This window comes from Mixophyes fleayi, chromosome 7, assembly GCF_038048845.1.
Source record: "Mixophyes fleayi isolate aMixFle1 chromosome 7, aMixFle1.hap1, whole genome shotgun sequence".
NCBI lineage: Eukaryota > Metazoa > Chordata > Amphibia > Anura > Limnodynastidae > Mixophyes > Mixophyes fleayi.
Window position 1 is genome coordinate 138254805 of NC_134408.1, and position 144179 is coordinate 138398983.

Genomic DNA, 144179 nt, shown 5'->3' on the forward strand with positions numbered 1-144179 from the left:
GCACCCTTCCCCGCCCTGTTCACTTCCAGAAATCGTAGGCTGTAGTAAATGTCCTTTGCATACGTAGATGCAGTGCACATTGCTGTGCTTAGCTGTGTATAGTTCAGTTCTGGGCATAGGCAAAGTGATTTTGTGTGCAAAATGCACAAAAAAGGCAGATACGTGTCTTGGTAAACCAGGCCCATTATTTATAAGGACTCCCCAGAGTCTGTTTTAGAATGTGATAAGGCAGTGATGGCAGTGATCTGGAGGAAGTACAGGTACATAAGAGGGTAAATGTATCAAGCTGAGAGTTTTCCAGCGGGTTTGTATTTAGTACATTCTACAAAATGATAGCTAGAATCTGATTGGTTGCTATAGGCAACATCTCCACTTTTCAAACTAGCCGTAAAACCCTCAGCTTGATACATGTACCCCATGATGATAGCCAGTGTTATATTTCCCATACAACCAGAAATTTGGATAGCAATTTGTGTAGGGGGTCACACAATTTCCAGTATACAAAGCATCCTGGTGACTGGCACAGGACACTTGGGGGGCAGAGTCTATTGGAACCCTAGATATACACCATGCAAAGTTACTCGAACTCCGCTCACGCCCCCAAAAGACTTTCACCAGAAGACAAACCAAAATCTGGGGACTAGAATTGGATATAGGAGGCAAATACGTGTAGATTTTTGGTTGGAAGGAGCTTCTATAACTAATATCACTCTGGAATGGGGAAGAAAATGAGGAGCAGCGCATAGAAGACTAGGGGCTAGATTTACTAAGCTGCGGGTTAGAAAAAGTGGGGATGTTGCCTATAGCAACCAATCAGATTCTAGCTTTCATTTATTTAGTACCTTCTACAAAATAACAGCTAGAATCTGATTGGTTGCTATAGGCAACATCCCCACTTTTTCAAACCCGCAGCTTAGTAAATCTAGTCCTAAATCTTAATAGGTAACAAAATGTTCTGCACAAATTTGCTGATTAAAACTTGGTATGACGGCAGATGTCACTGCAATTAAAATTATGCCACAGACTGATTATATAACTAAGGCTTGCTATTAGGTCTTTAACCCCTTACTTACTTGCTATTCATATTTATTTTTTATTTGGCTTATCTCTTTAATTAACTTCTCTTTAAAACAAGTGTCATTCCAGAGAAATAAAACGAAACTGATAGATTTGTCAGAGATCCTTGTAAAGCCAAATGAAAGATGTCTCCCTGCAATGGAAAAGGGATGAAAGGAATTTGCCAATTTACATTTAAGAAAAGAGAAAAGTGTCTCAAATACACACATTGCAGACATAGGAATACCTTAGGTCAGGTGGGTTTGGCTGCCAACGTCTCCAGTCTGGACGGGGGACCTACTTTTCCAAAGTATTTCAGTTTCCTTTTTAACATAGAGGAAGTTAAGCAAATCCTTATTTAATGTTTCCGAGACACCAGTAAGGGTCAATTACCAGCCCCCAAAATATGTGGAAGTACTGTACGCGTAGTTTTGTGTCTTTCTGGCACATACACAAACGCCCACCACATTCTGCTTTTTATATATCACTGTGTGTTTCTCACATAAAATGCACTTTTAGGTGACTGATGCTGCCCCGTTAAAGGTTTAGAATGACACAATTACTGACACCTATTGAACAACTGTAAAAGTCAAGTCCTTTTGCAGAGAGAATGAGGCTTTGCGGCCACCTGCTGAGTAGGGAACGTGAATAAGGTGCACAACACTCAGTCCACAGAGGCACTCCCCAATCCAGCCAACCAACTCCTACCATAGACAGGCGAAAATGTTCACACCCTCCGAGATATGCGCAATGGAAAATTAGAAAAATATATTAGAAAATAAAAAATATAAAATGAAATCATGTAGAAATGATAAAATAACAGATCCAAGTATCATAGAGGTGGTCCAACTTTGTCTCACACTGTTGTATATTGTGCTCATCCTAAACGCATCATAAAATAGGGATCAGGGATGGACAAAATAATGCAAAATTCAGGGTCTACCCAGCCAGGCTGACTCTCCCTGCCCACCACCTCCGAGGGACTTGCTCCCTCCAAGGCACCCACACAGCTCTCACAAGAGCTGATTGGAGAACTTTACTGAGAGGTGCATGCACGTTGGGCACTTGTGTTGCACCATGCATGCTCAAAAGCCAAATTTTGCTATGGGGCTCAGTGGTGCACTGCTCCGCTCCTGCAAAACAAGATTATTTAAATGAGATAAAGGGGCAAATAGGTGCATTTAGAGGACATCCCTGCTTTGCGGGAGGACACACAGTCTTTTCTTCCCCCAAAAGGACTTGATTAATCCACCAATTCTAAAGAGACAAAGACCGGACCCTGCTTTAGACGTATGTTGTACCTGTACATGTTGGATTTTTACAGGAAACCACATATCCAGCAGTACTTCCAACAACTTAATAAATACATTTAAATACACAAAAGTGACATATAGAAGACAAAATAGTGAAGATTGTCTTGATGTCTCCAACACTCAGGATTAATTTAAAACTAGATGGAGTTAAACTCTACAGTATTTTAGGATAAAAATGTAAAAGTTAAAGTTAATGAAGTGTCAGGAGGGTGGATTGCTTACACCAGTGGTCAGGGAACAGGGGTAAATTACCCCAAATGGGGTAAAAATGAAATTCCTGGGGGTAATGCTGCCGATTCACATGCTGTCAGTTGGATTGTAGACCCCTATAAATGTGAAATTGCTGTTGTACCAGAAGAGCCTCAAGGGTTGGCAGAGGCACTTCTTGAGCTTCGATGCAATAATGAAGCACGTATTGCATTTGAAAACAAAGCAGATCTGTCATATTTTTGGATGTCAACAGCTGCAAAGACATTCAAAATTGCACATGAGGAGGCAGTCAAAAAGTTGCTGCCTTTTGCAACAACCTACCTTTACGAACAAGGATTTTCCACTCTAACGAACATAAAAACAAAGCAGAGAAATCGATTGGACGCTGAAGACTGTATCCAAATTGCTCTGACATCAAAATGACCCCAATATTGATTCTCTTGTATCAAAAATGAAGCAAAATCATTTCTCCAAAACCTGAAGTTTTGAAGTTGAAGCTTTCAAAGAAATTTTGAATAGATTCAATAAAATTTTGAATTCCAATAATTAATAATATATGATTTCCTTCCTTTCAAATCAAGGGGGTAACGTCGGCGTATCTAAATATATTGGACTGGAAAGTGCTTATCGGACAAGTTGGCACACTTAGGCAAACTAAAAGCAGCGCGCATCTATATTTTGTGCAGTTCAGAAATTAGAAATTAAGGAAAGTGAGGCAAAAAGAGGATTAAATGTTCTCTGGGACAAACCATGTTACAATGCAAGGGGTGAAAATTAGTTTATTATTTTGCACAAGTTAAATACTGGCTGTTTTTTCATCTAGCACACAAAACTTGATAGCTTTATTTTTACACTGAAACTTAAAGTTGATCTAGTATATGCCCAACCCCAAATACAAATCTGTCATCACATTTTAAATTTACCTCCCCCTCAAATGCAACATGGTTTTGCCCAGGTGCAAAGTTACTCCTTTTTTTTTTGCTTTACTTTCCCTAATGACTCAGGCCCTCTATCTATAGACATTACACTATTTGCTATCTTCTAATGGTCGGTGTGTGGCAAACCAAATATTTTCTCTCTTTTTAAACTTATTTACAACACAAGTTCTGTTTGTTTAGATCCAGCTAGGACATTATCTATCCACATCTGTAATTTATAAAGGTTTCTGGGTAAATATAATAAATAATTCTGTCTCCCTCACAATGTTTCTCCATGGGATCCTATTAATTGTTCTTTTTCTAATTTCCCCTCAAATGAGTTATAATTATTTTATGTCTGTTTTATTGTTACTGAATCGAATAAACCTGGAAGGCTAATTATAATTTTTGCTTTGAAAATAACAAATGGCTAAACAAGTGACATGTTGTTGTGCTATGTGGAGACTTTGCATAATGTGTAATCATCCGACAGACTCTACAGATACAGTTGTGTGCAAGAATAGAAGAACTAGGCTGGTCATACATGATCCGCTGAGCCTGAACGCCGTATGACAAGAACAATGTCCAATTTAGCCACACGCTTACTTTTTAAATTGGGGGAGGTCCAGTCTTTCTAACTCTTGGGCCAAGCGGCCAGATTCACTCCATCATGAAAGTAGCCTTTTACTGCGGATAGAAGATGATTGCAGACATAGGCCAATACCGGTGATCTACGGTCTCTATCTACATTTACCAACACCTGATAACGACCAGATCGATTGACTATTTTCAGAGATTGCTGTTATTTGCAAGCCCAATGCTGTCATATCAGGTAATTCCTACATATTGGCTTCCATATTGTGTGATCAACTACCAAACACTAGGACTCAAGGCCAGATTTACAGTGTTTGCCCTCCTAGGCCGCTTGTACCATCCTGCCCCATGCAGCACATACGTTTATGCTACATTGTATCCTGCAAGTGATTCAAAGATATCATGTATTTTATGTTGTCAGGTATATGTGCACCAACGATGTCCTACACCATCCTCCAGCAGAATTACCTATAGCTTCTGCAACCCTAGATGACGGCCTACATGGCGCTCTCCACAGCCCTGGTCCTGGTTCTGTCTAGTGTCATGTAATAATCACGCATTTCATATCACGCCCTCATGTTTAGAATCCATGAATTCCCACCTGTCCATAGTTTGTTTAACACGTACCAGCCAGTGAGATGACTCTCTGCGCAGTTTGCACTAAGGAGAGTTGTATTTGTCACAGGAGAGCCCCCCAATCCATGCTCCCTTCTCCCTGATCTCTCCCAGAGGTCTAGTCACACATCTAATAACACTTCATAGACTTTCTCTATCCTCTCCCACAATATCCCTATGACTGTGACTTGGCTTGTCCTAGGGCTAGCCCTAACCGACTGTGTATGTGGCTGCCCAGCATAGCTCGACTACTCTGTGCTCATTCCCACCTTATAGGCTGTTACTATTCCCCAACTGCCGAACCTCATTCCATATTCCCCCAGCAATCCATTCTGTCTCCCCCTGGCACCCCATTCTGACCCTCCTAGATCACATTCCAGCTCCCCATTCCCCTCCATTTCACCTGTAATTGGTCCCGCAACTAGTAATGATCTGCTCCAGGTGGAATCCAGTATCCAGGATCTGACTCCAACACTAACAACTGAGGGGTATATTTACTAAACTCCAGGACTGAACAAGTGGAGATGTTGCCTATAGCAACCAATCAGATTCTAGCTGTCATTTTGTAGAATGTACTAAATAAATGACACCTAGAATCTGATTGGTTGCTATAGGCAACATCTCTGCTTGCTCAAACCCGCAGTTTAGTAAATCTAGCCCTGAGTCTGTGTCTTCCAGTGCAACTGGCCATTCGTGAGGACCCAGTTTCCTGTGATAGCACAATGTTAAGACAGTCTACCACTGGTTACATGAAGCTCCAGCGCTGCTGGCCGAAAATGATGTCCGACTCACAATGACTTGGAATGTTCTGAGTATTCCGCTGTGATGTGCCAGGTTCCAGGGAGAATCTAAGGAGCATATTCAGTTGTTGGCGTTACTTCCTAAAGTAACGCGGCGATCGCACTATTATTATTATTATTATCGTTTATTTGTTGGGCGCCACAGGGTTTTCGCAGCGCCTTACATAATACGAACAGTAGACCATACAGGGTAAACATCACAGAACAATAAACACTAAGTACCAATGCTTCGGAAACTCCGGGCAGACATATGGAGTGAGGGCGGAGCAGAAGAGTCGGTATGAAGACAGGAGGGGAGAGGGGCCCTGCTCATACGAGCTTACATCCTAAGGGATGCCCGTAAATACCGTTATTACGGTACATTTCACGCTGGATTTCAGCTCGCGGCTCAGGGAGGTAATAACGGTAATACTTTTTCCACGGCGGAAACCACCAACAATTGAATATGCCCCTAACTGTACGTAGGGCCTCTCTCCCCTCATGTAAATGTTACATACTGTGGGTGACACTGAGGTATCTCTGACTTTCCTGGAGAAGCTGTCAAAAGCATATTATTTGAAAAAATAATAAAAAGTATAATAACAAAAATATAACTATATGAACAAAAACACCTGATATAATGTAATTACACAGTTTATAAAACACAATGACACATGGAAGCATGTAGAAGGGTGTTATATGGTTTCTTAGCCTTTTTTTTATTTTTGCATTATTATAAAACACTAAAAATTTTCATGGACATGCCAGGTTTTCATGTGTTTTTCACCAAGGGCTTCGTGTTATTCTTTACTTGTATCACCCTTGGATAAGATGCAGATCAGCTCCGCTGTTTACAATTATATGTCAAATAAAAGGCAAAGAATTCAAACACCTTTGCCTGAAGGTTCATACTTGAGGTTTGCTGTTCCCCATTAAAAAAGTTAAAATGCATCAAATTAAGATTGAACATATTATAGCAGATACAAACCTAGTTGGTCCTGTTCAACTTTCTCCAATTTAGATTTTATTTTTTAAAATAGGTCAAAAACACGGCCGATGAGAGCATCTCCGAAATAATTGAAATTGCCAGAATGATCCAATCATCTTCATCATCATCATTTATATAGCGCCACTAATTCTGCAGCACTGTACAGAGAACTCACTCACATCAGTCCCTGCCCCATTGGAGCTTACAGTCTAAATTCCTTAACAGTCACAGACAGACAGACACAGAGACAGACTAGGGTCAATTTGTTAGCAGCCAATTAACCTACTGGTATGTTTTTGGAGTGTGGGAGGAAACTGAAGCACATGGAGGAAACCGACGCAAACACGGGAAGAACATACAAACTCCTCACAGATAAGGCCATGGACGGGAATTGAACTTATGACCCCAGTGATGTAAGGCAGAAGTGCTAACCACTACGCCACCATGCTGCCCTATCCAATAAGAGGAGGTTACGTTTTCATACGTGTGTTTCTCTTATAAGTTACAGATTATCCTCTTATCACGTCTATTCTCGGAGATTCTCCAGATTATAGTGATATGCTTAAAGTATTCACACTCCCGCCCGCTCCCTACGCTCGGCCAATGATCACCGCCTCTCCTCCACTCTGATCACCTCTTCCCACTCTAGAATCCAAGACTTCTCCCGTGCTGCCCCGACCTCCCTCGCTCCATTCGTCTCTCACCCAATCTGTGCTCCTTCAAGCGTGCACTTAAAACTCACCTGTTCCTTAAGGCCTACCAACCATCCACTTAACCTCTCACCTCTTCTGGTTCTCCCCTGCCCCCTTTCTCTCTCCCCATTGCTTCACTGGCTCCCTTATGTACCTGATTCTGTTTACCCTCCCTTAGGATGTAAGCTCGTATGAGCAGGGCCCCTCTCCCCTCCTGTCTCCAGACCTGTTCTTCCGCTCCGTCTCTACTGTATCTGCCTGCCTGGAGTTTCTGAAGTACTGGTACTTTGTGTTTATTGTTCTGTACTGTTTTACCCTGTATAGTCTACTGTTTGTACCATGTACGGCGCTGCGGAAACCTTGTGGCGCCTTACAAATAAACGATAATAATAATAATAATAATAATAATAATAATAATAATAATAATAAAGTATACATTATGCACTTTATCCATGGGAATATAAACTGCGACAAACAAGATTTATCGTTTGTAAATCTAAATGTTGAAAGAGTACAAAGGAATTACAAAGTAGGAGGTGCTGCCGGCATCTGTCCTACACACAAACACAAGATATTAACCTCAAACACGTTTAGTCAATTACAGTCAAAAGCCGAACCTTGAACATGTTCTACAAAAGTGATTGGATTCGTGAGCCTTTGTAATTTGTTTGATAGTGAAGTTGATTTTCTCTTAGCCGTTTATTTAAAAGGGCAAGCCACAAAGTATCTCAGAATAGACATAAAAACGCAGGGTGTAATTACAACGACCTTTCGGTTACCTTAACTTTAAAGAAAGGCTTAGCTGCCTTTTTGATCAAATAAATATTTTCTGTAGTTAAATTTGTGCAGACACCTTTGGAAACAAATACATTGCCAAGCTAAACTAAACCCAACTTAAACTGGTTACAAAAGATTGATGTATGTATGCACATAATATATCCTTTCAGAAATGATTACCAGACATCCTGGCATTTGGAATTATTAATTTACCTTTCAGTCTGAACGCACGTGTTTTCTCAGAAATGTTACTCGAAAATGCTAATACATTTCCCATAATGAGATAATAACCAAACTAATATATTGCTTTATTCCAAGTGATTTCCTTAATATTTGTTTCATTTCAGGTCAAGTAAATTAGAATTATTAAGTGAATTTTACAAATATGTACAGACAGGCTGATAAATTATATTTACTGATGACTGTACTATACAAAATGATTTTTAGTCACGGTCAACAGAGTTTTAGAGCTTACAATCTAATTTGTGTTGACTGCGATGTAGAGATGTTTTGCTTTGAACTTTCAGCATCATTATCAGTTATTTATATAGCGCCACTAATTCTGCAGCACTGTACAGAGAACTCACTCACATTAGTCCCTGCCCCATTGGAGCTTACAGTCTAAATTCCCTAACATACACACAACACACAGAAAGAGAGAGACTTAGGTCAATTTTAATAGGAGCCAATTAACTTACTGGTATGTTTTTGTAGCGTGGGAGGAAACTGGAGCACCCGGAGGAAACCCACGCAAACACGGGGAGAGCATACAAACTCCACATAGATAAGGTCATGGTCAGTGCTGTGAGGCAGGAGTGCTAACCACTGAGCCACCATGCTGCCTCTAAACTTGCAAATGTAGCAAAGCAGAGCACAGTCGCCAGAAATCCAACATGACGTATGACCAGTATTGAGGGGGCATCAGCTGCAGAAGTCCTTGGTGGTTCTCAATCCATGACCCAATGAAACACTCAAATCGCTTTGAATTCTGGATCACTTTTGAACTAACACTTTCATTAGGACACACAGCAAATCCTTCCACCCATATCTCCCACATTCTAAGGAAAAAAATATGGACAAAAATTGGCCACGCTCCCTATCTGAACAAACACCCCCTCCCTCTCCCATTTTATGGAGGCCATGCTCCCAAATGTTTAAGCACAGCTCCCTCTGAGAGCTGCAAATCTTTAATAATATACACAGCTAATATTTTCCAGCAAGAACCTCTATCCCCTAGCTCACTAACACCAAAGATTAAATAGATAATTCCAGCAGGTTAAAACCCAGAACCCCCCTATTATGATCTAGCAGTTCTCTTGAGACACTGGAATGTAATGTTATATAAATAACTCTATGGGGTATTTACTAAACTGCGAGTTTGAAAAAGTGGAGATGTTTCCAATAGCAACCAATCAGATTCTAGTTATCATTTATTTAGTACATTCTAATGACAGCTATAATCTGATTGGTTGCTTTAGGCAACATCTCCACTTTTTCAAACCCACAGTTTAGTAAATATACCCCTTAGTCTCTCTTTGGAGCCAACATCCAACGTAGCTGGCGTCAGGTAACAAAGTTCAATCAGAAGGCTTAGCTTGTAAAGAAAATATAAAGTACCATCAGGGTCTTGTTTACAGTTCATACAGACCCTATGACCTACCTATTCCTTGTTAGATATAAACCCCTATACCTGGGAGGTTGAGTGCATCTAATTTTAAGTGCCTGTTAATGGTATTTAGAGCATATAGGTCAGTGTAGTACCTGCATACAATGAGATACCCTAGACCAGTGGTTCCCAAACTTTTGCAGGTCGCGGCACCCTTAGAGTCTCCAATATTTTTTCAAGGCACCCCTCCAAAATAATTGTTGAGCAGTCCTGTTTTAAAAGTAGTTGGGTCAAAAAATTGTAATAAGTATTTAGGTCAGGACAGAAATACTTATTTAGTTGTAAGCAAAAAGGCCCCCTCTGCATCCAGACACTCTGCCCTCAGACACTCTGCCCCCTCTGCATCCAGACACACTGCCCCCTCTGCATCCAGACACACTGCCCCCTCTGCCCTCTGTCACGCTGTCCCCCCTCCTCTGCTCTGTCACGCTGTCCCCCCTCCTCAGCCCTCTCTCACAATGTCCCCCTCCTCTGCCCTCTCACACGCTGTCCCCTCCTCTGCCCTCCCACGCTGTGTCCCCCTCCACTGCCCCTCTCTAACGCTGTGTCCCCCTCCTCTGCCCCGCTGTGCCCCTTCTCTGCCCCGCTGTCCCCCTTCTCTGCCCCTCGGTCCCCATCCTCTGCTCTCTGTCCCCATCCTCTGCCCCTCTGTCCCCCTCCTCTGCTCTCTGTCCCCCGCCTCTGCTCTTTGTCCCCCTCCTCTGCTCTCTGTCCCCTTCCTCTGTCCCGCTGTCACCATCCTCTGTCCCCCTCCTCTGCCACAATCCCTCTAACTCTGCCCCGCGCCAGGCGCCAGCCATAAAAAAAAACCAACACAGAAACTTACCAATCCGTCGGGCGCCGGGACCCAGCAGCCTCCTCTCTCCTGCAGCTTGTTACTGACCTCGATATTCAGTAACAGCTGCGGGAGAGAGGAGGCTGTTGGGTCCCGGCGCCCGACGGATTAGTAAGTTTCTGTGTTTTGTTTTTTTTATGTCTGGCCCGCGGCACCCCAGTGACAGCGCCGCGGCTCCCAGGGGTGTATGACCAAAATGCCAAAATTAGGCTTGGACAACTGGACATCAGAAAGTTTGTTTTTCCAAACAAAAGGCCATATTAGTAGAGCTGTTCATCTCTACCCACACACATTCGACTAAAGGATAATATAAAATACATATATATTTGGGTATTGAATCCTGGCACAATGGGGTGGTTGAGATATTCCAACTCATTTAAACAAAGTTACTATACTACAAACAGGCCTAACCTCTTTGGGCTCCATTTTAGTATTCCATGACTAATATGAGTAAATTGAAAAACTAGTTTATACCGCATTGGAGAAATTCGTTCATCTTCTCCTGAAACTCAAAACTCAATTCACTTTCAAGGACCACTAAACATCAAAATGTGAGTTAAACAAACAAACCTTTATAGAGTGTGACTTCCACGCTCAATTAGAGACAGCCAAAGCCACCTCTGGTATCTATAAGACAGTGTACTAATGGTATGTCTTGCAGGTCAGAAAGCTAAGCTTGCACTCAGTTGAGCTGCTGTGACATCACTTATTCTGTGTATGAATCCACCAAGTCATGCAATGCTTTCTGCAGAGCAAGCTTGTAACTCTATTCTGTTGGCTCTGAGTGATGTCAGATAGAGAACTTCCCTTCAAATATGGTACCCTTCTGAAGAAGGGTGAAAAATCTAATCATCTGTCATCTTGGGTATATTAATTAGTATTATGCATCCTTTGGTATCAAATTGTTAATTTGCTTTCTCACAAATATGCTTTGCCCAAACTATTGCAGTGTACACAATCTATCCTACATAACAACACGCAGTTTATTATTATATTTAGCTAAATACCTGGGGAAAGCACATTTCTTACAATGACTGGCTTCATTGAAACTATTTCCCTACCAGCCCAGAAGTGATGGACCTAAATATATTACATACCTTAAACAGATGTTTGTACGATTATGGGATGTTATAAGTTAATTACATGTTCACATTTGTAGCAAGACTGTAAGCTGCCATGTTATCCGTTCATGTGAGAAGTGCTAATTTGATGCAATTTGCAAATTAGTTACAGTTCAAATTAGGAAAGAGAAATCACAATAACGTAACAAAATAAGAAAAAAAAGTAACTGTGGTACTTTATATCATAGCTTAATGGGATGTTTCAAGGCATAGATTGCATTTACCTTTTAGCAGAAAACAAAATTTACTGCAAAGTCATAAGTTTCCTTCTGTGTGACATGAAAATAAAGATTGGTGAGAATAATCTCACTCCTAGATATTCCTAGATACAGTACATGTTGGGGCAAAGCAGAAATCAAGGGTTACTTAAGGGTAAATCTATCAAAACTTTCTAAAAAAAGGAAAAGTGGAGGTGTTGCCCATAGCAACCAATCAGATTCTAGCTATCATTTTCTAGAATGTACTAGATAAATGGTAGCAAGAATCTGATTGGTTGCTATAAGCAGCACCCTTCTATCATTTTTATAAGATGTAATAAATCTAATCCCTAAATCTCTTTGTCAGGTGTTGTGTACTTAGGAATCTATAGCTTCTTACGGATGATTATCACAGTACTGCCCCCCGCCCATAACTTTAAAATATCAATTAATCTCTGCTTAGGTTATATGATAGTTTACATTAAACAATAGCTAGACTCTGATTGGTTGCTATGGGCAACACCTCCATTTTTCCTTTTTAGAACGTTTGATAAACTGCCCCTTAGCCCTCTAATTTTATTGACCTTCAAATATGAGTTTTGAAGACTATGGGGTAAATGTATGAACGTGCGGGTTCTTCAACACCCGCGTGTTCAGCGTGTTCGGCGATTAAATTTCAAGCGGCGCTGCATTGTAAAGGGAAACCCTTTACAATGCAGCGCCACTTGAAATTTAATCGCCGAACACGCGGGTGTTGAAGAACCCGCACGTTCATACATTTACCCCTATATCTATTTCTATCCTATCTATCTATCTATCTATATATCTATACATATATAGTGGTTGAAGTGCAGATTTTGAAGTGGCGGTATGAAAAATGTAAGTGAATGGATATGGTTTGATAGTTTTACAATGACGCCAATAGGAGGAGTGGGGGTGATGGCAAAATACATTTCTGCATATTCTTATTTAGACATATAATTGTATTACTTTAAAATACAATTACACTAAATAGGACATAGATAGGTACATTCATAAAACTGTCTTTGAAATAAAAGTGTCTTATTTAGTATATTATTTCCCCACCGTATTTACTAAGTAGGAAATTTTTTAGTATAAAGGTTGAAATTCTGACGCCATGGGCATGCAAGCACATAGTTGCGCCTTTTGCAATTTACACCGCAGATAAATGTGGAAGCCTTAAGACATTAAAAAGACTTTTCATCTTGGCAGTAGGAGCACAGTCCCTCCAAGCCCCTGAAGGTGACGGACAGCCAATGAGACAGATATGCAACGTTTTTTTATGCAGGGGGAAAACAATAGGGGGTGCAGGGGTGTGGTAGCAATGGGGCCAGAGAAGCCCCTACTCCCACTGAGGTCCATGTCCTAATTGTGGTGGAGGCGGAGCTTAATAATGCAATTCGCGCAATCAAGTTCCCCCTATGCATTCCGTGAATTTTGGCATTTCATAGCAGGGGGCGGAGCCATGGTAATGCAATGACCACACCCCCCTCATGCACTTGTCACATGACCTCCCCTCCATGATCTCTTAGAGGGGAGTTTTTAAAAGTTGCCAACTATCCTCTAACGTTACCCTGTTACACCTCATTTAAGACTCATCTTGTAATTTTCTTGTCTTGTCTTTTTTTAGACAATATAAAACTACATTTAATTGTGTCCTAATTTTCCATTACAATTTTCTAAATGTACCCAACACTGTTAAAATACTAATCCCCTGTCCACCTTTTAACATGGTCTCTCTGCTGATATTTTGAAATGCAAATTATGCCGGACAATTGTAACTGCTGAAAAAAACAAAAATACCCTCATTGCTGAAAGTTAAGTCAATTAGTAATAACTGTCTGATTTATCTTTTTTTGTTAACGTTTTATGCTACTTTTCACGATCACAACTATCTAGGTGGCGCTATTTTATATCTGTCTGGACACAAATATCCAACTGATATTCCTAAATAAAAATGTTTAGGGCTGGATACCGGCAAGAAACATTACTAAAACTTTTCCCCAAAGCCGGCACTGACATAACAATACAGATTTAGCTCAAGCTATTCTAAGGGTTTTTTTAGTGAAAAGACAAAAAAAAAGTATTGCTTTATTTTATATCTGCAAACTTGTCTGAAAATGAACGGGCATTGCCTCTCACAGCATGTCGCACCATCTATTATCATAACTTCTGTAATTTAAAGAAAAAAAAAAGGTTGTTTCAGCTTTTGAAATTGCGTTTAAATGGTTAAAAAAAAACGAACAATACTACAAAGAAATCAGCTGTATTAGCAGCCTCCCCCCCCCCCCCTTAAATTTTGTTATGTCAACCTCTGCACTGGAATAAAAGAGAATGTTGCATTATTTCTGAACAATAAATGTACATGGGATATTAAAGAACCAGCAGGTATTGTCCACTTACAGACTAGATAATGACAAGGAAACATTAGCTGCCTCTGCCGTCCCCTATAACACAGTAAGCCTTGATTTAAGATCAAGGTAAAACTACGAGAAAGATCAGCCGGCAATTCTCAGGAGCAAAAGCTAATTTAAAGAAAAACAGAGCGATCCAGATACCTATATCTCCAATATACAGTAAAAAGCTGTCGCCAGTTCATTGCCATTAAGTATGGGAGAATCCTGAGAGAGGAAAAAAAATGAAAGGAGCCGTCAAAATAAACACGCTCCAAGTACACATTGCGGGAATAATAGTTACTTTACTATTTATTTAATAATTGACCATAAATGGAGTCAAAGAGCACCGAGGAAAAATATGCGGAAAGCGGCTCAGTCAGGCCTTTTTGAAAGATTGATAAATAACGTGGAATCTCAATTAGGCTTTAGAAGGAATGCAGATATTAAAAATTTTGGTCAAGAATCTAATTAGCTGGAGGTAATTAAACAGTCTCACACGGGGTCATTAATCTTTCCCACAGACCTTTGATGTTTAGCGCACTGTCTCCTAGTCATTAATAAAATTCATAAGACTCGTCTTGTGGCATTTTATCATCGTGTGTTTTCTTTTTTTTCTTTTTGCTGTAAGGGTGCAGAGCTGGTGTCATTGTATGTTTTACTTTAGTACATTTTATTTTTTTTTCTTTTCCCTTTTATGTCTTAAGGTTAACCCTTTCATTCAGTATCTCGACACATTACCTTTCCTCAGGAAATTAAAAGGAAAGCAGAGAGAGAGAGAGGGCTGGCTCTGCGGATATACACCAGACGGTATGTAGAAATCGCCTGTGAATATATTTAGCTGAGGGCTTTTTTTTTTTTTTACAGCTTGTTACGTTGACATAATGTAATGTAGAACATAAGCAATCAAGAGAGTCTTTGAAATATGACTTAAAAGAAGGACGGTACGCATGTTTCAGGGCTTTAAATGGATAAATTAGCATATTTAAATGTAAACCATTTGAGCATACCACTTCAGCATCCTGTTTTGTGGTTTGAATCAATATTTAGGAGTAGATTTACTAATACTTCTACTAAGGGGGAAAAAACAAGGTGTTGCCCATAGCAACCAATCAGATTCTTGTTCTCATTTATCTAGTACATTCTAAAAAATGATAGTTAGAACCTGATTGGTTGCTATGGGCAACACCTACACTTTTCCATTGAATTTTTTTTTAGCAAATCTACCCCTTAGACAATTGAGCGAGGAACAAACTACCTCACGCCTCAGTGGTGTCATTAGTTCCTATTAGTTGATAGGCTGCATTCTGATGTTAGTTCAGCCCACAAAGTGCCTGCTTTCATTATGTAAATGGGAAGGGTCCACTTTAAAAGGTAGATTTAACAAACCTTTGAAAAAGGAAAAATGGAGGTGTCGCCCATAGCAACCAATCAGAGTCTAGCTATCATTTTCTAGAATGTATTAGATAAATGGTAGCTAGAATCTGATTGGTTGCTATGGGCAACACCTCCACTTTTCTTTTTTGTAAGGTTTATCAAATCTATCCCTAAGTCCCTTTGTCAGGCATTGTGTACTTCAGAATCTATAGCTTCTTATGGATGATTATCCCAGCACAGTCCTCTACCGATACTTGTAAAATATCAATTAATTTCTGCTTAGTTTATATGATAAACAATTTATCACAGAGCAAAATACTCACGGGGCATATTACTGAGTATTTCCGAGTAGAGTTGGTTATGTCTATGTATTTTATATGAATATATCCTATATAGAAAGCACATGAAAAAAAGGACAAGAAGACAATGATGGGAATTTTCTAGCTTTGCTCAAAGGTGAAAAATCTGGACTATCTCATAGCAATGTTAGAAAATTACCATCAGAGATAGCTCAATAAAATATCAAATACAGATTTTACCCAAAAAACGTGGTAATGTATATTTTCAACCTCTCATTTTACATTTACCAGAGTTCGGTAAGTGGTAAAAGTGACAATTGAAGAGAAATCCTGGTTTTGTTCAATATGAAATATCTCTGTAATGTGTAGATATTAAGCCCTGCTGCTGCGCCTCTAGCACGAGATGAAAGACTGCAATATAAATGTGGAGATTTTTACCACGGCCATTAGTCTCTAGACTTTGGAAAGTTCTCAAAACTCATCTTTTTTTTTTTTTTAGAGAAGTTTATCCTGGCTCATCTTAACGGTCGTTATCTTGTCTGACACGCACATTTCCTTCCAATATTAACAGACTTCTAAAATACATGAGAACGTACCAGGGGCCAGTAATGTGCACTTTACAAACTCAATGCCAAATTGCAATGCCCAAACTATCATCATCATCATTTATTTATATAGCGCCACTGATTCCGCAGCGCTGTACAGAGAACTCACTCACATCAGTCCCTGCCCCATTGGAGCTTACAGTCTAAATTCCCTAACACACACACACACACACACACACACACACACACACACACAGACAGACAGAGACAGACAGACAGAGAGACTAGGGTCAATTTTGATAGCAGCCAATTAACCTACTAGTATGTTTTTGTAGTGTGGGAGGAAACAGGAGCACCCGGAGGAAACCCACGCAAACACAGCAGGGGCGCACAGAGGATTGTCAGGGAAGGGGGGGGGGGTTTCTCCCCGCCGACCCAAAAAAAAAAAATTAGAGAGAGAGAGCTGCTGTATACAATACAGCACCGCCGTGGACGCTTCTTTGACAGCGCTGCGGCTGCTGTATAGGACAGTGGCCACTTAGTTAGCGCAGGGGGGGGGGGGGGTTTCTAGAGACTCAGAAACCCCCCCTGCGTGCGCCACTGCACAGGGAGAACATACAAACTCCACACAGATAAGGATGGTTGGGAATTGAACTCATCACCCCAGCGCTGTGAGGCAGAAGTGCTAACCACTTCTAGCCTCACAGCCACTGTGCTGCATGGCCTATACTTCTCTTTAGTTATAATGGAAGAGTTGTGACATCAGCAATTCTATATTATATAGAAAAACATATGTCCGCTTATTAAAGTTGAGCAAAAAAAAAAAAGTGCCCGTTTTTGTATGGCATCTGGAATTGTGTGATTTGGTGGAAACAAATGAAATTGTGTAACAAAATGCAGTAAGTTCACTTATATTAAAAATCTGCACTTCACAATGCTACACAAGTAGCTAAAGTATACATAACACGCAGACAAACGCTAATAACTTGAGTCTCAGTGGTGTTTTATGAACCAGGGCAGTTCTCCCAGCGCCCCTAGTGGTAGACCATGTGTTTGCATGCTCTAACATTGGCTTAGATGTCTAATCCTAAACCTATGCTATTGCATACTTTACACATATTTTAATTTTTAAAATTAAAATAATAAAATGGAGCAATACTACTATTACAATTTCTACTACTCTAATAGAGAACACATATTTGACATAGCCGTGGGGCAGGAAACGCGCTGTAAACCGAGAGGAGAAAATGGATTCTGTTTAAAACAATATAAATTGCAAACTAAAAAAAGTGAATTCTCTCTTTTTTATAAAGTCCTTGAATTGTATAAAATTAGCAATAAAACATTAATTTGATCTTATTTTGTGAATGCAATCGTTAAACAGACAACTAACATGAATAACATGCAGCTAATAATGAAAATAATGATTGCGGTTGGATGAGGTTTTTTTTTTAAATAAATGTCATAATCAGGTCGTTACAATGATATATATTCAGGTAGATACAATGATATATATTCAGGTTAGGATACAATGATATATATTCAGGTTAGGATACAATGATATATATTCAGGTAGATACAGTGATATATATTCAGGTAGATACAATGATATATATTCAGGTAGATACAATGATATATATTCAGGTTAGGATACAGTGATATATATTCAGGTTAGGATACAATGATATATATTCAGGTAGATACAATGATATATATTCAGGTTAGGATACAATGATATATATTCAGGTTAGGATACAATGATATATATTCAGGTAGATACAATGATATATATTCAGGTAGATACAATGATATATATTCAGGTTAGGATACAGTGATATATATTCAGGTTAGGATACAATGATATATATTCAGGTTAGGATACAATGATATATATTCAGGTTAGGATACAGTGACATATATTCAGGTTAGGATACAATGATATATATTCAGGTTAGGATACAATGATATATATTCAGGTTAGGATACAATGATATATATTTAGGTTAGGATACAATGATATATATATTCAGGTTAGGATACAGTGATATATATTCAGGTTAGGATACAATGACATATATTCAGGTTAGGATACAATGATATGTATTCAGGTTAGGATACAATGATATATATTCAGGTTAGGATACAATGAGATATATATTCAGGTTAGGATACAATGATATATATTCAGATTAGGATACAATGATATATATTCAGGTTAGGATACAATGATATATATTCAGATTAGGTAACAATGATATATATTCAGGTTATGATACAATGATATATATTAAGGTTAGGTAACAATGATATATATTCTGGTTAGGATACAGTGATATATATTTAGGTTAGGATACAATTATATATATTCAGGTTAAGATACAATGATATATATTCTGGTTAGGATAAAATCATATATATTCAGGTTAGGATACAATATTCTGGTTAGGATACAATGATATATATTCAGGTTAGAATCATCATCAGCTATTTATATAGCGCCACTAATTTCACAGCGCTGTACAGAGAACCTACCAGTATGTTTTTGGAGTGTGGGGGGAAACCAGAGCACCCAGAGGAAACCCACGCAAACACAGAGAGAACATACAAACTCCACACAGCTAAGGCCATGGTCGGGAATCGAACTCATGACCCCAGTGCTGTAAAGTGCTAACCACTAAGCCACTAGGATACAACGGACACCTCTATAACAGACGTGTCCACGTTCACTCCTCAAGAGCTACCAACAGTTCATGTTTTCAGGATTTCTGTAATCATGCACAGGTGAGTTCATCTATTGGGCTGGCTCAGTAATTATCCCACCTGTTTCTACAGACAGAAATCCTGAAAACATGAGCTGCTGGTAGCCCTTGAGGACTGAACGTGGACACCTCTGCTCTATAGCAGTAACACAGGATACCCTATCGCAATGCTTTATGCAATGACGCAGTACTGTGCATTGATAGGGTTAATATTATATGATAATTTTTCACAGCCTGAAAAAGTCATTTCATTATAGTTCTACTTCCCTCTGCATTTTGTAACAAGAAAAGGGACTGGAAATTGCAAGTTTCTTTAAATCGTATCTCAAGAAGATTAAGCAGATCTCTCATTTTTATTCAACATCTCTGGCAGAGAAACTGACTTCATGTTCTCTGTGCAATACACCAGGCGAGAGGCACAGCGCTGTTCACTGGTAATAATAAGATGTGTATTTACTTACATGTGTTTTTAATCTAATCCAGGTGTCCGCCAGCTATCCTCAAATATATTTTACCAGGTCACTTAATCCCTTCTAACTCAATATAAGATATTTGGCCATTCCTGTGTGAGAAGTGTACCACTAAAAATGCTGCAATTCTTTGAGGTTCTATAATGCCACCCCACAGTTTCCTGGTTAACTCTCAGGTCAGCATCAAACAGCTGGGGCACCAGGGAAATGTCCTAATCTGTAATCATTAGATCATTTCCTGTGCTGTTTCCTTTCAACTCTTTCTGCCAGAAATTGCTATTAATGGTCTATTTCCACTGGGCTGTGGGAGTGGGAGTGTTTTTTTTTTCTTTTTTGATGGACTGTTAATTTATTTTGCAAATGCAGTTATTGAAAGTGAACTAAAGATGGCAGAAGACGCTGTGGAAAGGAAGCAGGAGTCTGCGAGCAGGAAATCTCCGCACGTTTGGGGAGAGGGCACACTAGGGTTTTATGTGACACTTTTATGGGGGCGGCTCAGCTAAAATGTCTTTAAAGCAAAAGCATTATTTTAAGAATGCATCGTAATCATTAAAAGGCTGCAGAGTTTTCCGCAACGGCCTGACAGGAAGGACGGAACGGTTTTATGAAATTCTAGCCAGCGCTCTGGGTCTTGCGGTGGGAGATTAAACACTGTGGAATGCTGGGTAGTTTATGGTTTGCTCCACAGAAAATTTAGATTTTAGTTGTCACCTTAAAGATAAAGTTTTTCAGGCAGCCTCGTTCAGAGCTTACAATTAATATGAGCGCGTAAATGTAATATTGGCATGAAAGACATAAAAAAGTTGTGTGAAAATGTGAAACCTACATCATTTTTATTTTTCTCTCTAAGCTCTTGAAAGAAACTATTTTGTTATTTTGAAGGGTGGAAAGTGTTCCCTTGAGTTGGGTTATATTGCAATTGTTTTGTGTACCAGAGATGTCACCTACAGCACCTGTGTTTGTATTGTTCTGCCTTAAATAGATTACAAATGAATTGAATTGAAAATGATAAAAAGTAAATAATGTGTAACTTTTTTGCTAAGCATTATAACTACGGTATATCTAGCCGGTCCCATAGTATTACTGTGACAATATAAATCAGTTCTCTTGAACAATAGGGAGGTGCAGGGGGGTACCTGGACATTTTTGGGTCCCACAGCAACATTTTGTAAGGGCCCCCATGTAACACCAAATGTGAAAAACTCCAATGTACATATGGGGCTTTGACAGGGAAGGCGCCCCCCCCTTAACAATGAGCCCCATAGTGGGAGCACCCCCTGCACCTATGGTGCTTATGCCCTGTGGGGTGATGGTACTACTAGTGGTAAAATACAAAATTGCTATTTTTTAGTGATGTACAGGTCAATTCACCAAATCGATTAAAGGCAAATTGACCTATAAATCACCTATATAGGTCATAGTTGCCTACTCTCCCGGAATGTCCGGGAGACTCCCGAATTCCCGAGAGAGCAGGCAAAAATCCCGGATCCAGATTTCGGCGTTGTTGAAGATGGCGGGGGGTGGAGCTAACACGTCATCGTGGCCCCGCCCCCTGCTGTGATTGGCTAAACGGTGGGCTCCGATGTGCCAAATTTGAGCAGGGACTCCTCACACTAACCTATCATTAAAACCCATAATACATAAAGTAGATTTTTTCTAGCATTAGCTAATTGCTGTAAGAGGTATTATTATTATTTATTATATATTTATATTATTATTATTTATTTATAGGGCGCCACTAGGTATCCGTAGCACCGTACAGGGACAGACAGAAATACGGTACATGGTGAGACATCACGGAACAGTTAACAAAAAGCACAGTAACTCGGAAGCTCAAAGTACAGCTAGATGACAGGCGAGAGCCCCAGCGGGGTAGCTAGAGGGGTAGAAGGGCCTCACGGAAGAGACAAGGAGCTGGAGAGCAGAGTTAAGGTGGTGGAGAACAGGAGGAGAGGAGGCCCTGCTCGAAGGAGCGTACAATCTAAGGGGAGGGTAGGACGGAAAGAGACGCAAGGGTAGGAGGAGGAAAGGGGGAGAGCGGAGGCAAAGACAGAGGGGGGGGAGAGGAGAGAGACGAGAAGGGAGGTAGGTGGGAGACAGGAAGGAGGGCAGTTAAGTGGGGGGACTGGAAGGCTATATAGAGGTACACACAGTCCTGACCCCATGCAGCATATAGGACATACTTGCCAACTCTCCCTGAATGTCAGGGAGACTCCCTGAAATAGAGGTGATCTCCCTCACTCCCTGAAGAATCTGGAATTCTCCCTGATGCTGAGCCAGTACAAGACGTGGTTGGCTTCACCATCTGTGGCATGATGACACTGTTCAGAAATTGTGTCCTATGTCCATGTATTGATGCCTATAGAGGTGGCCATTTTCATGGAGACCAAGATTGAATCAAAGACTGTCATCTTAGCCGCGCCCCCTGCTGTAATTGGATAAAAATGTGACAATTATTTAGGGGGCGTGGCCAAAATGATGCGATTTGTCAAGCCCACCTCCCCAGGGATCTCCCTGAAGCCAAAGAGGAAAAGTTGGCAAGTATGATATAGGAGCTGCTGCTAACATTCCATACCATATTGCTACAACACTGTACTCAATACAGAACTGCTGCCTGTAAATCTACTCTGCATTACTGCTATGCACAATGCATTTTTCATAAGTTCTATTTGTAACACTATAGTATCCAGATTGCTAAGCTTAGAGGAACCAGCGTTTACAAGGTATTTAATGGCTTTTCTCTGCTACCCCAGGTCAGGAGTATACCTGTGAAGTCACTGGCCATGACATGTAACAAGCCATGCATCATTCCTCTTACTATAGATGCACCTCTTCTGACCGGAACCTGGATTGCAAAATCATGTTTTACATGTAATAGATCGAACAAAAAACAGATTTAAATGCCCCAAGGCAACTGACTCTTGGCACAAATCACCAAACCCATATTTTTTATGAAAGTGAGAATACTCAGAATAAAAACCATGTTTGAGTTTTACATATAAATAAGAATAAACAATTTACCAGCCCAAATGTCAGGTTCATTTCTGTCTGATTCTTCCAAACGCCATCTAGTGGCCAAGAATGTAAAATATGTTTGTAAACAGCAGCATAATTTATAATCAAAGGGTAAACACATTTAAGTGAATCTGGGAAAAAAATCTAAGCAATGTAAACGATGAATGTAATATAAGCTAAATGAAAAAAGCAGAAATATATATTGGATAATGTATGCCTACTGCTTATTATAAAACATAGAATTTACTGCCACATCAAAAGGCAGAAGGTGAAACGCCTTTTATGCTGGTTGTCCTGAGGTGACATGATCTGCACTGGGTGATATCGTCTTGCCTTTCCCTTAATAATAAAACATATTTGCGCATTTAAAAGATAATTCAGAAGTTGCTCATTACACACTACCATAAGCTTGTGCAAGTCCACCCATTTCCTAAATCCATGATTTTCTTTAATAATGATCCTTAAAACAGATATAGATATATATATATATATATATATATATATATATATATATATATAATGTTATAACAGATTGTGTGATTATTTTCTTAGCATTATTTACAAAAAGACATTTCTGTTATCTTATATTTTTTCTTTGACCAATCAAGACATTAAACACAAGCTAATATTTTAGAATTGATGAATACAGTTCTCAGATGTAATCAAATAATTTGGGTTGTGTTTTTTTCCACTATAAAATTGTATGTGCTGTGCCTATTATTTTTTTTCTGGCATATGTTTCTCTTCTAATATTTTTTATGCATGTATGTGTTTTTGCATTTATTGAGTTATTCTAGACTTTTACTTATATTTTTTTATGATTTATTGCATACTCAAAAGACATCTCCTCCTTTCAACCAACAACCTGCTCAATTCCTTTCCCACATCTTCTCTGTATTTGATCCCACAAATAAAGATAAAGGGCCCGGTTCATCGTGGAACGTAACCTGTACACATCTTGCATTTAAAAAAAAGTACAGAACTTGAGCGTTCTTTCAGCATACGTTTCTATTTGAATCTGGGTGTAAGTACGCTCTGCCTGAACGCTGCTTGCCATATGTAGACAGACAGAAAACAGTGAAGAATACATACATGCCTATGTGTAATATAAAGTACCATCAGCAGCCATGCAAAAAAAATAACAACTTTTATTACTATAAATAAAAATGTTTGTAATTTTTCTTATACAGCAAATAAGTACATAAATCAGGATGTGTGTACTGTACAATGCCTTGTTATAGTGTATCTAACTTCAGTGACGCATGCAGGGGGGGATTTCTAAATCTCCAGAAACCGCCCCTACGCTAAATAAGTGGCCACTGTCCTATACAGCAGCCGCAGCTCTCTCTCGTGGTTTTTTTTTCTTCGGTCGGCGGGGAGAAACCCCCCCCCCCCGACAATCCTTCGTGCGCCCCTGAACTTGTATACACTATAACCGTATACCCTTAGATTGTACGCTCCTTCGAGCAGGGCCTCCTCTCCTTCTGTTCTCCACCACCTTAACTCTGCTCTCCAGCTACTTGTCTCCTCCGTGAGGTCCTCCTGCCCTTCTGCCCCTCTCTCTACCCCGCTGGGGGCTCTCACCTCTCATCTAGTTGTACATTGAGCTTCTGAGTTAATGTGCTTTTTGTTAACTGTTCCGTGCTGTCTCTCCCTGTATCGTGTTTCTGTCTGTCCCTGTACGGCGCTCACGGATACCTAGTGGCGCCTTATAAATAAAAATTAATAATAATAATAATATACACATGCTCTGTGCTATCTAGTGGCACGACTTTTAATACAAAGACTATGCCGTGTTAATCACATAGTTGCCTACTCTCCCAGAATGTCCGGGAGACTCACAAACTTTTGGGAGTTCTCCCGGACTCCCGAGAAAGCAGGCAAACATCCCGGATCCAACCATCTCCATTGTTGAAGTGGGTGGTGGCGGAGCTAAACGCACCATTGTGGCCCAGCCCCCTTGCTGCGACTTGCCGAAATTGTCCAAGATTGACAGGGATGGGGCCTAACGGCTCACCACCCGTGATCATGCCCCCTCGACGGACCCCCTCCCGGACACAGGGCCATCTTTTCCATTGGGCGTGATGGGCAGGTGCCCAGGGGCTCCACGGGCAAGGGGGCCCCATAGGCAGGGCTCTTAATTAGAATAAATAATCCTGCAAAATAAAAAACCTGCAAAAAAAAACCTACAAGGGTCACCGAGCAAGTATATCTATCTATCTATCTATCTATCTATCTCTATCTCTATACATCCATATCTATATCTATATATCTATATAGATATATATATATATCTATATATATATATACATATATATATATATATATATATAGGGGCCCCGGTGCACTGCTTTGCCCGGGGGCCCATAATGTTGTTAAGATGGCCCTGCCCGGACAGCTGCTTTCAAAAGCAGGCAAGCATCGTCAATCATCACTATCAGTGGGACTTTCACCTGCCCTGTAAATGATACATCTTTAAAACACGTACTTAAGAGACACCCAGGGCTTGAACTAGACATATATATTCAAAGGCACGACCTCGTCACACCCTTACTGGACATCACCTATCTACCTTCATCCACCCCTTCTCTCCCTCGTTCCGCCCTTCAGGTCATAAGCAGTCGTAAAAATTGTTTTTGATCAGACATGAATTGTATAGGATTGAGTTCTCCACTGGTCTCCACCTGCACCTCTCCACTGGTATCTCTCCATCTTCATACAAGCATGTCTTTATTACTGCTATTCTGTAAAAAAAAAAGATTCTGACCTAAATTCTCTCTGTCCTATCTCTCCACTCCACTTCCCCTCCAAGCTCCTTGGTAGCCTTCCCTCCACGTACCTCACCCGTTTCCGTTCCTCACACAACCTATTGGATCCTCTTCAGTCAGGATTCCATTCCCAGCACTCTACAGAGACTGCGCCGACGAAGGCGGCAAATGATTTCATCACTACTAAGTCTAAAGGACACTACTTACTTCTTTTTCTCTTGGACCTCACTGATGTGTTTGACACTGTTGACCAGACACTGTTTATATAAATGCTGTGTTCTATTAGTCTTCAGGACACTGTCTATCCTGCTTCATATACTACTTATCAAACTGCTCCTCAATTGTTTGTTTCTCTGGATCCCTCTCTTCTACACTTCCTCCATTAGCTGGGGTACAACATGACTCTGTCCTAGGTTCTTCTCTATCTATACCACTTCCCTGTGAAAACTAATAAACTCCTTTAGTTTTCAGTATCACATCTAGGCGGATGACCCCAAAATGTACTTATCTTCTTCAGATCCTTCACCATCTGTATTGGCCCGCATGGGCAGCACGGTGGCTTAGCGGTTAGCACTTCTTCCTCACAGCGCTGGGGTCATGAGTTCAATTCCCGACCATGGCCTTATCTGTGTGGAGTTTGGTTAATTTTATGAAATATAAAATACTTCTACTAACAGACAAAGTCATTAACAAAGCTGCACCATCTTACATCTCTTCACTTCAGTCTCAAAATATCTCCTAAGTCAACCCCTCTGCTCTGCCCAAGATCTGTGCATGTCAAACCTTACTCATTACATGCTTTCAGTTACAGGAAATTTTCATCCATTTTTGCACCCACTCTGTAGAATTCCATCGCTTATAAGTAAACATTCAAATGCACTTAACCTCATATATCAAAGTCCTATAGAATGTAAGCTTGTGAGCCCTTCTTACCTCTTTTTTTGTTAATACCCATTCTTGTTTTTTTTTTACTGTGTTACCAATTGTAAATCTGGTTGTCAGTAACAATTCATATGGTCAGCACGGTGGCTTAGTGGTTAGCACTTCTGCATCACAGCGCATTGGGATCATGAGTTCAATTCCTGACCATGGCCTTATCTGTGTAGAGTTTATATGTTCTCCTCCTGTTTGTGTGGTTTTTCTTCCTTTCCTAATAGTAGATTAATTGGCTGCTATTAAATTGACCTTAGTCTCTCTCTGTCTGTGTGTGTGTATGTTAGGGAATTTAGACTGTAAGCTCCAATGGGACAGAGATTAATGTGAGTGAGTTGTTTGTGCAGTGCTGTGAAATTAGTGGCGCTATATAAATAGCTGCTGCTGATGATGGTCACTGACTAGGCCTACTAGCATTGCTTGGCCAAGCAAGTCACTCAACAGTTCCAGCTGTACACAAATGTCTTGGCTCCATTTGTTTATTGAAACTGCTCATGCATCCTATGGAAATACAGCAGCACCTCTTTGCTGGTTGTTAGGGATGAATCTTTCCTGATATATCCTTATATTGGGTCAGGACTGTACCCTATGTAGGCTTTGTCCTTCAAAACCAAATTCATTGCCACGAAGTTTGGGCTGATCCATGGGGCACAGTCTGGAATAACTGACAGCCAGAACTCATTGAACATTAATGCAGAACTCCCGAGAGGCAAAGCTCCTTCTGAGTCCATTAGAACTTGATTGGTTCAAGCTGGGTCTCAAGAACTCAGCTCCTTTCCCTGAAGTTATCCATAGGAAATCTTCATTCACTACTTAATCCAAAGAAAAATAAAATGAAAACCCATACTTACTGAGCCCTGCTGCGGAACGACATAGCCTTATGTCATCCAACCTAAGTGTAGTGTTCCGTGTTCCGTGTGTGACGGATGTTTGAACACGATGCGTACAAACGCATCTACAATACTACGTTGTTCAATATTTTAGATATTTACAGTGCCTGACAGTTAAATGACATTGAAGTAAATGGAGTCAGACAAGCCTTATGTCATCTGCTTGAGTGTAGTGTTATGTTCCGTGTAAGATGCAGGTTGAGTCTGACATCTACAATACTATGCATTAAAAAAATTCTCCATATCATGAGGAGCAAGAGGGACCAGCTCCAGTAGCCGTAACCTTATGCTAAGCTACAGAAGTTGCAATGTTGGGCTGCACAGGGGCCTAGTGGTAAGCACTTCTGCCTCACAGCACTGGGGTCATGAGTTCGATTCCCGACCACGGCCTTATCTGTGAGGAGTTTGTATGTTCTCCCTGTGTTTGCGTGGGTTTCCTCCGGGTGCTCCGGTTTCCTCCCACACTCCAAAAACATACTGGTAGGTTAATTGGCTGCTATCAAAATTGATCCTAGTCTCTGTCTGTCTGTCTGTCTGTGAGTGTGTGTATATATTATGGAATTTAGACTGTAAGTTCCAATGGGGCAGGGACTGATGTGAGTGAGTTCTCTGTACAGCACTGCGGAATTAGTGGCGCTATATAAATAAATGATGATGATGATGATGTTGGATAGTTAGCCCAATGTCCAAGCATGTGCAGCCTTAAAAATGGGCCTGATATTAAAAATCGATAGAATCATCATTGGATATGTTGATAAGATGACAGCTACTAGCTTTTGTTTGCTGTCCTTTTCCAATTCCCCCGGTGAGTTGTTCGGCTTAAATTGTACTTTGATCCTATCGCTCAACACTTGGATGAAGCCGCAGATCACTAGCTGTCTTTAGTGAGGCCTATCTGCGGTAGAGATCTTTTGTAGAAGCACGGTGAATATTCATGCACAGTGATTCCAAATCAATAAAACAGAGAGAAAAATGAAAACTTGTCATTCTGTTCTGAAAATTGATTGTCATGTATTTAAAAGCTAAAATAAAAGTTTCTGTTACATATGTTGCTTAAAAGCCTATGTTCTTATTCTAGAAGTCTAAGGGATATAATTACTAAACTGCGGGTTTGAAAAGTGGAGATGTTGCCTTTTGCAACCAATCAGATTCTAGTTATCATTTATGTAGTACATTCTACAAAATGACAGCTAGAATCTGATTGGTTGCTATAGGGCCTATAGGCAAACCCGCAGTTTAGTAAATATACCCTTAAATGTATTTGTCTCGTACGTCATCTCTCCACATAGTTCTACATTTTGTTACTTAGTAGTAATGACTCTCTGTTCTTCAGTAAATTGTTCTACAACTGTGTCATATTTGTCTAATTAGGTTTGCATGAGTTTTCTTGAATTATGACTCACAGATTAATTCACAGGAAAGTACAAGCTCTTTGGCATTTTCATTACAATATTAAACTTACATTCCACTCTTGCATAAGACTGTAGGCTGAATTCATTGATTATACCGATATTATTTACAGGAATTAAGGGTCATTAGTACCTAAGTACCATGGCGACCCATTGCTAAAAACCCTGACATAGAAATGTATGTCTATTTGAACCTGCCTGTGTGAGAACATTCAAACATTATATCCATTTTGCTGGTACATCTATGCTCAGGGATGATGGCTAAAAACACATTTTCCATACACTTTTCATTCAACGCGCTCCCTCTAGTACAATCTGTTTTTCTGGTAACGCATGTTAAAGCATGCATATTGGAGCCTAGCGTTTTAATTGCTGTGTTAAAATTTTAGAATGCAATGGCGGGAACAGCAATTCTTTCATGTGCTATTATTAGCGTGTGAAAAGCGCAAAAAAGCAGATATGTGTGAACGAGTCCTGAATGAAGAGTGGAATGGTCTGTTCAATGAATGACTTATTCATTTCTCTTTCAAAATGGATATCGACAATCACATACAGATGTATTGAGCGTGTAACGCCCAGCGCATCATGAATTTTCGCGCCATTTCTTAATTACTATTTCGCATTGTGATACTATAACATAAATGTCTACACCAGCTGTAGTGTTTTGTATCTTTTACCTGTACCAGCCACTTGGGGAACTGTTACAAAAAGTAACTTAAAAAAACCGACAGAGCGCCCCTCTAAATGAATACCGAGCACCAGTGTTGTATCCATGGGTTGGTACACTGCTAGATTAGGGTAACAACAAGCGTGGACCCCCCCTTTAATGGTGCCAACCAACACCAAGCTATGCCAGGTTGTGCAGGTCACATTGAAACAGGGAGAGTAGGGTTCCCTTGTCTTACTGTGAAACTAGCCCCAACCTCATGTAGCAGCAGCAGTCCGAGGTTGATGTCATGTGGCAGCAACAGTCCAAGATGATGTCATGTAGCAGCAGCAGTCCGAGATGATGTCATGTAGCAGCAGCAGTCCGAGATGATGTCATGTAGCAGCAGCAGTCCGAGATGATGTCATGTAGCAGCAGCAGTCCGAGATGATGGCATGTAGCAGCAGCAGTCCGAGATGATGGCATGTAGCAGCAGCAGTCCGAGATGATGTCATGTATCAGCAGCAGCCTGAGAAGATGTCATGTAGCAGCAGCAGTCTGAGATGATGTCATGTATCAGCAGCAGCCTGAGAAGATGTCATGTAGCAGCAGCAGTCTGAGATGATGTCATGTAGCAGCAGCAGCCTGAGAAGATATCATGTAGCAGCAGCAGTCTGAGATGATGTCATGTGGCAGCAGTCCCGAGAAGATGTCATTTAGCAGCAGCAGCCTGAGATGATGTCATATAGCAGCAGCAGTCCGAGATGATGTCATGTAGCAGCAAAAGCCTGAGAAGATGTCAACTCCAATCCAACTCCCCCTCCTCTATCATTTTTACAGAGTGAAATACGTAGTTTGTATTGACCAAGCAACAGAAAAGAAAACGTTAAAAGGCAAAAAATAAAACCCAATAGCATAACAAACATTTCTATTCTGGCCTAAGCATGCGCCTAGTTATCTTGTATAGGAAATGTAACCTCATTTAGGAACTTTACTCACTAGTTTCAAAATCCATGCTTTTCTAAAGACTCCATGCCTACTAGCATTTGCACACGTGGATGGGTGCGTTGCAGCACCATTTTTTCTTACGCTGCTTGCGCAATTTACTTGTTTTCACCCCATTAGGCTTTCTTAAGCGTCTTCCATTGCCCCTCCCCCCGGTTGCAAGTGCAAGCATTTGACATTTGGTACAATGCCATGATCCTTATACATGTAAAAGTATGGGCAGGCACAGTGGCTCAGTGGTTAGCACTTCTGCCTCACAGCACTGGGATCATGCGTTCAATTCCCGACCATGGCCTTATCTGTGTGGAGTTTCTCCCCGTATTTTTGTGGGATTCCCCCAGGTGCTCCGGTTTCCTCCCACACTCCAAAAACATACTAGTAGGTTAAATGACTGTCATCAAATTGACCCTAGTCTCTCTCTCTCTCTGTCTGTGTGTGTGTGTTAGTGACTCATGTGAGTGAGTTCCCTGTACAGCGCTGCGGAATCAGTGGCGCTTTATAAATAGCAGCTGAGGATGATGATGAAAGTACTATTATATATAGTACAAGGTCATGTTCTTTATTAATTATACTTTGAAAGACACAGCAAACCTTGTAAAATCAATTTTATAAGCTCTCGGATTGCAGTTTTGCCAACGTTCCCAACACAGTTTTGCAACTAATAATTACAATGGGGGTTTATGTCGGTATATATACAGTTTATGTAGTCCCCACTTATTGCCTAATTAGGAATTCAATATTTTTACACTTTAAAATGCCAATCTCACCCCCCCAACTTGGGATTTGCTTAGACTATAAACTGGTACACGGATCACAATAGCTAAAGAAAGATGTATTGATTTGGAGAAATGAATGAGTACCAGCGTTGTCGCTGCCAGAATGTCGGGTTAAAGGTTAATTGAAAACTGTGTTCATTTGAAGAAAGAAAAAAAAAATTCTCGGACTGCAATCCTTGTTGGGGACATAAAAATATCACAGATATTTTCACATTCCTCACTGCTTAACAAATTTGCAGCACAAAGGCGCACACAGGCCATCTCTGTATGGATATTGTTCTTACATGATGACAGTTGTAGTGGAACGGTCACATGAGTTGGCGTCACTATTGTTCTCAAAGAACTTTCAACTGACTTTTCCACCCTGACATCAGCACTAACAAGTTTATTTCTAAGAAGCAGCATTGTTCCCTCTCTGGGAGCTTCGTCTAACTTTTCATGGTATAAAAGTTTTCAATTAAGTGCTGCTCGTCCATAAATCACTTTTTTTGTTACTGGTAAATATCTCAGCTTGAGTGGAACAATATATGGTTTTGAGAGATTGAAAAAAATAAAGTTTTGCTTTCAAAAAATAGGTCAAAAGTAAAATAATGAACCAATCAGTAATATAAACATGTTAAAAAAAAAGTCACAAAGTTGCGGCAACAAGTTTTACACATGTCTGTCGATATTGTCTCTGCTAATAAGATGTCCTCGCGTACCCTGAAAGTCTCTATAATACAAGTCTGGTAAGTATGATACAAGTGACTTGTTGTATCCAGACATTCATTATAGGAGGTTTATTAATGTGGGGGAAAACTGTTGAACAGTGATTTGTGCAAAAAATGGGCTTTGTTAAGGGACAACGACACCCAAAACTTCAATTTGACTTCTCCTACTAAGGCCAGCTTCATTTAAACACCCAAGGGTTTTCTTGAAGCCCGTCCCCCATATACATCCCATTCGCACTCACAACGGAAGACTAGAGAGCTCCAATGAATGTATATTCAATAACCCCAATAATTATTTTCTATTGAGATCCAAATCATGTGCGGCAGGATCAGTGGTTTCCGAAACTACCAACTATAAACCATACACACCAATCCAGACTACAACTGGCAGAATTCTTGAGGACTGTATGAATTACTTCATATCAATCCAATTAGAATAGAAAGCTTATTGATCTTTTGTTGCCCACACACTAGACACTGCACATACTTTAAATGTAAATAAAGATGTGTAACTAGCCACATGGCTGTGTCATCGTGATTAACGAGGTCATGTCAAATCCATAAAGCCCAAGACTGAAATCTACCTCCAAATCCATTATACACTCTACCATATATATTAGTATACTAGCTGAGGAACCCGGTGTTGCCTGGGTTTAAATGTTTAAGTTATTAAGCTATCAATGAGTTGGATGTAACTGTCAACATTTTAAAAATAATTAGCAATTAAGATGTCATCCAAATCCATCCAGTGGAAGGTCCAGAACAGGCTCCCTGGGTCAAAGTTCTGCCCAGTGTACACCAACGAGAGGTCCGACCAGGACCCTAACCACCCCTAAAACCTGTCCAAGATCCAGCTGGACCATCTTGTATTGGTTTCGTCCAAATCGGTGCATGGGGTGTCCGAATGCATATCCAGACAGACAAGCAAACAGACAAATGATTTTTATATATAAGATGGCTTTATAGCAGTTAAAGAGACAAATAAATTAATTGTATTGTAACTAGCAAGGTTAAAACTACTCATTTATATTTTGCATTGAGAAAACTGCCATTTTTTTAAAACTAATTTTCTGCCTCCAAAATTTGTTGACTGAGATCTTTTCTTCCGGTTCCTTCAATACAGGCCATCCCCAGCTCAAAAACTATTACGTGGAAGGTGATGGTGTTGTGCCAATATTGTACTGTGTATCGGACAGATCATGTATGTGCAAATTCACGTTTATTTTACCATTAATATTTTTTTTTCCTATCAGACATGCATTAGAGATTTCCTGAATTAAATACTAACGGATCTTAACAGGCAGCTCCCAGACAAAATGGCCTTTTGACTAATTCAGTGCACGCGGGTCTCCATTCATACTGACAGGATAACATCTCTCTCAATATTACTTAGCTAATGAAGGAATAGATCTGCTGAGAAGTTCCTCAGAGGCTCATTTTCTTGAATACAGTAGTAAAAGTTAGCTGATGAATGACCCAAACTGCTTAATATGTTTCTACTTATAACTTGCGAGCAGTAAGGCGTATCTGCAAGACTACGGGAGAAGATATACTCAAGAGACTTCCGTGTCCTTGTAGGTTGTCAGAGTCAATGAGCCAGGTTTATTTTAAATGGCTTCTTAAATGAACATTTATTTTGTGCCAGTAACACGTTTTTGATTAACAGCTCCTTTTGACTAATTTGCTTCCCAAAACAGGCCAATAAAGGACTCGTTTAAAACATAATTAAAAGCATGTTATTGCTGGTAGTTAATACTGATTAAAACAGGCATTAAGACAATTATAGTTGGAAGGAATGTAAGCTCCCTGTAGTTAGTAAAGAATAGACAAACTCTTTGAGAATTATTCATTGGGTAGAGACTGGCATTTTCCACTTAAATCCACACCTGTTCTCCGGCTGTATAGAAGGAGCTCGGTATTTAGTGGACTTCTCTGATTGGTGTCAAGCTTTTAAGGTTCCAATACATCATGGACTTTTGACCATCATGTCAAGTAGGTTATCTTAGAACTGATTGGCCACAAATGTAGTGTGTCAGGCCCAAAAGATTGCTGATCCTGAACAACATCTACAACGGGATCATTCAGATGTAGAGCTGGACAGCAAGTAAAGCCATACTAACTGTGTCTTGTCTGAGGTGTCGGATTTTACAGACTTGGCCATACATGTGTTGTCCAATCTTCCAATCTGACTGAGGTCTGGTTGGTGGATAATCATCATCATCAGCAGATATTTATATAGTGGCACTAATTCCGCAGCGCCCATTGGAGCTTACAGTCTAAATTCCCTAACATACACACACACACACACACACACACACACACACACACACACACACACACACACACACACACACACACACACACAGACTAGGGTCAATTTGAAAGCAGCCAGTTAACCTACTAGTATGTTTTGCAGTGTGGGAGGAAACCAGAGCACATGGAGGAAACCCACGCAAACACGAGGAGAACATAGAAACTCCACACAGATAAGGCCATGGTCAGGAATCGAACTCATGACCCCAGCCAGTGCTGTGAGGCAGAAGTGCTAACCACTGAGCCACCATACTGGGGTGACATCTTCTATTCTTGGCAATGTGGCGCTGGCCTGTGACATCATAACCAAGCGCCACACCCCCAGCCCATTACAATCATGGAGGAGCACACCTTACCTTCACAGGTAAGCTGCTATCTGCTCCCCTCCATATCACTCACATTAATGATGTCACTCAGTTTTAGGCACACCCTACAACATTTACGCACTAGGCAACCTAGGTTCGTCTAGGGGCAGTGCCACCCCTGGCATCAGGGTGTGCAAACTGATTTCCTCAAGTAGTGACTGCACAATAGGTGTGTTAAACGGGCCCAGATACTAAGAAAGGAGGAGAACCAGACTACTGCCCAAAGGTGAGAAACATATTTTTACCACACCTAGTATTAATCCCCCACACATCCCCCAGACATAGTTAGAAAAGCATCGTGAACGACACAGCATAATAGAATACTCTAAAAAAGTAATCACTCTGTTTTCAAACTAAACTACATTACAACAAACGTGAACTGAAAGATATATCCTTGATTTGGGCATATATTATATTTCAGGATGACTCACATTAACCATTGATAGATGTTCTCCTGACAAACAAAAACCTTCAGTCGTGTTTATAAAAATGTCTCTCATCTGTCACTGAGCTGGAAAATAAACGTACAATGTAAAGAAAATATTGTAGATATAAAAATATTGCGGGACTAAAATGTCACAGAGTAAATGAGCCTGAAGGTTATTTTATTGGAAGTTCCTGCAAATCACACAGGTTGGCTCAAATCTTCCCTCCTTGCGGGATCAACTATTTGTACATGTGAAAAATATATTTTTCTTTGAAACCCATTGTAAGTGCATTTGACTGATTATTATCGCTGCATGTGATGCCGTGTTGGACGGGAGTGTTCATTTCAGTTCTGTTTTAGATCAGATCTCATTGACTATCTGTGTGTCATGCCAAATCCAATATTCTTGTTTGGAGGGAGAGTGGGCTGAATTTCATTTAGAACCTTGACATCAATTTTAATTATCTAAAAAAAAAAATATTTGCCATTATAATCCTTCAAAACTGCGTAGAGCTTGGAAAGGTCTTATCCTGGAGATCTTTCATCTTAAAGATTATAATTTGCAGCCACCAGAAGTCTTTCACAAAAGTGCAAAATATGCGCTTATTTTTGCACGCAGTTTTGCACAGATTTGCATATGAAGATCGTGTCTGTGGTGGGTGCATTTTTTGATGAGAGGAGCTTTAGGTATTTCTCCTGAATTAAGGCTACATGCAATAATGTGCCTTGTTTTCACCTGTATGTAACAATTCAGATTTTGCTTTGCAGGCTGAAACAATGACATATATATAATATACATAGATATATATATATATATATATATATATATATATATATATATATATACAAGTTAACCCGTGCATGATACTCATGCATTCTAGTCAAATCAAGCTACTTAAGGTGTTAAAAAGGTTCTTGTCATGCATTTGGGCCATAGCCCAGGCCTCCTCAGGGGAAGAGCGTTACTTCCCGACGCAAGTGCCCTTATTTAACGTGGTTTTGTCCACATGTCACCACCTCATCATTTTTCTCCATAACCTCATCCTTCATCTTTATCGCCACATCTATCCAGATGTCTATCCAGACACAGGGATCTCTCTCAGCGGTCCTGAGTATCACACTCCTCTCGCTCTGTCACCCCCGGCAACCACCAACCACTCCCAACTGTCACTTCTCCTTCAAGAAATATATATATTTTTTTTAAAAATCTTTATAAACACTTTTAACAATTAACAAATTAAATTAACAAATTAAAAACATCTTAGTATACCAAATTTCAGCCCTTTCTGAGTTTTTTTCCCACACACACTAAGAATTTAGTAGGTCAGTGTATAACTCCGCCCAGCAGGTGGCGCTGCAGCAAATTTCAGCCCTTTCTGAGTTTTTTTTCCCCCACACACACTAAGAATATAGTAGGTCAGTGTATAACTTCACCCAGCAGGTGGCGCTGCAGCTTGTTGTTTTTTTTCCCACACACAGACACACGCCACTAGGCTTTTATATAGTAGACATAGATATATATATATATATATATATATATATATATATATATATATATACACTATATTTATAGATATAGATTTTTATTTATATTATATCTAGAAACACAAGTGCAGTGTCTTATATATATATTCATGTATTTTAATAGAAATGAAATTCACCAGTATGGACAGTATGTTGTGCTCAGTACTTGGGAACTTCAGTGCATATTCTCATGCTCTTTCTGTCACAGTATAAGCCAAAACAATTGATCTCATTTCTTGGTATGTTGGCTTTCAGTGCCGGTTTACAACTAATGGGCTCTTAGTGTGTGAAAGTCAATAAACTTAGTTTTGTTTTTCTGATCCCTTTGAATTTGCCTAATTTTCAGCTTCCAAAGAAAATGACAAAAACAAAATTAACTAAATCTGTATTGAAATTATTGGTGGTGACTTTACAGTTGTTTTAGAACTACTGGTCCCATAATGCACTGTCAGACAGAGGTAGACACTGAAGTAACACACAAATTCAGGGAAAACATAATGATTCAATATATTGGAGATAGGGAGTAGACCATAATTGCCAACTTTGAACACCTGTCCTGACCGCGTGCGGCATTGAATGGCGGGAACGGGGCTTAATGCAGCAATGGCATCATTAATACGCACCTACACAAGTGTCCGGGAGGGTGACTGCTCTTCCGGGAGAATAGGATCAATGATTGATGCTATATAAATAAACAATATTAATGTGTTGGATACTGAATATGTTTTCAAGGCACAATACATTACCAGTCAAGTAGACAAATGACTATGTAAAAGTACTGTTTTAGTTGCAGTATAGGATCTATTTTGAATCATTCTTGGGACATAATGGTTCTTGGATAATGCCCTTTTCTTAAATTCAGATACATAAAATATAATAAATGATGTTTTGAAATGACCAATGTATTTCCCCTCATTAAACTTTAGCAGAGCTCCTCACAGTGAGTTTTAGGAGAAGGCACTTGGTTATTGTGTCTGTGTGGGACGTTCTTACCAAGAAACTACAAAGCTGCTTACTTATTTTTTTCTGATTTCAGAACGTCTTGGATAATGGGTTTGCTAATAAACGATCCCATGCCTACAGTGTGTATGGTTTTATGTTAATCGTATTTATTTTTTCTTTTCGACTTCTTTCCTTTCAACTTTTTGCTACTTTTTATACCCAGTTAATAATGAAAGGACGGGGGTTGGATAGATGGCCATAAACATATAGGATGGAGCTAAGTTTAGGATGCATTTACTCACAATTCCTAGGTCTGTGTTGTATCTAAATGGAATAGTTTATGGGAAACTGGGTATACTTTTTTTTATTTTTTTACTACTATTGTGTATTTTGTTTTTGCTTTTTTCACCTTTGCAATCTGGCTGGACTGAAATGCAATATGTAGTCTTAACCTCAGGTATCCAACTCCCATTGTCCCATAGATTGTAAGCTTGAGAGCAGGGCCTGCTCGTCTCTTTGCCTGTTTTACCCAGTTTGTATATTACTGTGTTTTTCCCCAATTGTTAAGCGCTACAGAATATGTTGGCGCTATCTAAATAAATGTTGATGATGATGATTGCGTAGCTAAATAAAAGTTTTGTCTTTGCACAAGTTATAACCTACATTGGCTTAAAGGCATCATTCTAATGCTCTCTGATAAATTAGAAATATTAAATAGAAATGTATTATTGTTTGACCGTGAGAATTCAGCCAGCAATTTTCACGTGTTATCTTTAATATTTCCATTTGTGTCTGTTTAAGGAAACTCTCGGCCTCATGGCATTGTTAAGTAAACAACTTTGCTCTCGGTTCCACCATAGTGCGTGTATTTACATTCTGCATTCTCTGCAACAAAGCTCATCACTTGCTGTCTCCTTTCTTACGAACAATAATTAAGTCGTGAAAGGAGTGAGCCCTCCATGTATTAAAACAATTAAACCGGCAGGCTACAGCAATAACATTGAAAGATGGCAATAAAGGGCAGTCAAGTCTGAGGAGTTTACAGGGTAGTTTTTGTTCAAATTTATTCTCAAGGTCCTCCCTCATGTCACATTTACATTATAATTAATCCAGCAAAGTATAGATCAACGCTGCTAGTGGGACTCAGTAATGTTCCCTACATATATTGCCACAAAATAACTAATAGAAAATATTTATATCGTTGTGTCCTCCTCAGCCCGTATCAGAAATACCTGTTTACAGAAGTGTCAAATTGCAGCACAAATGTCATTTCATAATGTCACGTGCACCTGGATTGACAAGTAATCGGGGCTTGATTTTCCAATAGCCTGACTAGGCTGCAGCCTAGGGCGCGAGGCTTTTGGGATGGGGGTGAAAAATTGTGAGAGAGAGAGGTATAAACTAAAATTCATTTTGAAATATAAGAGAATATCTGTTCTCCAAAGTAAAAAGAAAACATGAAAGAAAAATGTAGAAAGGTTTTAATGTTGATGAATTCCCATGGTAAAGACTGAAGACAATGAGTCCTCCTCGAACGGGCGCTTGAGGATAAACAAGTAGGAGCGACAAGGATGATGACAGTTGCAGACATGACAGTCCCCTCCCACCTCACATCTTCACTCTCAGTCATACTTGCCAGCTCTCCCTGAATGTCAGGGAGACTCCCTGAAATAGGGGTGATCTCCCTCACTCCCTAAAGAGTCTGGCATTCTCCCTGATGCTGAGCCAGTACAAGACGTGGTTGGCTTCGCCATCTGTGGCATGATGACACAGTTCAGAGATTGTGTCCTATGTCCATGTATTGATGCCTATGGAGGTGGCCATTTTAATGGAGACCAAGATTTAATCAAAGACTGACAGGGAAGACAACATGACTTCAGTAATGGAGACAGAAATGTAAAAGACACTTCAGTCTCTAGAGATTCATTAGCTGCTTTTCTTTAGCGCATAGTTGCTTACTCTCCCGGAGTGTCCGGGAGACTCCCACATTTCTGGGAAACCTCTCGGGAGAGCAGGGCCACCTCCCTGTTCTCGCCCCCAGCATGAGATAAGTGGCGGGGCTTAATAATGCAAATATTGCGTCATTTTGGCCCCACCCCCTGCGGTTATTGGCCAAATTTGTGACAATCGTTTAGTGGGTGTTGCCAAAATGATGCGATTCGTCAAGCCCCGCCCCCACACGCCCCCCTCCCCCGGGACCTCCCTGAAGCCAACGAGGAAAAGTTGGCAAGTATGCTCTCAGTTGTGCTCACGCATACCTCTTTCCTTCTGTATAGTTCTGGTTTATTTATTTTTAAATCAAGTATTTTTTATTAACCTTTTGCATTGCAAAACAAAAAACAAACTAAGTAGTACTGAACCTAAATATTACGGTAATTACAAGCAACAAGAAACTATAGGTACGAAGGAATAGCAGTCCATTTCCTAGAAAATAATGGGCTGAATTTATCCTGATAAATCATTACTAATGTGTTACATTTGCTCTAGAAGGCAAAGAATCCCTTTAATAATATGTTTTTGTTTCTTAACTACGGACTACAAATAGACAGAAATGTATCATATGTCCAATAATAAGCTGTTCTCTGACTAATGGCGGAAACATGATTGAGATGTTTCTAGTACAGAAACATGAACGGTATATGCTTCACTGCGAGGTTTACACTTCCTAAGTAAGATAAATAAACCTCTGTCAAATGAATGTATTTGAAATTTAACCAATGGAAAATACTATGATCACACAGATATATATACTCATATCATCTTCTCTTCCATCGACTAGAAAGTCAAAAAGAAAAAAAAAATCTTTAATATTGATCCTCAGAACAGCTTGTGCCATCATTGCAATGAAGTAATTGATGACATTATAAATATACACATTGTAACTGGTTTTAGCCCTTACAAATTCAAATGCAAAATGAGATTTTTGCTTTTAGTAACTTTCTTAAGAAATAAATTAAAGCACTGTAAGCAGATTACATGTAAGGTTCGAGCACAATTTTATTTGCAAATTTCATAGACACCCGGCAAATCATTACCCGCGGAGGACGCCTCAATAAACGCACTCTACTTATCTCTGTCATCTCGATATTGAAATATGCTCCGCAAAATGATGGTGAAATTCAGCCGGCACAATGAGTTGTGTCAGTTATTTGTGATTCCTTGTAGCTTTAGAAATATAATTTCACAAAGGAGTTTGGTTCTATATGGAAAATCTCTGTTCTTGTTGCATTTTCATCTTTAAAGCCTCTGATATATTCTGTGTTTCGATGGTGGCGCTACTGTCAAGACACTGTGATAAATGTATAAATATTTTTCAATAACACTGATTTAAAACAAACTTTATTTAAGACATTCAGTGGAAGTGTGTCAAGCTGGAGTCTAAAGATGATGCAACCAAACACACAAGCTATTTTAGCAAAAACATATATATAGCGGGCCTTATGTAGAGTAGGATGTAAATGATGCCAAAAGCATAGGCATAAGTTAGGTACGTTAAAATGACACAATTTACATAGTGTGCAGATGCGCATGTATTTTAAGATATGTTCTCCTCTGCGTAGTACGCAAATTGCACATGTTTTAGCTGAAAGCGTATAATATATTAATAGAGTGTGTTTTGCGCAACTAGCCAGAAAAATTTAAAAGTAAGTAAATTTAAAAAGGAGTCCCCTCATCATTCCTACCCTGTAAATGTCAGCATTCAACCTGCTGACATGAAAATGTCGGCAGGCTAAATGCCAAAATTTGCAATGTGTGGACAGGTGCACAATGTCGTCAGGTGCAAAACGCGGGCATTAAAAAAATGGGTTGTTCTGTTGTACATGGGGTTGTCTTCACTGCTTGGTCTAGTGTCTTGTCAGGAATTCTTTCAGGATACACAAACGGGACCCTTTGTGATCTTGGCTCAAGTGCCAAGCAGTCGAATCTCTCAAACTTGGACAACCCATGTGCGTGGCCAAACTAACAGATCATGTCTTCCTGTACTGGTGCCGATTGGCTGGTTTGGCTCACGTTTGACTATCATTACATAAGAGTAAATTACATCAACCAATGTTTTGTTAAAGGCACTGTATATTTCTTGAGACACTAAACACATGAATATGAACATACCACAATAAATTGTTCATAAAAAAAATTGGGCAGCACGGTGGCTAAGTGGTTAGTACTTCTGCCTCACAGTGCCGGGGTCATGAGTTCAATTTCCGACTTTGGCCTTATCTGTGTGGAGTTTGTATGTTCTCCCCGTGTTTGCGTGGGTTTCCTCCGGGTGCTCCGGTTTCCTCCCACACTCCAAAAACATACTAGTAGGTTAATTGGCTGCTATAAAAATTGACCCTAGTCTCTCTCTCTGTCTGTTTGTGTGTCTGTGTGTGTGTGTGTGTGTGTAAGTTAGGGAATTTAGACTGTAAGCTCCAATGAGGCAGGGGCTGATGTGAATAAGTTCTCTGTACAGCGCTGCGGAATCAGTGACGCTATATGAATAAATGGGGATGATGATGATGATAAATAAAAATACTAAACAAAAAAACATACCTGAGATGTAGGTTTGAGTATTGTTGCGACTCTTTTCTGAAATGTATTCGCCTTACTCAGACATCTTTGGATATTGTGGTAAAAACAGATTTAATTAAATTACCGTTCCTAAACTTTCACGATTAATTATTCCCTCTTCTGTTCCTCTAACGTGCAATTTGTCAAATTATTTATGAATACCACAAAAAAATCTAATTCACTCACATATTTTTTTTTCCCCCTCAATAACTTCCATATTTTTTCAGGTTGCAATCAAATGACAACCTTGGTATTAACATTACAACCTTCATGTTAACATTATTTTTTTTATGCCTGTAGTCATTTATTTGAAACTTCAAGACCACAAAATTTTCTTCTTCGGCTATGACCTTCCTCAAGTATTATCTGAACGCTGTCCAAGTCGTTTAAATGGTACAAAATAAAGTGCATAGAAAATCAGGAGAATATTCTTGCAAGACATGATGGAGACATAGCTAATTTCCTGCTGAATATATCAGTGTAATGGATACCTCGAAGAAGCAATATTACATTAAATGGTTATAAACACTTGAATAAACTTCAAGGAAGTAGTTACTCATAAAAGAAGGATAATATTTTGCTCCACTAAATGATATGATAATTGGTATTTCCTCTTTAGTACCAGTACATAACAGGCTTAATAATATGTAGCCTCAAGGAACATTGTCTCCGATATTATATCTTTCCAAAATAATAATTACAATGAATTAAATCCGTCAAGGTTGAGTGAGCTGTATTTAAAAAAAAAAAGAAAAAGAAATATACAAATAGGTCAATTTGGATCACGGATCAGAGCAAGAAATAGTATTTAAGTAAATTGTTTAACCGTTTGCCGCAGCCCTACACTCCGGATTCCTTCAGAGCCTATATTAAATTAACAGATATACAGATATGTATTGTGCATATTGATCAGAACTCTTTTGATAACGGAACCAGCAGGTTATCATCTGAACATATCCTGAAAACAAACATTTACATAGAAGTCCGAATTGGCGGTGTTATACTGCATATGTACATGTATGAAGGTTCATTAATGATGACAATCACATGTTCTCAGTCATTCTACTTAATTCAGTTCAATCATATGGTTATCAGTTAGTATATTAGTTGTTATTATACCCAGATTACTTAGGATCTGACAATGTAAGTAAAAACCCATAGGAGATTCCAATAAGATAATAATAATAATAATAATAATAATAATAATAATAATAATAACGATTATGATGGTGATAATAATAGTATACTAATAATAATGACCATGCTGCTGATGCTGATGACAATAATGATGATGATAATAATAATAATAGTACTAATAATAATAATGACCATGCTGCTGATGCTGATGACAATAATGATGATGATAATAATAATAATAGTACTAATAATAATAATGAAAATGCTGCTGCTGATGTTGATGATGATAATAATAATAGTAATAATAATAGTAGTAGTAATAACAAATTAATAGTAAAGATAATGCTGTTGCTACTGATGATGATGAGGATAATAATAATAATAATAATAATAATAATAATAAAAATGCTGGTGATGTTGTTGATGGTGATAATAATAATAATAATAATAATATTATTAATAATAATAATGATACTACTACTACTACTACTAATAATAATAATAATGATACTAATAATAATAATGATACTAATAATAATAATAATAATAATAATAATGATACTAATAATAATAATAATAATAATAATAATAATAATGCTGATGATAATAATAATAATAATAATAGTGAAAATGCTGCTGCTGATGATGAAAGGATAATAATAATAATAATAATAAGAAGAAGAAGAAGAAGAAGAAGAAGAATAAAAATGCTGGTGATGTTGTTGATGGTGATAATAATAATATTAATAATAATATTAATAATAATAATGTTTTGGGGAAGAAAACCTTAAATTGATCTAATATAGAACCTGTCTATCTCCAGCTCTCCACCCAGCATGGGAGGCCTGGTCATACATTTTGAGGTACATAATACATTTTGCACACGCATGCAAATAAATGTGGGGTGATTATGTAATATAAGTGGGGAACCAAATAGCAAAAAATCAACAAAGCCACAGTTTTATTATTGCTCCACCCCCCCCCCCCCTTACTCCCACCCTGAGGTCAGTCACCTGGCTGACTTTGACTGGTCTCTTTCTTAGTTTCTTAGTTTTACAGAATGTGTTAATGCTAATTGTTCAGATCCCGTGGAGTTTATACCATCATGGCCTCATATTCCCACATTGAAGGCTGAAGGTCTTTATTTTCTCTTTAGATTATGGAAACTGCGCTATTCACAACTCAGACAGGTTACATGTCATAGTTACAGTAGCTTACAGTCCAATCAGCAAACATAACCTATGTAATAAGGATTGCTTGAGAAGGCCTGCTGGGATGGTATATAAGACAGAGCTCACCAGGAGATACTTAACCTGGAAATCAAATATTATTCTTATCTTTTATTTATAAGGTTCCACAGGGTTTCTGCATCGCCGTATTATTCAAATATCACGGTTGTTATCAGAGTTTATGGAATTCAATTTCCTGGGAGGTGCCGCGGAAGTGTCTCCAGAGCGTTAGTGATGGCGCTCCGCAGTGATGATTCTTCTTCACACCTCATAGATTTGCGCAGGAAAATCAGTGATGTTCGGGTCCTGCAGTACCCGGAATTGAGCGCAGTAAGACATGGCAGTGAATTGAATTCCCTTCTATGAGTGCAATTTAAAATAAACATGATATGTAGAGCGAGAAGATACATTTAAATTTTAAGGGAAGACGATTGAAAATTAGATAAACACTTTTTATTTTATTTGTCTTCAAATTCTTCAAGGAATGCTCATAATATGAGTTGTGATTTTAAGGTGTATTGCCAACAGTCAATATATTCATTGACTGAAAAAGTAAACCTAACTTTCATCATCATCATCTCTTTATATAGCGCCACTAATTCTGTAGCGCTGTACAGAGAACTCACTCAGTCCTTGCCCCATTGGAGTTTACAGTATAAATTCCCTAACATACATACACAGACAGAGAGAGAGACTAAGGGCAATTTTAATTGCAGCCAATTAACCTACCAGTATGTTTTTGGAGTGTGGGAGGAAACCGGAGCACCCGGAGGAAACCCACGCAAACACGGGGAGAACATACAAACTCCACACAGATAAGGCCATGGTTGGGAATCGAACTCATGACCCCAGTGCTGTGAGGCAGAAGTGCTAACCACTAAGCCACCGTGTTGTCCACATGTAAGTAACAAAAAAAGTAGATGTCAGTAAGAATCAAACTCATTCTGACAATACAATAATGCCCACAGGTCATAAGGATTATTTTGTTGAGTTGTATACTCAATTTTCACCATCTCAGTCCCCCCCATTTTTTTATAGATGCTGATTTGTTTCACTTTGTGTTAGATAAATGATAAAGATTTTATTTTTATAATTGTATTTTTTGTTTTAGAATTTAGATATTTTGATTCTTGTACTTCATTGTACAACTTCTCAATGTTATAAGAATCATTGCAATTGACACCCATTAAATCCATATCTTCCTAGCAGACCGAAATGTTTTCTTAGTAGAAAATGGGGACTAATGGTCCGCCTCATGTACGGCATGTATGTGTACTGTACACTAACACAATTTGGCATCATTAAGTGCATTAAAGGTTCACAGATCTATAGTCTCTTATGTCAAGTATTTACATACCGGGCACTTGAAGCTTGAAAGGAGATGTGATTTGTTGCCAAAGAGCATCAGGAATCAAATTCAATTGTTAGTGTTTAAAAGATTTTCCTGTTTATTTCTGTAAATGTTGGAAATAAACAATGTCAGTTCAAAGTAAACTCCAAAGTACACGTTCTCCGCAGAGATGATTGTACTGCAAAGTTTTAGCATTGTTGAAAAAAAAAGAAAGAAATCCCTTTGCAGCCCAACCTTTGTGGGGACGACGAGCATGTGTGCAAAATCAAACAACTGCCCGACTCCTTAAGATCCGTAGAGATGTCACATTTACATTATAATACCAAAATCATTTCGAGACCAGGTTAGTTGGAAAAGAAATATACTAGCACAAATGAAAACATCAGTTCTGAGGAGGCATTTTTTGATGAAAATTGGCTTGTTGTAAACAAATGTCTACTCTGTGACATTACTGATTACAGGAAGATTGAATTTAATCTTTAGTATTAGTAACATTTATTTACATAGCGGCAGCGTACTCCATGGCGCTTTTCAATTGGGAGGAAACAGGAACAAAACAATAAAAAGACAAAGGAACAGACCAAGACGCTCATAAGCTTGCAGTTTATTGGACCTTAGGAATTGTTTCACAAGATTTATTTTTTTATAATTATTTTTAACTTATTTATTTTGAAAGGTCATTAAAGTTGACAGTTATAAACAGCGGAGTAAAATAAATGTAACATATATATGACCATGTTTTCTGATAATCTGTGAAAGAACATAGCTTAATAAATATATATGCTTAATAAATATATGAAGTACCAGAACCTATCTATATGTGCAATTCCATAGTCTAAGGAATTCAGATATCACTGCGCCTGAAAGTTTCAGGAAGAGAAGAATGAACCAGATGTAATGTAATACTCTCAATCTCAGTACTTGTATATCACTCAGTTATTAATAGTAGTGGATCTTCGTACCAAATGGAAGGAAACAAAGAGTTTATCTGACAATATCCTGAAGTTGCCTCTTTGTGAATCAATCTTCGATCTGTAGAGCTCACCAAGAGATAGTGACACAAACAAGCACTATATTGTATGGTAGATATAGAACCAACATTAATGTACAATAAAAGAGTACACATACAAATTGATAGATTTAAAGTCCTTTTGTGTCTGGAACAGTCCTGGGAAAGTTTTTCTCTCCAAAAGAAATCCGGGTTTGAAGACACAGGCACCGGCTCAGAGAAGATCATCAGCAGATAACCAAAACCCCAAAAGGGGAATAAACCCTACGCATTTTGTCTTGTAGAAAATACTTCTTAAGGGGGATGCCAAGCAAGTTTAAACTTTATTTTAAAGTACGCTGGCCCCCTTCTCTTGCCACATGGGCCAAAACAGACAGTGAAAAATCTGCAGAGGATAATTAAATCTATTCCTCTAAGAGAGGAATCTATTTTGCTGACAGTCTGCAGGTAAGGGCTGCAGATCGGGATACACACAGGTATATCACTGCACCTAGGTTCAGAGGCATACAGGTCTAAGACATGTGTAACAGAAGCCTATGTTACACATTAAGTCTGCAGGTACAGGCTGCAGACAGGTTTAATACCCGCACAGTCTTTCCCATAGCGCACAAACACACAGGTGCACCATATGGGTGTTATTGATTTGCTGTCTGTGATTGGTTTGCAGTGTTCAGGTGAAGGATAAAAGACTGTATTGTTCACTTGTACATGGCGACCGATGCTAAACAGTGACCGGTGTCTAGGAGGTTTATATCTAGCCAGTGATAGGTTGCCTGGTGTCATTCTGATGGAAAGTGTATGCTGTCTTACTGTGAAGGAACAATAAAAGCACTGTTTTGAGCAAGAAGTTGTCTGTATGTGTATCACCAGAAGGGTAAATGTCACAATATATATTACATGTCTACCCACTTCCATGGCTCAGAAACAAAGGGTTAGATTAATTTTAGTTTTTATTTTCATACTTATTTTAACCATCCAAGTGACCGAATCACAGAACCCTCTAATGTGTAACACATATTGCCAGCACTTATAAATTCTGTATAATCTAGACCTAATATAATACAGATTGCTTAGTATCTTTTATTGCTGATATGCAGGGGAGACCTGAAACAAGTCTCCCCTGCAACCACATAGACTTCTTTTAGCTAGGGGAATCCCGGGGGATGTCCCTGTTATGACATCACAGCAGAAGCATGACACTTTTTGCTCATTAAGAGCACAACATTGATTTTGTTAACTGACAGTCGAGGGTTCAGCGACAACATTACATGCCATAAACACATACCCAGAATATTAAACTGATGGTATGTCAGTTACATTTAGAAACAGGCTTGATGAGATTAGGTTAAATCTAGGTATAATTTTATTCCTTTACAGAGTAAGTGTTATTTCATAATGTTGCAGCCCAAAGAAATGTTGGATTGTGGCAAAAAAAGCACCCTTTTTTAAGGAAATAAAGGTATTTATTCAGAGAGTTCCGTAAATAAGATAAGAACAAGTCCGCATTGTTGCTCTGTCAAATGTTGTTTAATATATTTATTTTTCGCAGGCACGATGCTATCATGGAGACACATCAGAATAAAATAACGTGACCTCGCCGACCGGAGGTTTACAGATGTCTTAGCAAGACAGAAAAAATGGTGATTCGAAAAAGGTGGCTTTGTTGAATGTTCCCCCAGGCCGTTTTATTGACAAGGATGACAATGGTCTCGAGATGCACCATTATCTGTGTCCAGCTCGTAGACTTCAAATAGCTGCGTTCAGTCCCTGTCAGAATAAGAAAATGCCTCTCAAAACACACAAGGCTTGTTTCATTTTGTTCAACTAGGGTTATTTTTTTTATTTTTTTTTTAAAAAGCCGGGGTCAGTCTGTGTATTTTGTGCCCTGAGGGGAGATGTTAAAAGGAAAAAGTATATCAAGCTTCAATATGACGGCAAGACTTTAAGTCTGTATTAATGACCAAAATAAGGGGAAAACAGAAGTGTACAACCAGTCAAAGAAAAATAAAGCTAACACTTAAACTTCTCCATTTATTTCCTATTTCTTAGTTTGAAAACTCTCTTTAAAATGTTTACATACACAGTATATATTAGTGTTTTCTTTTGTTGATGAACGGATTATATGCTACTGATCTAAACTTGTTTTTTCTTATTGGTAAATATTTATTTTATTAAAGCAATATACTAATAGTGTGTGCGTGTTTTGACAGTGTGTATGAGTGCGTGTGTGTGCGCTAATTTTGTTTTGGTATAACATGAAAAAGAACGGCAACAGAACCACAGATTTTGGTGATAGGGATAAAAACACATATCGGGGGCTCATGTTAAATTAAACGCAAATTGCGTTCTGGCTGTTGAAGTCAAATAATTGGATAAGAACATTTCAAAATAATATCTGTCAATCTTATTGTCTATGTCTGAAATTATGCGAATAGCACGCTATGGCGTGGAGGAGCGTAATTAACCACCCCATGTGCGAACACTTATACACACATTTACACAAAGACATACACTTGTAATTAGTTCATATTAAAATTAGCTGCAACACATAGTTATTTATAATGAAATGTAGCAGAATTTATGGTTAAATATTATAATGGTATGTACACTTTAGTGAGATCTAAGCTTCAGGATACAGGAAACATATCATGTCTGGTATCATTCTAATCCCCTATTTATCCGCAGACGTCTGGTTCAATCGCCTAAAGTATCGCGCCTTGCGTATGTTAGATATGGATTATAGGGAATAAATGATCAGAATGGTATTGTCTGTGTAACGTAAATAGACCAGTTTGAACTAGTTTTCGGCGGGAATATTAGTATGCATCTTCTGGAGAGCTGACCCCCACCCTTGGAAGGCATCGTTTGAACTGGCCAATGACCTGCATTACACTGGACCTTCCTGCAGCCTGAACCTATGGAAACATGCCAAATCATTTATATTGTTTTCATTGTATCATTGACTGTATATAAGCAGGAGCTCTGGGACCAGTAGTCAGTCACTTTGACCACAGACTTCAGGACTGAATGACTGTATGCTGGATCCAGGGTGCCTGCCAAGTAACGGCTGTGCTTATTTTATTTAGATTGTTACTTTGCTATTTGCTATTAAATCGCATTGTGTTTTGGCACAACATAACTGGAGGTGGACAATCGTTATTGGATTGTGACTAGAATTACATAACATGGAGAATAATAATTTTTTACTTCTGCACAAGTGCACGAAGCACTTTATCTGAAACTAGTGGTTTGCGCACATGATCAGATATAAAAAAACATATTATATGTCAGGAACGCAATTGGCCTTCAACTCAACATAAGCCCCATAATGAGAGATAATAAACAAAACCCATGCTGGATTGTGGAGCTTGCACTAAGATAAATAGAACCATATTGGATCCACCACCTATTGAATCTGCTCCTAAATAATGTACAATGGGCCTGAGTCATTAAGGAGAGCAAAGCAAAAAAAAAAAAAAAGAGTAACTTTGCACCTTGGCAAAACCATGTTACATTGGAGGGGAGGTAAATTTAAAATGTAGGGACAGATTTATAGTTGGGATAGGGCATGTCCTAGATCAACTTTACTGAGAGGGAGCACCGTGTGGTGAGAATGGCTTCACTGTGGCCCCTACCCAGATTTTACTATGGGGCCTGGCTATGCACTGTTCTGCCCCTGGTTTTTAACCAATTTTGCAGAATCGTTTTGTTCTTGGTTTCTGGCTTTCAATGGCACAACATGTCCCTTCCCTGGGCTCTAACCACCATTAAAAACTGCAAGTAACCCTTCATCAGAACTTTGTGGGAGCTATGACGATATCAGATGCACATAGAAACAAGATACTGAGAATTACATACAGAAAATTCTCAGATTTTTGTACCAATTAGACAAAACAGTTCGAGAAATGATATGTGGCTGGTTCCAGCATCTCTACTGAGGATTATTATAATTATTATTGGATATATATATATAAGCCTAGTGGCGTGTGTTAGTCTGTGGGTGTGTGAAAAAAAAAAACCAAGCTGCAGCGCCACCTGCTGGGCGGAGTTATACACTGACCTACTAAATTCTTAGTGTGTGTGGGGGAAAAAACTCAGAAAGGGCTGAAATTTGGTATACTAAGATGTTTTTAATTTGTTAATTTAATTTGTTAATTGTTAAAAGTGTTTATAAAGATTTTAAAAATATATATATATATATTTCTTGAAAGAGAAGTGACAGTTGGGAGTGGTTGGTGGTTGCCGGGGGTGACAGTGGGGAGTGGTTGGTGGTTGCCTGGGGGTGACAGTGGGGAGTGGTTGGTGGTTGCCGGGGGTGACAGAGCAAGAGGAGTGTGATACTCAGGACCGCTGAGAGAGATCCCTGTGTCTGGATAGACATCTGGATAGATGTGGTGATAAAGATGAAGGATGAGGTGATGGAGAAAAAGGCTGAGGTGGTGACATGTGGACAAAACCACGTTAAAAAAGGCCGCTTGCATCGGGAAGTAATGCTCTTCCCCTGAGGAGGCCTGGCCTAGCCCTAAATGCATGACAAGAACTTTTTTAACACCTTAAGTAGCTTGATTTGACTAGAATGCATGAGTATCATGCACGGGTTAACTTGTGTGTGTATATATATATATATATATATATATATATATATATATATATATATATATATATATATATATATAAATAAATATGTCCAATAATATTACTCAGTGCTGTACAGAGAAGCCAATTGACCACCTACCAGTAAGTTTTTGGCTTGCAGGGGGGAAACAGGAGCACCTATGGGAGGCCAACACAACCACGGGAAAACATACCAACTCCATATCATGGTGTGGAAGGCCTTGGTTGAAATCGAACCCTTGAGCCCATCACGGTGGGGCAACAAATTATCAAAATCTATGACTGAGTTAGGAAGGAACAGGTGGGGAAAATATTGCAAGTCTTAAATTCAATTCTTAAATGAATACAGTTATTAACCATCAACACTATACATAGTTGAATTCTGGAGAGGTGGCCAGGTTCCTCTTGGTATATAATTTGCTGGCTTCCTTAGACTCATAAATTGCCCGAACCAGTTAGGAAAACTTCATTCATGTTAATTACATATGACAATATTAAATAAAACTTTTGTGTCCAAAATTGATTAAGTTCATGAATAAAATGTTAGTTCAATTAATACTGATTTAGTTGTAAAAGATAATAAAACATACGGTTCTGTTTGCTTGTCCTGGAAGAGATCGTCGTCTCATCTCATCCTATGCAGCAAAATGGCATTTGAGACCACTAATCTAATTCACAAAGCATATTTTAATGAAACTTTTCTTTATTGACCATAACTGTGCAGAGATTAATTGCAGTGATGGATACATATGTTATAGGATTGCACAAAATCTCATAATCATATGAATGGTTCTTCTGTCATTTTGCTCAATAATTATTTGAAAATTTATGGTGTGCAGCAGGACAACCGATCAATGTGAAACGCTAATTAATGTATTAACGTAATTACTTATTGTATGACTTACTTGTGCAGGAAAACATGTCGTATTTGCTGCAATTAACATGAGGAATGTAACAAAAGTAACACATTTGTGGTTTTGGTTATACACAAACTGCGAGATGTATGAGTTACTATTGTAAGTCATTGTTAGGGAATAGAGGTTTTCTTTGATTTGATAGGGGAAGAAGCTATGATACGTGATACTGGGAAGATGGCAAATGGGCTGCTAAAGGTTCTGGTGCAGATAGAGCGAGGGGGATCCAACAGATTTGTAAGGCCGGGTACACACTACAGAAATTTTCTCCCGATGTGTTATCTAGAACGTTTTTACCAGCTACTGATAAATAAAAGTCCCGATCAGCAGCCGATTCATGTGTACACACTATACACGTTTTACAAGGTTTACCTTCAGATCTGTGCTCTTCATTTGTCATAACCGAAAAGAGTATGACTCTGCAAACTCTTTGGAGATCTTGATTGTGAGTGCAGGATTGGAACAACGTTGTTCTAGCGATGAGTGAGATTTTTAGTCCAGTTTAAAAAACTCGTCCAACGATTCGATGTGCTTTGGAATGATCATCGTTCATGTTTGCAGTGTACACACTACTGTGATATCGGACCAACCGGACGTTTATCGTCTGATTGGCTCGATAATCAGCTGAAAAAACTGTAGTGTGTACCCAGCCTACGGAGCAGAGTTGCATTTAGGGGTGGTGCTGCTCTTGTCATTTTACATGAATATACCCTAAACCCTAAATTAGTTTATTTATACCCAAAGTGCTTATTTCTTATATCCAACACCACACCCTACATTATTTTTTACTGGGCAAATCAGGTGGTTGGTTAAGGTCAAGCAGTAGGGAAAGAACGCAAGTAGGAAAAAGTACATCAACTATTAATATGTAACCTCTGATCAGTGCACAAGCCATCTATGGTTATGTATTAAGCAGTGGGGTAACTCTAGCTGTGGTAGTTCTAGCTGTGCCAGTGGGCTCATGCAAAGGTGTACAATGCAGGACTGGGCACCAAAGCAAACTGTGCACAGTGTCCTGGAATCCTGGGTGGCCTCACACAGTTGTCAAGGAGCCAATGCCGGGCCTCCCTTACCTCCAAGCCTAAAAGCCGCTATACCCCCTGAACCCTTATTGTACGCCTCTGGGCCCATTTTCATTGGGTTCCAAGTAGACCTGGTTCCCTCTTACCTCCAAATTACAATGAAGTCCTATGCACAGGCAAGCCAGTGATAGTGAATGATGGAGGCTGAATGATGGAGGCTGTGTGTGAGAGGCTGCCTTGGCTGACTGCTGCTACTGCCTGCACTCTGTGGACATCATGGCAGTAAGACTCCAGACCTGCTGCTCGGGTGCTGAGAACCTAAACTGGAAATAATACAATACATATAGTTTTATAAAGTGAATACTGAAATTGTTATCTGTCTGGCAGGGCCCTCTTAACAACCTTTTGGGCCCACGGGCAAAGCAGTGCACCAGGGCCCCTATATATATATGTATATATATAAAAAAAAAAGTGGCTATATATATATGGGCCCTGCAGCCCAGGGAGGCCCGTCGGAGGCAGCACAAAAAAAAAACCTGAAAAAAAAGAAGAAAATACTTACCTTGCTGTCAGCTGGCGATCCGGCTCCCTCCCTGGTCTCCCCCACCGTCGCGCTCCGCAATGGATGTTTTAGGCGGGCGTGATGATGTCACGCCCGACATGCACTGCCAGCGCCGCACAGAGGAGGAGTCCAGGGAAGGAGCCGGATAACCAGCTGACCGCAAGGTAAGAATTTTCTTCTTTTTTTTCAGGTTTTTTTTTTGTGCTGCCTCCGATGGGCCCCCCTGGGCTGCAGGGCCCCCGGGCACCTGCCCATCGTGCCCAATGGGAAAGACGGCCCTGCTGTCTGGGGATAGTTTGCATGTAGGTCTGTAGTAGAAGTATAAGGAATAATTGAAGGGAGGAATACGGAAGATGTGATAAAGAAATCAAAAAAGGGATCAGACAGGGAAACGTAATGTAATGTTATAATGTTATATATATGTATATATTTTTTTTAAATTAAAATTAATCCCCCCAATCCTAAATTACAGGGTCGGAACAGTGCCCAATCTTAACGTTTGGGTAGGGGCCTTGCAATGCCATTCTTGCTTCCCCGGCCCCCTCAATAGAGCAGAGTTGGGGTCTCTTCTGAGCCTGCCCAGTCTGGCAACAATCATAGGAATCCTGGGGAGGAGCAACCCCGGCACCACTCCTCCTGTAGCTGCTGCAAACACTATTATTATGTCCCTGCTAAGTTCCTACTTTCTAACTCAAATCCCCTTGATACTTTTTCATAGAAATTGGGACTGGCTTATGTGCTGTATTAATCTCAGCCATCGTCTCCAGAAATGTCTGCTTGGCTCTAAACTGTGCAACCGCCATAAACATACGTCTTGTATGCTATTATGTGGTTTCTGCTTTCTGAACCTAGTTATTGTAATCTGTCACTCAACCATGGTCTATGTCTGTGTCTATTAACACATGGAAAATTATATATCTTTAAAATAGCCTCTCTGACCCCTTGACATGTTGGGAGGTATGTGACAGTATATTATCTGGCAAACATACTAGCTGCCATAAATGGGGGAGGAAGAATGGGAAAGCTTTATAAAGGTGTTGCTGAGGGTCCCTTCAAATTTTGCAAAACTGAAAAAAATGTTAATAAATAAAATGAAACAAAACTTGGTGGGTAAGTGCATTGAACCTTCTAAAAATGAAAATTGGAGGTATTGTCAGGAACAACCAATCAGATTCTAGCTATCATTTTCTAGAATTCATTAGATAAATGATAGCTAGAATCGGATTGGTTGCTTTTTAGAAGGTCTGAAAAATCTACCCCTTGATCTTAATCCTTCTAATACATATTGATAGTAATGGATTGAAATGATTTAAAGATACATGTGTTTCCAACCATAAGAATTTGTCACAATACAATGTAACAGTTATGATGCTCTTGACTTGTTCACTCAATAGAATAAAAGATACAATCTATCACACATCTGACAGGCAGGTTAAAGAGAAACTTAAGTCTCAGATCTTGATATATCTGTAACTGTCTCGAGAGATGAGAACCGTTGTAAAGAGAGAAAAACAGACTATTCAGTGGAAAGATACAATAAATATACCATATTTTACATTGCATGTGACATACAAGCTTGTTTTAATGGAAAGATGTTGCAACATTTTGAATATAAGGGGTAGAAAACCAAGAGTGATTTATGCTGTACCATTAAAATGTGACTTAACACTAAGGAGAACCTAGTGCACCTCTGTGGTTATCTGTTGATTTCAATTATGGCTTTCACATGTGAGTCCCCTTCCTGTGACTGGATGCAATTAATGTGAGCAGCCCGAACTGCATCCTACTGTAACAGATGAGAGGGCTGATCTTGTGGGAGGCAGTGATCTCTCATGTCATTGTGTAAGTGAGGACAGGGCTGCATTTGATAGGGGCAGACAGAGAGTTAGACAGTAGAAGGAGCAGGGTCCTCCATCATCACAGAAACGTGATTTGAGGTTTCTGACACAATGATGCAGGAAAATTATAATGTAAAACGTACCTCTGTATGAAACGCATAAACAACTGGTTTCCGGTTTAGCATTAAAATCCTTAGGGGGGTATTCAATTGTCAGCGAGTTTTTTCCCCCCCCCCGCGGCGTTAAAAAAATAAAAACCTCCCGCAGGTTTATGACGGCAATAGCGACCGTTTGGAGTTAGCGCAGCGGAAAAACTCATGTAATTCAATTGAAAAAGAGGGAACGCTGCCCCTGCGTGTTAAACATTGTGTTTGCAAGTTTTTAGGGGAGTTTTAACGCGGTCATTTATAATACAAAAAAAAGGTTTTGCATTAATTTCCATACATTAGATTGCATTACACATTGATAATATATACATTATAGTACTTTCTTTAGCATATTTTTTAATTGAACTATTTTTTACCATAGAATCATCTATACCATGTCAAAACACATTACTACATTCATATTTGTACCAAAAACATATATAAATATAATTAATTAGAGATTTTATCCTATTTTATTTTTTTTGTTTATTTTATTTCATTATTTTTTCACAAGAAAATCAACTTACACAAGTTAGGCATTAGTGCGAGATAAAACAGCATATTTTCCTGTTTAACGCACCGCGTTAAAAAACAGTTGAATAGTTTTTAACGTGCCTGCCTCTCGCACACCCTAAACTTTTAATAGACCCTCCACTGGAGCGCGAGAGGACCGTTTCATGAAAAAAAAACTGAGCGTTAAAAATGGAATTGAATCGGGGGTAAAGTTAATTCACTCGAAAATGATTAAAAACAGCATTAAAATGACCTAACACGGTCAAAAAAAAACCTCGCTGACAATTGAATACCCCCCTTAGAGGTAGATTTATCAAACTTTCTAAACAGGAAAAGTGGAGGTGTTGCCATAGCAACCAATCAGATTCTAGCTATCAATTTCAAGAATGTACTAGATAAATGATAGCTAGTATCTGATTGGTTGCTATGGGCAACACCTCCCCATTGTCCTGTTTAGAATGTTTGATAACTCTCCCCCTTAGTATCCTATCATATGCAATACAAGAAGGGTAGAGGAATTCAATTTTATTGAGCACTGTCCCTGGAAAAATTAGTTTTGTAGGTGTGAGCATGGGTGCTAGATATCATAATTGTAAGAGGGAATCATTGCATATTAAAGAAAAACACAAATATTTTAAATGACTTTGACAACATTTATTCCAGAATTTTACAATTATTTGTCTTGTGACTGACGTAATCTATGCTGTGCGCCATCTGTTATAATTGTGAGCAAACATCTACTACGGCATATATGGTAAGATGTAAACTGTTGCATAGATTTGCATTCCAAGACCTGTAGAAAGTCCACATGTGTCAGGCCTTATAACATCCCTGCACCTTTTTATTTTCATATATGCCCAGCAATAGGCAGATGAAGAAAATAAGACAATGCCTCCTTTCTTTAATTGCATGAGGGTTAATTAGAAAGTAAGCTCTTTTTTCCTAGTGATTATTAGGTTTTGTGAACCAGCACACACTGCGCTATTTGCCGATGACATTTCTAATTGGCCGACTGATTCCTGAATTAATTGGCCTGCTCCTTCATCTAACTGTGATACAATTTAATTAGCTGCTCACCCTAGTCATTAGCTCTGAAAGGGTTAGTAGCTCGGGGGGCTCTGCTATCCCCTAATAAGGAAACAGAGCTTAAAGGGTTAATTAATACTCTGTTAGCTCAGCGGGTAATTCAGCTATTGGTATTTAAAACCAAAGCATGTAAAAGTAATGATGCCCACTTCGCGTCAGCCTATAAAGTTTGGTAGTTTATTTTTTACTCTCCCCGCATTAAAATCGCTGCAAAGAACGATGAACTCTAAATAATTTGCCTTATGAATAAAAAATGCAATACAATACAACTTCACTTGAGCAAAGAACTCCACGTGAGCATGAATTACATGACATTTGTAATCTACATTGGTACAAGTGGTGAATTATACATAGTACATTCCATTTGTCTAAAAAATGCATGATTTGTCCTTTGTGCCGTGATGAGAGAGAGAGAGCCAGACGATTCCGATGTGCTTGTCTCTTTTACAGGTCTCCTGCTTTCTTGTCCTATTTTGAACCAAATCTGACTGGAGAGGAGTTATCTTCACTGGCTACAAAGAAATAAATCTACATTTACACTGTATATATCAATTATTGATGAGAAACTGGGAAATAATCTGTCTTATAATTCTATCAGCATTTTTCACAGGGGGTTGATTGCGAATTTAACAGACAGGTTAATATTATTATTTTAATTATTATAAAAAAAATTAAAAAATGTTGTCACGATAATGATATTAATAATAACAATATGTATATCATGATATTATTGTTTCCTGGCAAGTCCTGTGATTAGTATTATTATTAGTTTTTTTTTATATAGTACCAATCATATTACGCAGTGCTTTCTGTGCTCATTCACACCATTGGAGCTTACAGCAGCAGCTCTCTCTCTCTATATATTTTTTTTTTTGGGGGGGGGGGGAAACCCCCCCTTGAGAATCCTGCATTTGCCCCTGTGTTGGAATCAAACCTATGACCCCAGTGCTGTGGGGCTGCAATGCTAACCACTGTGCTCTGCTATGGCTGCATTATAGTGCTATGATCTGTAGAGCTCCCAACCAAACACCAAGGGGTAAATGTATCAATCTGCGCATCCTGCAAATCACCGGAATTCGGCGACTTTGCAGAGCAGATTTAAAATGGCAATGTCTTTACACTCAAATTTGCCTGTAAAGACATTGCCGTTTTAAATCTGCCCTTGAAAGTCGTCGAAAATCGGCGACTTGCAAAATGCGCAGATTGATACTTTTACCCCCAAGAGTGATACATTTTAAATATCCGAAACATGCACAGACCTGTTTTATATTGATCTGGCAATGTACTATTTCCTTACTTTACTTAATACATGACCGTTCCCCGTGACTGAAGGGTGATTATCTGGTTACCACTTATGGTAAGAGATTGTGACATCATAATCTATCACTTGCAGGTAAAATGTTCATTTCATAATAAGATAATGTATAATTCATGCACAGACCACTAGAGAAGCGAACAGCAAAAATACTTTGATTTAGTGCTTAGAACAATGTCTCACAGCCAATCACCAAATCAGCAAGACCCCACTGTGATAGATGATCAGATGCCCATGGGACTGACAGCAGGGTATTCATGTAATGTTCCTCTTAGACAATTAAGGAACATATGCCAAAACCATGGGGATTATTATTCAGATACACTTTTGTAACTCGATCTGCAGCAAACAGTCATATTTTATACATCTGACGTGGAAGAAGATAGATTCACTCTACTCTCTGTGTTGTCTTTGGAGAATTTATCATTTTTCCAAATCTTATTGTTTTCCTGGTGAGTATTCATAGGCCTCTCCTCTGTCTCTCTCTCTCTCTCTCTCTCTCTGTATCTCTATGTCTCTCTCTGTGTCTCTCTGGCTCTCTCCCTGTCTATCTCTGTCTCTCTCTGGCTCTCTCCCTGTCTATCTCTGTCTCTTTCTGGCTCTCTTGCTTTCCCTCTCTCTCCCTCTGGATTTCTCTTGCTCTATCTGTCTATCTTGCTCTCTCTGTCTCTCTCTGTCTTTCTCTGTCTCTCTTGCTCTCTCTGTCTCTCCCTGTCTCTCTCTGTCTCTCTCTTGCTCTCTCTCTCTGGCTTTCTCTGTCTCTCCCTGTCTTTCCCTGTCTCTCTCTGTCTCTCTCTTGCTCTCCCTGTCTCTCTCTCTGGCTCTCCCTGGCTCTCTCTGTCTCTCTCTGTCTCTCTCTGTCTCTCTTTGTCTCTCCCTGTCTCTCTCTGTCTCTCTCTAGCTCTCCCTGTCTCTCTCTCTGGCTCTCTTCCTGTCTCTCTCTGTCTCTCCCTGTCTCTCTCTGGCTGTCTCTGGCTGTCTCTGTCACTCTCTCTTGCTCTCCCTGTCTCTCTCTCTCTCTCTGGCTCTCTCTGGCTCTCTCTGGCTCTCTTCCTGTCTCTCGCTGTCTCTCCCTGTCTTTCTCTGGCTCGCTCTGGCTGTCTCTGTCTCTCTCTTGCTCTCTCTGTCTCTCCCTGTCTCTCCCTGTCTCTCTCTCTGTCTCTCCCTGGCTCTCTCTGTCTCTCTCTGGCTCTCTCTGGCTGTCTTGCTTTCCCTGTCTCTCTCCCTCTGGCTCTCTCTTGCTCCCTCTGTCTCTCTTGCACTCTCTGTCTCTCTCCCTGTCTCTCTCTTGCTCTCTCTGTCTCTCTCTGTCTCACTCTGTCTCTCTCTTGCTCTCTATGTTTCTGTCTTGCGCTCTCTTCTCTCGCTGTCACATCTCTCTCTTCTTCTTTCCCTAAATTTAAGTAATTTAGAGCCAATGACACTTCAAGGACTTTGCAAAACAAAAATTTGAATCCAGGGCAAAATTGCCTTCTAAATTGTACAAATTCTCCAGTTAAAACAAACAACAAATTGAACAAATGTACATTACAGTTGACTTATATACTCTTTAAGCATCTTTTTAAATAAATGTTTTTCATTTTAACCAGTAATGACAAAACAATGTGAATTGATTTGTTGAAAATTAATCTATGGGCCTCATATCTTTTGTAACAAATATAAATATCACCTTAGTATAGTCTACAAAGTGTACTGTACAATAAACGTACCGGTTGAATGGAAGGGCTCCACATTACCACCATGGTCATAAGTGGTACTGCAGCTTTTTATTATTATTTTTTTTAAACTTAGGTCCCTTTGACGGTATTTCTGGGCCACAGGGGACACCAGACACCTTAAAACCCTCTGACTATATCACTAAATCAGATAACCACACTGAGGGCCAGTGAGGGTTGCGTATATGCAAACATGCATGCCTACAGTTTAGTCTCTGTAGCTATATTTTGTGTTGTACAATATATATAACCTTAAATCTAAAGTATAGATATGTTCAGGGCAGCTGCCATTAATATCAACTTGGAAACTTACCTCCTAAACAGCGTATCTTTGTGTAAGTCCTAGTAATGGCTTATCTCTAAGGGTAGGGATTGGTTTACACCTCTATGTCCCTCCAATTCTGTACTTGAACACCCTTGACCAGCTTTTCCAAGGACAAGTGGGCTTTTTATAAGATATGGTCAACGCAAAATATGGAAGCAAGTTATACTGGCGCGCCTTGCGGCTCAAGTTGTACTCAAGTTGCACAACTTGATGTGCCCAAGTCTCTGAAAACGTGTGGTCGGATTGCTTTTATAGTCTCGTGAATGCTCATGAATATTTAATAACTATTAAGAAGGTAGCTCTGATCATTAAATGTTAATGCAGACAAGGAACAAAGAAAACACAGATGAACATATAACTTATCTATACTTACTCTTTTTTTACATATTTGTTGTCTGTTATCTATTCATTTTGTAGATGGCATATCCACTTTATGTCCTACATAATCGTGGCCTCCTTTATCAGTTTTTTTTGTGTATTTATTTTCACGTATAGCATTTAATAGTTACATTCTGTATTTCTATCAATTTCCAGGATTCTGGGGATTTTGTATCCTTCTGATCAGAAGCATCAGGCTGACTATATGCCTACATGGCTAACACACATTTTGTGACCGACCATAACCTTGAGTCCAGCTCATTTGTCTTTGAGTTGTGTATTTTCTTTGAAAGGAGCTGCCAGCGATTCTTAGACAGAACCAACGCTACAAAACAATCAGTGATCACATAGAGACGGTTTCGGCTGAATCTCTCGCACTCTCGGTGAGAATCTGCCTTTGTGATGATTGCGTCTCAGTGTTTAAGCCGTGTCTTGCATGCCTGCTGGATACCCAAGATGTAGGACAAGGCTAGTTATAACAAATGATTGAGGATGCAATATGCATAAACGGACAAGGTGTGTAGAAAAACATATTTTAAAAGAATGTGACTGGACTGTTTAAATATGCATTAATAGGACCCTTGGAGGGAGACTCTTCTGGCAATTAGTACAACCTGCTGACCTGCAAATAGCCTCAGTGTATAGATGTCCATTGTGGCTCCATTTCCCATTATCAGAACATTTTTTTAAGCTAATGTTTTTTTTTGCTGATACATCTGTTGTTTGACTCGAGGCACCTTCTAGACACTGGCTATCATCGTACAACTTTTCAACAGAGAAAAGCAACTTTTTCTACATTTTAAGAAGACTGAATAGGAGAATACAACATTCTGGACGTGATAGGGAAGGAAAAACGTTAAAGGGGCTGATGCAAAGTTGGACGCCATTGCGCCCCAAATTGCAGGCGCAAATTACAGTCACTTAAAAAGGCGTAAATCCCAAGGTATATGGGAAGTCTGCACCGACAGCATATGCGCTCGGTTTACGCTAATAATATAAACATACAGTTACGTCCATGTTATAGCCATTTATTTTGTTTGCAAAATGCATATTCACTAATATGCAACAGTAACACTTCAAAGACCTCTCCAATACAGGATAAAACACTTCCCACCTATTGTACGTAAAAGAAATAAAGAATTTGCTTAAGCATAATATATGAATGTGCAAAGAAGAAAGCACCTATCAGCGTCAGCGGAACATTCGCAATTAGCCAATCACAAGCAGTTCACGATTGCTGGTGACTGTCATCATCATCATCATCATTCACTATTTGCATCACAAATAATACAACTTGAATAGACATATATACGTCTGTGTCCCATCATGCACCTGTTCTCAATAGGTGAACACGCAGCTGCTGTACGTTAGAGCCAGACACAAGCGGGCATAATTGCCAGGATCACACAAATCTGCACGGGAGCAAATGTGTGCGGAACAATTTCAACTGCGATATGCCGTGCAAACTTGTGTAGAAATCTTTAGCTCACAATGCTTATTGTCTAATTAATTTAGACCTTTAATGACCTTGCATTGACACAACAAGGAGGGTAGTTTTCTAAAACTGTTTAATTGGCATCAGAGTTGAGCTGAGATATGTAGGGACCTCCATCAATTCCAACCACAAGAGTCCACTATAGAGTTGTAAATAATATTTGCTATGTATTTTATTAGCATAAAGACATATTCAATATTATTATGGAGCTAAAATATAAAAAAACGCAAATGTGCATTAGCCAACCAATCGGCAATTATCATTGATCTGGTTAAGCAAGCCCCTTTTGAGACGCGTCTTATTTACACGGAAGTATGTTACCTATGAGACGTCAATTTTGAAAATCATAAAACCGGATGCCGGTTTTGGAGTTGATGATGTTGGTTGTCATATCTTGGCTCCGTGCGTACCTATTGGCTAGATTTAAGGCGGCTCGTATGTGAAAACTCACTCGAAATGTGAAATCTCAAGTGTGCTGGTGCATAGTTGCACGTACGCAAGTGGGACGTTTTCGTGTTCAACTCCTATGTATGTCTCCATCCAACAGTCATGACCCTGTCCATCATTCTGAACTATAATCAATCCTCGGCAACAGATACTATCTCGGTGTTCCACAATCCATAAAAAACAATACAAAAATAGGGGACTATAACAAACACAGTAACTATATATATATAAAAAAATAATAATATTCCACCGGCATTTGTAGAGTTTCATCCTGTGCTATCCTTTTGTAAATGGCCTCCCGTCTCTTGTAACAGACATAAATGAGGGCGTAGAATGACCACCCATCTGCTACTGGGGAATATAACTTGTTATATGCGTCGGTTGTTTCCCCCGCCTTCCACCCACCCTTCCGAAACCTGAGCCCTCTCCACCCCTTACCCCGTCCCAGGCTCTACAAGTGATTATTGCATCCTCTATGAACTTTAATAGGACCGAAAAAGACTTACATTAAGATGCAGTGCGTCAAACAATGATATCAATAGTCTGACTTTACTCCAATTTTTTTTTTTTCCGTCAACGTAGAAAGCTAATAGCTGTCAGAAATAACCATTAAAGGCTAGTGTATAATTTGTAGAAGTCAAGTTCTACATTTTCCAGGTATAATGGATGCTTTGCAGAGCAATTATTTTAGAAAGACAACTTCATCTTCTCTGACTCGTGCCAGGAGAACTGTTTAAAAGCCGGCAGATGCATAATTCAGCTTAGAGAAGATGTCACTTCAGAGAATTCCGCCTTAAATTATAAATACGTAACATCACTCGTTCCTTATAATTATAATGGAAATGTGGTTCCCTGTCATTCTATTAGAGCAAGTCCGTCTCATGGGGAGCAATTTCGCGTGTTACAATATTTTGACAGGTACTTTATATTACTCGCCGATGCGTTATTTTATACATGCATATTTTACATGCAAAAATCAATAGATGGGTCTCGACGCTATGGCGCACGTGCGCATAAAGCTATGACGCACTTTTGGACACGGTTAATGTGAACCATAAAAGTATTCTTTTGCTCGTGTTGTAATTTAAGATCCAAATATCACTTGTAAGAGAGATAGGCAGGAAACGGCCAGTAATGTATTCTGCAAGCCGAGTCGGATCCGCTCTCCTTTCAGATTGTACATCTCTCGGTATTTGCTGTTCTTTATGATCTATTTGAATGCACAATCTTGCTATTTTGTAACAAGCCATAATTAGGAGTATCGGTAAGGGATTGGGGTTAAGGTACATTCCAGGGGGAAAAAAGTGAGATTGTAACATGAATACTGAGTAATAAAATCTACAGAGGAACAAGAGAGACAATAAAACACGACAATAAAGGAAAAAGTTGTTATTTTGTAACATATAAATAATGCTAACGTATGTATAAACTCTTGCAAATAATATCTGAATAAACGTTGCGTTCTGATATCATCGTTTCAGTCATCCTTAGGAAAACATGTGTATTGTAAGGAATAATATATCCGCTACTGTAGATTAGATATCAGAAGTAAGCCTGGAGATCAATAACCTGTATAAGAGCACTGGGCCTATGGCCTTGTGCCTTTATGTGGTCATATAACTCCTCAGCGACTTATAACATCTTTATAATTTACAGTAGGATGTACTTTATCCCATTTTTAATGCTGTAAGTGAAAAATTCTACAAATATTGTAGATAAAAGAATTGATGCAATGACAGAAAATTTAGAATATATTACACAAAGTGAAGTATTGTAATATCTGTTACATATTATCACCAATATTACTCTGTTCCAGAAATGTAACTATCCCAGGGGAACAAATCTGAAGCACTTTCTCATTGTGATGAGAATTCGGGATGATGACACCTTATGACATCATTAGTATCTTCACTCTGCTAGGAAGGCCTGAGTTATTGCTTGGCATAGCGCAATCAGTTATTTCAGGCTAGGCCTGACTAAAAGATCCATGCTGGCATGGATTTATTGGTTCAGCTATTTTTGTGGACGAGTTTACTCTGGATCTGGTCATCCTAGAGCTTTGTCCAGCCAAAGTTGGACCCCCAGTGGTAGTGAGTAACATTGTTACTATAGCAGGGCTTCTTACTAAAGCCCTGCACAACAGGGGTGAATGGGCAGGGGAATATTTATTGTGACAGGGGATTGTATTTTGTTTTGGGACAGGAGTTGACAGTTCCTCCCACTACACAGGAAGGCCAGGACCCCCAAGGCAAGCTCGGGCCCCAGTTTTTTGTACCTGCACCCCCTTCTTGGCGCTCCTGCCCTTTGCCTGCCAGGTTCTGGTAAGAGTTCTGTATTGGAATAGTTTTAACAACGGGGTGGAGTCTTTTGAATTTGTATCTACAGACAAATGGTCCAAGTAAACAGACTTATGCATTCATGTTTTCTCCAAATTAGCTAACTCTATGGCTCATCTATGTTTTCTTAGATCATCATCATCATAATTTATTTATATAGCGCCACTAATTCCGCAGCGCTGTACAGAGAACTGATTCACATCAGTCCCTGCCCCATTGGAGCTTACAGTCTAAATGCCCGAATATAGACACACACTCTCACTCAGACACAGACAGACAGAGAGGGAGAGACTAGGGTAAATTTTGAAAGCAGCCAATTAACCTACCAGTATGTTTTTGGAGTGTGGGAGGAAACCAGAGCACCCGGAGGAAACCCACGCAGACACAGGGAGAACATACAAACTCCACACAGATAAGGCCGTGGTCGGGAATCGAACTCATGACCCCAGTGCTGTGAGGCAGAAGTGCTAACCACTAGGCCACTGTGCTGCCTAGATCAGTTGTAGAAAGACTACAAGGATCATCTCTACATCGAACGAGTACATCTTAAACAAATTTGGTAACTATGAAACAGCTTTTTCCTGAATATATTATATTACAAGAATTAAAAAACACTCGTAATTCCAACTATCTCGATTGTGCCGATTCCCTTGGCAAAAATTGAGGTTATTTGGTATTTTTTTCGGTATTTATTGAAGTACAGCTTTTGAAAAGTAATTCTGGAGAACACAGGATTTAAATCTAAAACAAATATGTTCTTTTTTAACGAGTTTACCATTAAAGTTACTGCCTAATTGCAAATAATTCCGCAACAACTGAATTGTTGCTGAGTTTTAGGAATGTATCTGAATTAAGCTCTAAATATGCTCATAGATGTGATATTATATCTGAGAAATTGCAACAATTAAATTTCTCATAATAAATGAATGCTGACTCGTTATTATATATTTTTGTGATCGTTTCAAGATCTTTATAATATCATTAATTTAATATATTCTACTTATTTTCATTGCAGGAAGTAAATTTGGTTTACAAGTAAAATTGGTAAAAAAAAAATGCTTCAATATTTCTTATTTTTATGAAATTCAAGCTCAATTGTTTTTACTTTTTGCATTAGCAAAATCCTTTAAATATTGAGAATAAAGTGTACAATTATCCTTTGGTCTAATACATTTTTGTTTAAGGGTCCTGTAGTCCCAATATAGGAATTGAGTAATTTATACTTTCACCAATTTATTTCAAAGTTCACATACCATAGAGTGACAGAGGTTAATGTTTTACATGTTGTGTAGTTGTATCTATTGCTACATGGTACCGCACACCTCCCAACAGAAGCAGAACAGTGCATCATTGGGCCCGATAGCTAAACTTGGGTTGGGTTCGTTGATGTTACTGTAGCTTTTTAGACTTCATGCCCTACTGTGATAAGAGCAGAGAGTGGGCAACAACTGTGCACGAGCGTTCCGGGTGGATGTGCCCACTTTGCATGCACTGCTCAAAAGTCGACTCCACTCTGCTCATTTTGAGACAGGGCTCAGCAAGTGCATTGGAGGGCTGGAGTGTGTGTAAGGGCCTTGGAGGAGCGGTACATGTCATTGCCAGGCCATGCACATCCCTCGGGGCCCAGTAGTGGCCGCATCTAACGGCAGGCATGACACTGATTCCACTGACTCCCAATGGTGGACCTGCCATTGACTCTACTGACTCCCAATGGTGGACCTGCCATTGACTCTACTGATTCCCAATGGTGGACCTGCCATTGACTCTACTGACTCCCAATGGTGGACCTGCCATTAACTCTACTGACTCCCAATGGTGGACCTGCCATTGACTCTACTGATTCCCAATGGTGGACCTGCCATTGACTCTACTGACTCCCAATGGTGGACCTGCCATTGACTCTACTGACTCCCAATGGTGGACCTGCCATTAACTCTACTGACTCCCAATGGTGGACCTGCCATTGACTCTACTGACTCCCAATGGTGGACCTGCCATTGACTCTACTGACTCCCAATGGTGGACCTGCCATTAACTCTACTGACTCCCAATGGTGGACCTGCCATTGACTCTACTGATTCCCAATGGTGGACCTGCCATTGACTCTACTGACTCCCAATGGTGGACCTGCCATTGACTCTACTGACTCCCAATGGTGGACCTGCCATTGACTCTACTGACTCCCAATGGTGGACCTGCCATTGACTCTACTGACTCCCAATGGTGGACCTGCCATTGACTCTACTGACTCCCAATGGTGGACCTGCCATTGACTCTACTGACTCCCAATGGTGGACCTGCCATTGACTCTACTGATTCCCAATGGTGGACCTGCCATTGACTCTACTGACTCCCAATGGTGGACCTGCCATTGACTCTACTGACTCCCAATGGTGGACCTGCCATTGACTCTACTGACTCCCAATGGTGGGCTTGCTACTGACTTCCAACAGTTTGATTGTGTTGGGATGTGTCATGTCCCCTGTGGGTGTACATAGCTCATCTGAAGTGCTAAGTCACACCCAGCCCACCTAACGCCTGCATGTTGGCCAATGGTGAAAACAGACACCACACAAAAGTCCCGACTGTTGGAACAGCAGAACAATCCCTAAAAAAACAAGGTTTCCAACTCTTGTTTTCCAATATTTTTTATTTATGTGTTGATTTGTTAGGATATAGGATATAGAGCAGGAGGAGAAGAAGAGAGGAGACACTTCGGACCTGAGTCCTTAAGGAAAGTAAGGCAAAAAAGGAGTACATGTTCTCCACTAAAAACTATGTTACAATGCAAGGGGTGCAAATTAGTTTATTATTTTGCACATAAGGAAAATACTGGCTGCTTTTTCATCTAGCACACAAATACTTTATAGTTTTATTTTTACACTGAAGTTTAAATCCCAATCTGTGCTCCTTCAAACGGGTATTCAAAACTCACCTGTTCCTGAAAGCCTACCAACCATCCACTTAACCCCTCATCCACTCTGCTTGTTCTCCCCCCTCTCCCCTGGTCCCCTTTTTCTCCCTTGCATCACAGCCTCCCTTCGTGCCTGTTTTGTCCACCCTTCCTTAGGATGTAAGCTCGCATGAGCAGGGTCCCTCTCCCCTCCTGTCTTCATACCGACTCTTCTGCTCCGCCCTCACTCCATATGTCTGCCCGGAGTTTCTGAAGCATTGGTACTTAGTGTTTATTGTTCTGTAATGTTTTACCCTGTATGGTCTTCTGTTCGTACTATGTAAGGCGCTGCGAAAACCTTGTGGCGCCCAACAAATAAATGATAATAATAATAATAATAATAATAGGACATGCCCTAGCCCAACTATAAATCTGCCCCCACATTTTAATTTACCCCCCCCCCCTCCAATGCAATATGGTTTTGCCCAGGTGCAAAGTTACTCCACTTTTTATGTTTTACTCTTCTTAATGACTCAGGCCTCTTCATATGTGGGCTCAAATTAAAAGACCTTGCCAGAGGGTGCTGAGTAAGATTTGAGCAGTTTGTTGGTTGGGCCAGAGGATACCAATTCATGTTGGATCTTGTAAATTTTTTCCTTTAAGTCGGAAGCAATATCTTGAGTAATGAATGCGATCGGAGGAGTTTGATTTGGAAGTCTTGAAAAGAGATTTAAATGTATTAAAGATGTATTTGGAGAAAAAAGCCTGAGTGGAGATGAAAGATTGGAAGTTTCTTTGTTTGTCAGTACCCAGAACACTTCGATAGGAGTGGTAAATAGCAGTATATTTGAGGAAGACATGAGAAGAACGATACTTTTGCCCATGTCATTATACTTTGTGGGAAAATCTTTGAAAGCAGCGTTTTTCTCTAGTGTGCCACTGCTGAAGTCATGTTCAATGCTGAGAGTAAAGAAAGATGGGGAAATGCAAGATCATGACAGAAGAACGTGGAATTTGTGGAGAACCATTGATTCGGAGATATGACCTTGTCTGTCTCCAGGTCTGGGGGTGAGGGTGAATAGGAGACCACCGTATTAAAGGGCTGCAGGTGAGGCAGTGTCTGATTGTATGAGTCATGTATCTGTTATTGAATGAAGGTTGAGGTTGTTTGATAGGAACAGATCGTGGATGGAGATTCATTTGTTACAAGCAAAGAGTGCATCCACTAGAGCACATTTAAAAGATGTTGAAAGTGACACTAAACAGGTGATATGCTTGAGATGTGCTGGGTTTCTATAATACGCTCACTCAGAATGATGTGTTAGGAAGATGAGAGATGAAGGGGGCTTGGATTGAGTGATACATCACTAGATATTTGAAGCAGATGACAAAAAAAGTTTTCATGATGTGATGACAGTTTGAAGAATGAATATAGGAAAAAAGTTAATGAATGATAATTAGAGGGAAGTGGAGTAGAGAGGGAACAATATGAGTAAAGGGATGTGATGCAGGGGGAGGGAGGTAAAGAATAATACATTTCTATGGATAAGGCATTGGATGGATAGTTAGACAATTAGTTTAATAACCATTGTGGGATGTAATAAGGATTTGAGAGTAAGTGGCAAATGCTTAAGGAAAAACAATGGAAATAGTAAATAAATCAGGAAGTTACATTGTCCAGGGCAGTGAGAAGAGAAGAGCAGTTTCTGGACATCATAGATGAAGATTGTTCCTGGTTCTTCTCAATTGTTGTTCACTGTTTGTTCAATAAATACAAAAAAATACAAATGTGGTTTATGAAATGAACTTCCTAATGCCCTCTTGCTATCTTGAGTTAATAAAGACATGACTTGGGCTTATATCCGCAGTATTTTAGAAGAAAAATTTAAAAAGTTGCTAAGGTGGGTTAAGTTACATTAAGGGGTGTTCTTTAAATAGCCACACTATTATACTAGGCAGGACCAGGAAGTGAAATTTGTTTTTCTTTCCCATTTTCTTCTGATCGCCGACTCCAAATGTTCAAGTAAAATGTTTGTGGAGGCTTTTTCCAAATGCATTAGTAGTATAATATATACGTATTTTGTCACCCATGATCTTTTATAGTCTTTCCCAAGTTAACTTCATTGAGAATACACGGTGGCTCAGCCGTTAGCACTTCTGCCTTACAGCACTGGGGTCACGAGTTCAATTCCTGACCTGACCTGTGAGGAGTTTGTATGTTCTCCCCGTGTTTGCGTGGGTTTCCTCCGGGTGCTCCGGTTTCCTCCCACATTCCAAAAACATACTGGTAGGTTCATTGGTTGCTATTAAATTGACCCTAGTCTGTGTGTGTGTGTGTGTCAGGGAATTTAGACTGTAAGCTCTATTAGGGCAGGGACTGATGTGAGTGAGTTCTCTGTACAGCGCTGCGGAACTAGTGGCGCTATATAAATAAATGGTGATGATGATATTGCTTAGTCTATCCATCTATTACGGAAGTTCTCATCTACAGAACATTTGGAAGAGAAGACAAGAGGATGTATAAAATTCATCTGGGACCCTTCGATATAGAATGGCGCTGAGAAAGATTCTAAAATTACGGACAGGTCTCTAATATCAATTACAATAATTATTATTTAATTATAGTAAATCAAAGGTAACATGAATATAATTACGGCAATGAGCACAACATTTGATTTTTGTGTATAACATAAAACCCTACAATAGTTGCACGAGAGCCTCTAGTTTGTAATAAAGCAACATTTTTAGAAAGCAGTTTATCTTCAGTGCAGGAATTTTTGTCTCTTTGTGTGAAAGGAACGGAGAGAGACCTCACTTAATTGTGTCTGCAAAGCTCGGGTGTAAAAAAGTCAATTAACTTCAGCAGAATTTCAGTTAAGCCAATAAACAATTAAACAATAAACTGTATTGCTTTTCGCAGCTCAGACAATGTTAAAGATATGACATCAATTGTAAGTCTGATATAATTTTGTACATTTGCATAGAGCCAATTGTTTTCTGCGAAATCATTTCTCATCCACTTGCCCCTGGAGCACGGCAGCAATGCAATTAAATGCTTGGAAAACAGTTCATCATACAAATACATTTGCTTGCTTGACTTCCTTACATATAGCAGACTGCGTTTATGACCTCATACGTCTCTATATTACAGAGTTATATGTCAGCACAAAATAATTCTCTATAAGCATCTATGTGAAATAGAATTTCTTGGTTTAATTGTGGCGGCTTCAGCCTCTATATCTGGGATCCGTAATTGTTTTAACAATGTGCTCTTGCAAGTACCTAATTTACTGTTCTCATGAAGATGAAAGTTATGGATTTATGCAATTTAAGCAGATTAGACCATAGAGAGGGGGATTGTGTACAGGGATACCATATGTTAATTTTGTTACCAAATTCGGTGCAAGGCTTTGTCATTTCCAACAAATTTGGGCATTGGGTGTTAAATGCCGAGATTATAAATCCTGTCCTTACTTCACTTTGTATACCTTGAATTTACAATCCGTAAATAAAAAGATCTCACTTGGCTCCTAAATTGCGTGGCCCCTATAACTTTCTTATTAATTTGTGCCTTATACTATCAATCAAAGAGAGACAAAAGTAATATTACATTATTTTCAGTTGCTAAAGAAGTATCTTTCTTGCATGTGTGTGTTTGTGTTGATGAAACGCGTAAAGACTGAGGTTTATTTCTGCTGATTTCCTGGTAAAGAAGTATAACAGGATTATTACAGCATTAGGTAAATTCTCCTGGATTTTCCGTTTGAAGTGGAAGTAGAAAATTGGGGATAAAGTTTATTATGTGACCTACCTATGAAAAATAGGTTTGAAATATTTCAGATTTTTCTCTCCAACATTGAAAGAGTTTAAAAAATACAATTTTCTGACTAAAGATAATTCAACCATTTACTGCAAATAAAAAATGAATAACTTTGTAAAATCACTATACACTTCAGCTACCTTTAGTTAGTTTAATGGTCCAATCTGGTTACTCATTTTATTTCATTGGCTGTCTTAAAGGGAAATGGTGCCTTTGATGCGCTGTGTGTCTTGCACCCAATTTAGCAGTTCATCTAAAATATTTGGGCTCCATCTGTATGTTTTATAAGTTCTATGGGGTAGATTTATCAAGCCTTCTAAAAAGAAAAAGCTGAGGTGTTGCCCATAGCAACTAATCAGTTTCTAGCTATCATTTATCTACTACATTCTAGAACATGAAAGCTAGAATCTGATTGGTTGCTATGGGCAACACCTCAGCTTTTCCTTTTTTGAAGGATTGATAAATCTACCTTTATGTGTTTAGCAAGCTTTGAACTCCTCTGCAGTTGCCCACATATAGGGCCTGAGTCATTAAGGAAAGTAAGGGGGAAAAAAATGAGTAAATGTTCTCTGCGACAAACCATGTTACAATGCAAGGGGTGTAAATTAGTTTATTATTTTATACCTAAGTTAAATATTGGCTGTTTTTTCATGTAGCACACAAATACTTGATAGCTTTATTTTTACACTGCAATTAAAGCCGATTTTTTTTCCATTGCCCTATCCTAACTATTAATCTGTCCCCACATTTTAAAGTTACCTCTCCCTCCAATGCAGCATGGTCTTGCCCAGGTGCAAAGTTACTCCTTTTTATAGATTTACTCTCGTTAATGACTCAGAGATGCTGGTTTTTTATTTTAACAAATTTGCCATTTTACAATGTTGTATTTGAGCAACAAATTCTATATTACAAAATGTTAAAAATAAGAAAGCTAAGTACTTTGTACTTTGTAAACAATAAATTTATACCCTAATAATATCTTTGTATTTAGGTGTTTACTTGAGCCAGTAGTAAAATTAATAAAATAGTAAAACTACTAGCGATTAAATCGAATCGCTGTACAATTATTATCTCAAATCACCAAAAGTTAAACAAACGGAGCTTTATACAACTCACTTAAGAGAACTTTTATTTAATAAGCGTATAAACGCATAACATTGACTATGCAGGGATGATATTTGTTTAAATACAGCTGTGTTTTTTTTTTTTTGCACATAGCATATATTTTCCAGGTGTCTGTAGTCATTGGCCTGCATGTCGCTCTTACAGATACAACTATCTCTATTCCAGAAGTTCTAAACCTCTCCTGTTGTGTATCCTCTGTAAATAGACAAGTGCACAATTTCCTTTCTAATCTGATGTATAGTAACATTTTATTACTCTCCAAGGTCCTACTAGTTGGAGTCTGAGGGGGGAGGAGGGGGGGGGGGGGGGGTCTCTGACGTAATGCATTGTGTTCCTTGCCAAATCATGTTGTTTTTTTCCATTGTACCATTAATACAATGTGTACTTTTTCCTGGCATAGTTACAGTATTAACCACAATTCCTTCTTAAACACATACAAATTTTTCCCTCCTGACTATTTGCATTCGTATCTGCATACATTTTATCTTTCTTGCAGTTAAAAGAATTGTCTTTCAAGAACTGTTATTGAAATAAATCAATACATACCAGAAACCGCATCTTCGATACGCGTTAAAGGGGTGTACAGAGAACTCATTCACATCAGTTCCTGCCCCATTGGAGCTTACAGTCTAAATATCCCTAACATACATACAGACTAAGAGAGAGGCTAGGGTAAATTTTGTTAAGAGCCAATTAACCTACCAGTATGTTTTTGGAGTGTGGGAGGAAACCGGAGCACCTGGAGGAAACCCACGCAAACATGGGGAGAACATACAAACTCCACACAGATAAGGCCATGGTCGGGAATTGAACTCATGACCCCAGCGCTGTGAGGCAGAATTGCCAACCACTAAGCCACCATGCTGCCCACACTTTATAGAATGAATTCAAGTTGCACTTTGCTGCGCTTGATTCTGCAGAGTGAGGCACTGCTGTGTGATCAGATGACAGCCATGACGTTTCACTATGTACGGACCACAAACAGTACAAACAAAACTGCAGACATGTGTGCGAATCTTAAGATACGTTCATCACAAAATACACTGTATGTGTATAACGGGCAGCCTGTTGCTTTACTGCACTATGTAGCCCTCTGGGGGTATGGCAACGCCCCCGACCATCCATGGTTACGCCCCATTGTGATGTAGCCACGCCCCCTGAGCACAGACAATAGAAGAAGGTGATATGGTCAGGTCATAGAAACCAACCCTCACCATGTTTTTGACAAAAGGACAGGTGCATACGTGGCACCAGACTGAAATGTTGCAGGGTGTATTTTGCTGGCATATTTTGGGTGCTGCAATTATCTTAGACGGCACGGGCAAATATAATTATTACTTAGTGGTACTGAGTGATAATCTTCACCCCATGTTGCAGAATTTCTTTCTTGATGGGAGTAGCGTCTTCCAGGGTGGCAATGCCCCAGTCCACAGAGCATGTGTGGTCACCCAGTGGTTTAGTGAGCATGATTCTGATGTTCCATATGTCATGGTCTTCTTTGTAACCAGATCTGAACTCAGTTGACCATTTACGGGATATTTTAGAACAACACCTGAGACTGCATTTTCAACCACCATTATCCAGGCATCAGTTCTCCAACGCCACAGTAAGTGACTTTATATTGGTATTTCCATTTTTTGTCAATTTTTGTTAATTAAATAGATAGATAGATAGATAGATAGATAGATAGATAGATAGATATGAGATAGATAGATAGATAGATAGATAGATAGATAGATAGATAGGTAGATAGATAGATAAATAGATAGATAGATATGATATAGATAGATAGATAGATATGATGTAGATAGATAGATAGATAGATAGATAGATAGATAGATAGATAATGAGACAGATAGATAGATAGACAGATAGATAGATAGATATGAGACAGATAGATAGATAGATAGATAGATAGATAGATAGACAGACAGATAGATAGATAGATAGATAAATAGATATGGGATAGATAGATAGATATGAGATAGACAGATATGAGATAGATAGATAGATAGATAGATAGATAGATAGATAGATAGATAGATAGATTAAAGACTGATGTGACAATTTTTTCTAACTATATTAGACAAAATGAAATATTTATTAACTTATACATTTTAGTTTACTAAATTTACTTTACCAACAACTCAAATAGAAAAACATTTTTATATTCCAGCACATACCCTGGATTATGCAGTCAAGCATCTCTATGTTCCAATCCCAGTGATTGACTAACACGTCTTCATCTATGTATCACTCAGCCAGACATATAATGACCTGTGTAACCTGAAAAGAAATGTGTATGTAACAAAGCCTGGAACTCATCACAAGTAATCAATAGTCAGAGTGTGCTCCGCAGCGCACAGTGCTATACTGTTAACCTTTGGATATTGGTAATGGAACAATTGCGATGTCACTTTGTACAGTGCGACCAATGTTACATGGATTGACTATGATACATTTCATCACCATCACTGAATATTTTCATCCCCATATTGTGAGTGTTTGAATATACCTAAACAAAAGTTTCTTCTTTATAACACCCTCTACCACCATGATATGACTAAGAAAGTCTATAGCAGTTCTATTACCCAAAAATGCAAACTTAACAAAATATTTCTAGGAAGGTTGGAACAGCTTCCACATATCAGTTTTATTGGTCAGTAAAGAGATCTAAACTTCAATTCTCCAAACTCTGGGGCTAATATATGATAGGCCAGGAATGTCTGGATTGTAGAGATCTAAGCCGACAGAAGATAAATCAGCACCCTGAGGTTCTAAACTTCATGCCCAAACTCATGGGTTCTAGAGCAGAAGGAGACTGAATGATAGAACAACACCTTGGGCCTTAGTCATTAAGGAGAGCAAAGCATTAAAAATAGGAGTAAGTTTGCACCTGGGCAAAACCATGTTGCATTGGAGGGGGAGGTAAATTTAAAATGCGCTGACAGATTTATAGTTGGGGTAGGGCATGTCCTAGATCAACTTTAAATTCCAGTGTAAAAATAAAGTTATCAAGTATTTGTGCATTACATGAAAAAACAGCCAGTATTTAACTTATGTGTAAAATAATAAACTAATCTGCACCCCTTGCATTGTAACATGGTTTGTCCCGGGGAACATTTACTCCTTTTTTGTGTCTTTCCTTAATGACTCAGGCCCCTTGTGTTTTCCGTATACAATCCAGTACTAACATTGGTGCGGCTGGTGCCGTGCACTGGGGCCCATGGCGATAATGGGGCCTGCTGCATGTTAGATGCAGCTGATTTGGGGTCCCTGGTTCCCTCCTTCCCACCTCCCTGCACCCGTGCCCACAGCTCGCTAGTTCCACCTATGATACTGTCAGATGTGGTCATCAACCAATTGTATTTACCATCCTCTTCAAATGTTGATCACGGTTGGTGGTCTTTTTGAGCCCATATGCTGTAATCTTTGGAGTTCTAGAGCTCAAGACCAATGGATAATAGAGCAGCCCCTTCATGTTATTTCGAGCACATGTCCAATAAACAGTAGCCCAGTATCCTTAGTGTTGTAGAACTCAAAACAAAAATAAAGTGAATCAGCAAACTTGAGAATCAGCAAACTGGAGATCTAAAGTTCAGGGTACAAACCCTGGGGCTTCTAGATTTTAAAATCATTGGATGATAGGCTTCTCATCTGATTATTTTGAGCTCTAATGCTATGAGAATCCATTTGAATGCTTTGAGTTTTTGAAACCTTTACCTTTCTGGAACTAATACGGCGCCCACATCCACCTTTTGCCCGAAACCAGGAACTAGCACAGGGACTGTAACCACCAGGCCAAAGGCAGGAACTAGCGCTTTATCAATATTTACCATCTGTCTGGAGCCAGGAACTAGCACAGTGCCTGTACCCATCAACTGCCCAAAGATAGGAACTAGCACAGTGCAAGTAGTTGTCTACTGCCAGGATCAAACAATGTGACCGGAATCCATGAAAATGTATCATCAACATCAGATACAGTTGTTATTCTGCTACCTTTTGTATTAAGTATGCAGCACTGTAAGCTCATGTGGGCCATCTTCATCTTCTGTTTCATTTTATCATATGTCATTGTAAGTCATTTGTTTTTATCATGATCCTACATAATGTTGGTCCTTAGAAATGAAACATAATAATAATAATGGGTTGATTGGCAGATAGTACAGATTATTTACTAATAAGTGCATCTAATCATCATCATCATCACCATTTATTTATATAGCGCCACTGATTCTGCAGCGCTGTACAGAGAACTCACTCACATCAGTTCCTGCCCCATTGGAGTTTACAGTCTAAATTCCCTAATATGCACACAAACAGACAGAGAGAGAGAGAGAGAGAGAGAGAGACTAGGGTCAATTTTGATAGCAGCCAATTAATTAATTAGTATGTTTTTGGAGTGTGGGAGGAAACCAGAGCACCCGGAGGAAACCCACGCAAACACGGGGAGATCATACAAACTACACACAGATAAGGCCATGGTTGGGAATTGAACTCATGACCCCAACGCTGTGAGGCAGAAGTGCTAACCACTTAGCCACAGTGCTGCCCATAACTCCAAAACAACCAATTAGACATCTGCTTTTCTTATCTAACTTGGACCTAGCCAATCCTTCCCCTGCACCCCACCATCTCCTACCTGCTTTATTGTCACATTGGTTATAGCTTATAACACTTCATGAAAATTCCTGCCGATATGTTTTTACAGATCGGTGTCTCTTTCTTTGTTTAATTGTATTGTTTTACCTTATTATCAAGATTACGGGTACTGTGCGGCCTTGTAGAAGTTTCCCCTGCAGCCCCGGGGGCATATCAGGTTGGCCGTCACTGGACTCAAGTTCCTTTTGGACTTTTTTTTAGGACCTAACCACCACTGAGTGCTAAATCCTGGCACTGCCAGATTTTAAAAAACTAATCACAACATATCTGAACTTCAGTGTTGCAAGATAAGGAACTAGACAAATGGTATTCCTCTGTAAGCACATTACACTTAAATAACACTGTCACCTAATTCTCTCTCTCTCTCATCTTGATGAATTTTTAGTTACAAAATAAGATAATAAAAATGTTGCTTTATTTCAAATGATGACAATTTACAGTATGTAGCCAAGTGTTGCAACGGAAAGAAAAAGCAACAGAATAACAAATCACAGACAACCCTGAGGACAGAAGGTAAAGAGAAATGTTAAATTAATGAGCCTATAAAAACGGCTGCAAATGAAACGTGTAAATACATTGATCTTTTTTTTTTCTTAACCTAATGGTTTTCTTATGATTTTTACATCACAGAAAAACCTGTTCTATTTGCACCAGCACAGCTTCTTAGTAAACAGTGTTCTTTCTTATCTGCTCAATGCCTTCTCCCTAGGCTATGGCAGATTTTTCATTTAGCTAAAAGCTCGGCGAGAGGTCTGTGAGAATGATAATCCTGGTACGGGCCGCAGCTGGCACTTCCATGGGTTAGATGATTAGTAGAACGTTTTTCATTCGACCTGGAGAAATTCTCTCAGTAGGAAGTTAACATCCGCTTACTGTCTTTACCAGAACGCAGCTCATCAGTTCTCCATCTGACACAATGAGCAGAGCAAGCTGCCTGGATAATGGATAGGAGAGCGGAATTTCCTGTTTCTTAAACAGTAGCGGCGGTGAGTTACAAGGCAGTCCAATGGCTGTATCTGACTCTCTGTAACCGTTCTTTGAGATGCCACCAGCAGGTCTAATTACCCCCCCCCACCCCTTCCTACTTGTGTTTACAGTCTGCACATATTGTTCCATGATGTCCCAGGTTTAATTAGTCAGGTTCGTCTCGCAGGATAACGGCAGACAAGAGAAAATTAGGAACCTGGAACCGTACGTCGCACCTCCCTCTTTAAGATGTGTAAATTAAGATTCTGACTACAAATAAATCTAAGGAAGAATTATGCAGGATTTTACGGCAAGAGGATTTTGCATAAGCTTTAAGCAAATTGTGGAATTTACCTAATTTAACCTTAAATCATTTTTTATTTTTCTTAGCTCCTGATCCTTAGCCTGTGGGCCCCGCTCTGTGATCTGATGCTAATATTGTCTAATAAAGCTGTTCTGGGTAGACCCTGTCACTGTGTAGAGCTGATTAAGAATGTGCATTGACTGTCATTATTACATGTCACTGGGTGTCTGTCTAGGTGACCCATATGCATTGACAAGTGAGGGCGTCTCAATACAATCTTCAATCCCCCCTCATTTAACAAAACTTTAATCTCAGAACAGGCCCACTGCGCAGTAAGAACTCTTAATACGTTATATTCTGACTTTCCACTGCTCTAATTAATCCATGTCTTTGTATTCAGCAATGAGGTGCATGCTATATGTATTGCTTATTAATGGGATTTAATGCACCTGCGGGAACAGTCATTTCATCCCTGTGAGGCACGTTAGAGAATTTCTGTAATACTTATACATGAGTGTATTTCAAAACTACTGTAGGAAAAAGGAGCACAGTTTCACAAAGTTCCAGGGGAAAAGAGTTTTTAAATGTATGTTAACAATAAAGAGAAACCGTGCCCTCCTCTGACTTTATAAATAAATGATACTAAAACATTGTAACAAGAAAGGAGAACTTTTATGAAAACAGGTGCAAAAAAAAAAAATTTGGCGTTGCCCATAGCAACCAATCAGACTTATTTGTCAGGCTTCAGCCGTGAACTAGAGGCCACTAACTGGTATTAGCACTACTGAACTAGCAGGTGCGGAGTCTAGCATGCCCCTGGTGTTCGCCAGGGACCCTCGTAAGGAGGTTTGGACTTCGCTGATCATGGCACGCAATTCGCGGTCCTACTAGCCAGTTGCCGGTGTAGCGGTAAGGAGAGTCAGACGGTCCGGGTCAGAAGCCAATCGGGAAGCGAGTTACAATAGGAAGATCCGAGCGGGTAGTTAAACAGGCCAAGGTCACGGAACAATATGGGGCAGGCAGAATGGAGAATGGTCGACAAGCCGGGTCACAAAAGGAGAGCACAGAGACGATAGAATGGTCGGAGAGCCGGGTCAAACAGGAAATATCACAGGAAAATGATGGAGTCAGGAACCTGTTACTTTGGCACCCTAATGATGCCAGAGCCAGGTTTACTTTAAATAGAGGCAACAGGCCAGTGATTGGAAGAGACTGGGGAGAGGCACGCTACGTTCAGAGGAAGCGTCCCGTTGCCAGGGCGAATGCCCCCTACAGCGAGAACCGGCCGAAGCCACAGCTTACCTGTTAATAGGCAACAGGGCGCCCCAGCTGGAATCACCAGGCATCCGTCCCCGCCTAGCAGAGGAACAGTGGGGACGGCGCCTGTCATTATTATTATTATTATTATCATTTATTTGTTAGGCGCCACAAGGTATCCGCAGCGCCGCACACAGTACTAACAGTAGACTATACAGGGTGAAACCATACAGAACAATGAACAAAAAGTACCAATACTTCAGAAACTCCGGCCAGTCATATGCAGTAAAGACGGAGCGGAAGAACAGGTATGGAGACAGGAGGGGAGGGGGCCCTGCTCATACAAGCTTACATCCTAAGGGAGGGTAAACAGACCAGGCACAAGATGAGCCAGTTGAGGCAAGAGGAGAGAAGGGAGGACGAGCAAAAGGGAGGAGATGGGGGTTAAGTAGATGGTTGGTAGGCTTTGAGGAAGAGGTGAGTTTTGAGTGCACGATTGAAGGAGCACAGAGTAGGAGAGAGACGTATGGAACGAGGGAGGTCGTTCCAGAGAAGGGGGCTGCACGGGAAAAGTCTTGGATTCTGGAGTGGGAAGAGGTGATAAGAGTGGAGGAGAGGCGGCGGTCGTTGGCCGAGCGCAGGGAGCGGGCAGGAGTGTGAATGGAGAGGAGGTTAGAGATATAAGGGGCAGTGGAGTTGGAGAGAGCCTTGTAAGTGGTGGTGAGGAGTTTAAAAAGGATTCTGTAGGGGAAGGGGAGCCAGTGCAAGGCAAGGCAGAGAGGGGAGGCAGAGGAGGAGCGGCGTGAGAGGAAGATGAGTCTTGCAGCCGCATTGAGTATAAAGCGGAGGGGGGAGAGGGGGGAGTGGGGGAGGCCAGTGAGGAGGAGGTTACAATAATCGAGGCGGGAGATGATGAGTGCGTGGATGATGGTTTTGGTGGCATCCTGAGAGAGGAAGGGACGGATGCGGGCGATGTTGCGTAGTTGGAAGCGACAGGCTTGGGCAAGGGAGTGAATGTGGGGGGCAAAAGAGAGAAATTACTTTTGTAATGCAGTTCAGAACATAAAAGAAAATGCCATATTTGTTAGCATGGGAAACATCACCTTTGTCAGAAATGTACTTCCTTTAAATTAATTTACGGTTGTCTATAAATTAAGTATTTTAGTCTTAAAATAGGACTGATTAAGTAATTGAGAATATTAGAGAATAATAACAATATTATTATTATTATCATTTATTTGTTAGGCGCCACAAGGTATCCGCAGCGCCGCACACAGTACTAACAGTAGACTATACAGGGTGAAACCATACAGAACAATGAACAAAAAGTACCAATACTTCAGAAACTCCGGCCAGTCATATGCAGTAAAGACGGAGCGGAAGAACAGGTAAGGAGACAGGAGGGGAGGGGGCACTGCTCATACGAGCTTACATCCTAAGGGAGGGTAAACAGACACAAGAGGAGCCAGTTGAGGCAAGAGGAGAGAAGGGAGGACGAGCAAAAGGAGGAGATGGGGGTTAAGTAGATGGTTGGTAGGCTTTGAATATGAAATAATAGCAACTTGTATATGAGTTTATGGTGCACTACAGTTTTTTTAAGAGTGGTTCATAAGTATCCAGCCAAAATGACTTGGCGACTCAAGTTTTGAGCATTGTTTTAATGAAAGTTATCTGCTTAATAATGGATAACCATTGGAATTGAAGAAGAGTACTGTATAATACTAAACGTTATACATAAGATATTTCACTAATATTATTTTATGCTGTGCCATAGAATTCCCAGCCCCAGTCTGTGATGTATATATGCAGATGTGGCGTTGCCGAAACTCCCGCTTGGTGAATTAATGATGTCAGGAGACAGGAGGGAGAGAGAGGACGTCTTACCTGAGTGAATGGTGGCTGCTCAGGATACCTCTTCTTCTTGTATTAAATAATGTGTTTTTTGGTGACTGTATATGATCCCTCCTTCATTACCGTGGACGGTGCCTGTACATGGCCTTTGCAACACACACACAAGAATCACATGTGATGTTATGGGATCACAATATATTGCTGCCTATAATTACACCAATATGGCCCCGCTTATCTGATGCAAAGAGCGATAAGAGTAATGATAAGGCAATTTGCAAGAGTGTTTTTTTTTTCCAAAAAAAGTCAACTTAAATGCTTTGCACGGCGTAAGAACACCGCTCTAGAATGGGGAAGGTGGGCAATGCTTAGCTTCATAGCAGGGGCAAAGGCAGGATTTATAGAGGGGGGTTTCCACACCACACCACCAGTGGGCGTGATCAGCATGCATGGGGGCGTGGCTGTAATATTAGACAGCGCTTGGCTGCTCTCCATCTCTTCCTATCCCTATAATGTACATGGGCAATGCTGCATGCACTACTGTTAGGTGCACGCAGCTCTCTCTTTTCAAGCAGAGCCGTGTGAAGCGGGAGCAGGGTCCAGTTATCTCAATTATACACTGCCCTAGGCTTGGAGGGGGATTTCCAGGCACTCGGAACTCCCACCCCCCCCACCTCGGTTTGCCTGCATAGATCTCACTGATTTCCAAATTAAAGGTCCATGAAATCTAAAATACAAGTTCCCTAACATCTAGAATGTAAGCTCTCGCGGGCAGGGTCCTCTCTACCTGTTGTCCCACATCTGTCCACTTTCTGACTCCCTCGTACATCCTGTCATGTCTTTTGCTGCACTCCGTGTGAGTCCCCAGAGCATCACTCACACTTATCTGTGCTACTTATGTGTATTACCATGTTTGTTTGTTACTTGCTACGGAATCTGTGACACCTTATAAATAAATAAATAATAATAATAACAATAATAATAATAATAATAATAATAAAGACGCTATTAAATCCACCGATATATAAGTGAAAGTTCCCATACATTATCAAAATTTGAAATATTTCACATTGTATTAATATTTGCTGCATAGATGAGTGCAAGCTTTTGTTCTATGTTATCAGCTATTTCAGGCTGAGGAGAGGGTGACTGCTGAGTCTTTCCATAGGGTGTGCAGGGCAGGACGTCTGATGTCCATAGGAAGGTATCTCTCTGCACAATCATGTATCGCAAATACATTCAGTTCTGGCAAACCACTGAAACCTCTACATATTGGTGGAACATACGTGTATGACCTCTGGTATCATTCTAAAATTGAACATGTCTTGACTCCTCTCAGTCGATATATAGTCATACAATTCAATCTATTGGATGTTTCCTTTGCTGTTTGCATTTAGTACTTTGTACCTAATGAATTTATTTATATTCAAGTTTTTTTTTTTTTTTTGAGGGTCAGGTTTTAAATGTAGAACGTTTGTTTACTTGAATATTATAGTCTTCATGTCATCTCAAGAACCATGAATATCTATAGACGTTACAGAACATTTTCTAATTCTTCTATCTATAGAATAGAACGTGGCAATTACCTCACCCTCACTCAGTTTCCAAGCAATAAGTTCAGGGACAGATTTAGCATTTGGCACCCTAGGAGTATGCCTGGGGGACCACAGAGACTGGGCTCTCCTTTTGCATCAAACTAGGTCAAACATTTGTATTATTTGTCAAGTTAAAATAACTTTAGAAATAAAAAAAAAAAAGCCAAAGTCAATTTAAATGTTGAGAAATGTTAAATTAACCGATTGCAGCCAGGGTCACCTGGAGGAAAATGATTGAGCTGCGAAGGGTGTGAATTGTGCAAGTCACTGCCCCTGAGGAGTAGTTAATACGCGGGGGTGGGGCTTAGGACATCAACGTTTGTGCACCTACAGGCTCTTATGAAATAAATACATACCTTCAAAAGTCACATGAAAGTCTCATTTAGTCTTGCAGGTAATTCTGTGGTGGATGTTTTAATAAAACCACCCTGAAAAGTAGGAACAGGCCTATACGTTTTAAAACCAGAGTAAAGGACCTTGTAAAACTGTATTATACTGTTCCGTATTAATGAAAATCAAGTTATTTTATTTGATTTACAGTCTAATTTCCCCAACACATGCACTAGGGTTAAATTTGTCAGCAGTCAATTAACCTACCAGTATGTTTTGTGGGTGTGGGGAGGAGCACCCCAACACATACTCCTCACAGCTAAGGTCTTGGTCGGGAATCGAACTCATGACCCCAGTGCTGTGAGACAGAAATTCTAACCTCTGCGCCACTTTGGTGCTCCCAAAGTAGGTGTGGTTTCAATTGAAAATGAACTTTACGCTTACAGAATTTTCTTTAAATCTGTTTCTGCAAAATCTATCTAAAAACTGATCCAAAAAGACTTCCCAAAAGCTGGTGCTAATTTTACACTATTTTAATATTTGACCACATTTTACTCTAGTTTTATAGTATAACTACTTATGTGCCTTTTTGTGGTTTCCGTTGCCATCATTTTCTGTGACTTGAGCAAACATCAATCGTAGCAAACACACAAAAATACTATTTTTATACAGTTCACAATTCTTGTTTAAGTCAGAGAAGTATTTTTAGCAGGATTAGTTTAGTAAGTCTTTATTTTTGATAAAGGTCTGATACCAGCTGTGGGCTTTCCAATCCCTTAGCCAAAACCGGCGACACTGCCACTGAGTTAATCTGCCAGATCATGCCGACAGGTGCGGGATTTTCAGATTGCTGTCTTTTTTTTGTAGACCTATATTATTGTATATTACAGGCCGAGCAAAGGGTGCAGAGCTTATTGCAAAGCTTGTCACAAATGCAAACAAATGATAATAAGACGAATAAGCCGACATGAAAGTAGTTAATTGCTCGCAGAAAAGGCATATCTCTATTACTAGGTAATGTTCCAGGATTTATTAAGATTCAAACTATTTCTTTGACTCATTCTGAAAAGTACCTGGCAAAACAATGCAACGACTCTGAACGTTCAATTCAAAGAAAATGAAAACACATTTTAAACAGAATAAGTCTTTTATAACTCACCAAAACCAACACAACTGTATTAACTGCCAGTCTATAAATCTTTCTCTGTTGTGCAATAAAAAGTATTATAAGAGAGAGTTTTGGTTGCCATAACATAAAGCGTTTCTAAGCTACAAAACAAAGATTAAACCCCAGCAGTATTGCAATCACATTTTCTGCTACGTTTTACCCTAAAATTGAGCGCTACATGTTTATTGACGTTCCTTTTGGTGTTAAATCCTACAAATGGATTCGCACTTATTCTTGGTCAAATCTATGCTGTCAACATTATTTAAAATTAAGCCCAAAATTGCGGCAGTGTGTCTGCGCAGTGTTTGATTGGAATAACTTACAGTAATTCCATCATAGGAACTGATTACATGACATATATGCAAACGGAAATCGTGCTGACATTTGATAAACAAATGTAATTCACAGCAGCGTTATCTGGGTGGAAGTTCACAAACTTAATTTCAAAGATTTCACATCAACATTTTTTAGGCTGTAGTCCTGGCTTAAAGAATGAAAACTATGTTGCATTTTCCACGGTTCTACAATCAATTTGTGTGGGATTATTGTCAAGGGTGTATACGGGGGTATGCCATACCGCCACATCTCCTACACCCTTCATTGCAAAACTATTCAATTCAATTAAATTCCCATGACATTTTTCATACCGCCACTTCTAAACTTCCACATCAACCTTTGGTTAGAATAATGCTTACTACTGTACTGTATAGGTTTTATCATTTTTCTAAATTGTTAATAAAGTTTCAAATCAATAATGAAAAGACAGGAAGCTAGAAACTGACAGATGACTGTCATGTGTTTTGCTGCAATGTAACAAGCAGCTTGTTAGTTTTGCTACTTAATAAAAACATATTTTTTAACCAATATGCCTAGAAAACTTCCAGAATGATCTGCTACTAGCAAATATACAATTAACTTTCCACTAGTGGAATATGGTGTAAAACGGCAAAACAGAAATTAAAAGTCAAAAACAATTGAAACATTAAACTACACACATAGTACCACCTTCCCTGATTAACTGCAATAACTTTATTGATACAGATAATGAGTACAGATGAGCAGCAATCCCCAAATCCTGCCATATAAGAGACTATAATTCACATACTGATCAATGTAAGTCACAATATTATTTATGACTATAAATTGCTGGAGGAGGTTTGGTACATAAAGCTCTTCACACCTCTCATTAACCTCAGTGCACCGACGGTGCAGGCAAAAGACAGACACATCCCACTGACTTCCAGGAGCGTAATGGACAATTAGCATTTGCAAGAGCTGATTCGGCTGAAAACAGACAAACTAAGAGGATATGTCTTGCAATAAAAGTAGATATTTCTTTCTTGGCACTTATGAAGGCTCATAGCCAACAAGACAAGAATGCTAATGAGACCCCCCCCCCCCAACACCCTTCCCCTCACACACACACACAAAAAAGTTTGCATACCGACTCTGCATAGGCGCTAATAACTGTTAAAATAAGCCACACTTTAGGGAACAGAATAAAAAGTAATTTATGGATCCATAAAATATAAATGGGAAAAAATTGCAGGTTGTTGGGCTAATGCTAACTTATATTCCTCTATAAAACAAACATGATGGCATGATGTGTAAGATTATATATTTCTCAGAGAAGAAAATTGTGTAAATGCTGGAAAAGGACCATGAATGTTGCTTGATAAGAACGTGCAGTAATTGTGTATTTACTGCAATGCAGTTTTGAATACAGGGCATTCATTGATATGTTAAGAATTTATTGAACTTTTAATTTAGGGAATAATACCTATTTTATTAAAATATACAATCATACATAACCCCTGACTTCCACACCAATAAATATATTAAAATAAATATATAAGCATACACATTTCTGCAGCGACAATTATTTACGGTTTCCCCACGCTTTCGCCTTAAATTCTTTTCCTGGTCCGTATTATGTCTAGGATCACCTACTTTGTACTGCTGCTCGTCAATGACGCCAACTACTTATCTGCTGCTCGCCGTTGATGCCAACAACTTATCTGCTGCTCATCATTGACGCCAACCACTTATCTGCTGCTCGTCATTGACGCCAACCACTTATCTGCTGCTCGCCATTGACGCCAACCACTTATCTGCTGCTCGCCATTGACGCCAACCACTTATCTGCTCCTCACTATGGATCTGCTTTAATATCTCGCTATGTTGCTAACTGTCTCCTGAATTATCACCACATTCACTTCTACTGTAGTCTCTCACCATAAGCCATTCTCCCTCTCTGCCTCTGACCTATGGGATTATCTCTCACTTGGAATAGGTCAATTACAGTCTTTCCTCACTTTTACTCCAAGCTAAAGACACACCTTATGATCAAAGTATTCAGATATTCAAGATCGGTCCAATTGTAGTCATCTACGGCACTGACTCCTCATCGTATGTCTCAATACATTTCCTAACCTACAATTCTAATGTAAGTACTTTGGAGCAGGGGCCATCTGTCCAGACGCGGGCTGGGAGGTATCAGCTCGGGGGGCGCACAGGTGGCCGCATCACATGACACGCGATGTGGTCGCGTCATAATGACATGGCCGCATCGCGTGTCGTGATGCGGCCGCATGTGCGCTGACGCAGCCGCATCGCTTGCCTGTAACATAATTTTTTTTTTGCATCCACGGCAGGGGACGGGGGGAGGCGGCCGGCCCGAACAGCCGCTAGACTGAGCGGCCTGGGTGCCCGCTGCCCCCCTGCCCAGCCCGCCCCTGTATCTGTCCCATTGTATGATTCTGTATTCCACTTATTGCACTAAAATATATTTCCCTGTAATGTCTCTTGTAAAAAACTGTGTAAATAGTGGTGATATTTAAATACATACATACATATACACAATAAATCATTCATGGATGAACATTTATTTTAATTCAAATACTATAATATTTATACATCTATCTATCTCTCTATCTAATATCTATCTATCTGTCATATCTATCTATCTAACTATCTATCTATCTATCTATCCCTCTTATATCTATCTATCTATCTTATATCTATATACCTCTCTATCTATCTATCTATCTATCTATCTATCTATCTATCTATCTAATATCTATATACCTCTCTATCTATCTATCTATCTATCTATCTATCTATCTATCTTATATCTATATACCTCTCTATCTATCTATCTATCTATCTTATATCTATATACCTCTCTATCTATCTATCTATCTATCTATCTATCTATCTATCTTATATCTATATACCTCTCTATCTATCTATCTATCTATCTTATATCTATATACCTCTCTATCTATCTATCTATCTATCTTATATCTATATACCTCTCTATCTATCTATCTATCTATCTATCTATCTATCTATCTTATATCTATATACCTCTCTATCTATCTATCTATCTATCTTATATCTATATACCTCTCTATCTATCTATCTATCTATCTATCTATCTATCTATCTATCCCAGTCTCTGATTGTACAGCATTGTAGAATTTGTTGGTGCTATAAATAAATAACAATAGTAATACATTTAACGGGTGAACTACTTAGAGGCCATTCAGGAGAAGAGAAATATATTCACATCTGCAAAATGTTGAGGAACATAGAATTGGATGACAGATTGACAATTAGTATAAGACATAAAGAACTGGGGTCTTAGTCAAGACCACCAAGGGTACAATCCCACCCTCCTTACCATAGGATCACGAATTCTGAATTACTTTCTATATATTTGCATGCCTCCTACTGAATTAGGATTATAAAACTATTGGGTTAAGAGGTCCTAGTCAGCTTGTGATGAGCCGAGGTATTAAGATATGGAAATATGCAAATGTTTTCAGACTTTACGAAAAAACGTCCTATGGTATATTTAAATGTTGTTAATGAATCACATGTAGAAATGTAACTAAAAACGGTTAGAGTTGGACCTTGTTGAAACACTTTTTAAAGTAAATGTATTATCTAAGATATTATTAGCACAGATTTTTCAGAGAAGTGGAGATGTTAATATTCATCATGAAATGTCTAATCTTTAAAGACATTATAATCTAACTGTTTAGGATAATTTCTGCATTAATACATAAAGAGCCAGCAAAGCCTGAAGGATGGGATTATTAAAATAGAATTTTAATGTTGAATTATCAAGGAATGGAACACGTTGCTTTGTTCCCCTGCAATATTTCATAGATATGATATGATTCGTAGAAATAATACACAGTATTAGGTCATATTCCGATGAGTCTGTTTCAAATAGCTATAAATGGTTGGGCGTTTAGTTAGCTTGTAATCACTTGCCATAAAATTCATAAACATGTTTTATTTACTTGAGGCATAGAAGTAATACAAAGAGTTATATCATAAATAGCCTTTTCTAAGATCTTCATATAAAGTCTGTAGTTTGGACGACAACGTTTTGGGTCCCGTAGCAACAATTTCAGGTGGCGCCTGTTCCACCGTGCTTCTCCCTAGCACCATTCTGTCTCTATATTATTGTATGCCATCTACAACTAGAACTGCTCCAGACAAGTTATTCTTCAACATTTCAGAACACTAATTTACATTTTACCTTTGATACTGGTAAAGGGCCAATGGGCCCTTTACCGGTCACATAGTGGGCTAGGCTATATCTACATATAGTTACAGTGCATGTTCCCACCGTTCTTTCCAGATATGTGTTTTTGACGGAGGCTTTTTTTGTCTTGCCCATTTCATGAAGCATTATAGATGGTGTTTGCATTGGGATGCCTATTTAAAGAATATCACGAAGGTACTAGTAACGCTGCAAGAGCTGCTATGTTTATATATATATATATATATATATATATATACATATATATATATATATATATATATGTTCAGTAAGTACGGGTTTTACTCGACACAAAGAGCTCACATTCTATCATGACTATTGCTTTAGATGTGAAGTAAAAGCAAAATGATGTCAATTATAAAAAAATATCGGTTGCCAGACAAGTGTCAAATCTAAATCAGATTGTTCACCTGTAAGTGTTAGTTTATCAGTTATGAGCTCATCAGTTGGAGAGAATTAAATACACTGCATGGTTTGCGTGTACAATTAGCTCTGCTTTATTAGTTACAAGTCCATATCTATACAGCAAAAATCATGTATTACAGAAAACTATGCCCCTAAAGGTTTTAACCTCTCATGCTCCCTTTACACAGATGTTACTACATTCTCTCATTTTCACACAGGAATACTCCCCAGGGGGGAGTTGGCTTATCTCCTGTCTGCTATGTCCATGGTTATAAGCATAGTCTCCGGCAAACAATGAATTACTCTGTCTTTAAGCTATAAAAGAAAAAAATGGCTATAAGGCAACAAAATGGCGTCAGCTTAGCAAAATCACATTTGTCACAAGTTCTTCGGAACCTGAATGAGTGCCGAGATGCAGGATCACTTTCCAACCAAATTGGGCAGTTTGGAACTTTCAGCGCATGAGCGGTGTGGTTGGACTTCAAGAAGATGAGGGATCTCTTAGTATGGTCGGCAGATGACTGAACAATCCCCCTGCTGAACTTACTGCCATGCCTTAAAAGCGATAGGATAGGTCATGGCCATTGCTCTCATTTTAGAGTCAGAGACGGATCAATATATATATATATATATATATATATATAAAATTAATTTCTAACATTGAAATAGTTATCTGTATCTGTAGAATTTTGCAACATACTGTATATAGTGTAGGTGGAACTGTAAATATATTATATGTTGCTTCCTCTTATAGAAAATTATGCAGCTACAGATATCTATGTCAGTGGTAGAAATTGCTTTTAAAACAGGAAAAGCTTCTATTTGACCTGTTATTACTTTTTCACATTGACTTTGAACAACACAATTGTATGACATACATCCTGACTCAGACCTGCTCTGTCGGTGCAGCGATAATTAATGGATCGCCGTGAAAGCCAGCAGACTGCAACTTGCTAATGTTGTAATTTACTTTGAAATCCAGATGTATATTAAGACGGCTTGTACTTTTAATAAAGCCAGTTATGTGCATTGTTGTAAAGTACTATAAAATACAGTGAGCAGTATATATATCTAATGCACTCAAACATGCAACAAACGTTTTAAGACCAGCGCCTAATGCTCTTACATGCCTCCCAATCACCATTAAAGCAATGGTATGTCATAAAAATAATATGCTCTTATAGTAAAGAGCAGGCTTTAATCACACATGTCTTTAAAAGTTTTAGCACTTTAGTAGAACTTAATTGCACTTTGTGGCAGCAGAGTTGACATCACACTTTAGCTTTCTTACCCATTGATTACTGCTTTTAAGCCTGACGGGTACATTTTAAGATCTATTAAAATTAAATTTATCCTTACGTAGCAATAATGTATCCAGAAATCCAAATGAATTGATGCTAAATTACCACACAATGGGCATGTTTGGATGATCGACTTGTTTTATGTGACACAAATCACTCTGCAATGCCCCCCAATATTTCCTTTATAAGGGACACAGTGGCACTTTGTTCTGTTTTGTAGAAATGTGTCGGTGAGCATACATTACACATGACTCTGATCCACAATTATATATTTTTATGTGCTGGGAATTTTGCACATTTTGCAAACGGTCGGTCCCCAATGATATCGTACATATCCCTTGCCCGTAGGCAAGGTCTATATACTGCCCATTTGTGAGAGGATTACCCCACTCAATAAGAATAACAGGAGGGCTCTGGGAAAAGATGAAGGAGATAGGGGGACGGGAGGCCACAGTGTGACACCTCTGGTAACCTCTGCAAGCAGTCTTACTAGATTGCCATAGAAAGTAGTTAAAGTCCTATAGCAAGAACATTTTATACATTTATTCCTTAATATTTAAATTAGACAATACAAAATAGGGCTAGTGTTGCATTCAGGTTATTAAATGTTGACTGGTCATATCAGTAATCTATATGGTAAGAGACTCTTTAATTAAAAAAATCATCCTAAAATACTGCTCACTTAATTCTCATGTATGTATTACATAGGCAAACTGAGGGGGGGTTTCCTAGTGCCTGAAAACCCGCTCTCCAAGCCTGGGGCATTGTGTATTTTTGGTGGCTGGACCCTGCCCCACGCGGCTCTGGTCGAAAAGGGAGAGCTACCTGCACCTAACAGTAGTGCATGCAGCATTGCCCCTGTATATTATGGGGATAGGAAGAGTTGGAGAGCAGCCAAGCACTGTCTAATATTATAGCCACACCCCCATGCATGCTGGTCATGCCCACTGGCGGCGTGGTGTGGGAACCCCCCTCTACAAATCCTGCGTTTGCCCCTGTGTTAAGTAACTCACATCAGTAAGGTGACGTTTGGTTTCCATTATTTTAAGCGTCACATCACATTTTATTTTGTACACGTTTAATAGATGTATCTGAGCCTATTAATGAGCCACATGTATATAATGTGCCTAGACAGAGCAATAGACATTCCAAACCATAAAACATGCCTGCGTGTTTGGAGAGGTAGAACATGGAGGGAATGCAAGCGTAGGCTGACTCCAGTATGGTGTGTTCACGTAATTGCACAAAATTAGATGAGGGCGTATCACCAGATACGACTATTAGGATTGGTATGACTTGCGAGAGCTGGTGCAATGATACACAATAATGGTAATGACTATCAGTACCACTATCTGCCACTATCATTAACCCCAATCATAAGCGTCTCAACTATATTATATGATTTTGCATGTCTATACCATTTCCATTTAGACTAAATCAAAAATCACATTTGACACTAATTTACCCTAATTTCATTTTTGTATTTATGTTTGTAATTAGTCACATTTTATATTGACAATGTGACTATTGTCTCTTGTATATGAGACACTTCATTACACTATTATGTTGTTTATAAATAGGGTAATGTGACTTCAACATTTACTACTATTTACTGGACCCTGCAGACTAAGCGTTTCAACACTTAGTCCGTGGGCTCCAGACATTGCCGCTTTAAATTAACATTCATCTAAGGGGCGCACACGTCACACTCATGTGCCGAAGAGCTGTCCATTCGGAATCACTGCCTATCAGCCTGCGGTGCCATCGGACATCTGCATCTTCGGCTTTCAAGTCTAGTCTGCTTGTATTTACTTTGTTTTTTTGTGCAATAATTTTTTTTTGTTGAAGGGATGAAGGATGTTGGAATTGTGGTCATCGGTAATATGATTACCACCGGCCAAAACACATATTTACACTTTCACTATGCTATCTTTGTGCCACGCCTGGCTAACCTGCGACAGCGCCTGGACAGCCACGGATTGGCCGGTCCTGCTCTCTGCTACCATGGAGCGTAAGCATACACAATTATAGATACACATGGAAATCTGTGACAGGATGGACAGCCTATGCCACCCTGTCTGCTGTTGCTGGGAACCGGCTGGGCTTACTTTGCCACCGTTCCCTTTCGTTATCCCAAAAGCACCCTCTTGCCGCAGTAGGAGGGGCTTATAATGCTGCCACCACTGGACTCCTTACCAGCATCCAGTACCGGGTTTCTTCTGGGTCACTGATGCTGCTAGCGTGTCTCGTTGCTGGTGTACCTTGGCTGTACCTTGGGCAGCACGGTGTCTCAGTGGTTAGCACTTCTGCCTCACAGCACTGGGGTCATGAGTTCAATTCCCGACCATGGCCTTATCTGTGTGGAGTTTGAATGTTCTCCCTGTGTTTGCGTGGGTTTCCTCCGGGTGCTCCGGTTTCCACCCACACTCCAAAAACATACCGGTAGGTTAATTGGCTGCTATCAAAATTGACCCTAGTCTCGCTCTATGTCTGTGTGTGTGTGTGTTAGGAAATTTAGACTGTAAGCTCCAATGGGGCTGATGTGAATGAGTTCTCTGTACAGCGCTGCGGAATCAGTGGCGCTATATAAATAAATGGAGATGATGATGATGATGATGATAACTGTGTGTAAGAAGATTAACGCTCTCTAATCTCCGATAGATGATGGATCTAAGTGATGAATAGGATTAAAAATAGTCTCCCTTGTGTTATTCGGTCTTAAAAATATTAAATATGTGTAAGATTAATTACAATTAATTAATAACAATAATTAATTTATAACATTAATAGATACAGGGAAGGATTTGCTATATGTTCATTTGAGACCCACTAAGATCTGTTATAGATCGTTGAATGGACTCTAAAATGAAATATTTCAAGCATAGCACATACGTTTTTCTCATAGAATCTGCTTAGCAAATGGAATTTGTGAGTATGACGGTTAATACTTAAGTGAGAATTTATTGGAAGCAACATGTTTTTTTTTTTGCTGTGGATAATTGCCCCTCTCCCCAGTAGAATAACAGTGTACAGTACAGTACACTGCAATACAATGTGATAAACTGCAATTTAGCATCAATTTTAAAGACTATGAAACAGATGTCTTTCCTTCCCCAAAGGTTTAAGTGTGTTGCGTCTTCTGCTACCTACGGGTATAGCCAGATGTTTCCTATGTCAACACCTGTACATATCAGTCTTGTATCATTAGAAATCTTTCTTATTGTGTAACGAACCTCCAGGGGGACGTGAAACAAAAGTTTGATTCAAACATCCTGAATCCTTATAGCAGGACGTCCTTAGTTATTCAGTTTATATAAGTAGTAAATAAGATTAAAATAGTAATAATATACTGAATGTGAAAGTTAAAGGAACATCAAAAGAGGAACGTTTAAAAGATGAACCATTATTATACATTGTTTCATCTCACCCTAGAATTCCACTGCAAGTCTGCTAAACAGTTAATGATTAACTCTAAACCCCAATACAGATATCAGAGCTCCACCCACATATTTAGAATACTGTCCTGATTGGTTCTGGTGCAAGTCCAAAAGACTGCAGTAATTTGTAACAGTTATGACTTAATTGGCCCTTCCTGTTTGTGAATCAGCCAATCCACAAGTCCATTCACATCCATTCACAAGAGCCAGCAGTTCATGTTTATGCTCTATAAATGCTGCCCACATTTTTAATTAATTATATTGCCACAGTCGTAAATAAATTATTATTGCCCCAGTTAGCAATCAAATAGTATTGCCACCATAATATAATTATAAAATAATAGTGTTCCCTTAATATACTGTTAAAATAGAACTGTCTCCTCCATATAATCATAGAATAATTTCCCCTCATTATTATTATAGATTTGCAAAGCGTCTAAGTGCGCTGCAGCAGCGCACAGTAATGGAAACTGGGCATATATATAAATCAGAGACACACAAGGTAGACAACATAAATGCCAACGTGAAAAGAATGGGTATGAAGGACCCTGCTCATTAGAGAGCTTACACTCTAAGTGGAAGAGGGCACAGCTGAAACAAGAGGAGCTAGTGTGGCTCAGAGTGGAGATTAGGATAGATGTGAGGGTGTATTAGTGTGTGGTATCATCAGGGATAAGGTAAGCTTTTATAAAGAGATGAGTTTTCAGAGAGCAGCTAAAGATTTGAAGGGTGTGAGATAGTCTGGGCGTGGTAGGGAATTCCATAAGTGGGGAGCAGCACAGGAGAAGTCTTGTAGGTGGGAGTGAGAGGTGGTTATCAGAGACGAGACAAGGCGCAGGTCAGAGATAGATCTAAGAGGGCGGGAGGGAGGTATATTGATATGAGATTGGAGATGTATGAAGGGGTGGTGTTGAGGGCTTTGTAAATAAGGGTGAGTGATTTGAATTTTATTCTGGAGAACACAGGGAGCCAGAGTAAGGATTTGCAAAGTGGTGCAGCAGATGTGGAGCAGTGAGAGAGGAAGAGCAGTCTTGCAGCAGCGTTTTGGATGGCTTGAAGTCGGGATACATGGGTGAGATAAATGGCAGATAGCAGGAGATTATAACAGTCAAGACGGGAGATGATAACAAAAAACCCTGCATGCTGTTTGGGACTCATCACCGGCAGTTTGAGTTTTCACCCTCCAAACCACTGAATAGTAAATCCTGTGGTTTGGAGGTAAAAACAGTCGTCGATGTGTGATGGTTTAAAAACTGCCCAAGTTATGACTACTTTGTAAATCTACAACTTACCTAAAAAGTTAGGCTGGATGTTTGTACAACTATTGCACACCTTCCAGACTTATGTAAGGGAGAATCTGTAGAGAGAACACAAAGGATTAAAGGAATAAAATAAAATAAAGCCCCTAGTGTTTACCCTGTGCCATCACACCCCTTGCAAGAGGCAACGGTCTGTCTGCCTTCCTGTTATATCAGCTCCATTCCTGGAGAAATCCATGCCGGGTAACATGACCTTAAAGTGACTTGCAGAACAACATTACTACACGAATGCTGGCCTAGGTTTTGTGCTAGGAATCACTGATCGTCACATAAAGAAGACTCGTTAAGTATAATTTCCTCTCCGTACGCGAGTGGCTCCCTGTTTTTTCCAGAAGCAGCCAATATGAATGCATGAAACCGTTGTAAGTTCCTGCCGGAATCACAAGACATCTCCGGAAATAGGAAAAACTTTCTACAATCTGTAGCACAGTGGCGGCCTCGCAAGCTTTATGACTTAGTTCTAATTTGTATTGATGGCCTTAAAGTAGCCTGCTTTGCAGTTCTATGAAAGAAAAGATTATAAATGGAGATTAATTATAATTTTGCTAGCTCAGTACTTGTAAAACTAAAGCAATTTATATTCTTTCCCTTAATGATCTCCATTCCTGATTGCAGTAATGTAATCTAATTGTGATTATGATAGTATCTGAATCATGTGGGCCTCAATGTGATTGAAACTACTTTTTGCATTAAAAAGTAATTTTGGAGTAATGATGAAAAGTTACTGTGGAAAATTGGCAAGTAATATATTTTACTAAGTATCTTAAATTTCTGTTTTTATTTCTGATTGTATCTTTTATCCAGGCTGGTTCGAGGATACCTTCGCTGGAACGCCGTAGGCAGACATTAAAGGAATAAAAATCTATAATTCACACACAGCACAGTCCGTTTATAGCAGGAAAGCAGTGTTTGGAGAAATCTGACGGGTAGAAGAGACCGTAGACATGTCCACAAAACAAAGGCTTGGTGTTACAAAGCATTTCCCCCGGAATAAAACTTGCAGTTATTTTTTTCAGGAACTGCACAAAAATGTAACTTAAAGTAATTCTCCAAGAATTATTTTGCCGTTGAAACATTTAAACTGTTTTATTGGGATTCGTACTGCTTCAATTGCCTGAGAATTCAAACTCTGGCACGCTAAACATCATTTTGCTTTGGCAAAACGGCCATGCATAAGCATTTTTAAACCTCGCTATTTAGAGAATGGTGCCGTGAAAAAGAAAAAAAAAAAATCATATTGCTTTACAGGGCAATAACCGTCAAATCGACTGTGGTTTCTGCAGTGTTTATATATTCAGTATAAAAAATTCTTGGATATAAAACAGATTCTTCCTCTAGATGTATAGTCACTTTTTATGCCATGATAAATCATATCATATGTCTTAAAACAAATATTAGGGTTATGTGTACCGCTACAGTCCTAGATGTCACATAAACACATCGAGGGATAACCAACCTGCCCCACAATGTCTCGCCTTACGTTCCGATCGTGTAAATGAAAGGCTGTAAAAACAAATAGATTTTATTGTGTTCAATAACAAAGAATACCGATATACAATGTGTGTGATTACACAATTGCTGCTTTTAATTTAGCCCAACTTAAACAGAAAGTAAAGAGGAAGAAAAAATGTAAACACTTAACATTGACAGTTCTACGCCAGAATTCTATATAGAACGTTTCATTTTTTTTTTAAGTCCTGTTCCATGACCAGGATAAACCATTTGCTTGCCAATTTAAACTAGAGATGGGCGCATCTCCTTCAAACTGCTCCGTGATTCGCAAAATTCTGATGATTGTTCTAAATGAAGCCAATAATTTATTTATTAGGAACTTTAAATATTCCAAAAGTCAATCACTTTCTATATTTACTTCATTTGCGGCTACTTTTAATATAGTTATTCAATTTGTTGATAAAATAATACCCCACATTTTAACAGAATTTTTTTTTAAAAAAAAAATTCTGATTTTTATTTTCTCGCACAGCTTCTGTGAACTGATTCGCTGGCTGCAAAACTCTGAAATTCATAGACAGGCTACATTAAAAAAAAAAATAAAAAAAAAATTGCATTGCTTTGCCAGTGACAATAAAAATGTATTGAAAAAAAATGTTTGGCTTACCTCTAGTGCTAACCCATTTCCTGGCAGGAATCCGCTCCAAAATCTTGCCAAAGTGGGCCTCAACATGTGTTGCATCTTTTTGTTGTATTGGTCTAGTTGGGAAGAACTTTTTATTTTTACTCTACCCAAGCAAATTTTTACTATGCTTTTTTTTTTGTGAGACATATGAGGCTTTTATTTAAAGTAAAAAGCAAAGATATTTTAAATTAATTTATTTAATTTTGTTTACCAGGACGAAATACACTGAAATACACTCACCAGTGCTTCCTGAATGTCACTGAGGTTCCATTATAGAGTGGGGATAGTTAGGCAGCATGGTGGCTCAGTGGTTAACACTTCTGCCTCACAGCGCTGGGATCATGAGTTTGTATGTGCTCCCTGTGTCTGCGTGGGTTTCCTCTGGGTACTCCAGTTTCATCCCATACTCTAAAAACATACTGCTAATTGGCTCATGACAAAATTAGCGCTAGTCTGTGTGTGTATGTTAGGGGATTTAGACAATAAGCTCCAATTGGGCAGGGACTGATGTGAATGACAACAATAACATGTACAGCGCTGCAAATTGGTGGTGCTATATAACGTGATGATAGTGATCTTTTTCAGGTTGCTTTCCCCATGTGACTCAGTAGTCTAGCGGTCCTTGGCACCAATCTCTACTTACACAAGGAGGCTGCGTCTAACAGCATAGAACACTGAGGGAGCAGGTGGGAGGTGACGTAGAATCTATATAGGTTTGACTAGTGTCACTGTAGATTCTATGGCAGAGGCAGTAGAAGGTTTATCAAATGTTGACCATTAACCAATTTAACACAATTTAGTTTAATTTATATATAATTATTTTATTTAAAATATGCAACATTTAAATGTATTAATAACTAGGGATGATATATAACTAGCGTCCGACTCAACTTGTGTCTGTAAATATGATTTGACTTTTCCCTGCCTATGTTCTGAACACATTTGCGCTACGTGAATCCTATTCTGTTTACCTTGTGTGTCCCTGTCATATGTATCCTCTACTTTCCCCACTGTACGGTGCTACAAAGCTCTGTGGTGCTTACAAATCAGGATCAATAATTATGATAAAATAATAATAATAATAATGATTTATATATTTACCCCTGAAGGGATTAAATGAATCGATAGTGATTGAGATGGAAATAAATGAATGGGCTAATCTGTGGACTCTTAAATTTAATACATCAATATGTAAAATAATGGATGTGGGACACAAAAATATTAAAGAAGAATACAGAACAAACGGTGATATAATGTTAAGAACAACAGAGGAAATGGACCTTGGAGTTTCCAATGTTATGAAGATACATAAACAGTGTAGTTAGGCAGTGGTTAGCATTGCTCTCTCATAGCGCTGGGTTCATGGGTTTGATTCCGACCAGACTACTATCTGTGTAAAGTTTGAACGTTGCCTTGGCGTCCTCTGATTGCTTTGGTTTCCTCCCACAGTCCCAAAAAAATACTGGTAGGTTAATTGATTTTGATAGCAGCCGATTAACCTACTAGTATGTTTTTGGAGTGTGGGAGGAAACCGGGGCACCCCGAAGAAACCCATGCAAACACAGGGAGAACATACAAACTCCACACAGATGAGGCCATGGTCGGGAATCAAACTCATGACCCCAGTGCTGTGAGGCAGAAGTGCTAACCACTGAGCCACCATGTTGCCCATATGATTGGCATACCTCCCAACATTGCGAATTACAAAAGCAGGACAAAATAAGCATCACCCCTGTTTTCCACCCCAAACTTCGCTCACAAATGGGCAAATTTGTGTGAAACCCCACCCATTCTCATGTTAAGCCCCTCCCCTTTCATGGTCCGCGAATCAGGATTTCCCTCCAAAGTCGAGATCATTGGGAGGATTGGTGCTATATAAACAATAATAATAATAATAATAATAGAATACTTGGCTGTATAGGAAGAGGTATAGGTATAGGTAGCAGGAAGGGGAGGGTTATATTGTCACTCTATATGTGCTTAGTAAGACCTCAATGTGCTGTGTATGGTTTTGGAGGCCGTATCTGCAAAATAACATTAGTAACATCATTAAAATAGAAAAGAATCACAGACAGGTAACTGAAATGTTGCATAATAAAACTTCAAGAGATGAATATATACAGCTTAGAGAGGGCAGGAAGATAGGGTGATAGAGCCATATGTCCCAGCAGTTACTGTTGAGAATTATACAGTTTAGGAATTCCAGATATAGCTATTAATAAGACTCAGATTAAAAAAATGTTAAGAAAAATAAAAAAAACAACCCCCCTGAAAAATAAACCTGTTGGTTCTTTTATGCTGTCAAATTCCGTTTCTCTAAATCAAAACATTTGCACAGACAGGATGCAGTACTGTTTAATCCTCTGCAGGTGGCGCTTTTGCTTTTGCTGCCCATTTTGAAATGTTTGCGCTAATTGTAAGTTATGATAATTATATCATTATAATCTCTCTAACATCATTTGTACTTTCTATCATTACTTAAAATATTAAAACTGGCAAAACAAACAAGAGCTGAAATTAATGTTTAAGCTTTACGCTCACACAACCTGATTTGTGAGTCGTTCCCTGGCAGAGATTTCTTGAGGCTTCTGCATCCATCAGTCACAGAACTTCAATAAACACCTTTGTCACCTCAGAGGTTAACCCTTAACCCAATATAAATCTCCCAGCGCAACTAGGTCATTTTTCTTTGCCATTTTCTGACAGGTTTCCACACTAGATTTGGAGACAGAGTTCTTTCCCCCTCGAAATTTTTAGTGAAGTTCAGTTTCACTCACCTAAGAGGTGTCACAGGCGCTATCTTCAAATATTGGTTATTTGTTCTACATTTGGTCACTAGAGCACATAAAATAACTAGGGATGTGCACCGGCGACTTTTGAGGTCTCGTGTTTTGTGTTTTGGATCCGGATTTTCGTTATTTTTGAGGTTCGGATTTGTCTCGCAAAACACTTGACGAAAGGTCTCGGTTCGGATTTAAAGTATTGGATTCGGATTTTTTTTGAAAAAAACATAAAAAGTTTAAAAATCAAGTTTTTGGGCTTATTTTCACTCCTAGGCTATTATTAACCTCAATAACATTCAATAACAAGCATTTCCACTAATTTACAGTGTATTCTGAACACCTCACAATATAGTTATTAGTCCAAAACGTTGCAACAAGGTATCTTTCTGGACTGCGTAGAGGAGTGGGTCACCACAATATATATTAAAAACCCTGAACTTTTATGAATCGCACCAATAAATGTACCTGGACTGCGTAGAGGAGTGGGTCACCACAATATCTATTAAAAACCCTGAACTTTTATGATTCGCACCAATAAATGTACCTGGACTGCGTAGAGGAGTGGGTCACCACAATATCTATTAAAAACCCTGAACTTTTATGATTCGCACCAATAAATGTACCTGGACTGCGTAGAGGAGTGGGTCACCACAATATATATTAAAAACCCTGAACTTTTATGATTCGCACCAATAAATGTACCTGGACTGCGTAGAGGAGTGGGTCACCACAATATATATTAAAAACCCTGAACTTTTATGAATCGCACCAATAAATGTACCTGGACTGCGTAGAGGAGTGGGTCACCACAATATATATTAAAAACCCTGAACTTTTATGATTCGCACCAATAAATGTACCTGGACTGCGTAGAGGAGTGGGTCACCACAATATCTATTAAAAACCCTGAACTTTTATGATTCGCACCAATAAATGTACCTGGACTGCGTAGAGGAGTGGGTCACCACAATATATATTAAAAACCCTGAACTTTTATGATTCGCACCAATAAATGTACCTGGACTGCGTAGAGGAGTGGGTCACCACAATATATATTAAAAACCCTGAACTTTTATGATTCGCACCAATAAATGTATCTGGACTGCGTAGAGGAGTGGGCACTGGGCACCACAATAAAATATATAAAAAACCTTCAACAGATCTGCATTACACTACACATACGGCTGCTCCTCCATCCTCTCCATCATATACATGTTGGAGTTTTAGCGTGTGACAACCTCTTGTTTTTGATAATGTCAGTGCATTTGGAATATTTTTCAATTTGCCCCACACCACTGAATGTACTTTATCTATGATACGCAATACGCATCTATCTATCTTGACTGCGTAGTGGGGTGGCCCCGGTACACAATTTGGTACCGAGGCCACAATATAATTTAAAAACCCTCCACGTGTCGGAATTCCACCAAACAAGTATCTGGACTGCATAGTGGGGTGGCCCCGGTACCCAATTTGATACCGGGGCCACAATACCTCCTCCAAACATGCTACAGACAATTCGTCATTGAGAGACCCCAGACAGACAGGGTCGAAGTGTTATTGTTTGACTTTGTAAACCCAAAAAAATGTCCCTGTTGCACATAGTCGTGCAATGAAGACTGACTTTTTCATTTAAAGGCACGATCTTTAAAGTGTAGTGTTTGTAAGTCTAAGTCATATTATACTTTTGGTAAAATTGGTTTTTTTTGTTCCTCTTTATGGTAATTAATTAGTAATAGAATTAAAGTAGGAAATAGAATTAAATAGAATTAAAGTAGGAAATAGAGTGGTATAGAGTTGTAGTGTGGTATAGATAGAGTGGTCCACACAATATAATAATAAAACCCTCAACTGGTCTGAATTCCACCAAACAAGTATCTTGACTGCGTAGTGTGGTGGCCCCGGTACACAATTTGGTACCGAGGCCACAATATAATTTAAAAACCCTCCACGTGTCGGAATTCCACCAAACAAGTATCTGGACTGCATAGTGGGGTGGCCCCGGTACCCAATTTGATACCGGGGACACAATACCTCCATCAACCCTCTAAATCCCACTCCACTGATGGCAGACACCGGGCGCACGTCTAACACCAACATTGCAGTTACAGCCGCAGTTATACGCTTTGCAATAGGGTGACTACTATCGTATTTGGTGGTCATGGCAAACGACTGTTGGACGGTCAATTGTTTGGTGAAAGACTTAGCGGTCTTACGACTTCCCCTCTGGGAAGATGACCGACTAACAGCAGCAACAGCAGCAGTGGCAGTAGTAGGCGTACCGCTGCAGGATTCCTCGGATGAATCCCGTATTGAGGAGGACTCAGTCTGGCTGCTGACTTGGGCTGCAGGACTGAATCTGATGGAGATTGTGGAGGAAGTTGACGAGGAGGGTGTTGCTGGTGTGTATCCAACTGGACCACGGGATTTAGGTGTCCCTGTACCGATGAGGGTCCTAGCCCCAGTTCCTGAACTAACCACTGAACTATGAAGGTTATTCAGGTGACGTATAAGGGAGGATGTTCCTAGGTGGGCAAGATCCTTACCCCTGCTTATTTGAGCTTTACATAAGCTACATATTGCCATACATTGGTTGTCTGGATTTGGATAAAAATAACTCCAGACCGAAGAGGTGCATTTTTTGGTCTTCTGACCAGGCATGACGATGGGCTTTTTCATCCCATGGACATCAGCTGTTTCCCCCCCTGGTGCCTCATTTACAATAACCACATCACCATCCTCATCATCAAGTTCCTCCACAGCGCCAGCTACATCATCAATAGCCTCCTCCCAAGCCACCTCTTCCCGTACAGTGATGGGAAGGTCAGGCTTGACAACCACCAACACCCTTGGACTCGCCTTGGGGATTTGTGATAATTTCTCTTTAGAAGGCAGAGTTGTTTGCTGTTTTGTTGCTGACAGCATAACTCTCTTCAATTTTTTGTAGGGGGGGGGAGGAGGAGGAGGGCTAAGATCCGTGGGTGAAGCTGAACCACTAGTCATGAACACGGGCCAGGGCCTAAGCCGTTCCTTGCCACTCCGTGTCGTAAATGGCATATTGGCAACTTTACGTTTCTCCTCAGATGATTTTAAGTTTCTCTTTTTGCTACTTTTTCTTAACTTGGGCTTTTTGGATTTTACATGCCCGGTACTACGAGATTGGGCATCGGGCTTGGAAGACGACGTTGATGGCATTTCATCGTCTATGTCATGACTAGTGGCAGCAGCTTCAGCATTAGGAGGAAGTGGGTCTTGATCTTTCCCTACTTTATCCTCCAAATTTTTGGTCTCCATTATATGTAGCACAAGATACTGCAGAATGTGTGAACTTGGTAATATTGCAGTACCAATGGACTTATACTGCTGGATTGGTTTTGCAAATTTGGTTATAATTATTATATTTATTTATTTTTTTTAATTTTTTATTTTTTTTTACTTTTTTTTTATTTTTAAAAAACTTGGGAATAGTGGGGAAATAACTATGCCCTTAGAAGCACAGAGCACAGGACACAGCACCACTGGACTGAACAGGACACGGCACAGGACCCAGCAGCACTACGGAACTCAGCAGGACAGAGCACAGGACACAGCACCACTGGACTGATACTGCAGAATGTGTGAACTTGGTAATATTGCAGTACCAATGGACTTATAATGCTGGATTGGTTTTGCAAATTTGGTTATAATTATTATATTTATTTATTTTTTTTAATTTTTTATTTTTTTTTACTTTTTTTTTATTTTTAAAAAACTTGGGAATAGTGGGGAAATAACTATGCCCTTAGAAGCACAGAGCACAGGACACAGCACCACTGGACTGAACAGGACACGGCACAGGACCCAGCAGCACTACGGAACTCAGCAGGACAGAGCACAGGACACAGCACCACTGGACTGATACTGCAGAATGTGTAAACTTTGTAATATTGCAGTACCACTGGACTTTTACTGCTGAATGTGTGAACTTGGTAATATTGCAGTACCAATGGGCTTATACTGCAGGATTGGTTGTGAAAATTTTGTGGTAATTAAAAAATATTAAAGTAGTTTTTGGTATTTTTTAAAAAAACTTTTTTTTATTTTTTTAAACACAGGGGAATATTGGGGAAATAACTATGCCCTTAGAAGCACAGAGCACAGGACACAGCACCACTGGACTGAACAGGACACAGCACAGGACCCAGCAGCACCACTGACCTCAGAAGGACAGAGCACAGCACACAGCACCACTGGACTGATACTGCAGAACACAGCACAGCACAGCACAGCACAGCACAGCACAGCACAGCACAGCACAGCACTAAACAGCACAGCACAGCACAGCACTAAACAGCACAGAACTAAACAGCACAGAACTAAACAGCACAGAACTAAACAGCACAGAGGACCACCTAACACACCCTCCCTCTACCCTGATCAATGCCCGAGTGAAGATGGCGGCGACTAGCGGGGAATTTATAGGATCCGAGTATCGCGAGATCCGACAACGGGATTATGAGTCAGAGCCTCAGTTTCACTTTTGAATTTGGCGCCAATACCCGGATCTGTCTCGGATCCGACTCGGATCCGCAACGTTCGGGTGGGCTCGGATTTCAGAAATCCGAGTGCGCTCATCCCTAAAAATAACACTGTGCAAACTTCACATGTTGTGTATCCTATAACATTACCATATTCTGCAGACCATAAGTCACACCTAAATTTGTGATACTAACAATAACAGATAATGTTTGACCACTCATTTGCATAAACTTTGGTAGCTACTAGCTATACAAATTGTGGCTAGTACACAAAGCAGACACCCAAACAAATATTTAGTTTGCATAATAATGGCAACATCAAGCCTCACCCACCTCAGTGATTGGGCAGGAGCATGAATGACTAAATTATCATAACCATAGGCCTTGCCCTGCTCTCATTATAGCGCAAATAGTGCTATCGAGTCCAAACACAACTTGCATGCAACTCGCGGTTGAAAAATAGTACAGAACTTGAGCGCAATTCCGCCCTTATTAAATTTCAAGCGAATCTCGAGACGTGTTTAGATTTGAATCTGGGTGTAAGTATGCTCTGCCTAAACGCTACGTGTCGTATGTTAACAGACAGAACATAGTGCAGGATACGCACAGGCATATGTGCAATATAAAGCATACTTGCCAACTCTCCCGGAATACCCGGGAGACTCCCGAATTCTGGGTAGGTCTCCCGGACTCCCGGGACAGCCATCAATTCTCCCGCATCTGACCACTTTCTAGTGAAGTGGGCAGATTTAAAGCCTCTATGATGCATCATTTTGGCCCGCCAATACGCCACAGGGGGTGGGGCCAAAATTACAGTATTTGCAGAGCCACGCCCCCTCACACCCACCTCTACTCCGAGACTCCCGGAGGCCAGCTTTTAAAGGTTGGCAACTATGATATAAAGTCACATCAAAACACATACAAAAAAATATATTTTCTAAAATAAATGAGCAACTCATAATACTATAATAATAACAAAATGATGTTTTAAGAATATATATATATATATTTCAATATTTCTTTGACATTATATACAGAAATAAGAATGTTCTTAATGCGCACTCGCATATAGTACAAAGACTATGTCGTGACAGTCATCACTATCAGTCAGAACTTATACCTGCCTTGTAGCTGGTGCAAGTGATACGGCTGAATCAAGAGTACCTACGAGAAACCCAAGACTTGAATTCACCACATCTGCATCGGACTGTCCTCTGCCCTTACTATACATTGCCTGACCACCCCCCTTTTGCCCATTAAATTGTGGACAGTCGTCAGTTCATTGCATGCAATTCCGTTCTTTGGCGTAAGTTCTATTTCAGAGCACTCCCAGAGCGAATTCAAGGAAGATACGGCACACGTGTAGGCTTATTCCAAATATGATTCAGGCCCTGAGTGGGCGGGGGTTAGGGGAGGGATGTTGGAATTAGCATCATCATATACCTTACCTTGCCCACTTGATGACACAAAGGGTGTAATCAATTCACACACACCTATGAGTTCCCTATGAGCAAACGTCATGTAAATATTTGCAATTTGATTTGATACTCTAGCAATGACAAAAAGCTGAACAATTCAAAACAGTTATACTTTATGGCAAATTACATAGATATTTGTGAGCAAATACAGATATGCAACTTAATTGCACAATTACTACACCAGTAACAGGCAACGTGAATAAGCTTGAGGGCAGCAAGTAGTGGGCCTCAAGTCTTCAAAGGGGCCATACAAAGGAAGGAGAGAGAGCGCAGTGCACTCCCTCCTCCTCCAGGTATACCATGTGACCTCCCTGCACTGTGCACTCCCTCCTCCTCCTCCAGGTATACCATGTGACCTCCCTGCACTGTGTACTCCCACCTCCTCCTCCAGGTATACCATGTGACCTCCCTGCACTGTGCACTCCCTCCTCCTCCTCCAGGTATACCATGTGACCTCCCTGCACTGTGCACTCCCTCCTCCACCTCCAGGTATACCATGTGACCTCCCTGCACTGTGCACTCCCTCCTCCTCCTCCAGGTATACCATGTGACCTCCCTGCACTGTGCACTCCTCCTCCTCTGGGTATACCATGTGACCTACCTGCACTGTGCACTCCCTCCTCCTCCAGGTATACCATGTGACCTCCCTGCACTGTGCACTCCCTCCTCCTCCTCCTATAGGTATACCATGTGACCTCCTTGACCTGTGCACTCCCTCCTCCTCCTCCAGGTATACCATGTGACCTCTCTGCACTGTGCACTCCCTCCTCCTCCTCCAGGTATACCATGTGACTTCTCTGCACTGTGCACTCCCTCCTCCTCCTCCAGGTATACCATGTGACCTCCCTGCACTGTGCACTCCCTCCTCCTCCAGGTATACCATGTGACCTCCCTGCACTGTGCACTCCCTCCTCCTCCTCCAGGTATACCATGTGACCCCCCTGCACTGTGCACTCCCTCCTCCTCCTCCAGGTATACCATGTGACCTCCCTGCACTGTGCACTCCCTCCTCCAGGTATACCATGTGACCTCCCTGCACTGTGCACTCCCTCCTCCTCCTCCTCCAGGTATACCATGTGACCTTCTTGACCTGTGCAGAGGAGGTCATGTGATGCGGAGATATAATCGAGGCAGGAGCAGCCAGCTGGGGAGCTGAAGCGAAGGCTACGCGGGCCGCCTGTTGCCCACCGCTGACTTACACTGTCAATCTGTAACCATGACAGGAATATACACATTTGCAGGCCTGGCATACACTCAGTATAAATACTGCGGTTATGGAGCTGGATGTATTTGAAGATATGTGTGAGTCAACATACACATGTAAGTACGAGTCAACATACACATGTAAGTACGAGTCAACATACACATGTAAGTACGAGTCAACATACACATGTAAGTACGAGTCAACATACACATGTAAGTACGAGTCAACATACACATGTAAGTGTGAGTCAACATACACATGTAAGTACGAGTCAACATACACATGTAAGTACGAGTCAACATACACATGTAAGTACGAGTCAACATACACATGTAAGTACGCTGCTTTGCTTACAGAATCTTTGCGCATAAGTTTGTAGCACAAAATTTGTCCAACCCTAATGGAGGTGTCTGGTGTTTGCTGGCCTGCCTTTACTTAGAGATGCTCAAACTTCCATCCCTCTCATTCTGGGCCTAATTCATCAATGAACGCAAAGCAAACTTAATGTGCATTTTTTTAAAACACACATACATCGGACATGCGCACATCCACATTCAATATAATAAAGTGTTTGTTTTTTTAATCACCCCCCCCCCTCCGCCAAATTACATTTATTAGGATGTTATAAATGTCTATGATACATAAAATACATTGTTACAGTTGCTCCTGATTGCAAACACATGTTCTAGCTGTACACACAGCTGTCATCACTAGTAATCGGCACTTCGACCAGACCTGTAGCTGGTGCAAGTGATACGTCTGAAAAACACGGACCTTAGAGACGCCCAAAGCTTGAATCGAACGCTGTTGCATGAGCTCCGGTTTGGCACGCCCTTACTGTACATTGGTTATGTGCATATGCCCAATCCTCTCCCTGTTCCACCACTGAACAAGAAGCACCTGAACGCTATACACGGTTTGGGAACAGAGCTGGACCCAAACCGTGACCCCTGGTACATCCGTGCCATACTGGTCACAGTTAAGTAGAAAATATTACATTATGTGGCACAACTGGTACAAACATATATAGTTATCACTAATCATTCCCAAATCTGCCCCATTATCCCATCTAATCCTTATTAATGCTATGATAATCTCACACTATGTGATTTTTTTTTTTATTTAGGCTGTTAAAAATGTAATTGCATTTCAGTAAAACTAATCTGGTAAATTTTTTTGCAAGTTTTATATCAAATTACAATTTTTGTAAACACTAAAACAAATTTAAGGAAAGGTCTACTCTTTGTTTTCTTTTTATAGAAGTTAAATGTCCAATATAAACCCAAAGATCTACTCATTTTCTAGATACACTCCCAAGCTGAGTGTATCTAACACTTACCTTTCCTGCAAATTCTTTATCTTCAGTGGCCAAATGTATGCACACACACACACACACACACACACACATATATATCTATATATCTATATCTTTATCTATATATATATGCTGTATATATAAGGTGGTTTTCTTTATTATTATTATAATTAATACGTTCTATTTTTATTTTAAAACCTGCACTAAACAAGTACGATTCTGCTTCCCACTGTAGTAATATATTATCTGGACATTTGAGCTTATTCTGCTATTTGTAGTACTATTATTGCTTTTAAAATAACTCTGTGTTGATGGTGTTAAGCGTGTTTATTTTCTGCTGAACTTAATCAGTATACCTAATACTTTCATGAACACCACTAGGAACATTTAACAAACAAAATTCTAAACTCTCAGCAAGAAGAGCCTTGGAACATGTCACAAGCCAGAAGCCTTCAGGCCTCCGAGAGGAACTTCCTTTTCGGTGTCTTTTACACATGGACTGCATTGTGATAGTCCAGGGCTGTCACTACTGTCCCTCAAGGGGACTTGACAGATTAAAAAAAAAAACACACAAAAAAAAAAACAATTTTAAGCTCCCATGCCCCAACGGGTGCCAAAGTCACTTCACAGAGCCTGAAAGATGACCGAGCTGACAGGATTTGACTTTTAGAGGTAAAAAGGTGACAGAATCTATCATGTGAACGGGGCAGCTAAGGGCCTCTGAGGCCGAATCTGCTCCCCGGATCTGGGGGCATACTGTTCTATTGAACGTATTTATCTCTTTTCAGGGGCCTAGGTACCACAGGGAAAGAAAAGTTGTTCAAAAAAAAAAAAAAGAGCTGGCAGAATTCAGGGGTGTAAATGATGAATTACTTTTCATCAGCTGAAAGGAAACATACTCTGGAACAATACTGAAAGGGAGCAGGAGCGTCTGACCTCCTGCTTCAGAGCAGCCAATATCTTCATTCAAGAAGACAACCATGAAATTACACAGAAAATGGAATTGTCATGAACGGGCCCTTGAAATTTCAGTATACAGTCATTACTGCATGGGAAAAAAAAAAAAAACAACCTTCATCCACTAATCAAAAACGTGAAACAGACAAGAAGGAAAATACAAACAGGCTTAAGAGTTACTTGTAAGAACAGAAAACAAATATTTGTCTATTCAAACTTTTACCCTAAAGTATCTCGGAGCCATTACGCCTACTGAACAACGTACTTGCTTTATGGTGATCTTAGGGGAGTTTTTGACATAAGACATTTTTCCGACCTACTTTGTGAAACCAAACAAACAGCCCCAAAACCGAATACATATAAAAAAAAAGCCATAAATAAATAATAATAATAAAAAAAAAAAAGCCAAAATAAAAAAAAAAAACATGCAACTACTTCCGCCCCCCAAAGAAAAAAGTTAAACATGTTAGCTGCAAGATATATGCAAATCACAAAGTGTTTTGCTGTAACTAAGCTGCATAGAAGGCGGAGCAGTTTTAAAAACAAATGCACAAAATATTTTAGGGGGCGAACTTTAACCAAATATAATACGCCTTGCAGCAGGAATTTCGTGTTTTAAATGTCCCCTTTTCATTCTCAAACTCTTGAGACACTTGTAAAATTTGTGTCTGGTTGTCACTTGTGATTGACCTGATTTGACGGGGGACTGACGTTCCCTAGCAGCGTAACTGTCCATTTATACATGCTGGGATTCAATAAGAAGCCATAATGTATTTATTCAACTGAAAACTAGATTTAAATGTTCACCTTGTGGGATTCTATTAATATTCTTTTAAGAATACAACTAGATCTATGTTAACATGCATATTTGCAACATATATGCAATTTGTTGTACAAATTAGACAAGCTCTAGTTAGGCCAAGTAATTGTTGATATTTGCATATAAAACAAACATATACATTATTATTCAATATAGAACTGTATACTGTATGTCTAACACAATAAAACATTAGATTTTTGTAACATCACAACGGCATTATTCCTCATCTTGTGTTACACTCAGATATTTGCTCTAATAAGGGCAATTAAATGCCCGTAAACTCACTTTTCAGTTACAATGTCTATATAAAAACTGAGATTACAAAAAATAATAATATTATACTAAGGAATTATGTAATATTTATAAGTAAATAAGTAACTATAAACACTAGAATGTAAGACATACACTAAAGTAAAGCCATTCATAAAATGGGATTTATACAGAATAATTTTTTCCCCCCACTAATATTTTTGGTTGTTTACAATGGAGTAATTATTCTAATAATTTAAATCCTGCGATCATGAAAGAATGTAATAGCACAATTTTTTTTTTTTTACAAGCTAGTTAACATAATGACATGGAAGCATGTGTAAAATCTATGTGGAATAATCTGTGCTCAAAGTCAGGAGTAAACAGGCTCGCTTGTTGCACATCATGTTTGCCTTCAATCTCTCAGCTCAGCAGGTTCAGTAATTGGGCATCTGAAAAGTTCCTATATTTCTATTTCCAGCTGGTAATACACAAAAGGCAGGAAGTTATCTCATTAATGGGGCACCGGCTTTATGCAAATTATACCACTAAGAAGCTTCTTTTCATACGTTTTCATAAATGACCTAATAAAGTTGGGATAAATGGACATATTCACGGCCCTTTGTTGTATTTTTAGCACAAGACTCTTTCTGTTACTGAAAATATGACTAAACGCTCCTTGTTCAAAGGGGGGGGGGTGTTTATGAAATCGGAACACTCAGACTCTTTATTCCTTCAGTTAATTTTATTGCAGAAAATTAACATAATTAGTTACAGAGAATGTATGACACAAGTGGAGAGACATGTACAAAAGAGAGAGGGTGAGATGTTCGGAAGGTGTTAGATCAAAAATGTTCAAAGTTCTCCAGACAAGTTCGTTTTATTTGTTCAATGCCTTAAGACACTTTTTTTTTTTTTTGTAACCATGAAATTTATATAATGAGATGCAGGCTACAGATGACATTAGCAATGTGCTGTGAGAAAGAGGTCAGTCTCGTCTGAAAGATAGTCAGTGTTCTTGCCCGTCATTAATTTACAGCTTCAAAGCACTGAGCATATGATAGTCTGATATGTTAAGCAAGATCTAGTTATCTTTAAATAACCATTTTTTCCAGTTATTAGGACTCAAAGATTTTCTAAACTTCTGACTAGGAGCAAAATTAAAGAACTGGGTGGAAAAAAAAAAAAGAAGCTAGAGCAAGATTAGAAACACGAAGATTGTTTTAGAAATAAATTTGCTGTTTTCACACAGCACAAGCTGGATCATAATTAAGATTTAGGAAAGAGTTTTGTGCGAAGTTTCGGAAAATACATTCTGCAAGGCTTGATGTCTCTACTTGAAAAGGCTAATCTGTTTGGAGAAAAGTAAACTTTGAAGTATTTACTTCTTGCAAATCCGTTATTATCTGTCTAAAGCATCTAAGAGGTGCACAGGGATCTAATCTAGAGTAGCACTAAGCAGTTGACTATGTAAAAATATATCTAGGTATATGATAGTATTGCAGTGGTATTTTCTAACTACTAGGGGGTGCAGAGATGTACTGTAGCGCAGTCCTTAAAAAAAAAAAAATCATCATCATCATCAATATTTATTTATATTTAGCGCTTTTACAATTGGGGACAAAAACAGTAATAAACAAACTGGGTAAAACAGACAAAGAGGTGAGAAGGCCCTTCTCGCAAGCTTACAATCTATGGGACAATAGGAGTTAGATACATGAAATTAAGTCTACATATTGCATTTCAGACCAACCAGATTGCAAAGGTAAAAATAATAATAATAATAATAATTATAATAATAATAATTACCCCACCTTTCTATTTTCAGTAAGGGCTCAATAAGTAGCAGAGAGTGAGTTTGCCTTACCGCTGTCTTGGGTCCTCCAAGCACTGAAGGCTGAAATATATTTGGAGCTAGATTTACTAAACTGCGGGTTTGAAAAAGTAAAGATGTTGTCTATGGCAACCAATCAGATTCTAGCTGTCATTTTGTAGACTGCACTAAATAAATGACAGCTAGAATCTGATTGGTTGCTATAGGCAACATCTCTACTTTTTCAAACCCGCAGTTTGGTAAATTTAGTTCTTGGTGCTCTGTGAATGTAAAATGAATTGGCTTCAGTTGAAGAACCCCCACCTAAAACATACCTGGGGGGCACCATGTAGCACAAGGAGGGCCTGAGTGATCAAGGAAAGTAAGGCAAAAAAAGGAGTAAATGTTCTCTGGGACAAACCATGTTACAATGCAAGGGGTGCCAATTAGTTTATTATTTTGCACATCAAATAAATACTGTCTGTTTTTATATCTAGCACACAAATACTTGATAGTTTTATTTTTACACTGAAACTTAAAGTTGATCTATGACATGTCTTATCTCAACTATAAATCTGTTCCCACATTTAAATTTATCTCCCCCCTCCAATGCAACATGGTTTTGCCCAGGTGCAAAGGTACTCTTCTTTTATGCTTTGCTCTCCTTAATGATTTAGGCCCAGGAGTGTCTAAATACGGACATCTTTAAGTCCTATTGTCTATTTTCCTTCAATTGAGACTCCTGATCCATGTAATTCTTTCCTATGGTGCAGCTCCCACTATCCAAAGTCCAGAGGATTATCAGTTTTTCACTCAGACGTGGTCATGGGTCAGTGTAATCAGAGAACCAATAACAAGCCTCAATCAAGAAATGGAAGAATGTGATTGGTCCTCCCACTTAGACACTCACTTCAACACCATTTAAAGGTGGTTAACAAAATTAATTTACCTGTTCTGCTTTAATAAAAACCCATCAGACACCAATGGGAAACCAGCTGCATGCTGCACATCCCAGGGTCACAGAGCTGGCAGCTCCCAGGAAAGAATCACTTGAGTGAAGTATCTATCAGAGACACACCACATCCGGCCAAGCTGTTAAGTCCTGAGAGGACTGGTGGAGAAGTAAAAGCTAAAGTCAAAGGATTATAGAAGGTAGAAGAGTGATGGATGAAGTCAAAGTCAAGGGATTTGAGAATGTGGAATATTGGAGAAGGAAGAATTGTGATATAGAGTCAAACAAAACAAGTCTTCTTTAAAGCACAACCAGAGAAATCCAAAACAAAACTTGCAAAGTTATGGTAGAACTGAGGGACTGTATAAAGGCTGACCTTTTCACTGAAGGATGGATTGCAGAGTAAAGAGAGCTGTGCAATAATCCAGATTAGGTGACTAGCTAGTTTGTCGTTCTTAGCAAAGTGCTGATTACAGGTATTGAGAGAAGGTGTTTGTGGCTGTCATTGTGAAATGTTTTCTGACAGCTGTTATCTGGAGCTAGTGTTGTGAATCCTCACACTAATTATTTTCTGACAGCTGTCATTTGGAGCTAGTACTGTGAATCCTCGCAATAATTCTTTTCCAACAGCTGTCATTTTGAGCTAGTATTGTGAATCCTCACAGTAACTGTAATCACCACCATCATACTACTTTATCCCCAAGCTATGGACCAAGGCTGCTTCCACCTTCAATTGACCATGGCTCCTGTACAGCATCAATATGGCAACCAAGAAGTGCTCCACAGCTTTGGACAGATTAGTAAGGAAGGAGGTAGTGAGCGGGAACTAATGATGAGTGTGAAAAGGAGTTCAGAGAGCAGTGTGGTGAATGTGGGTAGAAGAAATAGAGGCGGTAAGTTGAATAGGTGCATGGTGGAGTGATTTGAGACATGTGAATGTGTATGTGGATTAGTTGGGGTAGGTAATGAGAGAGTGGGTAGGAGCAATCCATGTAGTGTAGGTCAGTGGAGATTTCTTTGCTGACTCAGTGTCTGTGGTAATTGAGTGAACAGACTTGAACACGTGGTCACAGACAGTTGGAATTAGTGGGTTTACCAGCCAACAAAGGTTACAACATCAATCAGAGTTGAAATCAGTGGGTCTGGCAGCTGACTATAAATGGAAGTCCAGTAGATCCTTGGAACAACCTTGTTTTCGGTGTAATGACACTCAACACTACTGTGTAGTTTACTGTGGGTTTCCATAAATTTGAGATGCTTTATATCTGTTAGAACAAGGTTATCTAGGAGGTAGGACATGAGGTCGCACTAATGAGCTCTATCTAACTATAAATCTAGCTCCTGTGCACCATATCAAATACAACTAGAGCATATTTCCAGAAAAATATAAACATTTGGATTGACTTTAAATGAATGAATTAAAATTTGCAAATACTATGAACACTGCTTTGCTTTTCTATCAATACTAGTTTGAAAATGTTTCAGCTTTCACCTACAAACTCTACGTTGTGAGGCGTGACAATACTTTATTTATAAAACGGTCATGTTCTTCCATTGAATTAGGAAAATGAGGACATCATTCATAGAAGCAGCGACAACCCAGTCAAGGGTGTCTTTGAATATATCTTTTACAAACTGCTGACATGTAGCAGGTGCATTGAACAATATGAAAGGGACGACTGTATTGAAAACGTCCACAAGAATTTCTAAACAATGTCTTTCTTTCATCCCTTTTTCTGGTCCTGTCAAAGTTATAAGTGCAGTGACCACAAAGGTCAACTTTGGGAAAAGAATGTCCAGTTTCTGCAGCAGTTATGGAATGAAAGGAAGAGATATCTGTTTCTTATTGTGACTTTATTAATCTCACAGTAACTTATGCTAAGGCACAGACAAAATTCCATCTCTTGCTGGAGATTTTAAAAGTATCCATTTTAAATGCAAATATAGAGCTGAGATATAGATAATTCAGGGATGGATGCACATAAAAGGATAAGCAGGGCCAGGTAAATGGACAATCAGAGATGCGTAGGGTGGATGAATCTCTTTATTTTTTATTAAACGTGAGGAGCAACGGTGGAAGTGGATGGGTACCTGTGATTTCCTAAGCATTGCAGGAAAATAAGAAAATGGGAAACAACAATGACGTCAATAAAAGCAATGCAATAAAATCTCTCACAAAGCCTAATTGATTAAGGAGTAATGTGTCTTTAATAAAAAAAAATAATGTAGCGCCACTAATTACACAGCGCTCATTCACTTCAGTCCCTGCCCCATTGGAGCTTACAGTCTAAATTCCCTAATATACATACACACACACACACAGACACACACACACACACACACACACACACACAGACACATACACAGACTAGGGTCAATTTCGATAGCAGCAAATTTACCTACTAGTATGTTTTGCCTCACAGCACTGGGGTCATGAGTTCAATTCCCGACCATGGCCTTATCTGTGAGGAGTTTGTATGTTCTCCCCGTGCTTGCGTGGGTTTCCTCCGGGTGCTCCGGTTTCCTCCCACACTCCAAAAACATACTGGTAGGTTAATTTGCTGCTAACAAATTGACCCTAGTCTGTGTGTGTGTGTGTTAGGGAATTTAGACTGTAAGCTCCAATGGGGCAGGGACTGACGTGAGTGAGTTCTCTGTACAGCGCTGCGGAATTAGTGGCGCTATATAAATAAATGGTGATGATATTGCCTGTTTTGGAATTACTGACATTTAACTTGTCTTTTTTACATATTAGTAATAATTTTATTAACATTATAACTTTTATGTAAAGTGCTACCACAGTTTATCCGATCGTTTACCGACATCACCGCCATTTACATGTACATTAAACAGGAAGAATCTTTATATTTTCAAATCACATTATTTAGGATCAGAAGAGCCAGGTGTCAGGGCTGGAACGGCTGGTTACTGACCCTTTTAGTATATTTACAAGTAAATCCGTAGCTGTAGGCTGAATAGGCTCTCTATAAGCTTTGTATGAGAGTCCTGGAATTTCCGACACGGCAAATTACTGAATATTCAGAAGTGTAAAAAATGGATTGACTGGCAGGCTTAATAATATCTTATATATATTACATTGTAGAAGCCCCTCTGTGCAGATCATGTAAATTCACTTTTAATGGGTATAATATATTCTGATATTAAAATTAAATTACGTATTTTATGCATTATATGTAGAATGCTCTCCATACCTTCATGAAGGGCAATGTATTTTTTTTTTTATTAGAAATGCTACAGAGATTCATATGAAGCGGCAAATTTAAAGATTGGACTAAACTGTTCTCATTGATACATATGCTGAACTGATTGGCTTAACTCCGCATCCCGGACCAATGTATGGTCTAATCCACCTATGATGAGCTAAAGGTGTGAACGAGTGTAACTGTATCTGACAGTGGAGAAATATTTCTGCTGCTGGGGTGCTCATAAAAGAAGGTTTAGACATCTTGTTTAACCCATCAAATTTTATATTGTCACTCTACATTGATTTTATATTGCTTCAAAAAAAATTAAATAAAAACTAAATTATTAAAAGCATTCCGAGAGTAAACAGCAAAATACCATTTGTATGTTAACTGTTCAAGTCAATAAGTCGGTATTCAAACAGAATCCCACTGAAATAGACGGAACGTTTCAGGTAGGTTATCAAGCTGAGCAAAGAATCACTACCACACTGATGAGCCCTAGAGAGGGTGGATCAATCTGTCTGTAGATGAGATTCTTTCTTGGTGCTCCCCCACTTCTGCCGCACTGGGGTCATGAGTTCAATTCACGACCATGGCATTATCTGTGTGGAGTTTGTATGTTCACCCTGTGCTTGCGTGGGTTTCTTCCAGGTACTCCGGTTTCCTCCCACACTCCAAAAACATACTGGTAGGTTAATTGGCTGCTATCAAATTGACCCTAGTCTGTGTTTCTGTCTGTCTGTGTGTGTCAGGGAAGTTAGACTGTAAGCTCCATTGGGGCAGGAACTGATGGGAGTGAGTTCTCTGCACAGCGCTGCGGAATTAGTAGCGCTATATAAATAACAGGGATGAGCGGGCTCGGATTGCGCTAATCCGAGTGCACCCGAACAGTGCGGATCCGAAGGGATCCGAGCACTGTTCGGGTATTTCCGGCCGCGAAATCAATCCAAAACGAGGCTTTGACATCCAAGTCTCGCGTCGGATCTTGCGAGACTCGGATGTCATAAATTCCCCGCTTGCGGCCGCCATCTTCATTTGGGCTGAGATCAGGGAAGAGGGAGGTTGTAGTGTAGTGGTGCTCCTGTGATCAGTCCTGTGGTGCTTTATGCTTTTGTCCTGTGCTCTGTGCTGCTGAGTCCAGTGGTGCTTTGGCCAGTGCTCTGTCCTGCTGAGTCCAGTGGTGCTTTGGCCAGTGCTCTGTCCTGCTGAGTCCAATGATGCTTTTGTCCTGTGCTTTGTTCTGCTAAGTCCATAGTTATTTTAAAATTATTAAAAAATCCAGAAATATTAGTACTGCAATATTTACCTACGTTCACTGTTCTTGCAGTCCAGAAATATTAGTACTGCTAAATTAAAATACGTTCACTGTTCTTGCAGTCCAGAAATATTAGTACTGCAATATTTACCTACGTTCACTGTTCTTGCAGTCCAGAAATATTAGTACTGCTAAATTAAAATACGTTCACTGTTCTTGCAGTCCAGAAATATTAGTACTGCAATATTTACCCACGTTCACTGTTCTTGCAGTCCAGAAATATTAGTACTGCAATATTTACCTACGTTCACTGTTCTTGCAGTCCAGAAATATTAGTACCAGAGATTAAACTACGTTCACTGTTCCTGCATTCCAGAAATATTAGTACCAGAGATTAAACTACGTTCACTGTTCCTGCAGTCCATAAATATTAGTACCAGAGATTAAACTACGTTCACTGTTCCTGCAGTCCAGAAATATTAGTACCAGTGATTAAACTACGTTCACTGTTCCTGCAGTCCAGAAATATTAGTACCGGAGATTAAACCAGGTTCACTGTTCCTGATTGGTTTGTTAAAGTGCGAATGTCCTATTTCAACAACATCAGGGTGGGTGGGAGGGCTCAAGGACAATTCCATCTTGCACCTCTAGCAAACTCTTGCAAGCTGCCATCCTGTCTGCCACTGCAGTGCCACTCCTAGATGGGCCACGTGTTAGTGCCGCCCACTTGTGTCGCTTAGCTTAGACATCCAGCTACCTCGGTGCAACCTTTTGGACTAAAAACAATATTGTGAGGTGTGAGGTGTTCAGAATAGACTGTAAATTAGTGGAAATGAATGTTATTGAGGTTAATAATAGTGTAGGAGTGAAAAAAAAACAAAGATATGGATTTTAGCACTTTTTATGCTTTTTTTAAAAAAAATCAGAACCCAAAACCCTAAATCAGAACCAAAACCTTTCGTGGGGTGTTTTGGCAAAACAAATCAGAACCCAAAACCTCAAGCTAATCAGAACCCAAAACCCCAAAAGTGGCCGGTGCACACCCCTAATAAATAAATGATGATGATTGTCTGAAAAGTCTGTGAGTAAAGCATTGGCTCAAAGAGCTACCCTGTAAATACTATTACCAGACACTTATTTGCATATTGCTATAATGAAGTAGCTTACTCTCCTTATTATTTCAGTGAGACTGTCCGTAAAGCACTTGAAAGGCTGAACAGAAACCACTTCTTCACACTGAAGATTGGCCAAATATAATATCAGGCTGTTTATACAGTATGCAATATCAGCGCTATTCCATATGATGTTTAGAATACCCAGGGGTTAAAACCTTGACCCACCGGCTGCCACGTGTATGACATATACAGGAGTAGATGCTTTTGCAACGGAATTGTTCATTTGTATATTGTTAGTGGGGAGCAACTTAAAAATAATCCTGCAATGTCAGATTGCCATCCTGAAATACTTTTATTATGCTCTTGTATTTTTAAATTAGCAGCAACGTTGCCTGAAGCAAAGGGTAATGCAAAAAGTTGACTATGTGAGCAATGAAATGTGTTGTCTTTTTATGTTGGTTGCTCATGTTATTAAAACATTTTACTGTAACTTAGTAACTGGTTCTTTAGTTCTTTCTAACCAATTGCCGGCATTAGCTTATGCTTCCTTCTTCAGTGTAACTGGAATAATAAAGTAACTGCTGGGCTGAAAACGTCTCTTATACATATAAGTATATAAATCAGGTAGACCGGTTTATTTTTCAGTAGAGATATTTGTGTGTCATGTAGAGTTACAAAATATAAATGTTTAAAACCTGATACCTCTCATTTTCCAGCACTTCTTTGACACATTTTGGGTCAGGCAGGAAATAATCTTATTGATGGTTCTATTAGATCTGTTAAAACTTTCATAGATCTATTGGGAAATTCTTTAGAAAGTAACAAAATATAATATTAAAGAACTGGAAAATGAGATCTCATTCAGTGCTGCTTCTAAATGCGTTCCCTTCTTGGGCTTGGCATTAACAGGCTTCCTCTACATAATGACATAGCGGATCCTTGGCATAAAAAGAAAAATAAATAGTAGAGCTTGTTCAGACCTGACTAAATATAGTTATTTATGGAGCAATAGTCATCACAAATTGGTATATAAGGTTGTCCCAGATAGTTATCTCTGAAACAATGTGCTTAGCTGTTTCCCAAAGTGGTATCTAGATTAGGACAACTCAAACAACTCAAAGTATTCTGAATTCTTTTAGGATAATTATATGGACCATTAGTTATTTCATATCACTGTCTAAAGCTATAGTTATCCCTGTATACTTACATATGTAACCAGTGTTAACACAAACTGTTCTCTCAAACAATTTGTCTAGCTGTACTCAGTAAAATGGCTCTATGTAACCTGAGTTCCATTTGGAATAACTTGGGCTATATCTCTACTAAGGTGTTAAATAGTTATTGTCTCAAGCATGTTTTCAGTATGAACAATGCTCCATCTATTTCTAGTACAATTTAAATAACATTTGATGTTTTTCTAAATTGTGTAATATGTATCTCACATTCATATAAGCCCTTCTCCAGCAATTTAGCCATAAGTAGTTCAAGCATACCTATACCATTGTGCCTAATCCTAATCTCTCCCCCAATGCTCTGTCACATTTTCCTGGACAAGCAGCCTTAAACTAGTCACCCTATTTAGCCTAATCATAATCTTTCATCATTCACCTAACTCTAAGCTCCTACAGTAGCCTATCCATCCTATCCACCAATTAGCCTAACCAGAATCTTCTGCAAGCAGCCTACACCTAACATCCAAGAAGCCTTAACCTAACTCAGCCCGTTACTCATCATCATCATCATCATCATCACCATTTATTTATATAGCGCCACTGATTCCGCAGCGCTGTACAGAGAACTCATTCACATCAGTCCCTGCCCCATTGGAGCTTACAGTCTAAATTCCCTAACATACACACACACACAGAGAGAGGGAGAGAGAGACTAGGGTCAATTTTGATAACAGCCAATTAACCTACCAGTATGTTTTTGGAGTGTGGGAGGAAACCGGAGCACCCGCAGAAAACTCACGCAGACACGGGGAGAACATACAAACTTCACACAGATAAGGCCATGGTTGGGAATTGACCTCATGACCCCAGCGCTGTGAGGCAGAAGTGCTAACCATTTAGCCACCGTGCAGCCCCAAACCTAACCTCCTCCAGAGCACTAACATTAACCTCTCCCAGATACGTAGTTAACTCTCAGCCATGTGCATATATATATATATATATATATATATATATATATATATATATATTATATATTTAAAATAAAATATAATATATAATAATATATTACAATAAAAATGTATCACTGTATAATGTAGCATAGGTAGAGATAGGTGTTAATTGGATGTTTGGTATGTTATTTATATGATGTAACTATAAAATCTCAATAAAAATACTTTATTCAAAACATTAACCTCCTCCATTAGCCTAACCCTAACTTCCCCAGAACACTAACATTAACCTCAGCCCATTAGTCCACTCTGACCTCCTTCATTATCATCATCAGCTATTTATATAGCGCCACTAATTCCGCAGCGCTGTACAGAGAACTCACTCACATCAGTCCCTGCCCCATTGGAGCTTACAGTCTAAATTTCTTAATGCACACAGACAGAAAGAGAGACTAAGGTAAATTTAGGGGCAGCCAATTAACCTACCAGTATGTTTTTGGAGTGTGGGAGAAAACCGGAGCCCCCTGAGGAAACCCACGCAAACACGGGGAGAACATACAAACTCCGCACAGATAAGGCCTAAGTTGCCTCACTCTAACTTCTTCTTAATAGTCTATCTCCAACCTCCACCCTGTAGCCTAAACATAAATTCCAGAACCCTATTAGTTCTATAGCAAGGAGACAAGAGCTGGACCAGCATTAGACTGGAGGCAGGAGAGGGGGCATAAGCATTGAGAGCAGGAGACTTAAGGGGAAGAACGAGCACAGTCAGGATATCAGACACCAACAGGAGACTAGAGTTGGGGGATGCAGAGAAGGTAGCAGTGGAAGGTATGAGCATAAGAGTTATTGTATTAACTAAACAACTAATTTTTTTCAGTGAATTATGCCACCAAGCAGTTGTCTGAATATGGTCCGAGATAACCTAGTTTTCTTTTCCAATCCTGAGCAGACGTTTTGTGGTCATTTGGCACCTGCTAGACATTCATGTTATCATTTAATGTAGATTCATTGTAATAAAGTGTGTAGCAGTTAATCACACACTGCGAGTGGAGCAACTTAAAGCTTAAGTTCAGCATCAATTTTTTTAATATTTCCAGTGGAAATGTTAAGGGTAGAATTTGTGGGATCATTTAGCTTATAAATAATGACTCTGTATGTCTGCGTGGGGAAATATCTATTCCCATTACACATTCTGATACAGCAATTAATATCAATAACTGCTGAAGAAAGCAAATCTCTCTTGAGTTTGCTCTGGATCAGTCAGCATTTGAGAAAATCACATTTTTACACTGGTATTTACTATTTTCTTGCAATTTAAAATAATTAAAAGCCCATTTATTAAAGTACGAAGACCTTAAAGCTGCACGGCCATCTAGGAGGGAAGGTAGTATTATAGCTTTGCCCCCTTCCTGGAGCCCGGGATGCTTCCCTGTGAGGCCATTTTTCTTTTGGGCTAAATGGTTGTAACGCCCCCTGCGGGGAAAAGACAGGGACAGACGCACACAAAAGAATTTACCTTGTAAACGATGGTCACCTCCAGTCCGCTTCCACTTTCCCAGCTGCGATCCTATCCCAGCAGATCCGCAGCCGCAGTCACCTCCAATCACGTCCCTCTGAGATAGAGACAGAGATTACGGTCGTGCCTACCAGGTAAGGGCTGTCCGAGACTACGGCAAAGGACAAGGACACGGTCAGTCCAAGCTCCTTGCCGCCTCCTCACTTTGTTCTTGCCAAGACGCGGGGGACTACAGGCACTGAAGGCCAAGACTAATCCGAGGACTAATCCCGCCTCAAGTGCCTCACACACCTGCCGGTGAGGGCCTAACCGAAAGGAGGAATCGAGCGTGATACTCACCGGGACACTCCCACTTCCGATCCGGTTCTCCTGCACCTTCCCGACTCCTGCGGATGACAAGACACACAGCCTCCCTCTACGCTCTCCGTGAACTAAGATGGCACCCACAAACTGGACTAACTACAAACGGCGACCCGACCCTAACAACGTTCTAATGGTCGGCAACGCAACTACGACAAACACTAGGACTAACTAAATGTGGTGCACTAACGGAACTACTAGTTACACGCTACGGGGAACACCAGCCGGTGTTCACAGCCTAAACCGGAGGGCGGTTCCTAACCCCCTCACCCAGGTCTTACCAAGAAGCTGCCTTCTTGCTATGGAGTCACACACAGGCCCTAAGTACGGGTTCTTTAAGCCCGGCTGAGGCTCAGTAAAACAGCACACTAACCCGCGGGCCGACTGCCGCACGGAACAGCCGATCGAACTGAACCGCCCGACTGCCTGTACTCGGGTATCTCACACGTGTCCCTACGTCCGGAACCACAGGTCCACCTGCACGGAACCGGCCTTGAGGACCCTTGATCAGAACCACGGCCGCCCCTGGAACTGCCTCAAGGTGTGCTGTACTGCCACCAACTCACTCAGCCACCCCCCTCTGGGTACCAGTGTGACCCCGGGGACCTAAGGGACAGGAAAACTACATGTGTTCTCCCCTGACTATGTGTATGCTGGTACTTACACTTGTCCCCCAAAGCACGGGTTAGCACAGGAAAACCACAGGAAACAAGAGCCTACCTTTAATGGGGGCCTGACGTCTTGCCCCTGGACACAGCTAGAAAGCACACCAAAATACTGTAATGTAAACTACACTCGCCACACAGACAGAATAAATACAGTCTACAGTACTTTGCCGCTACTTACCCGAACACACCGCTGCTAGCCAACCAGCAGGTTGCTACAGCACCACGGGAGCCTACGCTCGACCGTACCTCCTAACCACGTGTGCTCACCTCACACAGGACCGCGCCTACTCTCACGAGGCTCCTACGCCTCTACCTCTCACCACCAGGGCCTTATGCCCTACACACCATGGGTCTCTGCCCAGCTACACACAGAGCCTTCTGCTCTGTTTCCTGGGCCTCAGCCCCCTCTCTACCTCAGGGCTCTGAGCCCACTCACTAGGGCCTTATGCCCTACTACCTAGGGGTCCTAGCCCCTGCCTGAGGCCTGTGGCCTTCCTAACTGACTGAGGGCCTTGTGCCCTTAATAGCAGATGGGCTACCAGCCCCTAACCAGGCCCTATGGCCTTCCTATGGCCTCTAGGCCACTAACTACCTAGGGCCTTGTGCCCTTGTACCTGGGGCTCAGAGTCCCCCTCTCTAACTAACAGGGGCTTGTCCCCTTTATATAGATATACTAATGGCCTACTGGCCCACTAAACTCGTTGGGGCCTAGTGCCCAGGTCCCTGGGCCTTGTGCCCCTACTTTACAGTGTGCCACGGGCCTTGTGCCCGACTGTGCCCACGGGCCTAGTGCCCGAATTCAACGTTGAGTATACTTACCTGCTCTGCGCAGGATACTCAACTTGACACGCCGTCTTCGGTTTCTTCCTCCGGGTCTTCCAGACCCTCCAGCCGGCGGCGCCTCTTCTCCGCTTCGGCGCTGGGTCTCCAGTTGCAGCTGGGGCGGGGGCGCTCTCAGCCCTGACAAGGGCTCCCCGCCGGCGATCTCCGCTCCGGCGGCTTGCTAGGAGTCTTCTGGCGGCAGGGTAGCTCACGGCCCTTACAAGGGCCCCCTGCCGCCGCTGCTGCTGGCTCTCTTGATGGACGTCTTGAAGAGACGTCCTCTCTCTTCTCCGCCGACGGACTTCTGCCAAAATGGCGCCACCCGGCGACTTATATAGTCGCCGGCGTGACGTCATTCGCCGGCGCGAGCGCTGATTGGCTCGCGTCGGCGCCAATCTTTTGAATGGCCGGGCGCGAGCCGCGATTGGCTCGCGCATCCGGCCGCTGATTGGCCAGCGGGGAAAGATGAGCCCTGATTGGCTCATCCTTCCTCCGCGGACGGGACCTGCAGAAAGAAAGTTATACTCACCGCCGCTGGATCGCTGGACGGGTGAGTACTTCTCCTCTTCTTTCTTCACCCACTTGCAGGGCTCAGCTGCCGGGGGACTCTTCATCCCCTTCCCGGGCACCAGGTATATCTTCAGCCCCTCCAGGGGCATAGCGATGGCGGGCACCTTCGCCCGCTTCTCGGGCACCATCTCCACATGGTTATGAAAACTGGGGTTGTGTGAGTGGGAGGACCAATCAGAACCTGCAGTCAGGACACTGTGGCATCTCATTGGTCCTCCCACTGATACTTCCGTTCTGAGACAATTTAAAATGGTGAATAAAAAACTTTAGTTGGTAAAACAGCTTTAAGTCTACATTAAAACAGTACATTTACTAATGCAGAACATTGTTGTATAGCAGAACAGGGGGCATTCAGTACATCCAGGCACACAAACAAAACAAGGCACTGAGACACTATTAAAAGGAGGAGAAAGGTAAGAAACAGGGGACAGGGTCCTAGGGGTACAAAACCCTGAAGGTAAGAGAAAGACCTAGTCATACAGGACCATGAGGCACGGGACAGAGAGAGAGAGAGAGAAGGAGACAGAAAGAGAGGGGAGAGAGAGAAATGGAGACAGAAAGAGATAAAGACAGAGAGAGAGAAAGAAAGGGATACAGAGATAAAGACAGAAAGAAATAGAGAGAGAAGAAGAGACAAAAAGAGAGATAGAGATAAAGACAGAGAGAGAGAGAGAGAGAGAGAGAGAGAGAGAGAGAGAGTGGAAGACAGAGAGAAAGAAATTGAGTTAGAGGAAAGACAGAAAGAGAGGGAGAGAGACAGAAAGAAAGAGACAGAAAGAAAGATACAGAAAGGGAGACAGAGACAGAAAGACAGACAGAGACCGAAAGACAGACAGAGACCGAAAGACAGACAGAGACCGAAAGACAGACAGAAACCGAAAGACAGACAGAGACAGAAAGACAAAAAGAGATAGAAAGACAAAGTTAGAAAGAGAGGTATATTTTGACAATTTTCTCTAACACACATTGCCAGCGGGTTTTGCCCCCAAACCGTGTGACTTACTATCCAGCAGTTAGGGTGGAAACCCTAATCACAAGAAATATGTGGCTGTTTGAAAACCCCCTATCTGTAGGGGCACTGAATAAATGTTTAAGTCCCCCCACTTCGACATGCCCAGCCCAATGCTAAGTAGCACTAAGCCCCTCCTGGTTGCAAGCGCCACATTTGTGGCAGGGCATACTGTCATTAGTGCCACAAGAGAGGACACTATAACTGTTGGCCCCCTTAGTGTTGTAATTAGTGAATTATGCTCATTTAATATCAGAATAAATGAATTGTGCCACCATAGACTATGAAATAAATATTTATTTTGTCCCTCATTATTATTTATTTATCACCCCCTTAATATTTTTGCAGTGCAGTGTCCCTGATAAATACTTGCATTGAATCTTCTTCTTGTCTTGGGCCGACGTAATCCATACGGTAAAAAAATAAAAAAACTCCGATAGACGAAGCAGACTGCTTCCAAGCTGTTCTTATCTCTAAATGAGTTTATGTCCGCTAATCCTACCTCAGAAGCTATTGGTCTGCATAGTCACTTTCCCCCACTCACAATCTGGTTCAGATGGACAGGCCCTGATTATCCAACAGGCTGGCTAGTGCGCAAGGATTTTGGGGTGGGAGGGCACAATATTTTTGGGGGGTGCAAAATTATGACAAGGGAGAAGTATAAACTGTAAACTGTAATTCATCTTAAAATATAAGAGAATTTTTGATCTGTGTGACGGAGGGGCAAAACCATTGAATGTTACCCATATGTAAATCCGCAAAACGCTCCTCAACAGCCAGAAATCATAGAGGGACCTGACCTGCGAAGGTTAAACAGGATCATACAAGAAATACCAGCCGCACATAACAAATACTGGAGCCTAACCCTTGGGAAGAGAACAATCAGCTACCAAGGGAAGATGACAAGAAGTAGGAAATGGAAGAAACAAAAGGGAAATTGATTCCTTGCATAAAAAATGAAAACATGGACTTAATTACCTCAAAGCAATATGATGTTAATGGACATTTAAATTCAAATACAAAGCAAATGGAGCAGTTGAGCATTACAAAGCTAATCTAGTTGGCAAAGGATATTCACAAATATGGTCAAGACTGTGAAGAAAAGTTTGTAACAGTGGCAAAACAAACAGCCATAACAACAACAACTAGATGTGCAAACTGCCTCTCTGAAGAGATTAGAATGGGGGGGCGACAAATACAACATTATTCAGAAACTGAGCCATAGTTGGAGATTTAAAAGTTTGAGAAATGTTACCTTTCATTTTTAAAATTTGAATGAAGTGGGGTCATTCTTGCCTAGTCTCCCACAATTTCCAGGAGTCTCAGGAGTTTCGAGGAGTCCTCCCTGACTTCCAGGAGAGAATGAATCCTCCCTGATCCTGGCAGAGGCGGGGCTTAATGACGTGGTTCGCGTCCTCATGCCACGCCCCCGTGTTGCATGCCATGGCTCTAGCATTTCATTGCAGGGAATGGGGCTACGGTGACACAATGGGCCTGAGGCTTTAAGGAGAGCAAAGCATATAAAAAGAGTAACTTTTCACCTGGGCAAAACCATGTTGCATTGGAGGGAGAGGTAAAGTTAAAATGTGGAGACAGATTTATAGTTGGGGTAGGGCATGTCCTAAATCATCTTTAAATTTCAGTGTAAAAACAAAGCTATCAAGTATTTGTGTGCTAGATGAAAAAGCGGTATTTTGAAATTTTGCCTAGGGCGCTGAGAACCCTAGCACTGGCCCTGTGTTTAACTTATGTGCAAAATAATAAACTAATTTGCACCCCTTGCATTGTTACATGGTTTGTCCCAGAGAACATTTACTCCTTTTTTTGCCTTACTTTCCTTGATGACTCAGGCCCTAGGGCGTTATAATACCCCCTGTTGCCACATGACCTCAAGGTTATAAATGTTGTCAAGTATGAGTGAGATGAAGGATGTTTCCTGCTGGGGCCCATTGGCAGCATTAAGCAGTATAGACAGCATAGTTCCAAATCAAAATGCTTTGAAAAGCTGCCTAGACAAATCTGAGTTTTTTGGGTTGGGATGAACTAAGGAACTCATTGGGTAGAGGAGAAGTTACTCCTCTTTATTGATTAATCTCAGCAGGTATTGCACTAGGAGAGAGAGGAAGGAAGCGCACAGAGGGCCAATCTGTCCAAATATTAATATTTAAAATAAGTGGATAGGTGATTACCTCTTTTACCCTTTAATCACCTGTCCTCAGTAAAATCAGTCTAATTACACTGTGGTTAATACTGTCAATATTCTGTGGAGTAGAGAACATTTTGTGTAAGTTATAAGCACCTCCGTGGTAAACAGAACCTGTTCATTATTGTACAACCGCTGATAAAATATTTATTTCTGGTAGAAATTACAAAACATAAAATATAAAATCATGATCTCCATGCTGTGTAAAGTTAAGATTATCCAGGCAAAGAAATAAACCAAAGACATTTTAACAAAAGTTTGGGGCTAGGAGCTGAATACACTTCATGTTATTTGAGACTGCTTAGCTACCACTTTCTACTAAGCCGCTAAAAGATTGAATTCTAAATTTAACTGGATAATGTCAGCATTATACACACCGTTGACATTATCCACAACGTACATGCGCAAATGCACAGAGAGAAGCAAGGATCATGAAGATTTATAGGCATCTATACAAAAGTCTTATTTTCCTACAAATGCCAACAGGAAATCCAGTATTGTGTGTTCATGTGGGACAAATAAAGTCTATAAACATTATTACACTACGGTCTCATGTTATATATAATGGGTAAAACCCAACTGGAAATAACATTGATTTTAGAACAAGATGGTGTCACAGAGGTAAAACTGAAATCAGTTTCCTATCGAATCACTGTGCTTGTAATCTGCAACACGTGTAGATCAATGTCTCTGGCTCAAGTCATGTAATTGATTAGTGATTATTGAGAGAAGACTGTCATTGGTACTCTATCCAGAATAAGATAATACAAGTAAATGTACAATTTGTCAATCACTTTTCAGCGTTTTCTATTAGAACCTGTACATGCAAAATAGACCTTAATACATTCTCTCCAACAGGCCGTACGGCGCTCTACTGAAGAGGTCAATTGAAGAGTTATGGACTAATTGTATCATCCAGTGTGACTTGGCTCTCAATTTCAGGTAATATGGCAAGGATGGGGGGTTCTGTTTATTTACTAAACAGTGGGTAGGGGAGTTGTTATATTGAAGAATGGTGGACCAAAAGTTGACTACCTCTTAAACACAACACATTCTTTAGTGAGGCAATCCACCATTATATTTTCATCTCCGAAAGGTAAGAAGGGAAAAAGAGATGGATAACTATCCATCTCTATTGGTTGTATTTCCTATGTTGTCATATTGTTTTTTTTTGGTTTCCTAAGTTTTGCGTTTAATGCTTTAAAATGATTTACAGAATTTTCACCAATTGCCTGTTGGCTGAGCATTCTGGAGTTTACTCTAGCGGAAGATTAAATGAACATTACAACACTAATCATAATTAACAGAACATTTTTTAGAGTTTTAGAACCATAACCTTTGTTTAATTACAGTAAGTACTAGGTCATTTATATTTTAGTATTTTATTTGTAGGTTATAAATCTGTTTTAGTTTGTCAGGGGATTGTTTTGCTTTTTAATTTGGTAAGTTAAACTTTCGAACAAAAAATATGTCAACGCCAGCAATGTTTTCAGATTTATCTCATCATTTAATCAGTTAAGTGTAAATAGACAATTGTTTAATAGAATGTTTGTTTCTTGTGTATACTGCATGGATGCTAAGAAGCCTTTTGAGACTTTCAAAATAAACAACAATTAGTCATCAAAATGAAAACTGACAGTTTGCAAACGCAGAAGACACTAAAAATGGATTTTATCTGCTTTTAAAATAAGTTCGCTGGAGACCACTGCAAAAAAATTATAACTCTGTAATCTAAACATTACATTTTCTTTCTACTGTGATAAACAGCTCATGGTTCTATTCAGAGAATGCAGATACTGCTTCTTAAATCCTATTTTCCAAAAAGACAATAGATCTTTACCCACTGTTTCAACATTAGTGTTTCTTACCCGTTTTTACCAACATCCCCATAAATGAATGTAACTGAAGTCCACACAAAGCTGAAAATTCTATTTGTGTGTTGTCAATGGTGTAAACTCCGCTAAATGTCTGGTAACCAATGGCGGATCCAAGGAATCAGCCCTGGGTCCTGTCTTGCTTAATGTATTTTGTTTTATCTATCTATCTATCTATCTATCTATCTATCTATCTATCTATCTATCTATCTATCTATCTATCTCATATCTATCCAGAGCCGTAACTTAGAATTCTAGCGCCTGGGGCGAGAAAGACAAATTCCACCCCCCAGCCCTCAATTTTAACCAAATTAACCTAAAACATTCCTAAATTGCGCCCCCCTTCAGCGTTGCGCCTTTGGCGGTTGCCCCTATCGCACACCCCTAGTTACAGCCCTGTATCTATCTATCTCATATCTATCTATCTAGCTCATATCTATCTATCTTCTATATATCTATCTATCTATCTGAGGATAGTGAGTATATTAACCCAAGTTACTTTGTACATAGCGCCAATTCGTCAGCACCAACCACCATTATCGATAAGTTACTTCTCGTCGCAGACTGAATTAATAAAATGTAACCAGCCAGAGGGAATTGCATTGTGTCAGATCACCCCAGCCGGTCAATTAGACCACTAAGTTTCAAATCCTGTTTGCTACATTGAGAAAATATTTTGTCTTCCTGATCAAAGTCCTTTGCCGTTTTATCACAGTAAAGTTGATTCCCGTTGAGCAGTAAATGATGACTTAGACGTCGTTTATGTTGCGTTTTGCTTTTCGTTCACTTTCTTTGACATATATAATCGCTTTCAACAAAATTGTTCTGATAATCCTATCTTAGCGGGTCACCATGTCCTGCACACATGTGGTAATACAATGACACAGCTGATCTCTATGACAAACATCTTGTCACTCTGTGGTATTATTTCAGGAAAAATATTTAATCAATATAACAAGCTCCGCAATTGCTATAAACAAACTGGAGGATATTAGTGTAACATGTCCGTAACATGGACATAATGTCTAAGAAATAAGATAAATAACACGGATCTTGTCTACTGTTGCAAGAGGTGATCTATGCAATCTCATAAAAGTTTGATGATTCATGAAGAGATTAATATTGTGTATTTAAAGGGCCAGAATACACAAAGCAAATGATGCCCAATCTCTCCCATAATATACCTGCAAACATTTGAGAAACCGACATGGGGACAGGGGGGCGGTACAATATATAACAATGGGGGCGTGGCCGCCCTGGCACTGAATCTACCTTCATAGGTATATCTGAAACCAGCCAATCAGAAGAGGCTAGCAGGTGCTGGCGACCTTCACCAGTGCGTCAGCTCTCAGGCAACTTCGCGGTTACTCACAGGCGTATCTGCCTTTCCACACAAATCTGCCTCAGTCACAGTTATACAAACAAGCCCTTGCTGTGCTCAGACTACATTTGCCCCCCTTTCCTACCCCGTTTCACCTCTCCAAGCGTAAGAAGGTGCAACTGTCAGTTGCAACCAAATCTGCATGCCAACATAGGTGTAAGCTTTTTTGTGGGCATGCGTAGTACAAACTTGTGTATTTTGGGGCGTGAGCCCCATAGAGTTCATTCATCCATGTCCGACACTTCTCTCTGCCTATTTTTCTTTCTAATGCCAGTGGCTCAAGTATGCAAATGAGAAGGGAGAGAGAGATTTAGAAGACATCCAGGAAAATGATCACTCTGCTCTGCAAAATTATTATTAAAATACAAAAATCATAGCAAACTATTGTTTGATGTTTTAAAGGCACTGGTGTGGTTTTGGATAGAATCACTATAAACAAATAATAATTAAATATAAATATTTCCCCCATGTTAACTAACTATACAGCAAACAGAATTTGATGCACTAGGTAAAGAATGTTTCAGGCACGTAGTTCGCAATTTCTTAAAATGACAAAGAAAACCTTCTGGACACTTATACAAAATTTCATGTTTCAGTTATATTATATGAGTTATGGAAATGTGAAGGAAATGGTTGCAAATAACTGAATTATGAGACAATATCACGTTTCAAGTATTCAAGTAATTTTATTTAATTGCATCCTGACCTTCTACTGATAAACTTTAAAGGAAGATAATTGAGATACATTTTGATGTCACATATTGTTTCTTGCAATTGACTTTATTAAACAAAACAAATACTTAGGTTTCAATATACTTTATTGTTTCATTTTCCTATTTTTTCAGCATTTTAAACAGGACATTTTGTGAACCTACCAAAGAGGTATTGTGATTATATGCCCCATCAGCGGTAAGCTGTGTGCCCCAGCTATTGCATGTCATTACCCTGAACCCACATTTCTTTACTAATGAGCACTTGTTGCCCACATGCAATCAATTTGTGAGCTGAACAAAATATTCATGAGAATGAAGCCTAACAATTCTCTAGGAACCAATGACGCCACTGAGATAATTCATGGCCAATATTCATGAAGTATAGCAAGAGGCGTGATCAGGGAAGGGCTGTCGAATGTTAGACCGGGGGGCAAGACTCCACTCAGCAGCCTATTAGGTACATTTTAAAGGTAAACATATGCAGGTGGCCCATTGACCCAGCCCAGGGTAGCCAATCTATGGGACCGGCCCGGGGGGGGCAGAAGCCCCTCCGGACCCCCAGCCCAGCCTGCTCCTGGGCGTAACTCAATCGCTGGCTTCTATAGCAGAATTTGGTGTTGAGTAGTTGGTGGCGATCCAGGGACCTTGCAACTTTCAGTGAGCAGAAACATAAACATTTCTGTGACGAAATGCATTTGATAACACTTTAACCAGCCTGTCCCTCGTTTCTCACATAATGTGGATTATAGCAAGTACTTTTTATAGCCCTTGCTTTTGTTCCCCAGCTCAACCGATTACAACTGCAGTGTCTAATGAAATGTGAATGAGGGGTCATTGTAGCTCATTGTAAATATGTGTATTGGTTATTGTATATTGTTGTTATGGCAGTGAAGTTGTTATTCATTGTCCTTAAAGTGAAGCCAGGAGGGTTATGGGTAGGGATCAGGTTGCAAGATACTGGTGAGGGGGAGGCTAATTAGTATCCAGTGTTCTCACAAGACTACTACAGATGTTTGGTCTGCAATCTGGAATGGGAGGTTCTGTGGAAGTACAGCTCATCTCCACTCCCCTCTCCAACCCCATTAGTCCAGGACTCACCAATGCTTAACAAGGAGAGGCCCAGAGGTTTGCTCAAGGTGGGGAAAGCACTGTGGAGAGTTGACCCTACATATAAGGAGCCACTCCAGGGGGGCATGGGTGATTCATTCTGAGGATTGATTCATTGAAGGTGCAGTGTAGTTGGTTTTGAGTTTTCGTTCTCTGCCAATGAACTACAGCTGCAGCTAAGAGAAGAACTCCGTGGGTCTTTAAGTCAGTACATCCAGGTGACTGTAGCTCCTTAAGCTATTGGGGTAAGGGACAAATGATGTGGAAAACCTGACTGCCATTTATTTACTGTGTGTACATAATATTCTAGTGTTGTTTTTATTACAATAAATGTACTGTTGTACTGTTCTAACTGCATTTGCCTGAGTGACTAATAAGAACCTTTAAAGGTACTGGGTAGGCTTCCCTGGCCTAGGAAGGCACCCGTGGGTGGCCAGCCAGAGTGAAGTGGGTAGAATTGGGCCAGAAAACCCAGTATCTTCACAACTTCCGTGTACAGGAAGGTATAACAGAGTGGAGAATCAGCATAATAATACAATGTATATAATATAAAAAATAATATTGTGATTATTTCTTTCTGGAGATTTAGAATTCACTTTTGAATGCAAAGCAAAGGCACACAACAGAAATTGTGGCTGTAAGATGACCCCCGCTTGCCTTTGTATGCGCCCGTCTTCAAACTGCGCTAACAGGATGCAATAAAAACTTAATGGATCCAACAGACACATCTTGTCTGTTTTAGCCACCCAGGGGTGTGACCAAATTAAATTATCACCATTGTTTATTTGCAAGGAGTCAGACAACTCTGCTATTCCGGACAGTCAGAGCTACAAGCCACACAAAATAAAAATTGCACATAATTACAGAACAAGTACAGACAAGGATGACCAAGGAGGTGCAGACGTGAGACAAAGGGTAGAGAGGATCCTGCCCAGGAGAGCTTACAGTCTATTTGTAATCCTCTAGCTCGACCTGGCAGGATAGGCCAGTGTGGGGCTAGTTTCAGCCTTGTTTTAAGTACTATATAACTTCTACTGTACTGTAGACTGTGCTAAATAATTTCCTTAAAATAAGAAAGCAAAAAAAGAGAAATACCTATTATTATTATTATTATTTTTTACCTATGCAAACTCTTGCTTGTAGCATTATGTATGTAGCATCTGTGACATGGAACCAATCCTGTTCCATTTTATGATATATGCTGTTAACAAAATAAACACAGACAGAGTCACTTTCTAAAATTGTCTGGAGAAAAACAGAGGTACATGTCCTTAAGAAAGGCGATTGCTACCAAAGATCAGGATCATTTTCATTTAAGTGTGTAATATATCCTTGCAGATGTCATTACTTCATAGAACAATTGTTTAAAAAGTCTTCCTTAAAAAGCAGGTTCAACTTATTGTGCTAAGGGCCCTCATCAATATCCGCACAGCCGTGCAGGCAGCTAGGAGGCCAGTCCATTAATGAAATGTTAATGACTGAATTAGACCTGGAATCACTGATGTGGGATGAACTGCTGTGAGTCCATTAGCATCAGACAAGCCTGCTGGGGAGAGAGGGAACTCACAGCCAAACAAAAACCAAATTGTGAGTGCTGTCGAGTTTGCGTCAAGTAGGTGCTTTAAACATTTCCAAATGAAAGTGAAATCTTATCTCCATGTAATATCTATCTATCTATCTATCTATCTATCTATCTATCTATCTATCTATCTATCTATCTATCTTTCTGTCTCAAATCTATCTATCTATCTATCTATCTAAAATCTTTCTATCCATTTGTGTAATATCTATCTATGTAATATCTATCTATCTATCTATCTATCTATCTTTCTGTCTCAAATCTATCTATCTATCTATCTATCTATCTATCTATCTGTCTGTCTATCTATCTATCTATCTATCTATCTATCTATCTAAAATCTTTCTATCCATTTGTGTAATATCTATCTATGTAATATCTATCTATCTATCTAAAATCTTTCTATCCATTTGTGTAATATCTATCTATGTAATATCTATCTATCTATCTATCTATCTATCTATCTATCTATCTATCTATCTATCTATCTATCAATCTATCTATCTGTCTGTCTGTCTATCCATCTATCTCGTATCTATCAATATAATATCTATCTATCTATCTATCTAATGAATGGATCTATCTATCCATCTCTCTATATATCTCATATCTATCTATCTATCTATCTATCTATCTATCTATCTATCTATCTATCTATCTATCTATCTATCTAATGAATGGATCTATCTATCCATCTCTCTATATATCTCACATCTATCTATCTATCTATCTATCTATCTATCTATCTATCTATCTATCTATCTATCTATCTATCTACCTATCTATCTATCTAATGAATGGATCTATCTATCCATCTATCCATCTATCTATCTATCTATCTATCTATCTATCTATCTATCTATCTATCTTCTATATATCAATCTATATATCAATCTATCTATCTATGTAATCATGACTGCAGCAATAAACTGGTCCTCCAGCCAAAGTAAAGTAAAATATAAATGATTATTTTCCATGCTGGTGAGCCCAGTGCTGACCTGTCAGAATGCAGTATGGGAGAGGTAATAGTAATACCTGTGCTCACTTGATAGTGGCTTTGTGATATTCAAGGACAGGTCACTTTTGCCACAACACTAAATCCACCTGCCTAAAATTGTGTAGGTCCCCCCTGCCAAAACAGCTCTCACCCGTTGAGGCATGGACTCCATAAGACCTATGAAGTTGTCCTGTGGTATCTGGCACCGAGACGTTAGCAGCAGATCTTCTGTCCATCTAGTCTGCTCATTTTTCAACCTATGGTAACCTCTAGCACTATTTAATCCTTATTACTTTTTAAGGATATCCTTATGTCTATCCCAAGCAAGTTTAAATTGCGCTACTGTATTAGCCTCTACCACCTCTGATGGGAGACTATTCCACTTATCCACTACCCTTTCTGTGAAGCAGTTTTTCCTCACATTTCCTCTGAACCTACTTCCCCCCAGTGTCAGTGCATGTCCTCGTGTTCTAATACTTCTCTTCCATTGTAGAATGTTTCCCTCCTGTACCTTGTTCAAACCATTGATACATTTGAAAGTTTCCATCATGTCCCCCCTTTCCCTTCTCTGCTCCAAACTCTACATATTAAGATCTTTTAGTCTATCCGGGTAAGTTTTGTGCTGTAGGCCGTGCACCATTTTAGTTGCCTTTGTTTGTACAGTCTCTAATGTATTTATATCCTTCTGGAGATACGGCCTCCAGAACTGAACACAGTATTCTAGATGAGGCCGTACCAATGACCTATACAATGGTATTATTACTTCTTTCTTTCTGATACTGATTCATCTCTCTATATAACCAAGCATCTGACCTTCCTTCCTCATTGCTTTGTTACATTGCTTACCTGCCTTTAAATCACCTGAAATAGTGACTCCTAGATCCCTTTCCTCCTCAGTAGCACTTGTCAAAGTCGCTTAGATCCTTACATTTGCCAATTTTTCCTGCTTCCAACACACTAACTTCATGAACTGACTGTTCCCTATATCCCACCCCTTGACAGGTCTCATTGTAATGAGATAATTAATGTTATTCACTTCAATTGTTAGTGGTTTTAATGTAGTGGCTGATCGGTGTATATTGTAAATGTCCACTTAGATCTGAGGCCCATTGGAGGATCCTCTGATAACATTGGCCAATCATAGGGGTTTTTCTCAGTCCAGCATTTAAATTAGCAAAATATTTGTATATATTAAAATTATATACTTGAGCTGACCCCCAATAGTACATATAGGGTCGGCAAGAAGAATTTGGGGCTCTGGTACAGCAACTTTGTGCCCACCCCCCCTCCATAGATGAAAAGGTAAAGGGCTGTGTGCTGCTGCCACATAAGGGGACATGGCTGCGCCTCTTTAAACATGACATATTGAGCCTGATTCATTAAGGAAAGGAAATCAAAACAAATGAGTAACTTTGCACCTTGGCAAAACCATGTTGCATTGGAGGGGGAGGTAAATCTAAAATGTGATGGCATATTTATGGTTGGGGTAGAGCATGTTCTTGATCAACTTTAAATTTCAGTGTACAAATAAAGCTATCAAGTATTTGTGTGCTATATTAAAAAACAGCCAGTATTTATCTTATGTGCAAAATAATAAGTTAATTTGCACCCCTTGCATTGTAACATGGTGTGTACAGGATAAAACGTACTCATTTTTTTGCCTTACTTTCCTTAATGAATCAGGCCCATTATGTATTAAAACGGTATTGCTCTCACTTAGCTGTTATTGCAGTTTTCACAACCTGGTACTGGATTCTTGTCTGTTTCCTGGAATGTTGGGGACTATTTGGAAAATGTATAGATACATGAAATATTGAAAACTGAGCAATAAGTGAACACAGTACATAACACAGATCATCCAATATATAATACATACATTATAATAAAACATTTATCACACCCTCCCCATCCACATCACGCCACCCCTGAGCCACATCACACCAAACCCCAGCAACATCACCCCACACCCCCAGCCACATCATGCCACGTCACATCAAACACCAACAAATTCATGCCACCCCCCAATAACATCACTGCACCCCCCTAGACGCATTACAACCCCCCCCAGACACATCATAACCCCTCCCCCCCAGCCCAGCATACTTACCTAAGCTCTGCCGGTACTGCTGACATCTCAGTGGAAACGTCCTGCAGATTGAGCAGGTAACCTCTAAGTCTCGTGAGATTTGGAGCTCCTTAATTTGTTCTGCAGGCTGTCGGATTGTCTGTGATGTCACACACTGTCCGGGGACTGGGAGCTGCTCACAGCTTCCATGTGTTCTGATAGGACTATATTGCACATATACGTTGTGCTTATCCTGCAGTGTGCTCTGTCTGTCTGCATACGAGATCTAACGTATAGCCAGAGTGTACTTATACCCAGATTCAAATAGAAACGTTTCTCGAGATCCGCTTGCGCTTGAATATGCCCGTTTGTGCGTGTAATTTTAAAATACGCAAATTGCGTGCACATTGCTTTTCAAGTTGAATCAGCCACAAAATGTTTGGATTTGTTATGAGGCCTTCAAGCTAAACTAAGTTTATCAAGTTTATTTCGTTTTCATTTTTGTGTGCTTTTTTTTTTTTTTATTTTTTTTTTAAAGAATATGTAATGCGTCTGTAATTATGGAAATGTGTTTCATCTAAATAATAATTTTGAGGCATAAACAAAAGAGAAGGTTAAATGTCAGTGGCCTTGGGTTGTTTTAAATACCAAGATTTTCCATATGATTACAAACTCTGTAATGTTGACACGTGTATGTCAAATTACACGAGCTGTCTGTACTTAAATATCATTTGAAGTTTCTAAAGAGTATAAAAATGAGTCTTTATTGTGTCAACGTTTCACCTCAACTGACTTATCCCCCTGTAAACTGTTATTTGCAAATATTGTGATGTTGGTAATATTTATGTCAAAGTCAAACGCGAGCATGTTAATGAAGCGTAAAGGAAAGACCCAGATGATTAAATGTATTTACTGTACGTAGACTGAATGTACTTATATTCCGGTCAGAGGGAAGATGTCAGAAAAAGAGGGGGTTTTTTTTTATATTCAAATGAGATTGATGAACAATTTACAAGTAAACTCTGTATAATAGAAAAAAATGACATATTTCCCGAAGTTAATGTTTAAGAATGATATTTAGCAAAGTTCAAACTCATATAAAAATCAATGACTGGCTGGTGGCAGAAAAACTATTGATTGATATTGCTTTTAATTATATTGCCCTTCTTTTTATAGATATTTATGAAATTGTATTTAATGTATTTATTTTCTTGTTAGTTTAGAGTTACTCAACTACTTGATTTATGGAGATAAGTACTAAAACACATATTGATAAATGGCAACATAATCTAGAGATAGAAAGATAAATGTTGAAACATTGGTTTACAAACAATATTTATAAACAATACAGTAAAGTGAGCTGAGAGGGGGGCCATGTACAAAGTTGCTGAGTCTTACTTGGGAGGTCCAGTGGTGGTGAGGACGGATGGGGCAACCACCCGCGGCCCACAGCTCTGGCCCTATCTACCCATCCACAGTCCACTGTGAACCTTATTATAGATGGTTCAAAGTGACTGTACGTGCCCAAGAGTATGCTGTTGCTCTGTAATTATAACCGAGGGTCTTTGTTTCTAGGTTCTTCTTACTTTGCCGCTTTGTGCCGTATTCTGTTTTCTGCTGTGGCCGCAATAGTTTGGTTTCCGTTGTTGGTTGTTTTTTTCCATCAACCTCCTTTGCTGGGCTGTGTCGTTTTCTGCAACGGATCTAGGTAGTTGGCCACTCCTTTGCCTAGCTGATCAACGTCCCTACCTCTACTTATTTTGGCAACACAAAGGCTACAGATGCCTTGACAAATGTCGGCTGGCTGTGGATAAAAATATAGAGGAGGTGCTTTTTTCATCTTATGCCCTGGCATGATAATGTGCTTATCATGGGCATGAGGTGGTACCATTGGTGGCTGCCATACTTCAACACAATCATCCTCCTCATTATCTTCTTCAAGTACAATATTTCCAATACATCCATTTTCAGATCCACAATTATCCCCCTCATCCTCCTGCACATTTGCAACTTTCAATGTAGTCTCCTCAATTTCTAGGTATAAAGCATCATCAGTACTACTACTACTACTACTACTACTACTCATCCTCATGTTCTCAAATGGTTGAGGAATTTTGGAAGGAAGCTGCTCTATAAGGACAGTGTCAGAATCTGAAACATCAGACTCACATATAGCACTCATGGATACCCTTAGACTCCTCAGGATTCTGTGAGTGCCCAAGTTGTTCTTCAGCCTCTCATTTGGCTGTTTTGTAGGTGACATCGACAGACCTACACTCGGACCGACAAGGTGGTTCATGGGAAATTATGGAAGTTGCATGACCACGTTGGGCACTCTGTTTTACAATGGCCTTATATGCATTATATCTACCAGCACCAGCAGGACCCCTACTACCAAACAGTGGGCATACTCTGAGCCTTGTCTTGCCACTGCAGGGGGTGTATGGAATGTTAGCTATTTTATTTTTTTAGAAAAATCATCACATTCATCAGAAACTTCTCTCTTACTCCTGCTCCTTACTTCAAGAGCTGTTTTCTGTGAGATTGAATGTGATAAAAGTGTTTGTATTTTGAGGACGCTTTCATCATCTTTCTTCCCACATGACTTTTTTTATTGGTAGAGTTTGAAACAGTGAAAGTGCTACTACTGCCAGTACTGGTACTGGGATGCTCCTGATCTGTACAGTGATCCGTGGTTGCCGAGAGGAGTGAAGCTACCGGAACACGTTGGAGCTACTTGTAGCTGTCACCACACCAGGGGAACGCCCAATGAGATCGGGAAAGGAAGGAATGTTATCGAAATTCTTATGACAGTGCTCCGCAATATACTTGTAATTTAGAAAATTTGTTCTTATTTGTTAACAAACAAATGTTATATTTTATTGGGGTGTTGTGGTGCTCAGAGTCAGAGACAAGAACCCTGTTTACTTTTCTGGTGTTTACGGCTGCATTGACGCACATAATTTGCCTCTTTTTTTGTTCCTACATTATTATTAACCTCAAAAACATTAATTTCCAGTCATTTCCAATCAATTTTTGTTAAGTGACAAGAACACTGCTACTCCTCCTGTTTCTGTGTGAGCAATGGCACTGAGCAATGTCACTGGAGAATGGAGAGTGACAAGAACACTGCTACCCCTGTTTTTTTTATGAGCAATGGCACTGAGCAATGTCAATGGAGAATGGAGAGTGAAAAGAACACTGCTACCCCTGTTTCTGTGTGAGCAATGGCACTGAGCAATGTCACTGGAGACTGGAGAGTGACAAGAACACTGCTACCCCTCCTGTTTCTGTGTGAGCAATGGCACTGCGCAATGTCACTGGAGACTGGAGAGTGACAAGAACACTGCTATCCCTGTTTCTGTATGAGCAATGGCACTGAGCAATGTCACTGGAGACTGGAGAGTGACAAGAACACTGCTACCTCTGTTTCCATGTGAGCAATGGCACTGAGCAATGTCACTAGAGACTGGAGAGTGACAAGAACACTGCTACCCCTGTTTCTGTATGAGCAATATTACCTGTATTTGAAAAAGATACACCAAGGAAACATAAGTGAAGTGGGAACACATTTATTTTTTTAATTTTTTTTTAGCATTAGTTCTGATGACACTTTATATTGCCCATATCCATGTATGTATCCTGCACTCTGTTATGTCTGTAAACATACGGCATGTAATGTTTAGCCAGAGTGTGCTTCCACCCACATTGAAAATCCAAACGCGTTTTAAGATTCATTTGGAGATGGATATGTGACTCTTCCTGTCTCTTCTTGTTTTTCAGCTGTTCTATAATGTATACATGACTGTTCCCCCGTTCATGTTCCAGCAACAAAGTTTTCAACATGTATTTCCTGCTATGCCACATCAAACAACCACAACCATATCAAAGCAACTATCCAAGAGGTTTGTCACACCCACCAGCCACACCCATTCCACCACTTCTCCATGGTCACACCCACCAGCCACACCCATTCCATCACCTCTCCATTGCCACACCCACCAGCCACACCCATTTCACCAGTTCTCCATTGCCACACCCATTTCACCAGTTCTCCATTGTCACACCCACCAGCCACACCCTTTACACCACTTCTTCATTGTCACACCCATCAGTATCTTGTATGTCACACAAAAACAACTGAGTTAGTTACAGGACAGTGTGTAATAGTGATGTTAATGTCCATCGTGATGTAGGGTAGCAGCGTGTGGGTGAGTGGAGGTGTAACCGGAACCAAAGGAGTTAGGAGGAGGGCTGTTAAGCATGAAAAAATAATTTAATTTTGAAGCATTGGAGAGAAGAGGAAGTGGGAGATCATTCCACAGGGGAGGAGAAGGCTAGGCAAAGTCCTGGAGGCAGGAGTGGTTAGAGATAATCAGTGTGGTAGTGAAGAGTAGGTCATTGGCCAGGCTTAGGGGGCAGCAGCAGCTGAAGCATGCAAAGATGTGTCTTGGGAATCATTGACTGCATTAGGGGAGTCATTTGGAATTTGAAAAATGGATGCTGGATTACATACTAATAATAAGGAGGCGGCACAATCAGGATGGCGCTGGAATGAGGACAGGTAAGTCGGGACATCATATAGCATCTGAGTAGAATTACTACTAATCACATGACATGGGGCTAGGCAATATTACTGACCTTATTACATATTTCTGGGCATTTTGCCACTCTTAGAACCTACCCAGCAGACAAGTGTCCCTGTAATTTGTATTCAAATGCTGGTAGCTGTAGAGATAATGATGTGTCCGATAGCAGCAAAACCTATTACCTAAATAGCCTACCCCTCTATTTATGTTTATACTGCACACAGCAGTAATTGTCTACACATCACCTGAGTGCTGCAGTTATAAAAAATAGTCTGTTAAGTGTTGAATAGCGGTGTAGTACCATGGGCCACTTACCTGTATTTGCCCCCCCCCCCGGCCATTGGTTGCCAGCCCTCCCCTGAATATAAGTAGTAGAAAAGCTGGAGGATGGTGTGTAAATTATCAATCCAATTTAATAGAAGACCAGAGATGTGTAGAGTCCCCTATGAAGGAACCTGGTG

At 39.8% G+C, this 144179-nt stretch overlaps 1 long non-coding RNA gene across 2 annotated transcripts; it reads right to left on the reverse strand.

Moving 5' to 3' along the window:
- Nucleotides 1–56865: 56865 nt before the first annotated feature.
- Nucleotides 56866–98546, reverse strand: LOC142097080 (uncharacterized). 2 transcript variants are annotated; one of them, XR_012678117.1, is made up of 5 exons: nt 98459–98546; nt 97796–97842; nt 96313–96377; nt 75352–75454; nt 56866–57831 (listed from the first exon to the last, which is right to left on the reverse strand). It is a non-coding gene; the product is annotated as an uncharacterized LOC142097080 (long non-coding RNA). The 2 variants fall into 2 exon arrangements; XR_012678118.1 differs by lacking the exon at nt 96313–96377.
- Nucleotides 98547–144179: the final 45633 nt, after the last annotated feature.